Source organism: Pogona vitticeps, chromosome 6 (assembly GCF_051106095.1).
Source record: "Pogona vitticeps strain Pit_001003342236 chromosome 6, PviZW2.1, whole genome shotgun sequence".
NCBI lineage: Eukaryota > Metazoa > Chordata > Lepidosauria > Squamata > Agamidae > Pogona > Pogona vitticeps.
In genome coordinates, this window is record NC_135788.1 from 62,290,518 (window position 1) to 62,397,344 (window position 106,827).

The 106,827-nt window shown below is 40.6% G+C and overlaps 1 protein-coding gene, 1 long non-coding RNA gene and 1 pseudogene across 3 annotated transcripts; 1 reads left to right on the forward strand and 2 right to left on the reverse strand.

Moving 5' to 3' along the window:
* Window positions 1-7,403: 7,403 nt before the first annotated feature.
* On the forward strand, window positions 7,404-56,353 carry LOC110081584 (kinesin-like protein KIF11). Of its 2 annotated transcripts, none has more exons than XM_073003743.2 (18): window positions 7,404-24,341; window positions 28,868-29,000; window positions 30,104-30,201; window positions 30,280-30,358; window positions 30,800-30,985; window positions 31,078-31,202; window positions 33,083-33,173; window positions 34,531-34,773; window positions 35,390-35,485; window positions 35,634-35,719; window positions 38,261-38,348; window positions 43,794-43,976; window positions 47,207-47,414; window positions 47,573-47,745; window positions 48,226-48,348; window positions 48,519-48,677; window positions 51,538-51,676; window positions 52,480-56,353. In XM_073003743.2, the coding sequence occupies exons 2-17, from the start codon at window positions 28,878-28,880 to the stop codon at window positions 51,670-51,672; spliced, it is 2,196 nt and encodes a 731-aa protein (XP_072859844.2). In that variant the 5' UTR covers window positions 7,404-24,341; window positions 28,868-28,877; the 3' UTR covers window positions 51,673-51,676; window positions 52,480-56,353. The 2 variants fall into 2 exon arrangements, with proteins under 2 accessions (XP_072859844.2, XP_072859843.2); XM_073003742.2 differs by having other exon boundaries at window positions 7,404-23,723.
* Window positions 56,354-75,259: 18,906 nt separating this feature from the next.
* LOC140701544 (U1 spliceosomal RNA) lies at window positions 75,260-75,404 on the reverse strand (annotated as a pseudogene).
* Window positions 75,405-75,801: 397 nt separating this feature from the next.
* On the reverse strand, window positions 75,802-96,322 carry LOC140708327 (uncharacterized). The gene is made up of 2 exons (XR_012088429.2): window positions 89,633-96,322; window positions 75,802-81,152 (listed from the first exon to the last, which is right to left on the reverse strand). It is a non-coding gene; the product is annotated as an uncharacterized LOC140708327 (long non-coding RNA).
* Between the last annotated feature and the right edge of the window lie 10,505 nt (window positions 96,323-106,827).

A 106,827-nucleotide genomic window follows, 5' to 3' on the forward strand; every position in this document is an offset into this window, starting at 1 on the left:
GGAAACCCTAACATCACTTGCCAGGAGAGTCCAGTGTTGTAGTCTGGAGCCCAACAACTCTGCTTTACTCTTGGGTAGTTCGAAATCCCTGACAAGGTCATTCAGTTCACCTTGTGTTATGAGGTGTGGTTCAAAGGAGGAAATGTGCTTCTTGCGACATTGATGGTTCAGGATCAGAAGTTTCATCCTCTTCTCGTCTGACTAAAGTGAGAATGATTCTGGTGCATCAGGAACCAGCAGTCTTTCTCCATAGGGTATTCGGTATACGGCTGATGGAATGTTTGGATAATGCACAGTCCACTTTTTCTTCTTTGACACACTTTTCCAAACTGGAGGCACCATGCAGAAGTAACAATTGTTGGTAGGATCTGTTGGCTCTCTTCAAATCATTAGCACTGCAAAAGGCATAGATTTTCTTTTCCTATTCAACTACTGGCAAAGAATTGTTGCACGAGTGTTGCAGCATTTTTGTGGGGCCCACTTCTTGTCCTGATCTCCAATTTTGCAGCCAAAATAAATGTGATAGGCTTTCTTAACCATCATGGTTATATTGATCTTTTGTGATGCAAAGGTTGCTTCACCACAAACACAACAAAAGTTATCTGTACTGTACACACAAGTATGAGATATCTCTGCTCACTTTGCCAAAATGGAAATGTGTCCCTTTGCAAAATCAAACACTGACAAATAAGAGAACACAACACTGTATGATTTCTAGGGCAATGTGTTCAATAGAGTCATGTAAACTTCATTATGATTGCATCAACCATGATTTATAGGAACATGATGCAATTCATATCATGTATGATGCAATACCAGCTTCAGATTGCATCATTATATTTTTTTCCTGAGAAGCAAGTACTGTCCAAACCCAGTAATAAATTTATTCATAAATCCATTCAAAGAGGTATTTTAGTCATTTCTGGTTTAAATTGAGATCCCTTCCCTTTATAACTCACTTATCCTCCACCATATCCAAGTCAAGAGTTGTATATACTGGCCCAATAGCATATCTTGAAAACTAGAGCCAACCAACCATTTTAAGCATCATTTTCATTCTCAGTGACCCAGAATTAGTAAAGTTTGAATACATTTATTTCATAGGCATTTTGGCTGTAGACCCATGTCTTTTTTTTTTCAATTTTTTTATTTTTTAACATGAGGGGTGACAAAAGGAAAAAGGGAATTGGGATTGATGAGGAAGAAGGGATACAATAACATACTGATATCCAATCTATACCTATTGCCATATCAAGATTTTAAGTTATTCTATTTACTCTTTTCTGCCTTGTAGATAAAGTTCTCATTTCAATATACAGTATGTTATTCAGCTGCTGCCTGTTGATTCAGTCTACTTGTTTAATAGATCCCATCTTTCTGTTGCCTTTTGCAGGGGTTGATCTTTCATGACTTCTGATAAGATATCCATTTCAGCTATTTCCCGTATCTTTTCAATAAGATCTTCTTGTTTCGGTACCATCGGGCTTTTCCAGTTTCTAGCATATATAATTCTGGCTGCCGTAACAATATAAATAACTATGTATTCCTTTGACTTATCTATATTATCGGGTATCATACTCAGTAAAAACAGTTCTGGGGTTAATGGCACCTTACAGAGCAATATTTGTTGTAACATAGCATGTACTCTTTTCCAGTATTTTTTCACTACTCCACATGACCACCACATATGATAACTTCCCACTTGTGTTTCACATTTCCAACACTTATTTGATACATCTGTATACATCTTTGACAATTTTTCTGGGGTCACGTGCCACCTATAAAACATCTTATATATATTCTCTTTAAAATTAACCGATCTTGTAAGCTTTATGTTATTTTGCCATATTTTCAGCCATTGATCAATATCAATGTTATGCCCTATGTTTTGTGCCCACTTAACCATAGATTCTTTAACTGTTTCATCTTGCATTTTAATTTCCAGCATATAATTATACATTTTCTTAACAATTTGTTCTTTTGAACCCAGTAAAAGTTTATCAAATATCGTTTGCTCTGAGTAGAAACCTTCTATTTTAGCTTTTGTATATCTAGATTCTAGCTGTGCTCTAGGCCACCAATCTATATAGACATTCTGTGACTCTAGCTCCTCTTTAGACCTTAATTCACCATCCTTTTTAAATAGATCTTGATATCTTAAAAGATTTGCTTTTGTCATAAGGTTGTGTAAAGGTCTCTATCGGTGACACCCATACAGGTATTTTGTAATAAATTTGTTGTATAGTCTTTCTTCACATTCCCAGTAAAGCTTTTCTTATCATATGTGAGTTAAAGTTCTTTTGTTCTCTATCCTTTTTATACCATAAATAAGCATGGCAACCTAATTGCAAATCGTGTCCTTCCAAGATAAGTAATCTATCATTTTCTAGAGTTATCCATTCTTTTATCCAATCTAGAATACAAGCTCTATAATACAGAACCCAATCAGGAAGGCCAAGGCCACCCCTCTGCTTAGCATCTTGCATTACCTTAATTTTAATTCTTGGTTTTTTGCCTTGCCATATGAATCTCATGATTATCTTATTAAATTCTTTAAAAAAGGACTGTTTTAATATGATGGGAATTGACTGAAATAAAAATAAGATTTTTGGCAAGATGGTCATTTTAATCGCTGCAATTCTTCCCAGCAACGATAGTTGCAGTTTATCCCATTTCTCCAAATTGTTCTGTATCTCCTTCATTAATTTCATGTAGTTATCTTTAAATAGTGTGCTTGTCTTCTTTGTAATTTGTATTCCTAGATATCAAATTTTCTTATCCTCTTGGAAGTTCGTCTTCTCTATTAACTCTTGTCGTTCCTGTTCTCTCATATTTTTGGTAAGTATTTTGGTCTTCTTTTGATTTATTCTCATTCCTGCCATGTCACCAACATTTTTTAACGTTGCCATCAGGTCTTTTATTGAATCCAGTGGTTCTTCCAGTATGATGACTAAATCATCTGCAAAGGCCAGAAGTTTGTAGACTTGACCTTTTACTTTTAATCCTTTCAGTTCCTTTTTATTTCTAATTTGTTCGTTTAGTATTTCCAGAGTCAAAATAAATAGGAGTGGGGACAGTGGACACCCCTGTCTAGTACCTTTCTGTATTTGGATTATTTTTGATAACTCACCATTAATTCTTACTTTCGCCTTTTGTTCAGTATATATTGTTTTAATTAGTTTCAAAAATCTTTCTCCAACCTGCAGTGTTTCCAACGTATATATCAGAAAATTCCAGTCAAGATTATCGAAAGCTTTCTCCGCATCCAAGAATATCATGACCATCTGTTTCTCCGGGTGTGCTTCATAATATTCCAGGGAATTTAGGACTATCCTTATATTATTTTTCATCTGTCTTTTTGGAAGAAACCCAGACTGATCTTGGTGCATCAAGTGGGTTAAGATTCTTTTCATTCTAGTTGCCAAGATAGTTGCATATATTTTATAGTCCACATTCAACAATGAAATCGGCCTATAATTTTGTATTTCTTTACCTTCCGTATTTTCTTTATGTATAAGAGTGATTGTTGCTTCAGTCCATGTTGTTGGTATTTTCCCTTCCTCCTCAACACATTCTAACAGCTTCTTAAATGGCTGAAGTAGCACCTCTTCCAATTCTTTATAATAGTCTGCTGGTAGACCGTCTGGACCTGGTGCTTTCCCGTTTTTTTGTTTTTTAAGGGCTTCTATAATTTCTGCATACGTTATGGGCTCATTTAAGGACTGAATTTGTTCTTTAGTCAATTTCAGGTTGTTATGCTTTAATATATATTCTTCCTGGGTTCCTCTATCCACTTCTTTTTTCTCGTATAGCTTCCGATAAAAATCTTCAGCGATTTTCTTTATTTCTTCCTGTTTGAATTTATCTATTCCCTTTTCATCTTTCAAAGTTTGGATTATTGTCTTCTCCTTCTCTTTCCTTAATTTATATGCTAACCATCTTCCCGGTTTGTTTGCGTTCTCAAAAAAAATTTTGCTTTGCAAATTTAAACTTCTTTGCGGTTTCTTCGGTGAGCAATATATTTATCTGGTGTTGTATATATTTTATCTTCTCTGTCAATTCTTTATTTGTTGGATTTTGTTTTAACTGCCTCTCTGCTAAAGCTAAACTGTTTTCTAGAATCTCATATTTTTTCCGTCTTTCTCTTTTTAGTTTTGCTCCAAATCTTATGGCAATTCCTCTTAAAAAAGCCTTACTTGCCTCCCAGACCGTAAGCATTGAGATATCTGGTCTTATAAGACATAAGACATAAGACATAAGAAATTTATTTGTCATTGCGCTCACAAGTGGGTGCAACGAAATGAGGTGCTCTTCCCCAAAGTAAAACTGGACAACACTACAAAAAAAAAGTTAAAATATACACAACTTTCACCATCCAAATATAGATACCCCGTTTTCTCTCAGCAATTAAAATCCACCAAAAACCTATGGCCCCGCATTTAAACTCAATACTGCACTTGGGTAAAAACTGTTCTTGAATCTGCTTGTCCTTGCTTTCAATACCCTGAATCTCCTTCCTGATGGTAATAGTTTAAAGAGCTGATATCCCGGATGAGAGGAGTCTTTCAGTATGTTAGATATCTTCCTCTTACATCTGTTCTTATACAATTCTTCCAAAGAGGGGAGTGAACAGCCAATGATGTTTTGGGCCGTCTTGATCACCCCTTGAATTGCCTTTTTCTCTGCCACTGTGCAGCTCGTGAACCATACACAGAGACAGTAGGATAATATGCTCTCAATCGAACTCCGATAGAAGGTGATTAACAAACTCTCAATCAACTGTTGCTTTCTAAGAATCCTTAGAAAATACAACCGTTGTTGTGCCTTCCTGATTAACGCAGCGGTGTTTGCACTCCAAGTCAGGTCATTTGTTATGATGGTCCCAAGAAACTTATATTCAACCACCTGTTCCACACAAACTCCATCTATATACAGTGGCTGAATGTCTGCTCTTTTTTCCTATAGTCCACTATGAATTCCTTGGTTTTTTGGATGTTAAATAAAAGATTGTTTTTTTTGCACCAGCGGGATAGCTGTAATACCTCGTCCCGATACGCAGACTCATCATCCCCAGAGATAAGTCCTACTAGTGTAGTATCATCTGCAAATTTGATAATCCTATTACTGGGATGGTTATTGGTGCAATCTGATGAATAAATGGAGAACAGTAGTGGACTAAGGACACAGCCTTGTGGAGTGCCAGTGCTGAGTATCTTGTCAGTAGAGATGTAGTCATTCAGTTTAACCCTTTGTGGACGATTTGTTAAAAAATCCAAAATCCACAGACAGATAGAATCTGGAAAATCAAGATCTTTAAGTTTGTCTATTAATCTGTGGGGTATAATGGTGTTAAAAGCAGAGCTAAAGTCCGCGAACAGCATTCTTACATAATTCCCTTGTGTTTCCAAGTGGGATAAAGCCATATAAAGCACAGTATTGATTGCATCCTCGGTTGATCTATTTTCTTTATAAGCAAACTGAAGCCCATCAAAGGGATCAGGAAGGCAGGAGATAATATATTTCCGAACTAACTGCTCAAAGCACTTCATTAAGATTGAAGTTAGTGCCACCGGCCTGTAGTCATTCGGACTGTTTGTAGGCAACTTTTTAGGCAGTGGAACGATGACGGAAGCCTTGAGACAGACGGGAACTGCGCATAGTGTCAGGGATCGATTAAAAATTACAGTCCATATCCCAGCTAGCTGATCAGCACAGTCTTTTACCACCCGACCAGGAATTAAGTCGGGTCCAGCTGCTTTTCTGGAGTTAACCACTTTCATAGTCTGTCTCACATCCTGCTCATTCACAATGAAGGGGGGACTCTGCTGAGTAAATAATGGCAAACAAACAGTTTCAGTTTGATCGATCTCGAATCGAGCAAAAAAGTTGTTCAACTCCTCAGCCACCTCCACGCCTCCGCCCGAGGAAACCTTTTTTGCTTTGTAGTTTGTTAGTTGTTGAACCCCCTGCCAAACTTGCCTCATGTTATTGCTGAGAAAGCAGTCTTCAATTCTCCTCTTGTATTCGGCCTTAGCTTGCTTAATGCCTCTCCTCAAGTTCGTTCTTGCTGCACTGTAGTTTAGATCATCCCCAGACTTAAAAGCCTTATTTCTAGCATACAACAGGCGTCTAACCTTCCCGGTCATCCAAGGTTTTTGATTGGGATAAACCCAGATACATTTATCCACTGTGACCGTGTCAATACAGTGTGCCATATACCCTAACACTGCAGCTGTATGTTCTTCCAGATCAGGATGGTCAAAAACTTCCCAATTCGTTTGTTCAAAACAGTCCTTTAACTGCTCCATTGCTCCCTCCGGCCAGCTTTTCACTGTCTTGACTACTGGCCCTGACTGTTTTCTCAGAGGAATATACTCCGGAGCTAAAAACAGGGACATATGGTCAGACTGGCCCAAGTGTGGCAATTGTAATATCCTGTATCCATTTGCAATATTCGTGTAGACCTTATCTAAGGTGTTCAGCCCCCTAGTAGCACACCTTACATGTTGATGGAATTTGGGGAGGACTGCACGTAGATCTACATGATTGAAGTCTCCTGCAATAATGTATACAGCATCCGGAAATTTACTTTGCAAGTTGCCAATTTCATCGCCCAGATGACCCAGCGCCAAATCCGCATTTGCATCCGGCGGAATATAAACAACAAGAATAATTACAACGCTGAATTCCCGTGGAAGGTAAAAAGGTCTGCATTTAACAGACAGATATTCCAGCTCCAAAGAGCTATGACGTGTTATAATCTCTGAGTTTGTGCACCAGCTCTCTCTAACAAACACGCACAATCCTCCTCCTCTGCACTTCCCCACATTCCTGTCTCTGTCCAAACGATGTAATAAAAAACCTTCCATATCAATAACAGTGTTTGGAATAGTGGGGTTCAGCCAGGTTTCAGTGATTAACAGCACGCAACAGTTTTTCACAAACTTACTTGAGGAGACCTGTAACCTTAAGTCATCCATCTTGTTTGCCACTGATCTGGCATTAGTCAGAAAGAGACTTGGGAGTGGTAGTCGCTTTGTCTGTTTTTGCAGCCTATACAAAACACCAGCCCTACAGCCCCTTTTCTTCTTCCTCTCCTTACGTTTCCTTTTCCTTCTCACTCTCGCTTTTGCCGGAATTACAGTCCACAGAGAGCCGGGGGACCTTGCAATCTCTGATGGTATGCCATGTTTCCAAATAAACTTAGCTGTTATCTCCTGTTTACATTGCAATCCAATCCTCATAAGTTCACAATTGCTGTAGAGTATATTCACTCCACCGGAGGTATTCACAACACCAGATAATACACACAAAAACATCCATAAAGAACGCCAAGTCGAAGAGCACTGAGCTGCAGCACCTGAATGCGCGGCCATTTCTGTTTTTTAAAAAATCTATTTCTTCTTTTGCTTGTTTCTTGAATTCTTCATGTTTTAGATGTAATATATTAAGCTTCTAGTTAAATTCTCTTGGTCTACCGCCTACTTGTAACATAATTGGATTATGGTCTGCGAATGTATTGGGTAAAATATCTATTTGTTCCAATTCTTTCATTAGGTTTGTTGACATCCAGCATGCATTAATCCTTGACCATGATTTATGCCTATTGGAGTAGAAGGTATAGTCTCTTGTCTTTAGATTACATGTTCTCCATGCATCTACCATATTTAATTCTTCTGCTAGTTGTAAAAAATTTCTTGGGATCATGTTTCTCTTCTTTTTACTTGTTTTTTCTGATTTGGTGTCTATTTCTCTGTCAAAGACGGCATTAAAATCTCCAATTACACAGTAATGATCATAGTCTTTATTTGCCAATTCTCGTTGCAATTGTTTATAAAATTTTCCTGATTTCCATTTGGTGCGTAAACATTGACTATTAGCAATTAGCTGTAGACCCATGTCTTGAGGCAGACTTACGGTAGGTTGGCCTGGATGGGAGTGGGGTGGCAGACAGAGGTCCAACTGCCTGTGGGAGTAGTGGAGGAAGAAAGAGAATCTGATGGAGATGTAGAGGGGGCTTACTTTACTCTGTGTAGTTAGGCTGATCGTAGAAGGCATGGGTGTAGGAAAACATGGCATTTGTGACGTGGCAGGCCACTCTGATGTCACTGCCAACTCAGGCCTCTCAGAATGCCCACCACACCACTTCACACTCGCTGCAACCAATTGGAATGACTATTTAAGAAGGACAAAGGTTTCCTTCAAAACAAAACAGGTTTCTTGAAATAACAAAATAAAATATGTAAATCACAGATAGCTAATCACGATGTCAATCACTGGTTCTTATTTAATCAATCACAGACTTTCCCTCACTGAACACGACGACACACAGGACTCTAAACAAGCTCTTTTTCTCTCACACTCCAGATCTCATCTTTCACACTCCAGAACTGATCTCTCACTCACTCTTCACACCCCTTTTTCTTCCAGCTCCTCCCTTTTCAGCCCCAGCCTCCGTCACCCCATTGGCTGATGATTCACTGCCCAGCTGTGATGGACAGGTGAGGTCAGGGCTGCCTGTTACATTACCTCCCCCCTTAAAAAGTTGTTTCATGGGAGAAAAGCTAAAGTGCTTTCTTCTCATGAACACAGAGCACAACAACAATACATCATATCAATTAAACAATCAATATATCAAACAATTGCACAACCCTTAAATAAACCTCTTACCTGCATTATATTTTACACTTACATACTTTACCATTTCCAACGTTCCTTAAGGCATATTATTAACAATTAGATACAACATTTAAACATTTGCTCACATAACCAATAGCAATTTTAACTGGTACAAGCCCATCCAACTTTTATTACATATATCATATCAAAAGTTCAATTATTTCTTTTTCTCTTCAATTCTCAGGTCTTCTGGAAAGGGCATCTGCAGGACAGTTCTGAGTCCCTTTGACCACTCAAACCTCAAAGTCAAAGTCCTGCACAATCAAAGCCCATCTCATCAGTTTGTTGTTGTTGGCTTTGATAGTCCTTAGCCACAATATTGGGGAATGGTCAGTACATAGGACAAAATAAGGTCCAAGCTTGCGAAGAGAATGAAGGATTGCAAGATACTCTCCCTCACCACTCGAAAGCTGATCCTCGCCCGCCTGTAGATATTCGCTCAGGTACGCCACAGGATGATGTTCTCCGTTGCTGTCCCTCTGGCTCAGCACAGCTCTTAACCCGGTGTTGGACGCATCAGCGACAATGGTGACCTCACGCTGGAACTCTGGAACTCTTATGACCGGACTGGTCATCACCGTCGCCGTCAGCCTCGCGAACACCTCCTCGCAGCTGCTGGTCCACTGGATGCGATCTGCACTCTTCTTGCGTGTCAGTTCAGTAGCATCGCAAGAAGTAACAGCTGGTGGGGGTGCACCTCCTGTATCTATCTTGTGCACCACTCCCTTGGCTAACCCAGGCTTGTTAGAGAAAACATGTTGGTACTTTGTAACTAAGGATTTCATTTCATTCTGCTGCTCTTGGGAAAGTAAAGGGCTGATTTTGACGTCTTCAGGGTTGTATCTAATTTTCCCTCTCCCTTCCCAATAAGGCAAATCGTGTTTCTCCTTGTCAGCTTCCTTCATGGCAAATAACACCTTATTCTCCTCTCTATAATATTGTTTAATCATATTCCCATGAACCATCCTCCTGCCTGGTTCTCCATCTTTGATGATGTAATTAAGATCATTCATTTTGGCAATAACTCTGAATGGTCCTGCCCAATTTAATTGTAATTTGTTCCCTTTGAGAGGTCTCAGCATAAATACCTCATCTCCAGGGTTAAAACTTCATTCTCTGGCTTTTCTTTCATACCAGACTTTCTGTTTATTTTTTTGCATTTGAAGATTCTCAGCAGCTAGTTCTAAATTTATTTTTAGGTTGTTCATCAGGGTGTCTAAATATGAGTTTACGTTCTCAGGACCATCTCCTTTTATTTGTTCCCAATTTTGTCTAACTAAGTCAAGGGGTTCTCTCACTTTTCTCCCAAACAGCAATTCAAAAGGACTAAATCCTGTACTGTCTTGGGGTAGTATATGCATACAACAGGAGCTGTAATCTCTGGTCCCAATTGTTAGGGTTTTCAGCAGAATAGGCCCTAATCATGCGCATCAGGGTACCATTAAACTTTTCTGTAAGCCCATTAGATTGGGGAAGTATTTAGATGTTTGATTGCACATATTTGCCATAGTCTCTGCATGAGTTTTGAGGTAAAAGATGTTCCTAGGTCAGTCACTATCTCTGACACAAAGCCCATTCGACTCATATAATTCAGCAGGGCATCAGCCACTGTATGAGTCTCAATATTTCTCAGAGGAATGGCCTCTGGGTATCGTGTGGCATGGTCCACAATAGTCAGAATGACTATTGTCATTTTGGTGACTCTAGGCAATGGCCCTACAATATCCACGCCAATACGTTGAAATGGGGTAGAAATTATGGGTAATGGGAATAGCTTTGCCTTGGTTATATCTCTGTTATTACCCTGTTTCTGACAAACATCACAACTTTGACAGAAATTCTTAATCTGCTTTCCCATCTCTGGCCAATAGAAATTTTGTGCTATTCTTTGTTTGGTTTTATTAATTCCTAGATGAGCAGCAAATATATCTCAATGTCCTCTTTCTAATATTTTCTGGTGGCATTTTACAGGAACTACTAACTGCTTTTGCATATCTTCCCCTCCTTTCCTGGGCTTTACCAGTGTCTCTCTGTACAATAATCCCTGTTCAATGTGGAACCTTTCAGGTGTTTCAGGGGTTAACTGTATTTCAGACACGTTCTCAAAGCAGCATTTTAGTGTGGAATCTGCTTGTTGTTCTTGAGAGAACATATTGTTTTGGGGAATATCAAGTGTAAATAACTCAGCTGTGTCTCCATTGTCAGTCACTTCCTCCCCCAGACTGTCACTCTTTTCTTCAGCTGCCTCTGCTTGCTCTTGTTGTGAATGTGTTAGTACTAAACTCTCTTAACATGTTCAGAGAGATCTGTGCCAATCAAAACGGCCGATGGCAACTGTGAGGAGATTCCTACATGCCAATGTCCCCGCCATCCTGGATATTGAATAGGTAATTCAGCCACAGGCAAAATAACAGTTTCTTGCCCTATTCCCTTCATAGCCATGTGTTCTTCTTTTAAAATGTATTTCTGAGGTACTATATCTGGGTGACATAGAGTTACTTGTGAACAAGAATCTTTCAGACCCATGTATTTGTTATCTAAAACACAAATATTGTCCCCAGCCGTTTTAAATAATTCTTGATCTGTTTTAATTAGAAAGCAATGCCTAATCTCTGCATAAGGGATATGAGATTCCATATTATCATCTGGTGTAGAGAACTCAGTTTGTGTTGCCATGGAGACTGACTCCTCCCCTGGTGTATTAACTTGTCTCTGCTGGACACAGCAAACAGCTTTAGGCTTGCTTAAATTTACTTTTTGTGGTAAAAATTCACTATTTTCTCTGTTTTTACCACACTGGGATGCAATATGACCTTTTTCATTACATTTAAAGCAAGTTCTAACATCCCACTGATCATTTCCAGCACCCTTTCCTACTTTCCCCTCCAAATTTTGCCCTCTGGGCTTCGCTCTGTTCTGAGGACTTTTCCACAAAATGGCCGCCAACCCTCTGCTGGTTTTTAAACTGTCCTCTGGGATATTTAGTTGAGTCCTCCCAAGTTTTCCTCCCACCTTCTCCCTCAGAAAAGCTGGTTTTTCGTATCTGGGAAATGAAATCTGCAATCTCCCCTGCCTCTTTCAAATTCTGGGGTTTCTTGTCCCCGACCAAATATTTTAGTTCACAATGTAAGAGAGAATAAAACTGTTCCAACCCCACAACATTTTTCAGATCCTGAACTGTCTGAACTCCCTCCTGTAACAGCCATTTGTCTAAATATCTGGATAATTTTGCCCCTAATTGTGAGTAAGACTCCTCAGGTTTCTTAGATAGTGACCTGAATTTTTGTCTCAGATGTTCTGAGTTTATGCCATACCTGGCAAACACTAACTTTTTGAATTCAGTATAATCTTTAATTAATTCGATTGGCATCTCCGCATATATCTCAGCCAGGCCTCCACTAATTTGGGATCTCAATATAATCATCTTTTCAGATTCCCTCACTTGAAAATCCTCACACGCTCTTTCATACATCACAAGGAATGATTCTGGATCATCTCCCTTCCTGAAAATTGGGAATTTCTTTAGGTCTGCCTTAGATAACTGACTTCCCTCAGAGTTGGCTCCTCTATTGTTATTATTGTTCTGATTTTCCAGTTCTAGCCTTCTGAGTTCAAAAGTCATACATTCTTTCTCTAGGGCAATTTTCTCCCTCTCCATCTCCAAGGCCATTCTTTGAGTTTCCCTCTCTTTCTCCATTTGTCTTTCCTCGGCTCTGGCCTTCATTTCCAACTCAAATTTCCATTTTCTGAACTCTAATGGATCTTCCCTTGAGGACTCTCCCTCCTGAGCTGAGGCAAATCCTTCTTCAAAATTCCCATTTTCCTCATCTGATCCAACTGCTGTTTCACAAGGCACCTGCTCAGTTTTCTTCCCTCTAGTCAAAGGCATTTTCCTCTCTTAAGGCTTATTATTCACTTTTAAAAGCCTTGATTTTAAAAGTCCACTTTTTCTCCTGTCAGTGAGTGTCTGTGTTACAATTTAGCTTCCAGCACTCATTCACTGGCAAGCTAGCTACTGTTACTAGGCTTCAGCTTCCAGCTAGGCCTCCTACCAAAGACAGAATTTTTCTTTCTGCCTCAGGCCACAAAATTTTAAACATACAGCTTCCCCCTGTGCCAGGCTTAGCTGTTTTGAGTCCCCTCAGCTTCACTGCCCTTGGCTCTGCTTTATCCTCTCAGAGTTCTCCCTTAACTCAGGACCAGCTAGCCAATCTGCCACAGATTTCAGCTTTGGGCAACTCTCTCCACAAAAATGGTCACCACAGAGCTTCCCTGTCTTAGTACCCAATCTGAGGTCCCGCGCCCTTCTACTAGACTCGCTCCCCATGACACAAGTCCTAGAAGGTTACCCACGCGTTCACTCAGACGTCCCTGACTAAAGACCCCTGCTCCGGGCACCTTTCCAGTCAAGGCTTCACTGGATCTTCGAATCCCGCCGCTGAACACCAATTTTATTGTGACGTGGCAGGCCACTTTGATGTCACTGCCAACTCAAGCCTCTCAGAATGCCCACCACACCACTTCACACTCGCTACCACCAATTGGAATGACTATTTAAGAAGGACAAAGGTTTCCTTCAAAACAAAACAGGTTTCTTGAAATAACAAAATAAAATATGTAAATCACAGATAGCTAATCACGATGTCAATCACTGGTTCTTATTTAATCAATCACAGACTTTCCCTCACTGAACACGACGGCACACAGGACTCTAAACAAGCTCTTTTTCTCTCACACTCCAGATCTCATCTTTCACACTCCAGAACTGACCTCTCACCCACTCTTCACACCCCTTTTTCTTCCAGCTCCTCCCTCTTCAGCCCCAGCCTCCGTCACCCCATTGGCTGATGATTCACTGCCCAGCTGTGACGGACAGGTGAGGTCAGGGCTGCCTGTTACAGCATTGCACTCTAAAGACACTAACCTGCAAATTTAGAAATATGCTGTAGTGTAGAAGAAGAAGAAAATATGTGAAAATCCAAATCCAAATACTGGAAGGCCAGTCTGAGCAGCAGTAGGAAAGAGATCATCTGGAAAAGGGCAAAGCCAGCTCAGCCCAGTGCAGTAGATGTCTTACAAAAGATGGAGGTGGTAACTCTGCCATTCATCTAGTCCTGTGGTTATGAAACTGGGACCCCCAGATGTTCTTGTATTGCAATTCCCACTTGCTGTGCTGGCCAGGATTTCTGGGAACTGCAGTCCAAGAACATCTGAAGAATCATTTGTCCATTGTTATGTAAGGCAACTCTGCTAAGTGTGTGGGCCCAAGGTTATATTTGTCCTCTTCCTAACAATATTTGCAGCTGGGAACTGACCTGGCCTTCCTCCAACATTTTTATGGTGTTGGTTTTCTCCTCTACCCTTTTGCTGCTGCTGGTGCTGCTGCTGCTATAACTGACAAGGCCAAAATATTTGGTTTCTTTTAAGGCCAGAAATAAAATGATTATTGTCTTATTATTCTATCTATTTCTTATATTACTAATGCCTGTTATGTGATTGTTATGATATTTTGCTTTAGATTATTGGTATTTTCTGTGTGATCATATAATTGCTATATTTTGTTACAGATGTTTTATATAGTTGTTACGAAAAGTATGTTATCAGCATATTCTGTACTGAAACACAGTAGACAAAGCAGAGATTGGAAATGAAGGAAGCACAGCCTTTTCATACTACAACTCCCAGAATGATCCAGATTTGGAATAAAGGAATTGCAATATGGATGGACAAGCCAGTCAGACTCGGACTACTGTAGCAAATTGTTAATTGATTAAAATCGGATTACTACAGAACTGGTAGCAAAATTTTGGGCAGCATGCCATAGTAGCCAGAATAGATAGCCAAACTTAGACATTGGTCTTACATTGTTATATTTGGAGGGTTTTTTTTTTTTTTTTTGCCTATTTGATTTGGCTTTTTGCAGTATGTCAGTACTTGAAGCTCTGCATTTAATTTTATTTTATGTATATGGCTTGATGCTGTAATAATAAAAGTATTAGAATTGCAATATGTTTTAGTTTGACTCCCTACATGCCACACGTGGTGATCTCTGGGTGATTTTCAGCCTCCTCCTCGACATATCCTCCTCAGAACTGAGTTTCTTTCTTTCCAGGAAGAAAATGTTAGTGGAAGAGAAATGTGAACCATTTTGATCATGTTGCATGACAGACTGGATACAAATAGAGCAGAGACTGGAAATGACCAAAGCAGCAACCTCATATCCCAAGGCACACCCCAATACCCCTTTTAATTATATTTTAAAATGCCTTTTCCTTTAGGGCATGGTGGCAATCTGTCCACTGCCCTATTTTAGCTAGGGGACATTTTTCAAAACTAGAATACAATGGACTTTTATCCTAAGTGTCAATCCACATCCAGTCTTTCTCAATTTATTTTTTTTAAGCAACGCAAGTGTGCTGCTTATATTCTGCCCCATAGCACTTAAAGCACTCTCTGGACAGTTTAAAATTAAATTATGCAAACTACACATTGCCCCCTACCCCAGCAAGGTGGGTACTAATTTTACCAACCTTGGAAGGATGGAAGGCTGAGTTAACCTTGAACTAGCTACCTGCAATTGAACTCAAGTCATGAAACAAGTTTTGGCTGCAGTACACCAGTTTAACCACTGTGCCAAGAGGCTCCTAAAAGAAAAGGAAAAGGAAAATAAACTCTGGCACTGGATGCACCAAGGATGGGTTGTATCTGCCCTCACTGCATTGGTTGGCTTGTGCACAGGCCCCCTAACCACAAGAGAGAATGAGAAAGATAAGCATTCCTGAGTATGTATGACACATTTTCCCTGGACCATCTGTAGTCTCTGCAGAGCTACTTCCACTCATGAGATAAGGGGAAGAGATACCAATGCAAGAATAGAGAATACTTTTATAGGCCACTAACAAAAAATTAAAAATCATGCACTATATCAGCTTTCTTGAGTAAATCCCACTTCTTCAAAGGTATCGCCTATTCTTGCATTTGTATTTTTTATTTCAAGGGGAAGAGATGTCTCCACAGAGATCTCCTCTGGAAGCACAAACCACCCCTCCTTTGCTGGCATTCTGTTCAAGAGGAATTCTAGCTTTTACTTGCTGTATCAAACCAAGAAAAGCCCCCAAGTATTTCAGGAGAGCACTAGGTCAAGACAGATCCTTCCAAGACACAGTGGTGCCTTGACTTACAAATGCCCTGACCTACGAACGTTTTGAGTTACAAACAGCTCCGGACGCGAAATATTGCTTTGAGTTAAGAAATGGAGCTTTGACTTATGAACGGAAAAAGGCAGGGGGAAAAGGCGGGAAATTCAAAGCGTTGGTGGCAAAGAGGCTGCTTCTTTGTAGCTCTTTCGCCCCAATGGTTAGAGCAGGGGGTCAGGGAACTTTTTTACTCCTGGGGTGCAGGAGGAGGAAGGAGAGGCAGGGCAGTGTGGGTCTACTTGTGAGTAATTGCCACCAAAGGCACAGGTCTACTTATGAGTAAGCACCACCGAAGGCATGGGTCGGAGGGGCTGTGGCGGCACAGGAAGAGGAAGGAGAAGCAGTCAGGTACCGGTGCCTTGGAAGCCCGGGAAGCCTCTGCAGAGGCTTCAGACCAGTAAGGTTCCACTTTTTCCTTTTAAAAACGTTTTTCTGGGTGGGTTTTGAAGGGTAGGTTTGGGCTGGGCGGTTACATTTCTGTGTCGTTTTGTTTTTTGGTGGGTTTTTTTTTGTTTTGTTTTTTTGCAGTCCCATGTGGGACTTGCTCCAATGGGACTTGCAGTGTTTTACATACTTATTGTACATATTTACTGTACATACAGGGTTTTTGCAGCTTGGGGGAAAAATTTTGCAAGGGTCTGTGCTGGCTGATGCAGGTCTAAAATGCATTTTACTCATCTGCATTTAAAATTGGAAAAGGTGTTCCAAAGGTTTATTGCAGTGGGTCTAAAATGCAGCTTAGACTAGTCTCTATCCCCCTCGTCTCTCTATGCTCTCTTTTTGTGATGAGGAGTTCTGTGCTGGAAGAATGCTTGCTGATTCTTGGTGCAAGCAGGCTTTAAAATGCAGTTTAGCCTCAGGTCTCTACCCCCCCCCCCGCTCTCTTTTTGTGATGAGGATTTCTGTGCTGGAAGAATGCTTGCTGGTTGTTGGTGCAAATTTCTCCCCCTAGTGGTAGAGTACAGATTAACTGGCTTTGATTTAAGAACCGTGCCTTGACATAAGGACAAAAACCAGTTGGAACAGATTAATCGGTTTTCAATGCATTCCTATGGGAAATGCTGCTTTGACTTAAGAACATTTTGACTTTCAGCCACCGTTCCAATACGGATTAAGTTCTTAAGTCAAGGCACCACTGTACTGTAAATTCTGAAGGCTAATCTAAGTGAAACTTTCTAGGAAATATGAGGTTGAATCCTGTTGTTTTTTTCCACATACTCACAAGAGGAGCATGTGAACGTTGCGTGCTTATAGGCAAGGTGCTGGGTGTGCACTGGATATACAATCAGGCACACATCTGATGTGAGACTAGCAACTCATGTGTTAGTAAGTGCAGCTTCTGTGATTCCTCTTGTGCTTACATACAATCCTAAAAGGATTCCATCTATAATAATGTTTTAAGATTCAAAGAGAGGCTAGAGGAGTGAGCAGGAGCTTAAAGGATAACTTTAATCTGAAAAGCCTCAAGGCCCTCATGTACAAATAACCAACTACCAACTGTCTTTAGAGATGTTCCTGAAATTACTAATTCCTGAGAGTCTATATTGATATGGAAAATACATTTTGTGACTGCGGGTTTTTTTAAATAAAGGACTTGTTATTTTCAGATGAGGTAAAGAAAAATCTTCCAACCAGGATGTCAGGTTATTGGTTTATTTTAAATGCAAGCAATATTGCACTTGGTCCTCTTTGAAAGAATAGTCTCAACACTTGCAGTAACGGGTGATCCACCAGTGTTCAGGATTTGTTTCTTACACTTTTATACTGGAAGTATGCTTTCAGGTCACCCTAAATGTTTGTTTGGACATTGTTACAAAAGCTAGCTGGATAGCTCAGTGGTTTAGGAATCTGAAGTTTGATACTTACTATGCCTCCTGTTAGTAGAGCCAGTCTGTGTGGCCTTGGGCAAGCTGCACAGTCCAGAATAAGGGAATAATAAACCACTTCTGTGTAATTTCTACATAGAAAACTCTGAAAACAGTTGCTATAAGTTAGAATTGACCTGATGGCACACAATTAGTATTAAATAAGACAGTCTACATGACCCTAAACTGAGACAAAAAAATTCAGATACAAATAATATAGATTCCATAAACAATTTTTTTCAAGAACTGACAAAAGACTGTAAGCCCAAAAAGAGGTCGTGGGTTTTTAATTAATGGTGTCAGTTTCCAACCACACGCAATCCAATTCATTGTGTAACAGCCTCCAGGGACACATGCAAATAACAACCTAGAACACATTCACAAGCCAGTTAGTAGATGAACACTCCACAGGAATATAAATTCCTTCCCATTATATGTATATAGATTTCCTTTCCCCAGTTTCAGCTACTGAAAAAAGAACATATATATGATAAATTTATTCTTCTCTGAAGGAGCATGTATGGAATTCCCCTCTTCTTTAGCATTGTGGTTTAGGTATCTGTCTGCAGAGCCAATGGTTGGGAATTTGATTCTCCACTGTGTCTCCTGGGAGAAGAGTCAGGCTGTGTAGTCATAGGCAAGCTGCACAGTCCCAGTATGCCCCCAGAAGAAGGGAATGGTAAAAGACTTCTGTGTATTCTGTACCTCAAAAACACTGGAGAGGGTTACCATAAGTCAAAATCCACTTGATAGCATACAGTTATTAAAAAAACATACACAGTACAACAGCACAATCTCTTTTACTTTCATTGCTTTTTATATTCGCTTTGTTTGTCTCAGCTTAACTAGTATAAACAAGGAATAGGATTTCTAAAGTCGTGTGGTTTACCAATTTAAATGCATTAAATGGAATCTCACCAATTCCAACTTCCTACACTGTAATGTGACAGTTTCACCATCAATATGGGTTCTCTCAGTTTTTTATATCTGACTTTTCTTGTTATTAGTTTTTTTTCTTCCACAAAGGAACTTTTCTGAAATGATAGTTCAGAAAGGTCCTCTTACTGCTTTTGCAGCTGCACTTTGTTCTCTTGGGAGAACACATAGCTACCAAACCACCTTCTCACCTAATTGTGTATGTCACTGCTCTCTATCCTCCTCATTGCTTTCTCATCATAATGGCACTGCTTTCCCTCCCTTATTGCTTTTTTTTTTAAAAAAAGAGAGAGAGAGAGAAGAGAGCAGATCATTATCTGCACAAAGGTGCTGCATCCATTTAGATTTTGCATTTGTATGGGGACAGACTCATCCATAAATCAACTGGTCAAGCACAGATGCAGATTGTGGGATGCTCCTGGAGATGGTGGCTGCAGAATATGTAAAGCATTGATGGCAGGGAAAGTGGTTGCTTTGTTCATATCTATTTGATGAAACAGAAAAGCCAATTGCCTTTGCAAGTTACAAAGATCCAAACAGAAGAAGAACAGCCCTATAAGGTTAACCCAGTTAGAGCCTCCAGGGTGAAATACTCAGCTGCAAAGGAAAGACTCCTCTGGACAAGAGGCATCCACAAGAGTGAAGCTCATTTAAGGGAAAGCTAAAATTTGGGCTAATTCAGATAAGGTTCAAATAAATTGGTTAGGTCTGGGTCCTGTCCAAATCAAATCTGGATTTCTCCAAATTATTTCAAGCCATCTTAGCAATTTGAATACCCAAAGAAAGCCTGACAATATCTTCAAAATGTTGCAGAGTTGCACCATATAAAGAAAATTGCAAATTAGTTTGGAGTGGGGAGAGATGGAACCTGCTCATTCACTATCCTAATTTGCCATTTTAGACAAGAATTTTCCAGAGGATTATCTCTCTCAAATTCTAGTCTACAGTTTTCTGTTTTTTTCACATAAATATACAAAATTGGGCAACACTGTAGCCCCTTGTGAGTTTGTGAATGCTGACAGGTTTTATACAGATAGGTGCAAGGTGTTTAATGTTATCTACTTTTAAAATTTGCTTTAATATACAAAATATCCTATATGTGTGTGCTACTTCCTTGCACTATAGTAATGGTAATGGGTGGTGCTTGTATAGGACTACTCTACAAAAACTAAAGAACCATTAAGAAATATAGTTTGAAACACAAAAATTAAACATAACCTTAAAAAACTAGGACTAAAATGTATAGCAGAGTACATTAAGGGTATAAGGGAACCACCACTAAGTTTCTGAAAGAACAGTGAGAAGAAAATAGAGACTAATTTAAATAAGTAAAAGAATAAGAAGCTGTATGAAAGAACTGTATCAAACACTTCAATGACATCACATTATTGCTCCTTGGAAGTAGCATAAAGGCTGCAAAATAACTCACTGAAATACAGCATTATTAACCCTAGCTGTGATGGAGCACCTACTGTAGATTATTCTGTGGCATGAATCATTGTGAAATTCTATTTACTCTTAGGGACGTTTAATGGTAAATTAATTAAAATATGATCCCATGTCCACAGGGTCATAGAGGAGCAGCTGGTAAAATCTTTGAGTTATTCATAGTAGCCTTTGCATTTGACTGGCTGCACCACATGTAGAGTCTCTAGATCACATCATGCAGAATCTGTGGGTTAAAAGGATGCAGAGTTTTCACCCAGCTTTAGTAATCTGGAGGGTGTTCCTACCAATGTTGGGCTTCAAAATGAGGCTTTCCTACCTCCTCCTTGAAGTCCCTTCCTCTACCTAGAATCCAGCCTCCTTGGAAGGAAAGGGTGGCTAGGGAATGAATGTGCTTGTCAAATGAGATATATGGCAGATATTTTATCACAATCCAATAAATTAATATGGGCAAAGTTAGAATTTCAAGAAGTGCCACGTTGTTTTGAAAATATTCACTTTAAGTAAAGTATGACCCTTATGAAAAAGGAAAATAAATCCAGTTCTTAGAAATATGTTGGAAATTTGGAATGAATTTAAGAAAATATTTATTCTCTCAATCTCCCCATTATATCCAGTAATAGAACTACAGAAATTGGGACAGTGTGGGACAGTTCCCCAAACTGTCCCAAAGGACAGTTTGGGGAAAATAAATATTAAAGAAAAAGAAGTCAGTAGACTGAAAAAAATGGAATGGAGAAGATGAGGAATAACAAACAAAGTTAGTATTGCAAAAGTAAAAATTTTCTTGGTTTAATACGATTCAATTGGAGCAGTTTTAAAATGTGAAATGCTGTATGTTTATGCAGTTCCTGAAAAATTTCTGTATGTTTATGCACTTTCTGAAGATTTTCTGTATGTTTCTAAAGAGTTTTACACAATTCAATGACTGTAATTGACTGTTTCTGTTCAGTTTCCCTGAAGGCAGATGTTCCTGCCTCATGTTTGTTGACTTTTAAATGTTTTTCTATGTTATTTATAAAGTTAAAGTTTACTGTTTGAAATTTTTGAAATCACCATACAATTGCACTCATTTCACACGCTAGCAAGGTTTTGCTCAAAATTCTCCAAGGCAGGCTTCAACAGTACGTGGACCGAGAACTCCCAGAAGTGCAAGCTGGATTTCGAAGGGGCAGAGGAACTCAAGACCAAATTGCAAACATGCACTGGATTATGGAGAAAGCCAGAGAGTTCCAGAAAACATATACTTCTGCTTCATTGACTACGCAAAAGTCTTTGACTGTGTGGACCACAGCAAAATATGGCAAGTTCTTTTTTTTACTACAATTTAACTGTTCCCCACCACCGTAGGGTGGTTCCCCACTTCCTCCATCTATATTCTTCCTCTTCTTTTATTGTTCTCTTCTTCAGAACTGCATTGATTCTTGATTTGGAACTTTCCCCTTTCCTCTTGTTGGTGGCCACTTTGTCTCTAAAGGAAAATAAAGTCTGAATTTTATTAGTTGTTTCCTCCTACTTTTGCCGGTCCTTTATCTGTAACAAATAATAAGGTGGATAAATAGAATTCAAAATAACATAGGGTCCTCTCCAGCATGGTCTCAACAAGGTTCCTTGGTACCTGAAACCAAATATGCTACTTGTGTTCCTATGGGAGACATAGTTTTCTCAGACATTACTTTTTCTTTTCTTTTCTTTTACCTCGTTATCTTGATTCCATTGTTCTTGAATTTCTCCCGGTATCTATTTCTTTCCTGTAATAAGTTAAACCAGTAACCCTCTGGCATTTCATCATAATCATGGGGAAATCCCCAACACATTTATGTTCCAAACAATATATCATAAGGGGAGTATCCCCACATTCCAATTTGTGAACTCCTCATTGTTGCCAACACTACTGGTAATTTTTTTCCAACCAAATATTTACCATTTTCTTTCACTAATTTCCTTAACATCCCTTTTGTTATTTAGTTTGCTCTTTCCAATACCTTTTATATCCCTTAAGTCTTTTAAAAAGCCATATTGTGTTATTTTTGCAATTTCCCCCTACTTCTTTAAGGGTTTTTCCTCTCTTTACTAATTGATCCACTGTATTGTTTCCTCTTGCTAACTAGTCTCTCCCCAACCCATGGGCTTTTATCTAATAAAAGAGCACATCAACCTCACCAGTTTGTAGTATGTCAAATTTGTTTCCATTCAGCAGAATGCTTTAGAAGTTTGTTGTCTGCATTTTTCCAATCATCCTTAGCCCAAAACCAAAATACTGTACTGTTATTCCTTTATAGACATATTCACTGTCAGTGATAACATGATGCTGACTTGACCTGTTTTCCTCCTGCAAAGTCTTAAGGACTTGCAACACAGCCTGAACTTCCGCTTCTTGTGCACCAAAAGAGTTTGGTAGTTCTCCCCTTTCTTGTAAAAGCAAGTCTTCCTTTGCTTTCCTCTGTTAATGGTAAAACAAAGAAACAATTAGAGGGATCAATACCTGAATATCAGTCTGTATTGGGCCATGGTATCCACAATGTTATCTACCACAGGAGCCATATAAGAATATAAGAAGAGGGGGGCTGCACAAACATTACTCACTGTTTGTCTGTCTGTCTGCTGAGACCAAAAGGCTTTTGGAACTACAGTAATTACTTTCTTTGAAACTTGGACAATGCAAATAAAGAATTCTTCTCTCTCTTTGGTGAATATGTATGTGGTGTGAATGTGCTGAATGCATGAAACCCCTTTATTTAGAATTGTAATCAATAGGTAAATCCACAAATAGCTCTTTCTGTTCAAAGGAATACTACAGTAGTTTTTAAAACAAACTTTACTTTAAACTGTGTTTAAAACAAACAGTTCAAATTTCTCTGAAAAGAGCATTGATTACTATAATTGAAACACATTTATTGTACATTTCAGTAGTGGCTTTCTTTTGAAAGGAGTGAAGACCACTGCAATAAACGTATGTGAGGATCATTATTCTTTGAGACCAGCTTTGACTCTGCAAGAAAAATCTTAACTGACTTCAGGCAGTCTTAACTCTTACATATACTTCTAGGCTGTGGTGATGTCCTGCTAGACCTACCACGTAATTTGAAAGTAAGTGTGCTGAATTCCCATTGGCCTTTTGCCTATGTTCAGTAGTATTCAGTCAGAAATGTGCAAAATAGTACCTGGAAGACCCAGAAAAAAAAACTTGTCTTGAGCTAGGGCTATACCTCTACTATTATTTTGCAGTCTATGTTCCCGACCCCTCCGTCGTCAAGAGTAAGCCTAATGCCTAATCGCCCCGTCTTGCTTTTACAGAAAAAAGGCCCATGCTGCTCCGCGCCTTCTGTCCCTTTCCGCTGATTGGTCGAGGACCCAGAGCGCGAGCTGTTCGTTCAAAGTTGCGGAGAGCCGAGGCAGCTGAGTTTTTGGGCGTGCGCCTTAGTCTGGGATGACCGCACCTGCCTGTGGCGTTGGCGATGAGGGGCCAGCTGTTAAAAAGCAGGCCCGGCGGCGTCCCTTCGTTCATCCCTTCGTCGTGGTGTGTGACGGCCTGACACGATATGGCTTCTGTGGGAGGGAGTGAGAAAGAGGAAAACATCCAGGTGGTCGTGCGTTGCAGGTAAGTCCTCATGGAAGGAGGGTAGAGAGAAATTAGTGAATCGCTCCACTTGAGGAAGAATCGGCGGGGGGGGGGGGGGGCGTAGAGTCGCCCTCCTGATCCCGTGTCTGTAGACATGGAAATAAACCCCCGTAAGCCACTGTAGGGGCATAATCCTGAGTAAAAGGGCCCTGGGTCGCAATCTTGGGTCGCCGGGGCTAAACCTTAGGTTGGATCCAGGCCGTCATAGTTTCGGGAGAGGCGGTTGAAAGAGGAATTGGGTAGGAGGCATCGTTGTTTGGACTCTTCCTTTCTGTAAACGACTTGGTTACAGAATAAAAGCGTCGTCTGGAAGAATCCCTTTGTCTGCTCCCGAGAAATGCCTGGCTTCAGTTCTGAAATGGACCAGGGCTAAAAGGCGCCACCTGAACCCGGGAACGTCCTGCTCAGAGCGTCCATCTGCAGCGAAGCCCGGCTGCCGCTGCTCTGCCTTTCTGCTCTTAATGGCCACTATTCCAGCCAAGGGGCAGGAAGAGGAGCCTCCTCACTCAGCTGCTGAAGGGCCAGAAAGAAGATCAGGAAGGGGGAGCAGCGGCAGCAGCCAGGTTTTGTTGCCGATCGATCGGCCCATTGCGCCGGGTAGGGTGCTGGCCCCGCCGACGCCCCCCCCCCCAAATAAGTGGACGGGTCAGTGCTGGGAGGCGGGCCTGGAGATCCAGGACAGTGGGCCAGGGATATTCGTAGTCGTTAATCTAAAAGGGCCGACTCTAGTTGCGACTTAATACTGGATTTCAGTCAATACGTACACAGTTCTGTTGTCAGTAATAACAAAAGGAAAATCTGAACTTGCTCGTTGGCACAGCAGACACTGCACTTGCAGTTTTATTGGTTTCCTGAGAATGATCGTAAATTGAACCCTATTTTCTGTTTAGGCTCAGTGTTATTGTTGGGGTTTGGTTCTTGGAGAATTTTAATGCTTTTTAAATTAAATCACGGCTGTCTTTTTACTTCTGTTTCACAAGTCCTCTGGCTTGCCTGCTAGCTTGCTTGCTTGCTGAGTGCCCCCTTTCACCTTCTCCCTCACACCTCCTCTCGAGCTTGTTTGTTGGGGCTCTTTCTCAGACCTCTGTTCTCACGCTCTTGCTGGTGAGTTTGGTGTTGTAAATATACTAGTTTACAACACCAGGCGTCGGGATGATTAAAGTTGAGATGGGGTGCTGGGAAAGCATTAACAAATGTTGGAATGGTTGTTGTAAATGTAAGGGTGGAGCTGTTGTAAGTTAGCAGTCCCCATAGCAGCAAGAAAGTGGAACCTTTTAAATTGCTTTAAAGGAAGGCAGCCCTGGTTCTCACTCTCAGGTGGTGATAGTACTAACAAGATGAAACACTTCCTGCTATAAGCAACAGATAGCAGAGTTTTCCCCTCAAGTGATGGTTGATTGGTAAGATGAATATGACATTAGTACTGCATGAGACTGCATTGATGATATTGTGCTGGCAGAGCAAATCAACATGGGATGGGAGATGTTTGGAGGGCAATGAAAGGTCAGAGAAACAGTTAAAAAAAACAGTTTTTCTTTGAAGAGTCAAAACAAACAGGTGGAACTAATAGAAAAAGGAGTCAATTTCAGGAATTTTCCCTTGCTTTGTGTCACTTTGTGAATGCTAGTAAGCACAAGAGAGTACCTTGTAGACCATCTCGGCTGCTACCATTGATGTTGTCAACATTCATTGGTGTTGGCTACCCTTGACTATTTAAAACTTGGCATGCTTTTTCCTGCTGACAACATGGGCACAATATTGTGCAGCAATATCAGGCAATTTCCTGACGTTTTAAATTGTGGACACAAAAGCACAATATCTCATGTTCATAAAACTGAGTTTTTTTTAATGAATTGAACGTACTTCAAACTTATTATAAGCTAAATGAACATGCTAAATTGGATCTCAGTTGTTTGAGGTAGTAAAACTGTTAAACAACCTGCACATAGTTTAAATCCCAGATTTTACCTTTTAGACAGTGTAGTGTTAAGTGGTTGTATCTGTTTCTACTCAACTGCATTTTAATAGACTTTTAAGAAATGGACTTAACAGTATTGAGTTCACTGTTGAATGCTAAACATGCATAATGGCATTATGACTGTCCACTGAACTTAGTGTTAACAAAAGCAAAGGGCATTCAGCTTGTTGGTTATTGTTTGTTTGTTTGTTTTATTAGATTTATACCCCCCCCACCCCCGTCTTGACCAAAGGTCTGCTCTGGGCAGCATTACAAATTTAAAAACAGTAAAACCAATAAACATGCAATAAATCCAAGATGGTGAATTTAAGATACAGCAGGGGGGAAAGCCTACCCAAATAGCCAAGTCTTGAGTTTACTTCTGAAGACACCCAGAGAGGGAGCCAGGCAGATCTCCTTGGGCAGGAGATGAGGGGCCACTGCCGAGAAGGCCCAGTTCCTCGTTCTTTCCTTCCAGACCTCTCTGGGTGTTAGGGCCCTCAGCCACCCGGCTTGGCTGGAATGAGTGACTGGCATAACTGGGTGGGAGAAGGCGCTCTGCCAGATATCGAGGTCCTAAACCATTTAGGGCAGTGATGGCTAACCTTTTTGAGCCCGAGTGCCCAAACGGCGATTATTAATGCAAAGAAATAGAGGAAAATAACAGAAAAGGAAAAACCAGAGATCTGTTCAGGAAAATTGGAGATATTAGAGGAAAACTTTGTGCAAAGATGGACATGATAAAAGACAAAAATGGAAGGGACCTCACAGAAGCAGAAGACATCAAGAAGAGGTGGCAAGAATACACAGAGGAATTATATCAGAAAGATGTGGATATCCCGGACAACCCAGACAATATAGTTGCTGACCTAGAGCCAGACATCCTGGAGAGTGAGGTCAAGTGGGCCTTAGAAAGCCTGGCTAACAACAAGGCCAGTGGAGGTGATGGCATTCCAGTTGAACTATTTAAAATCTTAAAGGATGATGCTGTTAAGGTGCTACATTCAATATGCCAGCAAGTTTGGAAAACTCAACAGTGGCCAGAGGACTGGAAAAGATCAGTCTACATCCCAATACCAAAGAAGGGCAGTGCCAAAGAATGCTCCAACTCCCGGACAATTGCACTCATCTCACACGCCAGCAAGGTTATGCTCAAAATCATACAAGGTAGGCGTCAGCAGTATGTGGACCGAGAACTCCCAGAAGTACAAGCGGGATTCCGAAGGGGCAGAGGAACTCGAGACCAAATTGCCAACATGCGCTGGATTATGGAGAAAGCCAGAGAGTTCCAGAAAAACATCTACTTCTGCTTCATTGACTATGCAAAAGCCTTTGACTGTGTGGACCACAGCAAACTATGGCAAGTCCTAAAAGAAATGGGCGTGCCTGACCACCTTATCCATCTCCTGAGAAACCTATATGTGGGACAGGAAGCAACAGTTAGAACTGGATATAGAACAACGGATTGGTTCAAAATTGGGAAAGGAGTACGACAAGGCTGTATATTGTCACCCTGCTTATTTAACTTATATGCAGAATACATCATGCGGAAGGCTGGACTGGAGGAATCCCAAGCGGGAATTAAGATTGCCGGAAGAAATATCAACAACCTCCGATATGCAGATGATACCACTCTGATGGCGGAAAGTGAGGAGGAACTAAAGAACCTTGTAATGAGGGTGAAAGAGGAGAGTGCAAAAAACGGTCTGAAACTCAACATCAAAAAAACTAAGATCATGGCCACTGGTCCCATCACCTCCTGGGAAATAGAAGGGGAAGATATGGAGGCAGTGACAGATTTTACTTTCTTGGGCTCCATGATCACTGCAGATGGAGACAGCAGCCCCGAAATTAAAAGACGCCTGCTTCTTGGAAGGAAAGCAATGACAAACCTTGACAGCATCTTAAAAAGCAGAGACATCACCTTGCCAACAAAAGTCCGAATAGTCAAAGCTATGGTTTTTCCTGTAGTGTTGTATGGAAGTGAGAGCTGGACCATAAAGAAAGCTGACCGCCGAAGAATTGATGCCTTTGAATTGTGGTGCTGAGGAGACTCTTGAGAGTTCCCTGGACTGCAAAGAGAACAAACCTATCAATTCTAAAGGAAATCAACCCCGAATGCTCATTGGAAGGACAGATCCTGAAGCTGAGGCTCCAGTACTTTGGCCATCTCATGAGAAGAGAAGACTCCTTGGAAAAGACTTTGATGTTGGGAAAGTGTGAAGGCAAGAGGAGAAGGGGACGACCGAGGATGAGATGGTTGGACAGTGTCATCGAAGCAACCAACATGAATTTGACACAACTCCGGGAGGCGGTGGAAGATAGGAGGGCCTGGCGTGCTCTGCTTCATGGGGTCACGAAGAGTCGGACACGACTAAACGACTGAACAAACATCCCAATCCCAAAGAAGGGCAGTGCCAAAGAATGCTCCAACTACCATATGTTTTTCTTCCTAACATTTTGCCAGTCTCTGTGGCATCTTCAGAGGAGTGGAGCTAGAATTATATCTGTGTTCTGGTGTGGTCTGGGATTGTTGAGTCCTTGTAGCTGTGGGATAAGGGTGTTTGTTGTTGTTGTTCTTTTCAGGAGATTGGTTGTTTCCTGTCATCAGAGTTTTTTTTGTTATGGGTATTTTGTTGTGATAAGGGGGAAGATGATCAGTCACTGTGATTGATGGATGTCATTGGCTCATCTTTTGTGTGCAATGATCACTGGCCCTTACGGCTGGGTAGAGTTCGTTGACCTTTTGCAGGCTGTATTTTTCAGTGCTGGGAGCCAGGTTTTGTTGATCTCTGTCCTCTGAAGATGCCTCTGCCCTGTCCTCTGAAGATGCTGGCCACAGAGACTGGCTAAACGCTAGGAAGAAAAAACTCCAGAACACCACCAAACACCCCAAAAAACCCACAACAACCATCAGATCCCATTGTGAAAGCCTTTAAGAAGACATTCAGCTTCTTTGTAGTTTTTTGTTTTTAATTTCATGCTCACTTTAAAATAGACTAATATTTATTACTACTGAAAGTTTAGGTCCCTTCTCACCAGGGTGGATTTGAATTGAATTTTAAAAATCAGGTTTTTTAATGATTTAAATTTAAATGGTGATTTAAATAAATTTGTTTAAAAAAATCATTGATTTTATTCACCCTGCTTCTCACTCTTTTTAAAGGCCCTTCAGTATGTCTGAACACAAGGCTAATTCCTACCCTGTAGTGGAATGTGAACATGCAAGAAAAGAAGTTACAGTTTGCACTGGAGGGGTGACAGATAAAAGATCAAGAAAAACTTACACATTCGACATGGTAAGTATTGCTATTAGGATTGATGTTAGATTTCTGGGATGTCTTTATCAAAGCTGCTTTATCAATTCTAATAGTTGAGAAGGAGGATTATTGCTCTGGTAGGTGATATCCTTTACTTATGGAAGGTTGCATCCTGCCATTTCCACATAAGGGGATCAGTCAGCAGGTGTTAAGAAAAGCATCTATCTGCCTAATGCTTTGGAGAGTTGCCTGTCTCAGTGGACAAATGACAGGTTTAGATGCAATGCAACACTATGGCTTAACATTAGGAAGGAGCCTTGGGCTTTCGAACTCTTGTTACAGAGCTTGTGGGGAGAAGGAGACTTTCCCAGAAGGGGAGCCCATTCTTTATTCCTCTTAAGAAGAATTAGGCTAAATATCCCAGGGCCTCCTTGCTGGCTGAGCTAAATGGGGACGTTTTTAAACTTCCCACTTAACATCTCCCTTCAGCCCACCTCTTAAAAAAGAAAAATGAAAATAGTTTGGATTTGTTTTTCCAAAGTCAGAAGAAACAAAATTAGACTAAGTTCTTCCATGCTACTGAAGCTACAGAGTCCAGCATTCCATACCATAAAATCATAAGTATCATTTTAGTTAGTTCTATTTTAATTGTAAGCAATCAACAATTTTCTGAAACTGTTTGCTAAATTCTTAAGTATGTCTATTTGGAAAATACTTTCCTATAATCTGAAGTTAGGTCTAATCCACATGCTGGATTACTTATTTTATGAATCAGTTTTGAAAAAGTACTTGCTGATCACTTTTCTGCCTATCACAGATCCCTAAGCAGTATGCAAGAAAATAGGCAGGTACTTGGCATCAGCATTGCCCTTTTCTTCAAAGAGATTAAAAGGATCTATGAAAAGGGCACTGTCCTTCTGCATAAACAGCTGGAATTATCCAAATGTTTGTGCTATATGATGGCTACAGCCACCAAAGCATGTCTTGCAATTTATTTCACCTGGCAGAGTCAGTCACAGACCTGCAAATGAGAGATCACAGTTTTCTAATGATTCAAGGGCAACTATGTAGCAAGTGTATCTGGGTTTTTTTTAAAATCACTGCTCTAAAATGTATTAATGCTACCTTGCATCTAAAAATAGGTTTTTGGAGCTCAAGCAAAACAAATAGATGTGTACCGAAGTGTAGTGTGTCCCATCTTGGATGAAGTACTTATGGGCTATAACTGTACTGTGCTTGCGTGAGTATCATGTTTTTTCTTCTTCTTCTAACTCCAGAATTTGTTCTTGACATTAACATTCTAATTTCCTTTGCATAGTTATGGTCAAACCGGTACAGGAAAGACATTTACTATGGAAGGGGAAAGATCACCTAATGAAGAATATACGTGGGAAGAGGTAAAATATATTTCATACATTCCTAAGTTAAATATGAACGTGGACTCTATGCTAATTTTACCCAACCAGAAACTCCCACCTGTTTTGCAGTATAGTTTCTAGTGATTGTTGCTGAAAATGATAAAACTTAATTGTCAGACATCTGAAGGGCATCAGCTTAGGGAATATCTTTTTGCAGTAATAGTTAATTTCTTATGTGTATTTCTTTTGAAGCAGGTCCATTCTGGTTTAATGCTGGGAAAATGTATGTGGAATTGTATCCTAAATCTCAGCCTAAATCTCCACCATACAATAATAAGCCGTGGGTTTTATTAGGGACCTTTCTGTTTTAAGGATGCATGCTCAATCCATATTTGGCATTGCCAGCATGCTAAAAGTGACTTGCAAGACAGTAAGGAGAGCCAGTTAAAGCTATACCTTTCTTTTGCTCTTTTGTTAAAGGATTCACTCGCTGGTGTAATTCCCCGAACACTGCATCAGATATTTGAAAAGCTTGCAAAAAATGGTACAGAATTTTCTGTGAAAGTATCTTTGTTGGAAATCTATAATGAGGAGCTCTTTGATCTTTTGAATCCATCTTCAGAGGTTGGGGAAAGGCTGCAAATGTTTGATGATCCCCGTAACAAGGTAAACATTTTTTGTGTGTGCTTGATTTATTCATATAAGTTGGGGGGGGGGGTTCTGAATAAAACATGTAATCTTGCATTTTGTTTTGATAGAGGGGTGTGATAATCAAGGGTTTGGAAGAAGTGACTGTACATAACAAAGATGAAGTTTATCAAATCCTAGAAAGGCGAGCAGCAAAAAGAACCATAGCAGCTACTATGTTGAATCAGTATTCCAGGTGAGAAATGTTTCTTTGTCTTTGTAAGAGATCTTTTCAAATTCTTTCTTGGAGTTTTCCAAACTGATGCCCTTCAAACGTTTTAGTTTATACTTCCATTCAGTTTTAGCTAGGAAGGCCAATAGCTAATTGTAAATGTTTGCCAGACACCAGGCTGGAGAAGGCGTTTGCATACGCACTGAGTATGAAGTTCCTCTAACAGTGAAATCTTGTAAATGTCTGCTTAGGAATAAGCTCCATGCGGTAATCTGTTGTTTACTTCCTTCTGTGGGTCTTGGTTCTCACTATCATAAAACATACAGACTTGTTCCTATGAGGCAAAGCAACAAGCTGCTTGTATTACAAACTGTAGCACTGTGTCTGTCATTCATTTGAGGTGACAGGCAAAGTGGTCAACCAAAAGGCAAGACTGCAGAAGGACTACTTCCTCCTGTTATCTTCAGTTTCAGTCAAAGATGACTAGAAAGCAGAGGAAGCCTTGTGTCACAAGCAGTTAAGGCCTTCTATGCTGCTCTCATGAAAATCGGGTATTGGACTGCAAGGTATTTTAGGCATAGCCAGGTAAGGGATTATAAGATTTGCAATCTGGCAACACCTAGACCCATTAACCAGGTTTGGTACTTTATAGAACTCTCCTGACTGCTTATACAGAAAGATGCGTTTGAGATGGAGAATCATTAGGGGCATCAGAGCCATCAACAAAGTTTACCTCCTACCATTCTACATGGAATAAGAGAAAGAAGGATGATCCTAACAGAGCACCCTGGGAGAGGAAAAGCTTCTGTCTTGTGTTGTAGTTGGAAGATGTGTGTGCATCTTAACGAGTGGAATGCTCTTCTGCCATTAATGACTGCACATGATCATTGAGACAGGAAAAGGCAAAACCCATTGCCATTTGTTTTACTAGCATACAGGCCAGTTGAATGTCTTATCTCTAAAATCCTACCCTTTCATCACAGGTGGGAGGGGAAGACTGATCAAAGCAATCCCCCACCCTTCTATCTTTGCAAAGACAGTGAAGGAACATTGCTTAGTTTGGGCTTCCTCTTTCTGTGCCCCTGGGGGCACAGAAATAATCCCCCCACTCTGTTTGCAAAGACAGTGTAGCAAGGGAATTCCTTCACTCAGACTTCGCCTGTCTATGCCGGCAGGGGCATAGAAAGACAGGGGAAGCCTGAGTAAAGTGATATCCCCCTGTCTTTGTAAACAGGGAGGTGGGATTCCCTTTGAGCAGGCTTTAGCAAACCTCCCGAAGGGAAAACTCCTCTCTGCCTATGTGTAAAGGGGTTATATTCATTGCTTCCTATGTGTCGGGGGTCTCTGGACCTCAAGAATAAGAACCAATGAATATCTGACGAATCAGCAATATTAGTTGAATATTGCAATTTTTTATATTTACCCCCATGTATACTCAGAAATATATGTTGTCAAAATTATTAGCTTATTAGTCTGTGGTAAACTTTTCAACTACTTCTTAATAGGCAGAATTTAGCCCACAGTATTAGATTGTGTGCCAAAAAACTGTCATTACCTACTTAGGTCTTTAAAACTGGTGACAAAGAACTGAAAGAAGGGATGAACGTTCCCTCTAATTTTACAGAGCGCTGGGCATGAGCCCTGCATCTTACACTCGGGGTTCTGGACCAAACTGGAAGCAAATGGGCAGAAACACTGGCTCAGCTGCGCACCCCCAATGCAGTGCTGTGCAGCTTAGAGAATACCTTGGAAGGGATTCTACATGAAAAATACTTTTGCAGACAATTTAATTTCTGTGTGTTGACATAAGTGAACACTAGTCAGGTGTTGTGTGTGTGTGTGTGTGAGAAAAATGTTTCCAAACCCTTCTGCAACTTATCTTAATTTGTTAATTTAATTTCCAGTCGATCTCATTCAGTGTTTGCTGTCACATTACATATGAAAGAAACAACAGCAGATGGAGAAGAACTTGTTAAATTTGGGAAGTTAAACTTGGTGAGTATAAGTATGGTTTTAACTTGCAAGGCCCTAAACGGTTTGTGACCTTGATACCTGACAAAACGCCTATTCCCAACTGGAGCCATCTGTCCTACCCACATATCCCAGGCAGGAGGACGGGATACTAACCCAGAGAGAGGGCCGGAGAGAGAAAACAAGAAATTGGGCCTTTTCAGTGATCACTCCTCAGCTATGGAATCAGCTACCACCTACCATTTGCCTGGCCCTTTTACTTGGGCTTTTAAAGAAACAACTAAAAAATTCCAGCAGGTCTTTCAAACCATGTCATCTACAGAGCCCATTGAATGAAGCCAACAGCTGATAATGTGATTGACTACTGCCACGTTACATACATGTTTTGGGAATGTATTTTATACTTAGCTATTTTATAATGCAGTTTATATTATCTGAAATTGTTATATTTTATTTTACAATTGAGTTTTATTATGATTTTGTTTTGTGTCACTTTTCTGTTGTGAACTGTCCAGATGGCCGTAAGCCAGATGGGCAGTATATAAGTCAAACAAACTGAACAAGTAGGGCTTACACATAGAACTAACAAAAAGTGCTACCTCAGTCAGGACAATTGGGAGATTGTGTTGCAACAAGTAAACCAGAAGAACCTGGAGTGAATTTGAGGGAGAGGAAACTTGTGCTTCCTAGATATAAATAGCATTGGCAAGAATTTCTACCTCACCTTCAGGAATACTGCTTTTCTGACTGAAGTATCCTTGTTCTCGTGTATGGAAGGCAGGGTTTATGCACATGCTGCTCTAGTCCCTCTCCTCATTAACTCTCATTCTCTCATTTTCTGGCTTTCCACATGGTTGCTTCCATAGCTGAGGTTGTCCTGCCACTCTTCATCTAATTTCCATCTCGTCTTTTCTTCCCTTTACACTGTCTTGTAAACACTTCTTTTGTACAATATAGGGTTATTCTCATTTGTTTAACACTGGTCTCCACAACTATTTTGTGATATTTCTTTGTTAATTAACATTATAGGTAAATGTAACTCAAGGGGCAAAATAGAATGCACTCCATTTTTTTCTCTGTTCACATAACACATGTATTAATCATTTGCTTTTTTCATCATGAAAACTGGCACAAAATGAATGAGCTACCTCTGCCCCCATATTTTATCAGTGTTGCAAAACAACTGGCCATGTTTTGGTTTTGTAATACAGACAAACTTCACAGAGCACTTTCCAATTGTACTTTCACCTTTAATGCACCTCTCTGAGACATCTTTTAAAAGGCAGTTTTCATTTTTAGGGCAACACTTTTGCACCCCATAAATTCAGTTTTTTGAATTCTTAACAAAACCACTTGATGTAGGCAAGTTTTTCAATTGCAGGTTGATTTAGCAGGAAGTGAAAACATTGGTCGTTCAGGAGCAGTTAACAGAAGAGCTTGTGAAGCTGGAAATATCAACCAGTCTCTGCTGACTCTGGGAAGAGTAATTACTGCACTTGTTGAAAGAACCCCACATATTCCATACAGAGAATCTAAACTCACCAGAATCCTGCAGGACTCTCTTGGAGGACACACAAAAACATGTATAATTGCAACAGTATCTCCTGCATCTATCAATCTTGAGGTAATATTTGCCTCTGTCAACTATTTTACTGACCAAGAGAAATCTACCTTTAACATTATATTTATACTAACAAATGAAAACAGAAATACAGGAGAGATGCTGGAAGTAGGCTAAAAGTTTATTTATTGTAGGAGACAATAGATGGGATGTTTTTAAGATAGCAGTGTTTCATAGATTATATCAAGTGGTTGAGTATAAAGCAATATTTCCATAAATAGATTTTAATTTTTTTTAGCATTTAAATAAATGCAAATATTTCTATGCCAGAGAACCTGGATCTAATTTTAGAATGCTTTCATCCTCTACTGTTTCAGGGAGGACTGCTATATGCAGATTCAGTGAATATAACTGAAACACCTTTAGGTTTTTGCCATTAAAGTTCCTTCAGTTTGGTTGTAGTCCTAGATACTAGAAATAATAGGTTTAGTAAAATTGACTTAACACATTGCAAATCGACTTGAAAGGTGCCATTGTTTTATAATGAAAGTCAGGCTTCCCTTTCTGAAGTGAGGATTGGTGAGGATTTCTTTTCAAATGACAACTCTTGCATCATTGTATAGAAGTTCTAAATTATAAACCACTTGGTCAGCTGCCACTTCTGTCTTTTATATAACAGGAAACCCTCAGTACTCTTGAATATGCTCACAGAGCAAAGAACATCATGAATAAGCCTGAGGTGAACCAGAAGCTCTCAAAAAAAGCACTTATTAAGGTTCAGTATACTTAATTATATATTAATTCCTTTTGTCTACTGAATTGCATCCTATATATGTTTAAATTATTTGCAATCAGAAGTATTGGGTTGTGTGTGTCATCAGTGACTGAGGATATACTCCTGTGCTTTTCTAATATTTGAACAGGAGTATACAGAAGAGATTGAACGCTTAAAACGAGATCTTGCTGCTGCGCGAGAGAAAAATGTGTACATTTCTTTGGAAAATTATGAGTGAGTATTGGCTTTCTGTAAAATATGGCCGCTTGGGAAGAATATGGCCTCTACACAGGTCTTTAAATCCAAAAACCCTAGCCATAATGACAGGTTTTTCTCGATTAGGCCAACCCCAAACACTACAGCTTTTCCTAATTGAGAATGGAGGACGGTTGGGTAATGTTGCTGGGAAGAGGCCCGAGCACCTCCAAGCGGATACTTCCTGCTTGGTTCCCTGGTTAGCTTTTCCTGTCAGAAAAGGACCTCAGGAGAGGGGCTAGTTAGATGATCCTGGTTGACAGCCACCACCAAAACCTTCAACCGGTGGTGTCCAGTCTTCCCCACTTGCCCAAGCAGAAAAGAATAGGGAGCGGGGTTTTCAAGTTCGTTGCTGTGTTCCTGACCACTTGCTAGCACCATATTCACCACGCCAAGTGGCTCTGATGGGGCTCTTCAAATGTATTTAATAGTGAATTCAGGTAGAAAATGTCAAAAGGTTTGCTACCAAATGGTGAGAAAGAAGAAGCAAGTTTAAGCATAGTAACGAGAACCCCAAGAGTTGCAGAAATGTCATACATTTTTTAAGGTAGGTTAAACCTTTAAGAAAAAAATAAAATAAAAGAGTACTTTTATTTATGGAGTATTTATGGAGTATGCTAAGTATTTATGGAGTATCAGTTGGAAAAGAAACAGCCAGGGGCAGGGAGTGGAATGTAGTGTGCTGGAGGAGAATGTGGCTAGAACTCTAAACAAGCACCGTCAATGAGGAAATAAGGATACACTGGAACACATTGTGGCTGATCCCATTTGTGCCCTCTAAATTAAACTCTGGTGGGTCAGTCCTGGCAAGGTCATTGAGAAACAGGAGGGAAATATTAACATGTAGGGGTAGAATCTAAGGATTGTAGAAGGAAGAACAAGTATTGTTTTTTAAATAAAAATTGGGTGAAACTAGCCTAGTGATGATTACACATAATAATAATAATAATAATAATAATAATAATAATAATAATAATAATAATAATAATAATAATAATAATAATAATAATAATAATAATAATAATAATTTATTGTCATTGTAAGTATATACACAGTATACCCATACAACGAAATTCACAGACACCCAGAGACCAGACACATGCACACACATAACATTCCCCAAACACTCCCCACCACTAAAAGTCCCCCACTAATAATACAAACATTCACACCTCAGGCCAAGTAACACAGTCCAACTAATTATTCACTACTGGTGGTCTTTAAGCTCATTAATTGCAATTATAGCTCTAGGATAAAAACTATTTAGAAAACGTGTGGTCCGAGTCTTAATTGTTCTATATCTTCTGCCAGACGGTAACAGTTCAAAAAAGTTATAAGCAGGATGGGAAGAGTCTCTCAGGATGCTGTGTGACTTCCTCAGACAGCGGGATGTGAAGATGTCATCCAGGGTTGGTAGCTGGAGCCCGATGATATTCTGGGCAATTTTAATGGTTCTCTGTAGAGCTTTTTTGTCCGCTACAGAGCTACTCCCAAGCCATGCCAGAATGCCATAGGTTAGGACACTCTCAATGGTGCTACGATAGTAGGACAGAAGTAAATGCTGTGATAAATTTAACTTCCCGAGCATTCTCAGGAAATACAGCCTCTTCTGTGCCTTCTTTATTAGCATGTTGGCATTTATAGTCCATGAGAGGTCCTCTGAGATGTAAGTACCCAGAAATTTAAAACTACCAACTCTCTCCACTTCCTCACCGTTTATGTACAGTGGTAAATGTACATTTCTCTTCCTCCTAAAATCAATTATGAGTTCTTTAGTTTTTTTGATGTTAAGTGTGAGATGATTTTCTTTACACCATAGTATCAATCTTTGTACTTCCTTTCTATAAGCAGACTCATTGTTCTTATTTATGAGTCCCACCACTGTCGTATCATCCGCAAATTTAATAATTGCATTGGTGTTATACAGTGGGGTGCAATCATGTGTGTACAGGGAATAGAGGAAGGGACTTAGCACGCAGCCCTGGGGAACTCCTGTACTTAGTACCAGGGTAGAAGAATGGTGGGATCCCATCCTTACTCACATGAAGATCCACAGAACATTGACTGGGACAAAAAAAGGGAGTGGGGGAATGAATTGACTTCCCCGAGTCCTGTATATTTTGTGGTCTTGGAAGAGTGTATACCTGATACACTACAATGTTTTGTTGCAGTTTTGCTTAACATTCTATCTAGGCAAAACAAAGCTGTGTGGGATGTGTGGCATAACTTTTAAAAAAACAGTATAAATTTCTTGTTTATCTGTTAGACTTCATAGGATGTAAATTATAGACCACTTACTTTTCTACAAGTTCAATGACTCCAGTCTAAATGTTCTGCCTGTGTAGTTTACACTGATGTAGCAAGTGATATTTTTAAAAATATAGTACTATGAAAAGAGGACAGAAAACCTGTTTGTGAAATATGGGTGCATATGTCTTCCCTTGCTTTTCACAATCATCTGATTTTGCAGCATGATACGAGTTGATTTGTTCCGATTCACCATATGCAATATTTTTAAAGCATTCTTCATGGCAAGCTGACAGCTCAGGAAGAACAAATTGCAGAGTATTCTGATAAAATTGCAGCAATGGAGGAAGAACTGAAAAGAGTGAGTAAATGACATTGTTCTTAGTTTTTTGTGTTGGAAAAAGTCTGGGAAGTGTAATGTATGTCATTCAAATTTATCAGCTGAAAGTGAGATGTAAGATAACTTGTTGAAATAACATTGACACACACACATATATTTGTTGCTGTTATGGTGGAAGTGAGTGCTCATGAATGGTCTGTTTTACTTTGGAATTAACAGTTATCAGCTTCATTAGATATTACTAGGATCTCACAAGAGATTTTTCATGACTCACGAGGTTCTCACTCTTCTTCCTTCTTCACTGCCAGCAGATATTAATTCTTTAATATCAATTACTTATAGAGACAAGTCTGCTGTTCAAAACTTAAGTCTTTTATTTGATCAGGGAAATAAATGATGAATATTCATGAGATAAATCACAGGCTGTCAATCACTTGTATTTGAATCAAATCTGATATAACTTTAAAACTCTTTTAACATTCTGTTTCAATCTAAGCTCTTACAGACCTCTAACTCACTTTCCAGATACTTTTAAGTTACACACGGTGTCTCACTCTCCGAATCTCCCTCAGACGCCACACATCAGCCTTTATATCCAGCTCCCTCCCCCCTTGGCTCTGCCTTCTGTCCACTCATTGGATCCTTCTTCAATATTCTGTGGTGACGGACAGGTGAGGGCAGGCTGTTCGCTACACACACACACAAAACCTTAAAAAGTTGTTTCATGGGGTAAAACCTATAGTAGTTTACCCTCATGAACAACGAGGAGCTTTAATGTAGAGGTTATTTGCATCCTCTTGGATGGGAGAGAGGTTCCTAAAGACGCGACGAACTCAGAAGCAAACCCATGCGACACATATACATCAGCAGCGCATCTGCAGTGGTCTGAGTCTCAATATTTCTCAGGGGAACTGCTTCGGGATAACGTGTTGCACAGTCAACGATATTCAGAATGAATCTGTTTCCCCTCAGGGTAACTGGGCAACGGTCGAACTATATCTAAACCAATGCGTTGGACTGGGTTCGAAATGACAGGTAAAGGACACAGCTTGGTGTCAGTTTTGTCACTGCATTCCCCTTGTCTCTGAACTCCTTAAGACCTCTGGTCAAATTCTTTTATCTGCTCCTCCATTTCAAGCCAGTAAAAGTTTTGAGCTAATCTTTGGTCAGTATGTGTGATATCTATAAGAGCTGAAAAGGTACCAGTGTGCCCCTGCTCCTCTATCCCCACTTGATCTTTGAGAGGAACAATCAGTTGCTTGAGGTGAGTCTCCCCTCCCCCTCTGGGATTCACAAAGGCCTCCCTGTACAAACGGTCTTTTTCTAGGAAGAACTTTTCAGGACTCTCGGGGGTTAACTGACCTTCGCCAACTTTCTTAAACATTGATCCAGCATGCAATCTGTTCTTTGTTCCCTTTTAAATGTGTTTTCTAGTGGAATCTTAATTGGTATTAATTCAGCTGTAGGATCCTCTCCCCTCACCAGCTCTGTTTGAATTTCACTCTTATCCTCTGCTTTGCCGCCGTCTTTCTGCTGGGAGCAAGTCTGCACTAAAACACTTTTGACATGCTCAGTGAGATCGATCCCAATTAAATAAGGCGCAGGCAATTGGTCAGCTATGCCTATTCTCCATAATCCTTTCCACCCTTGATATCTTATAGGTACCTCAGCCACTGGCATGGTAATTAGTTCAGCACCTATCCCTTTAACTGTCAGGCTTTCACCTTTCTGTGTCTGGATGGCACAAGGCAACTTGAAAGCAAGAGTCTTTCAGAGCCATACATTTTGTCCCATTTACGTAAATTATTATTATTATTATTATTATTATTATTATTATTATTATTATTATTATTATTATTATTATTATTATTATTATTATTATTATTATTATTATTATTATTATTAATTTGATTTTTATCCCGCCTATCTGGCCACTCTAGGCGGCTTCCAATAAAATCAGAAAGTAAAAACAATATCAAGTACATAATAATACAAATAAAATAAAGATAGAAAAGTAAAGGAAGATCAAGAATTGGCTGGAGGGAAAGGCTGGATAAACAACCATGTTTTTAATTGGGTTTTAAAGATGCCCAGTGTGGGGGCCGTGCGAATCTCTGGAGGGAGATTGTTCCAGAGGCGAGGAGCCACTGCTGAGAAGGCCCGGTTTCGTGTCTTCTCCTTCCGGGCCTCTCTCGGCGTCAGGCTCCTCAGCCTCACCTCCTGGCTCGCGCGGGTGATCCGGGTAGACCTTGGTGGAAGCAGGCGTTCCGCCAAATATCGAGGTCCTAAGCCATTTAGGGCCTTATAAATAAGCATTAAAACTTTGAAGTTGATGCGGAAACAGATGGGCAGCCGGTGCAGTGCGGCCAGCGTTGGAGAGATGTGTTGGAATTTTCTCACTCTGGTGAGGAGTCTGGCCGCCGCATTCTGCACCACCTGAAGTCTCCGCATCAGCCTCAAAGGCAGCCCCATGTAGAGCGCGTTACAGTGGTCTAATCTTGAGATTACGCGCGCATGCACCAAGGTAGTGAGCGCCCCTGTGTCGAGATAGGGTCACAGCTGGGCAATCCGCCAGAGATGAAAAAAGGCGGTGCGGACTACCGACGCCACCTGGGTCTCCATGGTTAGCGTCGGGTCCAGATGTATGCCCAGGCTGTGAACCCCGCTCTTTGCGGCCAAGGTGACCCCCCAAATGAGAGTCACCCAAGCCATCCGCCAGAGGGGCACCCACCCTCAGTACTTCCGTCTTATCTGGGTTCAGCCTTAGCCCGTTCTCCTGCATCCATTGCAGTACGGCCCCCAGGCAGCACTGGAATGACAGGACAGCATCACCTGCAGTTGGTAAAAAGGAGATGTAGAGCTGGGTGTCATCAACATATTGATGACACGAAGCCCCACATCCCCTGATGACCCCAGCCAGCGGCCTCATATAGATGTTAAACAGCAATGGGGAAATGATCCACCCCTGTGGAACCCCACAATTGAGACTCCACGGGGCTGAGACGCTCTCCCTAAGCTGTACTCTCTGGGGACGGTCCCCCAAGAAGGAATGGAGCCAGGCAAGTGCCGAGCTACCAATTCCCAACTCGGAGAGCCGCCCCAGGAGGATACCGTGGTTGACGGTATCAAAGGCCGCCGAGATGTCGAGGAGGACCAGCAGAGAAATTTTTCCCCTGTCGGTCTCCCTCAAAAGTCATCGTACAGGGCGACCAATGCTGTCTCTGTACCGTGGCGCAGCCTGAAGCCCGACTGAAATGGATCCAGGGCATCCGATTCATCCAGGTATGCTTGAAGCTGATCGGCCACCACCCTCTCGACCACTTTGCTCATGAAAGAAACGTTGGCGACGGGCCTATAATTGCCAGTTTCATCCGCCGCCAAACTAGGTTTCTTTCTAATGGGCCTAATGAGTGTCTCCTTGAGGGCAGATGGAAATCTGCCCTCCAGGAAAGACCCATTAATTATTACCGTGGCCCATTCTGTTGTTATCGGCCTGGCTGCTTTGATTAGCCAGGCCGGGCAAGGGTCAAGGGAGGAGGTGGTGGCTCGACAGAGATCAAGCACCCTGGCCACAGTATCAGGTGTTGCAGGCTGAAAGGAATCAAAAGTCACTGGGAAAGACTTTTGGACATCTCTGTTCGACTCACTGTAAATACTGTCTCCAGAACTTTTAAATAGCTTCTGGTTGGTTTCAATTAAATAGCAATGGAGAATCTCAGCCTCAGGCAGCTGTTCTGCTTGCCATTCCTGACCCTCTGTGCTAGCTGCACTTGTATTCTGAGTTACAGTTTTGCCATTCTCTGAGGTAACTGTTTTGCTGCACGTAGTACACTGACTTAGGCTTTAGTAAATTTGCCTTTTGACCCCCTTCTTTAGCTTTAGCACATTGTGAAATGAAATGGCCTTTCTCTCCGCATCCAAAACAAGATTTGAAGTTTCTCTGTTCTGGGCTAAGGGTTTTACCTCCCTTCCCTTCCCAGTTCTTTTTTTGATGCTGGCTCAGTTCTGTGGACTTGCCTACAAAATGGCCGCCACTTGCATGCTGGCTCTTGAAGTAACCCTTGGGCTCCTTTTTACTGTCATCCCAGGTTTTTCTTCCCATTTTTACCTCAGAAAAATTTGGGTTTCTAATATGTGAAATAAAATCTGCGACCCCTCCAGCTTCCTGAACGTCCTTGGGCTTTTTATATCACCAGGTACCTCAGGTCTCTCGGTAGAAGAGAATAGAACTGCTCTAGCCCCATGATGTTCTTAATATCTTACACAGTTTCAACTCCTTCTTGTTGAAGCCATTTGTCAAGATATTTGATCAAGTTTGCTCCCAATTGAAAGTAGGATTCATCAGGGTTTTTTTTTCAGTGCCCCGAACTTCCGCCTCAAATGCTCAGCATTGATGCCAAACCATGAGAATACCAACTTTTTAAATTCTTCAAAATCTCTCACTAAATCCAATGACATCTGGACGTATACATCCGCTAACTCGCCACTTATCTGAGACCTCATCACAATCATACGTTCTGATCCTCTCACTTCAAACTCTTCACACGCACGCTCAAACATAATCATAAAAGATTCAGGATCATCGCCCTTTCTAAATACAGGGAACCTTTTAAGGTCTTCCTTGGACAGCTTGTATGCAAAGGAACAAAACGGAGGGAGCATGTGAGCCCAAGATTCATGACTGACAGTTCTTGAATGACTGCTATGCAGTTTCTCACTAAAACTCAGACTGTGTCCTAGTCTGGATGTAACATTAAAACACGGTGGGAAGGTAACGGCATTCCATGTGTAGTCACGCTGGCCACGTGACCATGGAAACTGTCTACGGACAAACTCTGGCTCTACAGCTTGGAGAAGAGGATGAGCGCTGTGCCCTAGAGTCGGACAGACTGGACTAAATGTAAAGGGGAACCTTACCTTACCTAAACATTATATATATGGGGCTGTTTCTTCCCCTCAATGTGGCTGAGAGGAGGAGATGCAAAGCATTTGCAATTAATGCTGACCAGTCATAGACTAGACTGTGTCCAAGCCTGGGAAAATGATAGTTTTAATTATGATGTGCCTCAGTAAGCAATTCCAGCTGCGGTTCCATTCCAGGCTTTTGTTTTCTTTTGTTTTGCTTTGGGTGAATCATAAAACTAACGTGAGTTTGTCTGGCTTTGTAGATGATGATACTACTGAGATTTGACTCCCAGAACTGAAGTCTACAAAAGGCTTCTGAAGATGAATTATACTTAGTTTTCTCTTTGTTATAAGATAAGCCTGTGGCTGATAGCCAAGGTCTTTTCAAAAAAACAAAGCATGCACTTGTCACCTCTGTTCATGTCACTTTCTAGTAATTTGTCTCTTCCCATCATATTGAAAAATTTCTTCATCAAGATAATATTCTTGATATTACTTGAGCTCATACTAAAACTATCTTTACAAGTATTTTTTCACCATCTTGTATTACTGTTAATACAGGTCACAGAGTTATTCACAGTTCAAAAAAGTGACAGAGAAAAATGCCAAACAAACCTGCAAGTACGGGAAAAAGAACTGGAAGACACTCAGAAGCACCTGGAAACAACCAACGTTCGTCTTGCTGAAGATGTGGCTTCAACTTTGGAAAGCACAGAAGAAAAACTTCATGGCACTGCTACCAAGGTTATAGAATATATTTCCCCAGATTAGACATACAGCATTTTCATGGTTAATATGAGTGGAATACATTAGTTTCAGCTTACATTGTTGGATTTCCATAGGTTTAAGTTCTGAAGCTAGATCCAAGAAATAAATACAATGTTGAAATAGGAATGGATTGTCTACTTTCCTACCTGGGGAAAAAGGGCATTATATAACCTGTGCCATGCATTTGGGGGAGACTAGGCTTGGCAAGACTAGCCTTGGGCTTGCCTTCAACTCTCTCAACCTCATTTTGCTTTTACTGAGATATCAGGGCTGCCCTTCAGCCTTCTGCATAGAATTTGCAAACAGGCATAATCAGGCGATATTTATTTATTTATTTATTTATTTATTTATTTATTTATTTATTTATTTATTTATTTATTTATTTATTTATTTATTTATTTATTTATTTATTTATTTATTTATTTATTTATTTATTTATTTATTTATTTATTTATTTATTTATTTATTTATTTATTTATTTAAGACACTTAAATCCAATGACCCCTGAAAACAAAATTCAATTGCAAGAAAATGAAATGCCCCCCAAAAAGTAAAATTTAATGATGTAGTTACAAGTGAATTTTAAGACACAAAGAAATATAAAAAGTGCATAAAAACAAACCACAATGCAGGAACTAAAAATTTCAAGATGAAAACTCTGAAATTAAATTAAGATTTGAGGAAAATATATATTCATGCACGCTGTAAAAAGAGTTAAAAAGACACAAAGTATTTTTTACATTAAAAAGCAACAAAAATCAGAGCGACAAAATATATCTACACAAAAAGTTTACACAAAGAGCACAACAACAAAAATTGAAACCATAACACGAGAAACCAAAATATAATATCGAGCGGGAGTGCATGCTTAAAAAGGACAATACAAAGACACATACAAAATGTTTTACAGAGCACAACAAGAATTCAAAAACAAAGCCCCAAACTCAAACTGGAACGTGAAATCCAATGCAAGGAAATACAACAATAAGAGCTGAGACAATTATTAATGAAGATAATGTATGTACACAAAAAGCAAAATTAAAAAAAAAACAATGGCTGCCTTGTGCTTGGTGAGCTGATGCCAATTTCTTGATGTCTGGAACCATTTTTTTAATCTCATTCTTAAATCGCCGCACTCGGTGATCTTCAACATGTTCCTCGGCTTGGAAAGGATCTGTTGGACAGCGCTGAAGCCCCTTTCCACTAAGTAAGTGGATGGAAAGGCTAAAATAAGCAATTTAACTACCTCCCACAATATTGGGTAAGTGTTCCTCATTTTCACCCAAAAAGGTTCGTAGCCATAACTCTGAAAATGTGATTGGGCGTTCACAGTCGTATTTCAAATCTGTCAGTGGCTCTTGAAGTTTGGGAAATTGGGAAAGGAGTACGACAAGGCTATATACTGTCCCCCTACTTATTTAACTTATATGTGAAATGCTAGACTGGAGGAATCTCAAATTGGAATTAAGATTGCCAGAAGAAATATCAACAGCCTCCGATATGGAGATGATACCACTCTGATGGCAGAAGGTGAGGAGGAATTAAAGAACCTCTTAAAGAGGGTGAAAGAGGAGAGTGCAAAAAATGGTCTGAAGCTCAACATAAAAAAAAAACTAAGATCATGGCCACTGGTCCCATCACCTCCTGGCAAATAGAAGGGGAAGATATGGAGGCAGTGACAGATTTTACTTTCTTGGGCTCCATGATCACTGCAGATGGTGATATCAGCCACAAAATTAAAAGACACCTGCTTCTTGGGAGGAAAGTGATGACAAACCTAGACAGCATCTTAGAAAGCAGAGACATCACCTTGCCAACAAAAGTCCACATAGTCAAAGCTATAGTTTTACCAGTAGCAATGTATGGAAGTGAGAGCTGGACCATAAAGAAGGCTGACCACCAAAGAAATGATGCTTTTGAATTGTGGTGCTGGAGGAGACTATTGAGACAAAGTGTCTTGTAGATGGAAAAATATGGTGATACAGTGGTGCCCCGCATAGCGAGGTTAATCTGTTCCGGATTAATCCTCGCTATGTGAAATCGTCGCTAAACGGAATGTAAAAGCCCATTGGAACGCATTAAACATTGTTTAATGCGTTCCAATTGGCCCTAAACTTACCGTTCAGCAAAGTTTCCTCCATAGTGGCAGCCATTTTCGCGCCCTCGGTAAGCGAGGGGAGGGCGTGAAAATGCTGCATGCGGACATTTCAGGCGTCAGGCGGCCATTTTAGAACCGCCAAACAGCTGATCGCCCGACTCTGTGGGAGGTTTGGGGGGTCGGCAGCAAGAGGAGGAGAAGAGGGAAAGGGGGGGAAGGACGCGCGAACGCGCGGCTTCCCTCCCTTCACCTGCCTGCCTTGCAGCCTGCCTTCGTCCCTGGGGGCGGCAGGAGAAGGACGAGGAGGAAGGGGACGCGCGAACGCGCGGCTTCCCTCCCTTCGCCTGCCTGCCTTGCAGCCTGCCTTCCTCTTCCCGGCCAGCGCGGCCCCGCATCACTCTCGCGGCGGCGGCGGCGGCTCCTTCCTGGCACCCTTCGGTAAGCGAGTTTTCTCCATATGGACGGACGCTATGCCTCCGCATTAGCGATCCCGGAGAAGGGATCGCTATGCGGATTCGTCGTTATACGGTACGCTCGTTATGCGAGGCACCACTGTATATGTCTGCTTTTACCTGGTAATGTTCTAACACCATGCTTGGCAGTAAAAGCTCCATATTTACATTGATGTGACAGTGACTAGGAAATTGATGGAATTTGGCTGGATGCAGCTGATTGTGGGTCAATGTTGTTTCCTCAGATGTCTGTGCTCAGTATATAGATGTTGAAAGGTGGCTTATGCATGCATTATCAGAAGGACTTGAAGTGCAACCTAATCTTTTCACATATGGATGCCCTATATGTTACTAATGTGTTGACAGGGCTTTTTATACTTTTATTTCAGTGTGCTTGGGAGCTATAAACGTCAGGCTGGTCAGGTTGCAACTTCTTCCTGCAGATACAAATAGTCCAGGTTCATTCAAAATAATTTTTTACTAATTTAGTATCTACCAAAAGCCATAAACAGTGGCAAGGACTGTCATCTATAACTTAGAACTACTGCTGTACATTCTGCTGTAATGTGACTTAATGTGGTTTAAGTATCATAATCAGATCTGCTTTTTGTAATGTAGGAGGTAGTATTTGAAGACTCAGTTTCTTTCTATCTTAGCTACTTTCTACAGTTAAAGAGACTACTCAAGATGTGTCTGGTCTGCATGCAAAACTAGAATGCAAGAAAGTGGTAGAGCAACATAATGCAGAAGCCCAGAAGACATTTACAGAACACATGGACACTCTTTTCAAGGAGATCAAAAAATCTTGTAAGGAGAACTATTGGGAACAGCAGATGATGCTTGACTCTTACACTCATTCACTTGGTAAGTACTGCTGCTCAACATTAAATGACAATAACTCAGAAAAACCTTCTGCCCCTTAAGTTTAATTTGGAGTTAGGCATGTTTCTGAAACCTTGAGGCTGTTCCTCTATAGCCTGGTGAGAAATGACTTGGCTATATTCTTGCTTTCTCTTGGCAAGGTGATCTTCTGTCGGACATTTCTTCAGCCTTTCAAGCTACTGCAGCAGCCATTGTTGAAACATTCAGCTGTCTCAAGGAAAGGGTTTCCACTGAAGTTTCTGTAGTTTCTGAAAAGATCCTTAAGCAGGAGTCACTGACATCTGAAAATAAAAATGACCTACAGAAGCTGATAGTAAGTATATGCTCATATCTTAGCTTAGTAAAACAATTATATAGTCTTAATGAAGAAATTTTCTGATTTCTTGAAACACAAACCTCACTAATATGGTTACAGGGCACTCCCAGCCTTTGTCAAGAACTTGGTATAATGGTCTGAGAGGAGATGCTAGAAAAGACGAGGGGTGGCTCCAGAAGAGCTTTTACGTCATAGTGAAAACAAATAGGGCAATTGTTTGAGTGGCATACCTCCTCTTTACACAAAGAGTGGAAAAATTGGTGGACATGCTTGCAGAAGGCTTAGCCTCAAACCTGCTTGCTGCCAGTTCTACCTGATATCCCAGGTGAAACATTTTAAAAGGTCTATACTGACAGGTAGCAATGGAGGAGGCATACTGGGTTTCTTATCTCAATGCTTGACTTCCTTACTGGGTTTTTATGGTTTTTTAAACGTGGAAGAACTGGGAGATATCCCATTCTCTTCTTTTGCTTCTAGGAAGAACACGCTTCAGGGCTAAACCGAGCACTTAGCACTCTGTCACCTATGCTGAAATTTGTGATGGATAGAAATCATCAGTTGCAGGATAACATGAAGAAACTTTCCTCAGTGGCTGAAAAGGTGAATTGAAAAAACCATATCATTGTCCTTGTGCCATACCTACTGAACCTGAGTGGGTCCAAGCAAGTTTGTGTGTGTGTGTGTGTGTGTGTGTGTGTGTGTGTGTTTAAAAAACAGCAAATCTCAATATATTTATGAATGCTGATATGTTGTCTTTTTATGACTTAAAGATGATGCGCTATAAAGAAGAAATGACTGCCTTCTTTCAAGATCACACTCTTGCCTTGCGTAAACTACAAGAAGACAGTTCCCGAATGTTTTCTCAACTTCAGCATGACTGTGAGAGTTTGCAGAAAGAGGTGGAATTCGTAAGGGTGGAGCAAAAAAAGGTATCTTTTAGCAGCACAAGAAGCAGAAGGTTTCCAGGGCATTAGAAAGGAGATGGACAGGATGTTTCTTCTGTTGAGAAATAGACTGCTTTGGAGGGGGGCTGTGGAAGCTTGCTGGTCCTATATTTGAAAACTAATATTTAACTTGTGAATTGCTTCCCATAAAAGTGAAAAAGTCAAATCACAGTCCTCATCTTTTATTCCATTTAAATGTCTTAATGTGCAAAAGAAGGGGTGTAATTTAGAATATCTTATCTCTCTGTTTTGGATGGCCCACACAAGTCACATCTGATTGACTGGAAATTAAATCAAATTAGGTCATGCTATATATTAGGTCAAGCTGCTTAGAGTGGTCCTAATCCGACCAGATAGGTGGGATATAAATAAAATAAATAAATAAATCATGCTATATCAGAAAGATTTGGATATCCCAGACAACCCAGATAGTGTGGTTGCTGACCTTGAGCCAGACATCCTGGAGAATGAAGTCAACTGGGCCTTAGAAAGCATGGCTAACAACAATGCCGGTGGAAGTGATGGCATTCTAGTGGAACTATTTAAAATCTTAAAAGATAACGCTGTTAAGGTGCTACATTCAATGTGCCAGCAAGTTTGGAAAACTCAACAGTGGTCAGAGGACTGGAAAAGATCAATCTACATCCCAATCCCAAAGAAGGGCAGTGCCAAAGAATGCTCCGACTACCGTACAATTGCACTCATTTCACACACTAGCAAGGTTTTCCTCAAAATCCTCCAAGGTAGGCTTCAGCAGTATGTGGATGGAGAACTCCCAGAAGTACAAGCTGGATTTCGAAGGGGCAGAGGAATTGGAGACCAAATTGCTAACATGCGCTGGATTATGGAGAAAGCTAGAGAGCTCCAGAAAAACGTCTACTTCTGCTTCATTGACTATGCAAAAGCCTTTGACTGTGTGGACCACAGCAAACTATAGCAAGTCCTTAAAGAAATGGGAGTGTCTGACCACCTTATCTATCTCCTGAGAAATCTATATGTGGGACAGGAAGCAACAGTTAGAACTGGATATGGAAACACTGGTTGTTTCAAAATTAGGAAAGGAGTACAAAAAGGCTGTATATTGTCCCCTTGCTTATTTAACTTATATGCAGAATACCTCATGAGAAAGGCAGGATGTCTGGCTCAAGGTCAGGCCGGACTGGAGGAATCCCAAACCGGAATTAAGATTGGCGGAAGAAATATCAACCACCTCAGATATGCAGATGATACCACTCTGATGGCAGAAAGTGTGGAGGAATTAAGGAACCTTGTAATGAGGGTGAAAGAGGAGAGTGCAAAAAATGGTCTGAAGCTCAGCATCAGAAAAATCAAGATCATGGGCACTATCCATCATCTCCTACTAAATAGAAGAGGAAGATATGGAGGTAGTGACAGATTTTACCTTATTGGGCTCCATGATCACTGCAGATGGTGACAGAAGCCCCGAAATTAAAAGACGCCTGCTTCTTGGGAGGAAAGCAATGACAAACCTAGACAGCTTCTTAAAAAGCGGAGACATCACCTTGCCAACAAAAGTCCACATAGTCAAAGCTATGGTTTTTCCTGTAGTGATGTACGGAAGTGAGAGCTGGACCATAAAGAAAGCTGACTGCCAAAGAATTGATGCTTTTGCTGTGGTGCTGGAGGAGGCTCTTGAGAGTCCCCTGGACTGCAAGGTAAATAAACCTATCTATTCTAAAGGAAATCAACCCTAAGTGCTCACTGGAAGGAAAGATCCTGAAGCTGAGGCTCCAGTACTTTGGCCATCTCATGAGAAGAGAAGACTCCCTGGAAAAGACGCTGATGTTAGGAAAATGTGAAGACAGGAGGAGAAGGGGACGACAGAGGATGAAATGGTTGGACAGTGTCATTGAAGCTACCAACATGAATTTGACCCAACTCCGGGAGGCAGTGGAAGACAGGAGGGCCTGGCGTGCTTAGGTCCATGGGGTCACGAAGAGTCGGACACGACTAAACGACTAAACAACAACAGCATATCAAGTCATATTCTAGTTAAAGCATTGAAAAAATTTCCAGTGGAGACCTTCATCACTGCCAATTTCAGCTCTTTGGGAGTGGCAGAAATAAAGGCAGAAGAGTGCCCATCTCTGCTGTAAAATATGTAATATTAAGTGTTTTCATGTATCTCATTTTTAAAATTCTAAAATAACTAATTCTCAAGTTGCTGCTATATGTCTAGGGTTTAAACAAAGTGAGATTGCAATGTTAAATATTCTTTGGAATGCATCTTAATAACTTTGCATTGTCCAAGTATGTTTTAAGATGGGTGTAGTCAAGCTTTTCTACCCCCAAGAACTTGATGCAATCGTGAGCAGAAGGCAGTGCTTGTGTGTGCACGCACAGACATACATTCACGAAGATGCAAGCACAAACTCTTAATCTCCTCTCACATAATACAAGGAAGAAGTTGTTTAAACTGCCTTTGGTCTAGATGGGCGGGTTAGAAATTCAATAAAATAAATAAATATTTCCTTTTCTCCTAAACAGATCAGGGGGAGAGATTATACCAAAGTGAAAAATGAAAGTTGCCTGCTATCTGTGATCCCAGTCAGTATTGCTAATCAGCTGGTGGTACTAAAGAGTGTGTACTTGAGATGTGCATCCACAATTACAGATACACACGTATACATGTCTAATATCAGTATCGGCGTAGTAGTCTTTTCCATGCTGTCAGCTGGGCTGAGAGGGCATTCTTGGAGCTTCCCAGATGTTCACAGCTCATACTAAGAACAGCTTGAAAGCTATATATGCCCCTCATGTCTTTAAATGTTAACACTTTGCTCATCTGTACTAGCCCTGTTGTAACTTTCTACATTTGTTCTAGTGTATGGCCAAGTTTACTGTTTCTCTGCAAGAGCAATTGAGCCTGCTGGATCAAGAAACTGATCAGAAATTAAGTGGAATCTCAGAGAATGATGGACAGTTGAAGAAGAGCATTAATGCTGTACAAAAAACATAAATACGTAAGATAACTTTTTACTTTGTTCCCTCTTTAACATCATCAAAACTCTATTCGAACATTACACAGACTTATCTTAATGAAGTGTTTTTATTACTGCCTAAATACGAATTCAAAAGTTGGAGCCCTGAAATTTTAGACTTGGATTCTAAAACTCAAATTCCAAACATATTTGAATGCATCATTCAGTAATACATAACCCATTTAGTTATAACATGCATTCCTGAGACAACGTACTGTTTAAGTGGAGTACAGGGGAATAAGCCCCATTGAATCCAGTGAGTTGTGCTTCCTTCCAAAAATATGTAGAGTTGCATTGGATCACTTGACCTTATTTAGACATAAGCAAAGGACATCTTATCAAATCCGCATGACGGAGTGAGCTCCCGTTGCTTGTCCCAGCTCCTGCCAACCTAGCAGTTTGAAAGCATGTAAATGCGAGTAGATAAATAGGTACCACCACAGTGGGAACAGAGAGCCTGTTCTCTCACCATATTCTGCTGCATTTATTAATTCAACCATATAAAGCATGCTATTTGAAAAGTCAGAAGGCCATCTTGCATCTAATTTCATGTGGGATTATATTTCAGTAGAGGACATGTCCATGATGTTTTCAAATTTCAGGTGTTCTGGATGCACCACTGTGCATGTACAGTTGGGGATATAGTTGTGTCCTGCCAATAAACTATGCATGGTGATATACTTTGCAGAATTGCGACCTGTCCAAAAAATGAAATTGATATTGAGTGTCTTCTGCATTGTGGCTAAAGTAAAATGAAAGATCATTTGTGCTATTTAACTTTACAGCATAAAAGGAGTGTCAAAAAGGATAAAGAGAACCAAACATCAGTCTTCCTAGAAAAGGCAAAAGAAGAAGATTCAGAAGACACATTGCTTTCAAGGTCAAAATATCTATAAAGAACCCAGAGCTAAAGAAGTTGAATGTTTTTGTTGCAATTTCTCTCCAGTCCTGCATGGCTTTTCAGCTTGAGCTGCACATATGGTGCTGTAGCATTGGTCTTATAAATTAACTGTAAAAAGATCTAGTAAATATCTCACCACTTTTTATACAATATAATATACTATTTTTTGCGATATTCAAACTTCATACTTTAGTTCTCTTAAATAAAGTTCTCAAAATGCACTGATATAAGGTTTCTTTTTCCCTTCTTTGTAAGGAGAACTGAAATCCATAACGGGGGAAAAGAAACTGTACTGAGTTTTGTTTTTTTTAAAAAAACATCTTGTTCTGTGTTGTCTGGATATCCTATGTTGCACTTGTGTGAAAGTGCCTTTTAGAGCAAAGGTATCGAATTTTGTTCCTCTTTACTTTGTGCTTCAGCTCCCATCACTCCTCTTTTTGGCCAGGGATGACTAGAACCAGTGAGAGCTGAAGTCTGACAATATTTGGAGGAATATTGGAAAGATGGAGTGTTAACATTAGTTGAGGGCAAAGCAAAAGTGCTTGACTTAAACTGAATCATACTTATAGGCCTATTGAATTCAATGGGATTTAAGTTACCGATAGGTACGATAAAATTTGGATCCAGTCCATAGCTGGATATGTTCTGGTTTGCTAAATCATATTTTAGATAAAAAATAGTTAGACCACTTCCCCAACCTTACCAGCATGAGTCCTGATCTCATTAAACTGACAGTTTCTATTACATCTGAAACAGAATTTGATTTTAACAGTGGTTGTTACTAGGATCTGAGTTCACAATGGCTGATCTGATCCTGGGTAATAACAGATATTAAACTATAGTTGCTTGTTTTGCACATAATTACTGTACCTGTTTTTTGAGAACAGAACTGAAGCATTAAAGTTGGTGCTTGGAGGAAGGAAGAAATGTGGAACCAACCCTTCTTCCTTAATAAACAATGTGTGCGTTTTCCCCCCACAGCTAGGAAACATGCTGAGTATTTATTGTCAAAAGTAGTTCAGGTAGAGACGTTTAAAGGTCTGGGGCTGTTAATTAGGACAATTTCATCTTTCTTGCAGTGTAGGAATCTCATCTGTATGGGCTAACAGCTTTCTCTGCTTTGTGCATAACAGAAGCAGTAGTAGTATCAAGTCCTTCCCTTTGGGGTGGTCTCCATTCTATGTGTGTTTCCCAAACTCAAAGATACAAACCTGTTACAGATCTTCACCTTCAGAGTATACATCTGTTATCTGTCTCTACTTGAACCAGAAAATGATGAGATGTTTAGCTGATAATGAGGAGTCAGGTTCTTGTCAACAGCCAAAAGTCCTCTCAGTCCCAGAAGCCACTTACCTTGGACTTACTCTGAACATGCCACACCCTCAGAGGAGGATGTTGCTGTTTCACGGCTGCTTGGAATGCTTGAACCTACACTTAATTCAGGATGTTTTCAGAGGGGAAGTTTCCGAAAGCATAGAGTACCGCTTCTATAGAGAAATGTTTTCATACAGGGTGGTGGGAATGATGTGGAGTATAATAAAAATGTAGACGCTAAGGCCCAGCATGGTGATGGCCTTAACTGACAATTAAGGGATCATTTAACAGCCCCTAGGAGGTGGCAAGTGATCCTAAATGACCAATGTTAAGATCACTGTGATACTCGGTGTGGTGTAGTGGACAGAGTGATGAACTAGGACTCAGGAGGCTGGGGTCTGTATCCCCACTCAGTCATGGAAACACTGAGGATATGGAACTGGTAAAACTACTCCTTAAATATCTCACTTACCTTGAAAGCCCTGCTAGGGTCTCTATAAATTGGTTCTAGCTTGAAGGTACAAAACAGAACAAAAATTACCATGTTGATTCTTCGCTATTTCACATCATCCCCCATGTGTGGGTGGGTGAACAGCATCATTTCATGAAGGCCCGCTGCTTTCAAAAGGATGAAGGGAACTACCCATCACAGGGTACTTTCTTCCTCTGAGAAGACTGGGCTTTATGCCAGAGCTGGAGAATGTATGGCCCTCCAGGTATTATTGGACTTCCAGTCCCATCAGCCCTATGAGCATGATCAGTGGTGATAAGGATGGTGGGAAGAATAAGTCAGCATCTGGAAGGCCACACATTATGCATGCCTGCTTTATGTAGCAGTTCTATTGTTCCCCAGCAGCCCACAGGCCTTTAATTTGCTTTGTGCAGCAACTCAGTTTATTTACAACTCAGGAAAATGTAAACAGTTCTGGACTGAGACTGTTGCCAATTGTAAAGACTCTGCTAGCAATGCATTTAAGCCTTCAAGTATTATTAGATCTCTAATAATATAACAAACTATAGTGAGGTTTCAGTTGTTATAAAAAATTCATTAAAGGTTAAAAAGGTTGGCAGGAACTCTGGAAATCTCTGTTAAAATGCCATGTTGTTGAATAACACTAACTTCATTTTTAATGACTATGTTTAGCATCAGACTCCAATAGTTTTCACATTATTGGACTCGCATCACTCATTTAATATGATGAAGTAACCAATAAGATTTAGTCAACTAGAATTAAAATGTTGGGGGGGGGGCAGCAAATCATTGGGATGTTAGCTGAAAATGTGCATATATGTCACACAGAATGTCTTTCTTATCATCCCAAAACTCTCAAGAATGTATTGGTGTTTCAACTATCTAGGCCAGTGATGGCGAACCTTGGCACACAAGCAGAGCACTACCCCCCCACTACCCACCCCACAGCCAAACCTTTAACTGCACCATCGTCAGCTACCTCTTCCTGCTATTTTTCTCCTGCTATTTTCCTTGGTTCCGGCACTCCTTCTTTAAAAGATCAGAGACAAGCCTGCTTGATTGGTTACAGCTCCCCCCCCTCCAGCAATCTGGGGCTTGTGAAGGACTGCTTCAAGCAGGAGGGAAAGGCTTAAGGAGGGAAGAAACGTGTGACTTCAAATGTATGTACACAATGGAGGGACCAAGGTGTGTGTGAGAGAGGGAGGAAGGGAGGGAGGGAGGGAGGGAGGGGGGAGAGAGCGCGAGAGAGTGGGAGGGAAAGCTCCAGTTGAGGGAAGGAATGTGCGACTTCATCAAGCTTGTTTAAATGTATGTACAAAATGGAGGCTGTGTGTATGTGAGGGGGGAGAGAGAGTGACTCAAAACTGTTAATCTCCACTGCATTTAGCTTTGCAGTTTGCTGGGAACAGCAGATGTCTGAAGTGTGTATCAATTGTGTTTCTCTATTTCTCATCAGCAAAGTAGGCAAGAGTATCACAGTTTATTCCCAAAATCTGAATCCCAGTCTTTCTGTCCTGGTCCTACTTTGATGGCAACACCGAAGAAAAGACTGGGTTTCTTTATTGTGTCAATCCATCTCATGTGTAGTCTTCCTCTTTTCCTACTACTTTGCACTTTTTCCTGCATTGCTGCCTTTTCCAGTGAGCTTGTCTTCTTATGTGATTCGCCAGGCTCCCTCGCTGGGTGTTTTCAAGGGCCAACTTAAGACCTGGCTGTTTAGGCAGGCCTCCCCCTTTGTCAACTGCTTGAGCGTTACTTTTTTATTTTAATTTTCTGTCTTTATTTTTTATTTTTTTATTTGATCGTTTTTCCATCTTGAGCTACATTATTATTACTATGTTTAAATTGTGGTGTATAGAGTGTTTGAACTGTTTTAATCGTGCTTTGTTATAAGATGCCCAGAGTAGACCCTGTCTACATGGGCGAGATATAATTTCAATAAATAAATGAAATAAATTATGATGCCACTGTAGTACAGTACCCTTTGTTTGGTCATTTTAGCTTGTAATGAAAGTCCACACTTCATTTGCTTTACTTATCTTTCTGACAAGTCATGCTATCTGTAACAGCCTCCCTCTACCTCACAAAGGTAGCAAAAATCAAAACATTACAGTTTCCCCACATTTCAAAACTTACCATCAACATTCAGGCATACTCTTACAATACTATATTATTCAAAATATACTTACACTCAATAAATCATTTGCATATATACAGAACAACATTTCAGTAAACACATATTTTCATAACTTTTAAACACAGTAACCAATTTCAAGAGTTCATCTTTTCATCTTCCGTCGTCTGGTCTTCGGGATAAGGCGTCAGCAACACAGTTCATAGTCCCTTTGACCACCTTAACCTCGAAGTCATAGTCCTGTAAAATTAAAGCCCACCTCATCAGCTTACTGTTTTGGGCCTTCATAGTCTTTAACCACATCAGAGGGGAGTGGCCAGTACAAAGGATGAATTGTCTCCCCCAGATGTATGGTTTTAATTTCTGGACCGCATACACGATGGCCAAACATTCTTTCTCAACGGTTGACAGGTGTTTCTCGCCTTTCTGTAGTTTCTTGCTCAGGTAGGACACAGGATGCTGGTCTCCGTTGTCATCACACTGGCACAGCACAGCTCCTACCCCGGCGTTGGATGCATCGGTGTAGATGATGAACTCTCGATCAAAGTCTGGAGCATGCAACACAGGGGGGTTGGTTAACGCCTCCTTCAGCTTCCCGAACGCCTCCTCGCAGCTACTGGACCATGGGATGCTGTCATCACTCTTCTTTCGCTTCAGCTCGGTCAGCGGTGCTGCAGTCTCGCTGAACCTAGGGATAAACTTCCTATAGTATCCTACTAAACCAAGAAAAGATCTAATTTTTTTCTTGGTATTGGGTCTAGGCCAATTACGTATTGCCTCTACCTTTGCTTCTAGGGGCTTGATAACACCTCCCCCTACAATATGACCCAAATATTTCATCTCGGGGCTACCCAGCTGGCATTTACTTGCTTTCACTGTTAGCCCTACTGCCTTTAACCGTTGCAGTACTACCTCTAGGTGACAAAGGTGATCCTGCCAGGTATTGCTAAAGATCCCTATGTCATCAATGTAGGCTACTGTAAACTCACTGAGCCCTTGCAGAGTTTTGTCCATGAGCCTTTGGAATGTAGCTGGGGAATTCCTAAGGCCAAAACTGAGGACACAAAAACTCAAGTAAGCCAAAAGGGCTACAAAAAGCAGTTTTTTCTTGATCTCTAGGGTCTATCCGCACTTGCCAAAAACCTTTAGTCAGGTCTAAACAGGAAATGTATCGACAACCCCTTATGGTTTCAATCAGGTTGTCAAGTCTGGGCATGGGGTAAGCATCTGGTTTGGTTACTAGATTTAATTTTCTGTAATCAACACAGAACCTAATGCTTCCATCCGGTTTATCCACCAAAACTATTGGAGCAGACCAAGGGCTAGAAGATGGCACAATAATATTTTCTTTTAACATCTCATCCAGCTCCTTGTGCACCTTGTCCACATAGGGTCCGGTTACTCTGTATGGGGTTACTGCCTGCAGGGGTGCATCTCCAGTATCTATTCTATGCATCACTCCCTTAGCTAACCCAGGCTTGTTTGAAAAGACCTGTTGATACTTAGTAACCAACATCTTTAGTTCCCTCTGCTGTTCTAGGGTGAGTGCAGGGCTGATCTTCACCTCCTCTGAGTTGAACTTAACTTCACCCCTACCTTCCCAATAAGGCAAGTCATGTTCTTCCTTGTCGCGACTGCCACCTCCTCCTACGTCACCACAAGAGATGACAGGCCACGATCCTTCTCACACACACACACACACAGTACTTCTTCGCTGCCACCAACCACACATAAACCTGACACTTCAGACTATGTATGGATTTTAAAATAAAAAGGATGATTTATTGATTACAAACTTAAGATGGAAATCAATTAGTAAATGAATCACTTATATTACTACATTTATCAGACCTTCACCCTGCACAGTTCTTAATTACTTCACACACAGTTCCCTAACCTATATCTAACCCTGTCACTCTCTAACTCCCCAACAACCAACCCTCAACAACCCCCTCTCTCCTTGTACACCCCCCTTATATACACAAGCTCCACCCCTATAAGACCCACCTCCTGCCTTGCCATAGGCCAGGAAACTCCAGCCTTAGCCAAGACAGGCAGGTGACGTCATGGCACACGTCACATACCTTCCCCCTTTAATAAGTTGTTTTGTGGGGGAAAGCTAAGGTGCTTTTTCCCCAAAACAACTGCAACAAACACGCAGCATTACATTTATTACACAATTTAACACAACTACAAATATACTTACACTTCCTCTACACAGGTAAATAAAAACATGCAATGTAAACATTTATCACAACACAATACATAACTTTCAAAACACTTTACATTGCCATATACTATACACAGAGTCCATAAGTCCTTTAGATGTCGTCTTCTGGTCTTCTGGATAAGGCGTCAGCCACACAGTTTATAGTCCCTCTGACCACCTTAACCTCGAAATCATAGTCCTGCAAAAGAAGCGCCCACCTCATCAGTTTACTGTTCTGTGATTTCATAGTCCTCAACCACGATAGAGGTGAGTGATCAGTGCACAAGGTAAAATGTCGACCCCAGACGTAAGCCTTCAGCTTCCGGATCGCAAAGATGATCGCCAAACATTCTTTCTCGATGGTAGAAAGATTCTTCTCCCTGGGAAGCAACTTCTTGCTCAGGTACGCCACTGGATGTTGGTCTCCGCTGTCATCCTGTTGGCACAGTACCGCTCCCACACCGGCATTAGACGCATCTGTGTAGATGATGAACTCTCTGTTGAAGTCAGGAGCATGCAGCACTGGATGGTTGGTTAGAGCATCTTTCAGCCGTCCAAACGCCATCTCGCACTCTTCCGACCAGGAAACGCTGTTGCTGCTCTGCTTCTTTGTCAGGTCTGATAAAGGTGCAGCAATCTCACTGAAACCGGGTATAAACCTTCTGTAATACCCTGCCAGACCTAGAAAGGACCTCACTTTCTTTTTAGTGGTAGGTCTGGGCCACTTCAGGATTGCTTCTACCTTGGCCTCTAAAGGTTTGATTAGGCCTCCTCCCACTATGCGACCTAGGTACTTCATCTCTGAGTTACCTAGCTGACACTTACTAGCTTTAACAGTTAAGCCAGCATCTTTCAACCTTTGTAGCACTAACTCTAGATGATGTAGGTGATCTTGCCAGGTGTTGCTAAAGACCCCTATGTCATCGATATAAGCTACTGTGAAGTCACTAAGCCCTTTCAGAGTATGGTCCATGAGCCTTTGAAACGTTGCTGGTGAGTTTCTCAGGCCAAAACTGAGGACCCGGAACTCAAACAGGCCAAATGGACTGCAAAATGCGGTTTTCTCTTGGTCCTGAGGATCACTTCTTCCTTCAATCATCTTACTTATGTCATCAAGCCTAGGCCTAGGATAAGCATCAGGTTTAGTTACTGAATACAACTTGCTGTAATACACACAGAACCTGACACTGCCATTCGGCTTGTCTATTAAAATTGCAAGGGCTAACCAAGCGCTAGATGAGTGTACAATACTTTGATCGTTTAGCAGCACTTCGTCTAGCTCTTTGCGAATATTGTCACAGTAATAACCTCTTACTCTATATGGTGTTACAGACTGAGAAGCATTCCCTGTGTCAGTCCTGGGTAGCATTCCCTTGTCAACACCAGGTTTGTTTGAGAACACTTCTTGAGGTTTCGTAATCAGCGCTCTACAACTATTCTGCTGTTCTCTGGATAGAGCAGGGCTGATCTGCACCTTTTGTGTATTGAACTTTTGTGGGCCCCTCCCTTCCCCGAAGGGCAACCCATGTTCCTCCTTATCAGCCGCTTTTATTGCAAACTGCACATGGATGGTCTCTCTGCAATAAGGCTTCAGGGCATTTATGTGAATGACCCCCCTGCCTAACCTTTTCATAAGTTTGGATATATGAGAGGTTCCTAAGTCTGTGATTGTCTCAGAAGGACAACCCATCCTACTCATGTAATTCACTAAGGCTTCTGCTACAGTCTGGGTCTCTATAGTTAAAATAAATCTGTTCCCCCGCTTAGTGGCATTGGGCATTGGACCTATGATATCCACCCCTAGACGTGTAAAAGGAGTTGAAATCACTGGTAATGGGCATAGCTTTGCTCTGGTTTTATCACAATTAGAGCCCTGTCTCTGACAAATATGGCATCTTTGACAGAAACTCTTAATATGTTTACCCATATCAGGCCAGTAAAAGTTTTGGGCTATTCTTTGTTTGGTCTTGTTAATCCCCATATGAGCTGAGAAAATGTCTGCATGTCCCTTTTCCAGAATCATAGGGCGATATTTCTCAGGCACCACCAACTGTCTCTTAACTTCAGGCCCCCCTTTTGAAATATTATTCAGTTTTTCCCTATACAGTAAACCACCCTTGATAATAAAGCGTTCAGGGCACTCAGGTGATAAATCTTTATCAGTCACCTTTGCAAAACAATCTTTTAAGGTGGGATCTGCTGTTTGTTCCTTGACAAAGAGGCTTTTCTGAGGTATTTCAACTGAGAATGCCTCAGGTTGTGGTACAAATTTCTCTGGCTCTTGAGAGTCATTCCCACTACTGGCTTCACTTTGTACTGATTGTGCACGTGTTACCACTAGGGCACTCTTGACATGCTTTGTTAAGTCATTACCAATAAGAAAAGGGGTAGGGATCTCAGAAGACACCCCCACTCTCCACAATCCCTTCCAACCTTGATATTCAATTTTCAAGTCAGCTACAGGTAGTGAAACTAGTTCTGACCCAATCCCTTTCACAGATAGAGTCTGGTCAGCAATCATACAACTTTGTGGTACTATGTCTGAGTGGCATATGGAAATTTCAGAACAGGTGTCTCTCAAAGCTGAATAGTCATTTTCAAAAACTTTTATCCTGTCCCCAGCAGATTCCAGTAAAGCAGCATTGGTCTGTATGTAATAACAATGGACAACTTCAGCGAGAGGTAGCTCCTTCAATGTATCCAATTCAGAGCTCCTAACTGCCTCTGCCTGGGTTTCCATGACAACAGAGCTTTCCTTAGAAGAAGCTTGAGGTTTACTCTGAACACAAAATACAGCCTTTGCTTCTTTTACATTAACTTTCTGAGGTGGAATTTCTTTATTTTGCCTTGTATTAAAACATTGTGAAGCAATGTGGCCTTTCTTTTTGCAAATGAAGCAGATTCTCTCCCCCCATGAGCTTTTCCCATCAGATCTTTCAAGTTTCTCTTTTCCCTCCAAAACTTGTTTACTGTGCTGGCCCTGTTCTGAGGGCTTTTCACTAAAATGGCCGCCCACTTTAGTCTGTCTCTGTGCTTGTTCCTTAGAGAACTTTGGGTCCCATGTTTTCCTCACACTTCTCCCCTCATAACAACTAGGACCCCTTATTTGAGAAATAAAATCAGCTATTTGAGCAGCGTTTCTAACATCAGTTGGTTTTCGTTCTTGAACTAAAAATTTAAGTTCCCCATGGAGTAAGGAATAAAACTGCTCCAGGCCCACAACATTTTTCAATTCCTGAAAGGTTTTTACATTCTCCTGTTCAAGCCACCTATCTAAACACTTTTCTAAGTTAAAACCCAGTTGGGTATAAGATTCATCTGCTCTTTTAGAAAGTTTTCTGAACTTCATTCTAAGATGTTCTGAATTAATGCCAAACCGATTATAAACCATCTTTTTGAACTCTGAATAATCTTTACTGAGCTCAACTGGCATATCAGCATACACATCAGCCATTTTTCCACTCAGGAGAGACCTCAAAATTATCATTTTCTCTGTTTCCCTCACAGAAAAATCAGCACAACTTCGTTCAAAGATTTTAAGGAAGTTTTCAGGACAATCCCCCTGTTTATATGTAGGAAATTTCTTCAAATCTGCTTTTGATAATTGGCTCCCCTCATTTTCCCTATTATTATTATTGTTCTGATTCATCATTTCCAATTTTCTTAATTCAAACGCCATACGCTCCCTCTCTAATTCCATTTTCTCTTTCTCTAGGGCAATTCTTTCCCTTTCTATTCTTTCCTCCTTTTCTATTTGTCTCATTTGAAATTCATGTGCCTGGGCTAATTGAATTTTCTTAATTTCTGATAACTGTTCACCAATAGCTCCTTCCTGCACTGAGGCCACTCTTCCCTCACCATTTGACTCATCCCCAGACCAGTCTGACATTGCTTGGTCTCTTTGTTCACTCACTTCTGCCATTTGACTGCGCGTGAGAGGCATTTTAATCACACCGAAGGCTCTTTTCTATTTTCAAGCCTCTGTTTAAAACGTCACTTTTTTTTTTCTTTTCTGTGCTAAGGTCTGACACTCTCTAACAGGGTATATCAACAGATATGGCTAGGCTTGTTACTGTAGTCTCTAATGGCTTCTGCCCCTTCACTGGGCCTCTTGCCAGATTTAGAGCTACTTTAACTTTCTGCCCTTGGCTCTACTTCCAAAATCCACCACAGCTTCACCCTCTCTCAGGTTCTGTAGTTCACCAGAGAGATCCCAAATCTTCGCTGCCCTTGGTCAGTCTGTCCCTTCCGAGTTCTCCCAACTCTGGACTCTCAGACCAAGTCACAACAGCCTCCTACTTTTGGGTCAATCTCCCTCACAAAATGGACCTTCTAGAGCTCATAAGTCAGTTCCCTCACTCTGAAGTTTAGGTGCCTCTCTACTAGATCTGCTCCCCCCTGGAGACAAATCCTAGAGAGTTACCCACACCCCAATTCAGGTGCTCCTAACTGAAATCCTTTTGCTCTGGTCACACTAGCCAAGGCTTTTCTGGGCAACTGGGCAACTGGACAACTCGTATCCCACACGCTGGCACCAGTTTTGTCGCGACTGCCACCTCCTCCTACGTCACCACAAGAGATGACAGGCCACGATCCTTCTCACACACACACACACACAGTACTTCTTCGCTGCCACCAACCACACATAAACCTGACACTTCAGACTATGTATGGATTTTAAAATAAAAAGGATGATTTATTGATTACAAACTTAAGATGGAAATCAATTAGTAAATGAATCACTTATATTACTACATTTATCAGACCTTCACCCTGCACAGTTCTTAATTACTTCACACACAGTTCCCTAACCTATATCTAACCCTGTCACTCTCTAACTCCCCAACAACCAACCCTCAACAACCCCCTCTCTCCTTGTACACCCCCCTTATATACACAAGCTCCACCCCTATAAGACCCACCTCCTGCCTTGCCATAGGCCAGGAAACTCCAGCCTTAGCCAAGACAGGCAGGTGACGTCATGGCACACGTCACATTCCTTATCAGCAGCTTTCATTGCAAAAAGCGCTCTCTTTTCCTCTCTATAATATGGTTTAATTGCATTCACATGAACTACCCTCCTGCCTAGATGTTCATCTCCTTCAATTATATAATTAAGATCGCTCATTTTAGAAATGATCCTATAAGGTCCTGCCCAGTTCAATTGTAGTTTGTTCCCCTTGATGGGCCTCAACATCAGCACCTCATCTCCAGTGTTAAAATGTCATTCCCTAGCCTTTTTATCATACCAGACTTTTTGTTTGACTTTCTGTGCTTGCAGGTTTTCAGCAGCTAACTCTAAATTTCTTTTGAGGTTGTTCATTAAAGTGTCTATGTATGAGACTACATTCTGAGGATCTTCTATGATCTGTTCCCAATTCTGCCTAATCAGATCAAGTGGTCCTCTCACTTTCCTCCCGAATAACAGTTCAAATGGACTGAACCCTGTACTATCTTGTGGTACTGATCTGTATGCATATAGCAATAATTGCAATTTCTGGTCCCAGTTATTTGGGTTTTCTGCTAAATAAGCTCTAATCATTCTCATCAGGGTTCCATTAAATTTCTCTGTTAACCCATTGGTCTGCGGGTGATATGGGGAAGTTTCTAGATGTTTAATACCACAAATCTGCCATAGTCTCTTCATAAGTTTGGAAGTAAAAGATGGTCCTAAGTCAGTTACAATCTCTGGAGCAAAACCCATTCTACTCATATAGCTCAACAGTGCATCAGCCACTGTATGGGTCTCAATGTTATTTAAAGGTATAGCCTCAGGATATTGTGTGGCATGGTCTGCAATAGTGAGAATAAATCTGTTTCCCCTTTTTGTGACCTTAGGCAACGGCCCTATAATGTCCACGCCAATGCATTTAAAAGGTGTAGAGATTACGGGTAATGGACACAACTTAGCCTTAGTTCTGTCACGGTTATTACCCTGTCTCTGGCAAACATCGCATCTCTGGCAGAAATTTTTAATCTGCTTTCCTATCTCTGGCCAATAGAAGTTTTGAGTTATTCTCTGCTTGGTTTTATTTATCCCTAAATGTGCAGCAAATATATCAGAATGTCCCCTTTCTAAAATCATTTGGCGATATTTAACAGGCACTACCAACTGGCTTCGAATCCCATCTCCCCCTTTTGAGATGTTCATCAGTGTTTCTCTATACAGTAAAGCCTGCTTAATATGGAACCTTTCAGGGGTTTCAGGGGTTAACTCCATTCCTGACACTTTCTCAAAACAACATTTTAAAGTGGGATCTGCTTGCTGTTCCTTGGAAAATATACTGCTTTGGGGTATCTCAAGTGAGAATGCCTCAGCTTGTTGTATATTTTCATTTTCTTACTCCTGAATGTCAGTAACTTTTTCAGCTGCCTCTGTTTGATCTTGTTGTGAATGTGTAAGAACTAACACTCTCTTAACATGCTCCGAGAGGTCTGTCCCAATAAGTACAGCTGAAGGCAGTTGCGAGGAAATTCCTACGCGCCAATTTCCCTGCCAGCCCTTATAACGAACTAACACTTCAGCTACAGGCAAAATAACTGTTTCTTCCCCTATTCCTTTAATTGTCATACTTTCATTTGGTATTATGTATTTTTGTGGTATGATATCAGGATGACACAAGGTCACCTGAGAACAGGTATCTCTCAATGCCAAATAGTTGTGATCTAAAATTCCAATATTATCACCAGCTGCCTCAAATAATTGGGGATCAGTTCTAATAAGAAGGCAATGCCTTATCTCAGCCACAGGAATACTATCTTCATTAATCTCAGCTGTTGTTGAGATCTCTGCTGGTGTTGCTATGGCAACTGACTCCTCCCTTGGTGGAGTTATCTGTCCCTTCTGAAGACAGTAAACAGATTTAGTCTTGTTTAAATTCATTTTCTGAGGTAAAATTCTTTATTTTCTCTAGCTTTATAACATTGGGACGCAATATGGCCTTTTTAATGGCAAATGAAGCAATTTCTATCACTCCATGGAACCTTTCCAGCCCCTTTTTCTTTTCCCTCCAAATTTTGACTTCTGGCTTGGCTCTGTTCTGAGGGCTTTCCCACAAAATGGCCGCCCACTTTCTGCTGGCTTTTAACTTGTCCACTGGGATATCTATTGTAGTCCTCCCATGTTTTTCTCATACTTTTTCCCTCAGAATAAATAGGTTTTCTGATTTGTGAGATGAAATCTGCAATTTCCCCTGCCTGTTTCAAATTTTGAGGTTTCTTGTCTTTGACCAAGTATTTTAATTCACCATGTAAAAGGGAATAAAACTGTTCCAATCCTATAATATTCCTCAAATCCTCAATTGTCTGAACTTTCTCCTGTACCAGCCATTTATCCAAATACCTAGCCAAGTTGGCTCCTAACTGTGAGAAAGATTCATCTGGTTTCTTTGTTAGAGATCTGAATTTCTGTCTCAGATGTTCAGCATTAATGCCATATCTGGCAAATACCAACTTTTTAAATTCAGAATAATCTTTTATTAATTCAATTGGCATTTCTGCGTATACTTCAGCAAGGCTTCCACTAATTTGAGATCTCAGAATAATCATTTTTTCTGACTCTCTGACTGAAAAATCAGCACACGCTCTTTCAAAAAGAGTTAAAAATGCTTCAGGACAATCTCCCTTTTTAAATGTTGGGAATTTCTTTAGGTCTGCTTTTGATAACTGACCCTCCTCAGAGTTTGAATCCCTATTATTATTATTGTTCTGGTTCATTAATTCCATTCTTCGTAGTTCAAAAGACATTCTTTCTCTAGGGCAATTTTCTCTCTCTCTAATCTTTCTTCCCTCTCCATTTTCTCTTTCTCCATTTGAGCATGCCTTTCCATCTTTTCTAATTCTAGCTGTTTTAACCTATATTCATGGGCTTGTGCTAACTCCAATCTTCTGAGGTCTGTTAAGTCTTCTCTAGAGGACCCTCCCTCTTGAGCTGAGGAAAATCTTTCCTCTCCCTCACTAATCTCTTCATCTGAACTAGCTGCCATCTCAGATGGTCTTGGTTCAGCTTTTCTACCCCTGGTTAAGGGGATTTTCTTTCACCAAAGGCTCCTCTATCACTTTCACGCCTCTGTTTAAAAGTCACTTTTTTTCCTATGCTACTGAGTCTGTGTTATAAAGTTGCTACCTTCTCCAGCACTGTCAGCTAGCAACTGTAACTAGGCTTCTGCCCCTTAAGCTAGGCCTCTTGCCAAACAGAGTTTATTTTATTTCTCTGCCTCTGGCACCAATCTTGAATTCACACAGCTCTACCTTGACCCAGGTTTAGCTGTTCAAACAGAGTTCCCTCAGCTTTGCTGCCCTTGGCCTTCGCTCTGTCCCCTCAGAGTTTCCCTAAACTCAGGACAAGCTAGCCAAAACACCACAGCCTTTGCTTTGGGCCACTCTCCACACACAAAATGGTCTCCACAGAGCTTCCCTGTCTCAGTTTTCAATCTGAAGTTTCAGTGCTCCTCTACTAGACTTGCTCCCCTTGAGCCAAGCCCTAGAAGGTGACTCACGCTCTCCACTTCAGATTACCCTAACTAAAGACCCCTGCTCTGGGCACGTTTTTGCCAAGGCTTCACTGGAATATTCATATCCCACCAGCTGGACACCAATTTTATTGTAACGGCCTCCCTCTACCTCACAAAGGGGGGTCGCTACGTCACTCTAAATCACTCTTCTTTTCCACTGCCACCAAACATTCCCTCAAATAAGTAGCTTCAGGCCAAAATATGATTCAAAATAAAAACTCAGGTTTATTGGGTACAAATAAAAGGAATGGAAATCACTTATAATTAAATAATAATTCAATCACTATAATAAAGGCACTAGCATACACAGACTCTCACAATATATCACAGATCTCCTAACTCCTCTCTAAACCCTATCCAGGCCCTATCAAACCCCTATCAGTCCCTATCTAAAATCTCTCACACATATTCACTCCCATTTATACAACAGCTCCACCCCTTATGTCCCACCCTCCGTCACACCATTGGTAGATGACTCACAGCTTTAGCAGTGACGGACAGGTGAGGTCATAGCTGTATGTAACAATATCTGTAAAACTCTTTTGCAACACTACATTTCAAATAAATAAAATGTGTGTATACACTTTATGTAATGTATAAAATGTGTATTAAAATCTGCACTCCTATATATAGCTGCTTTTCTGAGGGTGGTTTACTTTGGAGGAAACAAGTCCAGAATTTCAATGTACATGAAAAGCTTTATAAATGTTGTTTAGTCATGTCCAACTCTTCGTGACCCCATGGACCAGAGCATGCCAGGCCCTCCTGCCTTCCACTGCCTCCTGGAGTTGGGTCAAGTTCATTTGGTAGCTTTGATGACACTGTCCAACCATCTCATCCTCTGTTGTCCCCTTCTCCTCTTGCACTCACACTTTCCCAATATCAGGATATTTTCCAGGGAGTCTACACTTCTCATGAGATGGCCAAAGTATTGGAACCTCAGCTTCAGGATCTGTCCTTCCAGTGAGCACTCAGGATTGATTTCTTTCAAAATTGATAGGTTTGTTCTCCTTGCAGTCCAGGGGATTCTCAAGAGTCTCCACCAGCACCACAATTCAAAAGCATCAGTTCTTCAGCGGTCAGCCTTCTTTATCGTCCAGTCTCACTTCCATACTGGTAAAACCATAGCTTTGACAATGCGGACCTTTGTCGGCAAGGCAATGTCTCTGCTTTTTAAGATGCTGTCTAGGTTTGTCATCGCTTTCCTCCCAAGAAGCAGGCGTCTTTTAATTTTGTGGCTGCTGTCCCCATCTGCAGTAATCATGGAGCCCAGGAAAGTAACATCTGTCACTGCCTCCATATCGTCCCCTTCTATTTGGCAGGAGGTGATGGGACCAGTGGCCATAATCTTGGGGGTTTTGTTTGTTTGTTTTTTTGAGCTTCAGACCAATTTTTGCGCTCTCCTCTTTCACCCTCATTAAGAGGTTCTTTAACCCCTCTTCACTTTCTGACATCAAAGTGGTATCATCTGCATATCTGAGGTTGATATTTCTTCCAGTATGTCCATTTCCTCTTATTACATTTAATCTTAATTCCGATTTGGGATTCCTCCAGTCCAGCCTTTCGCATGATGTATTCTACATATAAGTTAAATAAGCAGGGAGACAATATGCAGCCTTGTCGTACTCTTTTCCCAATTTTGAACCAATCCGTTGTTCCATATCCAGTTCTAACTGTTGCTTCCTGTCCCACATATAGATTTCTCAGCTGACGGATAAGTTGGTGAGGCACTCCCATTTCTTTGAGAACTTGACATAGCTTCCCAGAAGCAAGAGACCAACACCTATAATACTGAAATTCTTCAACTATGTTAAAAAATAGCAATTTCTTAAGGTTATCAAAGAAAAGCCAGGATTGCAAGTCTATAGATTAAATCCAGTTCAGATTTACAGTACAAGGATTTAAGTACTGAATCTATACAGTGGAGGAAAAGGATGAAACCCATCACATCAATCCTAATTAAGAATGGAATGAAATACAAATGGGGTCATTCTGTCTTTCTTAAAATATGGAAGGCTGGAGTCTTACACAAAATCTACTCTTTCGAAGATGGTAAGAATCTGATGATGGCGTGGGGACTCTGGCAAGAAGATGAAAGTGACCAAGGTGCAAAGAACGAGGCCTGCAGTGAGTGGTGGTTTGAAAGAGAAGATATTCTGAATGGAAGAAACTATTGGAGGTTATTTGACGTTTGATTACTCCTCCCTCCCGCTCTTTTTTTCTTTTTAACACGATAAGTGGCCCGTGGTTTCCCCCCCATTTTGCTTGTTTTTCCAGTGGGCTTTTTTCCTCCCAGTGGTGGGTTTTTTCTTTCTTTTCTTTCTTTTTTTCTTTTTCTTCTCTTTGCCTTTTTAAACACGGTAAGTGGCTCATGGTTTTTATTTTTTTAAGATGTTTTCTTTTTTTTCTTTTCTTTGTTTTCCTGGTGGGCTTTTTTCCGTCCCCACTGGTGTGGTTTTTTTTTTCCTTTCCTTTGCCCTTTTTTTAACACATTAATTGGTCCGGGTTTCTTATTTTTTAAGATTTCTTTTCTCTCTTTCCCCCCTCTTTTTTGTTTGTTTTCCCAGTGGGTTTTTTTCTTTTCCTTTTTCACTTTTGGAGTTGGAGAAAGAAGATGAAAAGATAATGGTTAAGGATAAATAATAAATAAGGGAAGCCATTAAAAGATATATTACACCACGTACACACACAATCCTTTAATGCCTTCCCTTATTATTTATTATTTATCCTTAACCATATAGATATATAGGGTAGGGTGAAATAGGATGAGGATTTGGCAGGGACCCGGACTGGTGTGGGTGATGTCTTCCCCCCCCCCAGGGCTCGCGTCAAACTTTAGTGAGGCGCGGGAAAATGGGAGGGAGGAAAAGAATATATATGGAGCGGGAAGTTAGGGACAGGAGATTAGTTAGAGAAACAGGTGAATTTGGGTTGTTTTAGGTTTTTTTGTCTATAGTTTTGTGGGATGCACAATGGGACTGAACAAAAGGCAGAATATGGAATGGATATGGGGGAAAATGTAAGGGTAGCTACTTTAAACATGAAAGGCCTAGGGACTGTAACAAAGAGAAGGAGAATAGAATCATTATTGAAGAAAAACAAGGTTGACGTTATTTATCTACAGGAGACACGTCAATTGAAGGATGGAGTTAATGAGTTGAAATTACAAAATATAAACATTTATGAAAAAGGATTTCGGACATCCAAATCTAAAGGGGTAGCAATATTAATATCTAAACATTGTTAATTTACGGTAAAAGAAGTAATAAAATATAGTAATGGTAGATATTTGATAATTCAGGGTCAAATGAGGGAAGAAGTTTATACATTAGTAAATGCCTATGCACCGAATATGAATCAAGGAAAATTTCATTAAATTATGTTTAAAGAGATGGAGAAGGTTAGAAAGGGATATGTGGTTATGGCAGGAGATTTCAACATGGTTCTGGATAAGGTAAAGGATAAATCGGTATGTAAAAAAGACGAGTTGAACAAAAGAAGTATCCTCTTTAGTAAGATGTTAAAAACTACGGATTTAAGAGACATATGGAGAGAACGGAAGGGGGACGAAAGTTTACATATTACTCTTCTGTACATAATAGTTATTCAAGGATAGATTTTATGTTCATATCGCAAAATTTAATTTCAAAAGTAGTAGATACAAATATTAATATAATAAAGATAATGGATCATGTGTTGATGGTGATGGAGATGGAAGTAAAGAAGGACTATAGAGAAGCAAAGAGATGTAGAATAGACTCCAATATTTTTCAGTATCCAGATGTAGTGGATAAAGTTAAGAAAGAGTGGTTGGAAATATGATCAATTAATGAAGCAGGTGGGAACAAAATAGGAGTGTTATGGGACACTATGAAATTATTTATGAAAGGAATTGCTGTAAGAATAAAAAATTTAAGAATCCTGTAAAATAAAAAAATGAAGAGAAGAAAATATAAGAAAAATAGAAAAATCATTAAAAACCTCACCTCCTGACTCGCTCGGGTGATCTGGGTAGACCTTGGAGGGAGTAGGTGTTCTGCCAGATATTGAGGTCCTAAACCGTTTAGGGCAGGCTTGTCCAACCTGCGGCCCGAGGGCCGCATGCGGCCCAGGTCAGCTCATAATGTGGCCCAGTGCAATTTTTTATTTTTAAAGAAATTCCAAAGTTTTAAGTTACACTGCCGGCGCTTGCGGCTGGAATGTGGCGGGGGCATGTCACAACAGTAGAGGGGGAAAGAGGGAAGGAAGGAAGGAGTGGGAGGGGCACAGCACAGGGGGGCTGCGTGACTGCATTGCGCCATCCCCATCAATAGGTGGACCTCCTCCCAGCCCCATAAGGCCGCAGGAGTCAAAGCTGGCAGCCTCTGCTGTCTGAGATCGCAGCTGCCAGTAAGCGTGCTTGGAGTGGGTCTGTGGAGGATGGCTAGGGCTGTCCCCCCATGTGGCCCAAACCAAATGTATGTGTGGGCCAAACCAAATTTTCATCTTCTAATGTGGCCCAGGGAAGGTGAAAGGTTGGACACACCTGCTTTAGCGTGACCCGAAATCCTGCTTCCAGTAGAAAAGCAAAGACACAGATCCCAAACCCTGAGGATCACTCGTGCCCTGAAGTGTGAAATCCTGTCACAGGATATATTTTGCCGATCAATAGCTTAATTGACACTCTGGTATTAATAATTTCAGGAGCATCTTTAAAGAAAATGGGTAGCTGACTACTAGTACATGGGGTCCTTGAATCCTTTCAGTATAAAGTTATATTTTAAGCTCCTATCCACTCCTCTAGGTTCCTCACTCAAGGCCTCTTGAATTCCTGCCTGACACATTATCCACTATGACACCATAGCTGTAAACAGGTCATGAAGCCCACCTTCAACGCTCATCTTGACCTAACAGGAAGATCCATCCTGACCAGTTGAAGGCTCAGCCTGACTCTTAACTGCCTTTCAGTTTGCAGAGATACAGACCAGACTGTGACCTCATTCTGACATAGTAGGATTCTGACCAATGGCTAGGCAGGTTGGGAGAATTGTGGGAGCTGCAGTCAAAGAAAGCAACTTTATCAAGCTCTACTTGGCATGTCATGAGCTTGCCCAAGGTGACACAGGCCAGCTCTTCCTCTCTGAAGGCACAGTGGGAAATCTCCCAAACTCTTGCTCTGCAACCAGCCTTCGTAACAATACGCAAAGAAATCTTTACCATGACCCCAAAGCCTGCTTCCAGTTGAAAAGCTAAGACACAGATCCCAAACCCTGAGGATCACTCGTTACCTAAAGTGTGAAATCCTCAGTCACAGGACATATTTTGCCAATCAATAGCTTAATTGACACTCAGGTATTAATAATTTCAGGAGCATCTTTAAAGAAAATGGGTAGCTGACTATTAGCACAAGGGGGCCTTCAATCTTTTCAGTATAAAGTTATATTTTAAGATATCCACTCCTATAAGTTCCTCATTCAAGTTCTCCTAAATTCCTGCCTGACACATTATCCACTATGATACCATAGCAGTTAACAGGTCATGAAGCCCACCTTCAACCCTCACCTTGACCTAACAGGAAGATCCATCATGAACAGATGAATGCTCAGCCTGACTGTTAACTGCCTCTCAGTTTGCAGAGATACAGACCAGATTGTGACCTCATTCTGACGTAGTAGGATTCTGACCAATGGCTAGGCAGGTTGGGAGAATTGTGGGAGCTGCAGTCAAAGAAAGCAACTTTAGCAAGCTCTGCTTGGCATGTCATGAGCTTGCCTAAGGCGACACGGGCTAGCTCTTCCTCCCTGAAGGCACAGTTGGAAATCTCCTAACCTCTTGCTCCACAACCAGCCTTCGTAACAATACCTAAAGAAACCTTTAGCATGACCTGAAAGCCTGCTTCCAGTAGAAAAGGAAAGACACAGATACCAAACCCTGAGGATCACTCGTTACCTGAAGTATGAAATCCTCAGTCACAGGACATATTTTGCCTATCAATAGCTTAATTGACACTCAGGTATTAATAATTTCAGGAACATCCTTAAAGAAAATGGGTAGCTGACTATTAGTACAATGGGACCTTGAATCTTTTCAGTATAAAGTTATATTTTAAGCTCCTATCCACTCCTCTAGGTTCCTCACTCAAGGCCTCCTGAATTCCTGCTGGACATATTATCCACTGTGACACCATAGCTGTTAACAGGTCATGAAGCCCACTTTCAACGCTCATCTTGACCTAAGAGGAAGATCCATCCTGACCAGTTGAAGGCTCAGCCTGACTGTTAACTGCCTCTCAGTTTGCAGAGATACAGACCAGATTGTGACCTCATTCTGACGTAGTAGGATTCTGACCAATGGCTATGCCGGTTGGGAGAATTGTGGGACCTGTAGTCAAAGAAAGCAACTTTATCAAGCTCTGCTTGGCATGTCATGAGCTTGCCCAAGGCGACACAGGCCAGCTCTTCCTCCCTGAGGGCACAGTGGTAAACTCCCAACCTCTTGCTCCACAACAAGCCTTCATAACAATACCCAAAGAAACCTTTAGCGCAGGCTTGTCCAACTTGAGGTCAGCTCATAATGCGGCCCAGTGCAATTTTTTATTTTTAAAGAAATTCCAAAGTTTCAAGTTACACTGCCGGCGCTTGCGGCTGGAATGTGGCGGGGGCATGTCACAACAGTAGAGGGGGAAAGAGGGAAGGAAGGAAGGAGTGGGAGGGGAGGGGACAGGGGGGCTGCGTGACTGCATTGCGCCGTCACCGTCAATAGGTGGACCCCCCCAGCCCCATAAGGCCCCAGGAGTCAAAGCTGGCAGCCTCTGCTGTCTGAGGTCGCAGCTGCCGGTAAGTGTGCTTGGAGTGGGGCTGCAGAGGATGGCTAGGGCTGTCCCCCCATGTGGCCCAAACCAAATGTATGTGCAGCCCAAACCATATTTTCATATTCTAACATGGCCCAGGGAAGGTGAAAGGTTGGACACCCCTGGTTTAGGGCCTTGTAAGTAAGCATTAAAACTTTGAGATCAATGCGGAACCGAGTGGGCAGCCAATGCAATGCGGCCAGAATGGGAGAAATATGCTGGTATTTTCTCACTCGTATAAGGAGTGTGGCCACTGCATTCTGCACCACCTGGAGTTTCCACATCAACCTCAAAGGCAGCCCCACGTAGAGCGCACTATAGTGGTCTAATCTTGAGATTACGAGCGCATGCACCAAGGTAGTGAGCACCCCCGTGTCGAGATAGGGTCGCAGCCGGGCTATCCGCCAGAGATGGAAAAAGGCAGTACGGACTACCGACGCCACCTGCATTTCTATGGTGAGCGTCAGGTCTAGATGAATCCCCAAGCTGCAAACCCCACTCTTTGCGGCCAGGGTCACCCCCCCAAATGAGAGAGTCACCCAAGCTGCCAACCCTGGGGGCACCCACCCTCAGAACCTCCGTCTTGTCTGGGTTCAGCCTCAGCCCATTTTCCTGCATCCATTGCAGTATGGTCCCCAGGCAGATGATTAATAAATTAAAAAACAGTAAAACTCCAGGTTTTGATGGAAAGGGGCCAGAATATTATAAAACTTTTAAATCAATATTGATCCCTAAGTTAAAAATGCTTTATAATGAGATATTGGAAGGAGAGAAAATACCAGACTCTTGGAAAGATTGATTGTAATCATTGATTACTCTTATTCCAAAACCCAATAAAGATTTAACAGAGCCAAGTCGTTATAGACCCAAAGACAAATGGAAAATTTAGGAAAGTCTTGAATATTATGTATAATATAGTACAGTGGTGCTTTGCAAGATGATTGCCTTTTTTTTAGACCGAAACTTCGCAAGACGGTCCCCCCCCATTGGAACACATTAATTACCATATTTTTTGCTCCATAAGACCCACTTTTTTATCCCAAAAAAGTGGGGGAGAAAGTGTATGCTGCTGGCTTTCCAGGATCTGCCTCCTGGAAAGCCAGCAGGGCCAATGGGGCTATGGCTGCAAATTTAAATGGTAGAGGATGGTGAAAACAGTCAAAGGACCAAAGGGTAAAGAGATTGTAAAAAGACCAGGGAAAGCACAAATGCGATCCCCCACTACCACAAATTATGCAGTTGAGTTCCCCACATTTGGGGAAATCACAGGGATCAGCACACCTGAAGTGCAATGGATGAGCAACCACACTATCTGGGTTGTCTGGGTGCTGCATGTGTTCAATATTTGTTTCCATTTACTAGAGTTAATGGTTATTATTCAATAAAAAAGTGTTTGTATCATTGAAAGTTCTGATGAAGTCATGTGTTCCTTTCCCCCACTGGAGCTTTCCCTCCCTCCCTCCCTCCCTCTCTCTCTCTCTCTCTCTCTCTCTCTCTCTCTCTCTCTCACACACACACACACACACACACACACACACCTTGCTCCCTCCATTGTGTACATACATTTGAAGTCACATGTTCTTTCTCTCCTTAAGCCTTTCCCTCCTGCTTGAAGGAGTCCTTCACAAGCCCTGGATTGCGGGGGGGGGAGCTCTAACCAATCAAGCAGGCTTATTTCCGATCTCTTAAAGAAGGAGTGCCGGAACCATAGAAAATATAAAAAAGAATCCCACTTAAAACATACATTAGCTGGGGGGGGGAATGTTCATCTTAAGTATATTGACATTGCCTGATAATTCACCGTGCTCTTGAACACCTTTAGAGGTTCATTTCACTGTCATGATATTGCATGCAAGTTTAGTGCATATCTGAAATCTCTGAAATCTCTAATTATGGTAATCTTAAGGAGATGTTTCTAGAATCTAAAGATAGAAATCAGAGGAACAAAGTAAATAATAAATTATTTCCTCTTTTTGAAGCTAATTTAACTGACAAGAATAGGAAAGCTTAAAATCCACAGTACCTTTATAGTATCTATCTACTCCTCTATCTGTACCTCATTGTTAAGGTGGTATACAACCTCTTTGTGCTCTTGTTTCCTTTGTGTAGCTACAACTAGCACAGCGAAGATAAAGGTTAAATGTCCATTTCCGCTTTTAGTATACAGACACTGATCTACATCATCTTGCTTGAAACCTTGTTGCAACAACGTAATCCTCAGTTAATTGTTTCAGGCCTGAGCAGCCTGCTTCAGCTCATATACTGTAAGCCTTTATTTGTTTTGCAGACAAAATCAGAATGCTTCTGGTTGATGAAGCCCAGCAGCTGTTCTATATACAGCTCCTCTGCATATCTCTCCATGATAGAAATGTAGTCTTGACATCTAGCTGCTTGACTTGCATCTGTCCTGAGGCTGCTACACTCAGAAGCATTCTTATGGTGCTGTGTTCCTCAACAGGAGCAAAGGCCTCATCAAAGTCTTCTCCATACTTCTGCAGGAACCCTTTGACAACCAGTCTTGTCTTCTAGCACTCCACTTTTCTGTCTATACTCTACTTCGCTTGATTCAGGTTGTGAAGGCATTGCCATTACTGTGCCTAGCAGAGGCTCATCATAGTGGTCTGTATGGGAAGAATCATAAGCACTATAGACACAAGGACCCACCTCTACAGTCCACTCTCCATCACTATAAACTATTATTCTTCTATTGCAGATTTCAGGCCTATTTTCACTGTTTGCTCAAGTCATGGAATAGGGTTTGAAGACAAAAAAGATAAAGAGGAAGCGTCTTTTTTGTGGAGGGGACACCATCTGGCAGAGGAAATTATTTGTATTCTTGTAACTTAAAACTGGGTTGCAAACAATGGTTTTCTAAGGTCCCAATTTGCAAAGGAAGAGAAGTGGCTGTAGTAATTTAAAAATAGAAAGTTGAAAGTGTTTTTAAGAAGTGTTTTGTTTAGTGAATTTAATGAATATTTTAAAACTGAATCTCTCATTTACCTGAATAATGTGGCTTGCACCATACAGGTATGTCACCCATGAAATCAGTAGCAGTGCAAGGGTATACAATACATTTCTATGTGAAAGTAGGTGTGATTACTTTTTTCAGCAAGAGTGTTTAGGACAATAGCACACTTCAAAAATATTTTAATGTATTTGATCTATATCATCCCTTTTATTAATTTTTAAACTTCATTTATTAATATGCAATTTCACAAACACAACTTGCTACTATATACTCAAATATATATTATTTTGCACTATTAAATCCATTAGACATGGTAACTCTTTGCCCATATGTGTTCCCATCAGCACACAACAGTGTTGCAGAGGAGTTTTTCTGGTAATCACATTACTTAAAGCAGGCCAAACCACTGTCCATATGATAGCTACAGCAATAGTAGTAGGCAGTAGCCACTCTCAGAGCCTGGCTGCTTTTCAATAAAAATAAGTGGGGGTCCTCTTAGGAAGAAGCTGGGGTGGGGAGGGGGAGGAGCAAACAATCAGTATTTGCTCTAAAAGCTCTAAAGCATATTCAGATTGTAGATGGAGCCAGTGGTGCAAACTTTATGTGAGTACCACATCATCATTAAACGAAGCAGGAATGGAAGGCCAACACTGTCATTTCCTAATGAAAAGCAAAGATTCAATTAGTTCCTGTTGCCACCATCTCAGCTTTAGGCAGCATGTGACAGAGTTAGATGCCCCTAGACAATAGATCCATAGAGATGATTCACAATGATTCTGTGCTTGAGTTGTGATCTATCTTCACAGCACCTGCTGCAGCTGATGGCCCCATCTGTGCTCCTCTGCGTGTGTGTGACATGGCAGCACTTAACATGCCTGGTGTCATTCTGCCTCCTGCGTTCTTGTTTTGTCAATAAGAGAGGGTTTTGAGATAGGCAAGGATGAGCATGAACACACACACACACACAAAGGCTTACAACTAATTGGAAGTGAAAAGAGAGTTGCTAGGCTGTTGCAGACAAACACTAGATATAGCACAGATGGCATTGAATCTATTTCTAATGGGGCAGTTTCTTTTAAACACTATGCTCAAGATGGAGCCTGTGTGTGAACAGGATTGATAAGCCTTCATTTTCACCTTTCTAAATGCATGCATGTATGCACAACAAGCAGCAAGGGAATAATAACAAAATACAGCGGATACATACAAATGCAAACAAATGATCTTTCCAGAAAGTGGGTTCAAATTGTGTTGTAAATTGTGCAGCCAGAGATTGGGGTGATACTGAAAGGGATACAAGACAATGCATTTCTTAGATTGCTTTCAGAGTTTTATTATTTGAATTATGTTGTGAAATGAGCAAATATTTGGGGGGGGGGTTTAAGGAAGTTAATAGATAATTTGCCAGAATTGCAGAAGTATTGACTGTCACAAACAAGAGGGACAATGAAACAAAGAACGAGGGCCATACCTTTATTATTATTATTTTTAAATCATAACATTTGTTTGGGACAGTGAATAACCTCAGTTTGTGCCAAGAAGATAACTAGGCTTGCCAGGTCAGCAGCATTCCATTCTCTCAGATTTCAGGCCCCAAAAAGAGACAAGATGGCAAATCCCTGCAATGCCACAGGGCTGCCACCATTAGTGTTCCTTTTAGACCTCTATGACAGAGAGAGCTTTTTTTTTCTTCAGGTCCAGCACTGCTGCTGGGAGTTGTGGAAAGCTCCCCATCAGCCGAGCTTTCGGTCCTTTGTGCCATTGTTGAGAGAGGATGTGAAACAAGAATGTTCATGAGTGGTAGTGGTGGTGACTCCACTTCAAAGGGCAAGATGGGCCAAAGCACGTGCACTTACTGGGTTTCTTCTCAGACTCCTTCTCACACTCCTGGGGTGTTTATATCCCACCATTGCACAAGTACAACATCCATTGAGACGTGTTTGCACTGAGCCAGTGAGCCCTGGTGCCAACTGGGAATAAGTGGGAACAGGTATCCAGACTTTAAAGCTACCAGAGATAAAAAGTTGGGCTTTTTCCTCCTCGAGCATCACTTGCCTGAGATCTGTCTCTCCACCTGGAAACCTAGGGAATTACAGCAATTCCCCAAGACATCAGCTGTGCCCTGAGAGCTGGTAACCAGAAAGATAAGATTTTGAAACTTTTTTCCCTCCTGTGGCTTTGTTCAGTCCTGTCTAACTGCTAATCAAAGCTCTCCCTACCATTAACCAGAGTGAGGCAATTGCCTTAGGTGATCGCACCGTGATTCTGCCAGCTATTCCTCCTGAGCTAGTTCCCTCTGTCAGCAGACTGACCTCTGTATGGTACACAGCCTCTCTTGTCTTCCCCTAAACTAGCCTGCTGCCTTTAAGTTCAGTAGAGAATGCCATGCAGTCCTCTCTGTTGAGTAAGATTCACAGCTCCCAATCTTTCATTTATTTAAAATATTTATAGCCTGCCTTTTTCTTCATTGGCTAGATTTTATTTTGCTTGGAATGGGGATGTCTTTTGCCTCAGGCAGCTGGATTTGACATATCTGCTATTCACTTCTATAGTGGCAGTTTATTAATGGTTCATTGTTCCCACAAATTTAAAAAGAGGTGTGTGGAATACTTTCCCCCTTCTAGCTCCCCAGGTGCCTTGTAACTTCTAAGGTAGCACTACAAAACTGGAAGAGTTTGTAGTATCTTATCAACTATGCAGCTTTATTTGGCATAAGGGTTTATGGCAGCCCACTTAATTGAAAGTGAATGGTGAGCCCGTAGCCTTGTTATACAGGTGCCTTGAAATATGTCAGTCTGTGATGATTGAACAAGGATTGTCAATGTGATGTGAAAGATGTGGCTTGTGGGTTGAGCAAGACCTAGTTTTGGGTGCTCAGAAGCAGAAAGAACTAGATAAATTGTAGTTGTTTGAAAATGACTGAATGTTGCTACTTATCTACTGTACAAAACATACTCACTTCTGCCACTTGATCTCAATGTCAGCGAACACGGGTTCGAAAACACACGTGTAAGCCTGGACAGAGAGCAATCAGGAGTTTGCACATGCTAAAGTGGGCTGAGTGAGTCCAAACTCAGCTAGCCATGCTACAACACTCCCTCTTACAAGTCTGCCCACATAAGATGCCCTTGTGCCCTTTCTCTATTACTGAAATAAAACCATGTGGGCTTTGTAGTCCTGAGACTTATCTTGCACCACAGGTAGGACTCTAAGTAAGCTAGGCCGAGGCAGCACTCTCAGATGACCCTATGACAAGTGTACTGTTCAGAAAACCAATTGAGTTTTATAATCTTTAATTTATTAAAGAATAAGCATGTTTCTAAGTATCAAAGCCAAATTAAACCAAAGCAAATAAACTAGCATTGTGCTGGTTAGTTACCAAGATGTAGTGAGGCAAAGAAAACATGAAAAATAGAAAAGTGTTCAAAAACCTTACAAAAACACAAAAAGCCAAAAAGAATAAAAACAGTTCCAGTCCAGTAATTCATTAGTAAAAACAAAATAAGCCAAGTAGGTTATAAAAAGGCTATAGTCCTCAGTGATCCTGTAGAACAAAAATCCTGTACTAAAAAGAAAAATTCAGTAAAAGTCCCATTGTCCTTAGAAAAGTCCAAGAGTATAGTCCATATGAAGTATTTCAAGAAAAGAAGTTCATAAAGAGTATTCCATAGGTAACAGTCCATAGGAAATAGTCCATGCATAGTCCTTAGGAAAAAGCCCATAAGTCCAAGGGTAATCCAGGATAGTAAAGGTTAGTCCCAATGTGTCACGAATGAATGAAGAGTGGGTCTTGAAAAGACAATGTCCATAGGCAAAAAGTTCCTTTTTCAAGAGTAACTGGCAAGGCTTATCGTACTTTCCCACGATGTCATCCAATCAGAGTCTATTACCAGGCAAACATTCCAGTTGTACCACATGACTTATTTCTCATCAACACCAGGTGTTATTTGGGCTACAGTATTTTAGTGAAGAGTCACAACAAAAACCATCTCTCTTATCACCCAGAGTCCTTTCTCAGGCTTTCAAAATAACCTTCTTTCCTGCTCACTTAGAAAACAACCTGTCAGCATAACATGTCAATATTATACAGATACTTTATACAGAGAATAAGATGGAACCTCTTGTCGCGAACACGGGTTCGAAAACACACGTGTAAGCTTGGGCAGAGAGCAATCAGGAGTTTGCACATGCAAAACTGCTCCACTATCACCTCCTATGGCACTTGGCAAAGACTCTGAGAAAACCTTCACTCCTCCAGCTTTCTCAGCTGACTTTTCCGGTACCTTGAGTAGGCCACCCCCTTGGTTTTTTTTTTTTTATTATTATTATTTTTAATTTTTTAATTAACATATCCATACATAACCATTTCTCTTATCTTTACATAGTCATCATTTTCCTATTTATTTCTACCCCCTTATCCCACCCCCCCCCCAAAAAAAGACCATTTAATTTTAAATCTGCAACCATGAGCACACCTTTTGGAGTTTAACCAATATAACATTATTGGCCCCCCCTTCTCTTACCCATCTTACATATCCCGACCATTTCTTTCTTATCTCTAATGTTTTTTCTTCCCATACCTTATCCTGTGTCAAAATCGACAGTATGTCTGATTGAATCCATTCATATAAATACCAATTCCATCTTTCCAAAGTCCATTTTGATGCATCCTTCCACCCATAAGCTATTACTGCATGTGCTGCTATAATCATAGCTTTAAATAAATTCTGTTTAGGTTTTTTTACTTTATTATTCCCCAGAACTCCCATAAACAAGATTTTCCCAGTCAGCTGCAATTTAATATTACACACGGCGTTCACCTTTTCTAAAATCAGCTGCCAAAATTCAATAACCTTAGGGCATTCGCACCAAAGATGTGCATAATATCCCTTACTCCTCTTACAATGCCAGCAACTTGAATTCAAACCTTTTATCATATAAGACAACTGAGGGGGTGTCCTATACCATTTCAATATTAATTTCATCTCCAATTCTCTAAATTTATCCATTTTGATTTCCAATATGCCTTCCATTAACCCATCTATTTCGTATGCTGACAATGTCATTTCTCTTTCCCACTTCGTTTGTATTGTCCCAATCATATAATCTTTATCTGTATTTATCAAGTTGTACAACTTCCTTGCAATACCCTTCTTATTATCCTCTTTATTATTATATAGTTTTTCTAACGGGGTATCCTCTTTATTTAGTATTCCAGAATACCTTCTCTGTTTCAAAATATTATATAAAGCCATAGTCTGTAACCAGTATTGTCTTCCAACTTGTCCTACTACATTTTGTGCCGGAATCTGTGTCCCCTGAGGGTTATATAAATCCTTCACTCTATAATAGCCAGTTTCTTTTAGTTTCTTCCAAAAAGTTTTCTCAATTTTCAAATCCTCACCTAGAGATTCTAGTGGGGTCCATTTGGAAAGACTTGGCATCCAATTAAGTTGCCTTTCCCCCCATATTGTTAGTGCTGTCTGTCTTGGGCCTATTGTATTTTTAATGTCGTTTTTAACCTTCTGTGTAAATATTCCAAATTTACCTACTCCTTTATTTATTATATCCTCCCATCTTACCCATTTCTCCACACTTTTCCCATCTAATTCCAATAGCATTTTTATTTGAAAAGCTTCGTAATAGCTTTCCAAATGTGGGAGACCCCACCCTAAATCTTCCTGTGGTGAATATATTACCCTCTTTACTATTCTAGCTTTCTTCTTCCCAAAAACCCAATTTTTTAATTCTTGATCCCATACAGCTAATTGTTTTTTTGGGATGTACTCCGGGAGTACCTGAAATAGATATAACATCTTTGGTATTATAAACATTTTTATTGCCCTTATTTTCCCTAAAATACTTATATATCTATTATCCCATTCGTTTAGTTTTTCCTGTATCCTTCTCCAAGTTATTTTATAATTAGTTCCCATCAAATTTTTAATACTTTTTGTTATTGTTATACCTAAATACTTTAATCTCCTAATTCCTAATTTCATACCTGTCAGCTTTGCTATTTCTTTTTGTTCCTTTAAATCTATCCTTTTAAACATTATTTCTGATTTCGAAATATTTACTCCTAAACCTGAATATTCTTTAAACTCTTCTAAAATTATCAGTAGTTCTCTTATTGCATCAAGAGGATTTTGTAACACCAATATTATATCATCCGCATACAGATTTAATTTAATTACCTCTTTCCCTACTGTATATCCTCTTATTTTACTACTACTTCTAATTTTTTCGGCTAAGGGTTCCATAGATAACACAAACAGCATTGGGGATAAGGGACATCCCTGCTTCACTCCTCTCTGGAGCAAAATTTCTTTTGTATAATTATCATTAACTTTAATCATTGCCTTCCCTTCTCTATAAATTTCTTTTAATGCTATCAAAAAGGGACCGTCAAATCCAAATTTACTTAGTACTTGAAATAAATACCCATGACTTAGAGTGTCAAATGCCTTATATACATCTAATTTTAAAAGGGCAAATCTTCCTTCACTGTTTCCGTGATGTAGAGTATTAATCACATTCCTTATAGGGTGTCCAATATATCTCCCTTTAACAAAACCATATTGATCCTCTCCTATTAATCTTGGGAGTGTTTTCTCTAATCTATTTGCTAAAATTTTTGCAAAAATTTTATAATCCTGGTTTGTTAAACTAATAGGCCTATAAGAGTTGGGGTCCGTCGGGTCTCTCGATTGTTTCAAGATTATCATAATTTCTGTTTTCCTCCATGATTCAGGGGCTCTCCCTCCCTTCATTATCTTGTTAAACAAACTCTGCATTTCTGGAACTATTAAAGGCCCCACCATTTTATAAAATTCTGATGTAAAACCATCTAAGCCTGGTGATTTCCTACTTTTTAAATTTTTAATAACTGTCAAGATTTCTTGTTGTGTGATTTCTTCATTTAAAATTGCTAAATCTTGTTTCTTAATTTTGTTCACAATAGCTTCTTCAAATTGTTTCTCTTCATTTACTTTAAATAACTTACTATAAAAATCTTCAAAGATCTCCCTTATTTGTTTGTCTTTAAACACCTTACTTCCCGTTTCATTTTTCATGCACCCTATCTTTTGTTTTTCCTTTCTTTTCTTCAAATAGTTTGCCAATCTTTTCATCGAGTTTATATTTATTCTCTGATACTCATTCCTCACCAATAAATCTTTTTTCCACAAAAACAAATTATCTAACTCTTGCAGCTCCTCTTTCACCCTATTCAACTGTTCCTGTATTTGTCTTTCAAACTTCACCTGTAATCTTCTTTGTAATTCAACTATCTCCTTTAATTTTTGTTCCCTTTTAAAATTCACCTTTCTTCTAAAATGAATTTCTTTAGAAATACATATTCCCCTGATTACTGCCTTTGCAGCATCCCAAATTATATCTTCCTCCGCAGATCCTTTATTTTCTTTAAAATATTTTTGTATCCCTCTTATTAAATCCTCTCTATCCTTTTGTTGCAAAAATATCCTAGAGTTAAACCTCCACCTTCTAACTTTCTGTTCCTCCTCCAAACCAATCTCTACAAGTAATGGTGCGTGATCTGAAATCCATATAGCTCCTGTTTCCACACTATTAACTTCCATATCGTTAGTTTCTTTCACTAAGATATGATCAATACAGGAAAACTTTTTATACCTTTTTGAGTAAAAGGTAGGATGCTTTTCATCCTGCAGGAGACTAAATACCTCTTTAAGTTTCCATTTTTTTAAGTTTAATTTCTTATTTTCCCTAATATCATTATTCAAATCCCCTGCAATTAACAAGTCTCCTTCATAAAATGACTGCAATCTTTGAAAGGTTCGGTTCAAAAATAGGGTTTGTCCTTTGTTAGGTGCATAAATACATGCCAAAGTATACTTCTTTCCATTCATCCTGAATTTCACAAAAATAAATCTTCCATCTCTATCTTTACATTGTTCCAAAACATCTATATTCATTCTAGAGTGCAAGAGAATAGCCACACCCCTTGCTTTGTTTGTTCCCCTTGACTCTATCTGCAAACTCCAGTCAGAAGACTTCATCAAAGGTCTTACGTCTCTCTTACTCTTATGCGTTTCCTGCAAACACAGAATATCAACCCCTTGATCCTTTATCATCTTATTTAATCTATAACGTTTCAGATCTGAGGCCAAACCATTCACATTTAAGGAGAGTACTTTAATTATCCTCCCCATTTTTTGTCTATCTCAACTCCCCCTGGTGTGCCCCTATTATTTACTATTTTTTGATGGTCTTTCCCTCCCCCATAGCCCAAAAATAACCCCTTCCCAAGGAGTTGGGTAAGGATACTATATCCCCCCATTTTCGTCTCTATACGTGGAGATCTGTCTACCCACATACTCCCCCCCCCCAAAAAATTTCATTCTTTTCAACCAACACTAACCAAAAACAAAAAAAAAACTATTTTCACGTGGTATAAATTTTACATTCCTGAAGGAAGCTTATTCATATTTACAGTCACATATAAATTCCCTCAATCTTCTTCTTCTTCTTCTTCTCCTCCCTCCTTCTCTTCTTCGGCCTGCTGAGTAGTACGTTGTATGTTAAGTCTGTATAGTAACTTCTCCGCCTCTGCTGGGTTGCTAGCTTTCAAGAGTTTTCCATCTTTAAAAATTAAAATATTGGCTGGATAACCCCAGGAAAATAAAACACCATTCTCATGCAACTTCTGTGCAAAGGGTTTCATAAGTCTTCTTTCATTCATGGTTTCTGGTGATAAGTCAGGGCGAGGGAATATCTTCTGTCCCTGAAGTTGTAAGTCTTTAATTTTCCTGAGTTTGTTCCAAACATAGTTCTGCGTTTTCTCTCTTGAAAAAGCTATTATAATGTCTCTAGGCCTGGCTCCAGGCTTTGGTTTCGGTTTCAGAGATCGGTGAGTGCGTTCAATGTCCTCATCTGTTATATTTATGCCATGTTCCTGAAAAAAAGCAATTACAGTCTTCCCAAGGTCTCCTGCAGCAATGTCTTCTGTTACTCCTGAAAGTCTTAAATTCTTTCGCCTTTGGCGGTCTGATAATATGGCCAGCCTTTTTTTTAATTGCTGTATTTCTTTCTCGTTGTTTTCACTTTTTTTCACAGCACTATCTGCAGCTGACCTTGCTGTTTTAACCTCTTCCACTAATTGCCCAAACTTAGATTGAAGCGTTTTTAGGTCTTGTCTAATATTTTTCTCCATATTAGTTATCAACTCCGACAGTTCTTTAACTTCACGTTTTGTCGCCATTATGCTTGTTATGTTGTTTTGTTGTTTTCGCGGTGAGTATTATTGCTTGTAATTAGCAAGGAAAAACTCACCAAGTCAAGGGAAAGTTTGTAGCTGAGTTTCCGGAACTTCCTCAAAAGTTCCTTCAGGCTTATCTTTCAATTGTTTGGTTGTATTATAGTTTTATCTGTAAGTTTCCTGGAGGGCGATGTAAAGGCGTCTAGCTTCGTCGACGCATGCGCAGATCTCTCTAGGCCACCCCCTTGGTATATTTCTTTACTTCCGAACTGCCATAAAGTACACGGGGTCTCTGCCAACCTAACAGGGTCTGCTTTCGCTGTTCCCTCTGGGCTAAGAGAAGGGGGGGTTGTTTGAGATCTGACATGCATCAAGATCTGCTGACACAAGTCCTGGCAAACCCATAGTCTCATCCCGAATTATTTCAGAACTTCTCACCTGTCCTATGCTCTGAAAAGGAGCTGAAGATGGTTCTGAGCTGAATTCCAATGCACTGTAGTTCTCTGGAGCACTGCAGTTTTCCCTTGCGTCGTTCGATGCTGATTTCCTCAAGTTCCCTTCGCGGCAAACTTTCTCCTGCATTCCTTTCTCTGCGCGCGGCTCCAGGGCCTGTAAATCCTTTGTTTGGACGGGCGATGAATCGCTGTCTTCTCTGGAATGCTCCTTAGCATTCCACTGGGCCTCGTTAACTCTTTCCACACAAGTATCTTGCATCTCAGGATCGCTCCCAATTGTTTGGAGCGTCTCGTTGCAGTAATCCCCAAAGGAACCCTGCTGAACTTGGAAAAACCTTTGCATCAAGCCAGGTTCTGTGCTAAGAAAACGTTTTAAAAGGATGTTTTCCTGATAAAGCTCACGTATCAGGAAATCTCTTTCCCTAATTTTCTGCTTGGCTTGCTCAAAAAATCCCGAAGCCACTTCCAAGAGTATATCCACGGTATCTGACTGGTTTTTCTCCTCCATCTTCTGCTGGCAATTTAGCCTAGGCTAAGTCAGCAAAAACAAACAAAAAGGAGAGAAAAAATTTAAAAATCTCCTCTGCACTTCTGACCAACTGCTGTCCCTATGCTATCCTAAGATAGGCGAGAGAGCAAACAGCTGCCAAACCAAAATAAAATTAAAAATCTCTTCTGCACTTTTGACCAACTGCTGTCCCTTCTGCTATCCTAAGATAGGCGAGAGAACAAACAGCTGCCAAACCAAAATAAAATTAAAAATCTCTTCTGTACTTCTGACCAACTGCTGTCCCTTCTGTGACCCTAAGATCTGTGAGAAGACAGACAGCTGCCAAACCAAAATACTGAAAAATCCAAAAGGAAGAGAAAAGAAAAACTGTGATCACTCTGTGAACCCTAAAGTTACAGAGATGATCAATGACTGAACTGGGTGCAGATAGATACCTCTAAGATCATAGGGCATGACTCTAGGCCAAGCCAGATGCAACTAGGTACTCCTGACAGATCCTAAGATCGTAGTGGGGAGACCCAGAGCTAGTCTGGAACACGGCCAGGTGCTCCGGCAAATCCTAAGATTATAGGAGTACACTTAGGCCAAAAACAAAAACAAAAAACCTGGATGCAAGTTCCAAAACAATGTAGTCAGAGTCATTTATGCAATCCTAAGATTGTGAAATGACCTGCTCAACTTGGGTGCAAGCACTCCAAAAATAAAGGACATGCATCTTGGAATTTCATCACTACAACGTTGTAACAACCTGCACATGCCTATTGATTAAATCCAATTGTTTCCTAACAGTTTGCTTGTCTCACTGGGAATCTCTTTCTTAAAAGAGCACCCCAGATTCTAACACACATTACCACAGCCTGAAGATTTAACACCTCTCACCACAGCCTTTAGATCTAACTGCTGGCAAACAGCGTTTCCTAGGAAATTACTGTTTACACCCAGGGAAGCACCTAGCTCCTTGAAGCCTCAGTGTCCCACTGCAATCAAAACTTAGCTTGTGGATCAGAGTCACTCAAGCTGTTAGATAGAACAAAGATTGGTCATCCTGAGGTACTACAAAACCCAGCACGTGGTCCATCGCGCAGCTGCCACCATGTCGCGAACACGGGTTCGAAAACACACGTGTAAGCTTGGGCAGAGAGCAATCAGGAGTTTGCACATGCTAAAATGGGCTGAAGAGTCCAAATTCAGCCAGCCATGCTACAACACTCCTTCTCACAGGTCTGCCCACATAAGAACACCCTGGTACTCTCAGATATTATTGTGAAAAGGTCAAGTGGGCTTTGTAGTCCTTAGACTTAACTTGCACCACTGACAGGACTCTAAGTAAGCTAGGCCGAGGCAGCACTCTCAGATGACCCTATGACAAGTGTACTGTTCAGGAAACCAAATGAGTTTTATAATCTTTATTTTATTAAAGAAAAAGCATGTTACTAAATATTCAAAGCCAAATTAAACCAAAACAAATAAACTAGCATTGTGCTGTTTAGTTACACAGATGTAGTGAGGCAAAGAAAACATGAAAAATAGAAAAGTATTCAAAAAAACCTTATTAAAAATACAAAAAGCCATTGACAAGAATCAAAACAGTTCCAGTCCAGGAAATCATTAGTAAAATAAAATAATCCAAGTATGTTATAAAAAGGCTATAGTCCTCAGTGATCCTATAGAATAAAAACCCCTAAACAAAAGTAAAAATCCATTATATGTCCCATAGTCCTTAGAAAAGAAAAATCCAGTAAATATACCATAGTCCTTACAAAATTACAAGAGCATAGTCCATATGGAGTATTCCAAGAAAAGAAGTCCATAAAGAATATTCCATAGAACAGTCCATAGAAAATAGTAATACACAGTCCTTAGGAAAAATCCCATAAGTCCAAAAGTAATCCAGCAAAGCATAGAAACCAGTCCATGTAGGTAGGCCACCAAACTCTCTGTAAAGACATCAGGGTAAGTCCCATATGGCTGAAGTGTAGGTCACGAATCACTGAAAGGTCGGTCTTGGAAAGACAAAGTCTATAGAGAAAAAGTTCCTTTTTCAAGAGTAACTGGCAAGGGCCTAATGCACCTTCCCACGATGTCATCCAATCAGAGTTCGTTACTAGGCAAACAGTCCTGTTACATCACATGAATTCTTTCTCATACACAGCAGATGTTATTTGGGTTTACGGTGGTTTCTCAAAGAGTCACAACAATTCCCATCTATCTAATCACACAGTCCTTTCTCAGGCCTTCAGAATAACATTCTCTCTGCTCGCCTAGAAAACAATTTGTCAGCATAGCACAGATACTATATACAAAGAAACAAAATGGAACCTCTCTGGCTCACTTCATAATTACAAAACCCATATGCCTTAAAAGATTTTAACTTAAAAACCCATCTCATCACACCTCTCTTGCTCATTTCTTAATTACAAAACCCATATTCCTTACAAGACTTTATCTCAAAAACCCATCTCATCACACTCAACACCCACAAAAGAGCGTGAGGCCCAGCCCAAGCCAATACTTGAACAATATGAGACTCCCTTTAGAGGGATTATTTAGTGATGATAAAATAACTAAAAGAAGTTACAGTTATACTGCAAAAGGAGTTATCTTTTTCATTTATCCTTCACTGAATTACAGGTCTAAACTTTAGTCAGAAGATGGAGACTGGTGAGGTTTCGGTACTATTGGAGTGCTCCCGGTGTTTCTTGATGGGCCAGAGGGGGGACTATGATAGTCTGATGCCCTATGACAGTCTGGAAGCAACCTGTGGTATTTTTTTGTCAGGAAAATAGCCTGGCAATGGCAGATCACAGTGTCAAGAAAACTTGAATTTTCTTCTCTGAGCACATTGGATATTTGCTATAATACAGTATATGCATTATTTCAGGGCAGCACTTGATAACTGATCTTGAGGCAGAAATATTGACTGGGCAGGTAAAATGTGAAACCCTAAACTGTACAACATATTTAAACTTAGTTTGCAAAATGCATGTTACTTTAAAATGTACTTTCTGCTCACATTTTACTCTACAATAAGCACAGGAGTAGATTGTGATACTGGTCATTAACTGTTAACATCCAACATTAGAATAAAGCTGAAGAAGACCACTAAAAGAATTGTAGTGCCCAAATATAATTTAAACAACATTCCTGATGAATTTAAAGTCCACATAAGGAACAGATTTGCATTACTAAACTCAGTTGACAGTGAACCAAAATAACTGTGGATTGAAATTAGATATATTATTAGAGAAGTATGCAAATAACCCCAATTCCTGTTGTAAAAAGGAAAGAATTCTAGATGGATGACAGAAGAAATACTTAAAATTGTAAAAGGCAGGCAAGAAGCAAAAGCAAAAGTTGAGAGAAATGGGGTCAGAAACCTAAATGCAGTTTTTCAGAGACTGTCACATAGAGACAAAGATAACTATCATAAATACCAACACAAAGAAATAGTGGAGAATAAAAAAGGGGGGAAAACAAGAGATTTCTTACAGAAGATCCAAGAAATCAAAAGGAAATTTAAACCTAGATTAGGAATGCTGATTGACCAACAGGGATATTTGTGACAGCTTGAAGTTATTCAGGTTTTCTTGCCATGCCAGCTCTGAAGAATGCAGACTAGAAAGCTGTCTTCCAGTTTCCAAACCCTATCCTTGGGTTAGGCAACCTAAGGAAGAAAAGCTATATTGGACAACAAAGGCTTTTAGCTTATATGGAATGAGAAATGCCTGATGTTCAAGCTAGATTCCAAAAAGGATGAGGTGCTTGATATATTGCAACATGTTGTGTGTTTGTTTTCCAAAAGTTTTCCCCTTGCCTTTTAAAATAAAAAAGAGGCAAATCTTGGAATTAGCAAAGATTGTCACTGGAAACCAAAGTCAAAATCATCCATACTATGTGGAAGAAAGAAAGATGGGACAAAAATCAGCTCATTTGAAATGTGGTGTTGGAGGAGAGCCTTACTGATACCACAGACACCCAGATAGTCAGAAAAGTGGGTGTTGAATCGAGTAAAGCCTGAACTCTCACTAGAGCAAAAATCAGTAAATGATGTTATCCCACCATGCACATATAATGAAAATACAGAGCTAATCAGAAAAGACAATATTGCTAAGAAAAGTGGAGAGGTGGCATTAGGAGAAGAGGAAGACCTCACATGAGATGAGTTGACTCAATAATGGAAGCCATAGCTGTTAGTTTGCAAGACCTAAGCAAAACCAAAAAGGAAAGACAATATTGCTAGGAAGGGGGGGAGTGATAGGAAGTGAGAACAGCCTAATGTGAAATGCTGTTGGTTTGCAAGATCTGAGCAGAGCTGTTAATGAATAGGACATTGGGGAGGTGATTACCTCATATAGTCACCATGCATCAGAAAGCCACTTGATGGCATATAACATTTTTAGAGGTTTTTTTCTCTTAATTATCAGACAATTGTATAGTGACAAGATGGGATGAATGATGGAAACTATGACAGGATTCTTTTTTAAAAAATGCCTGTTTAGCCAGGAAGGACTTAAAAAGTTATCCTGAGAGTCAAATAATTGGGTCCTTGAAAGAGGATGGTAGGTTACACCTCCTTTTTTATATTTTAAAGGAATCCAGGCTATAGGGGCTGAAATACTGATCCTCAAAAAAGACCTTTCAAAAGGATTAAACAGTGACTTTATTATAAGACTGAGCATGTGTGGAACAAGCTTACCAGCAAAAAACAAACAAACTAACAAAAAAACCCTCAAGTGATGTAATGACAGTTCTCCAGAAAGGGGTATATTTTGCCATGTATATCTAGGAAATTAACATACAATTTTGAAAGACATATTCAAAGTATTTCAGCATTACAAAAGCATGGAGCAGTTGTGTTTGTCCCAGTCCTGAGCGCTTTCAATTAAGACACCCAACACCAGTCGAATGATAACAGTTCAAAGAGGAAATCACCTCCTGGTCAGAGGCAACCTAAATTTTGACTTTGTTTGGGCAGCTCCCATTTTTTGAATTGCCTTTTAGAAAGTTGATTTGTTCTGCTGGTACAATAACACCACTGCACTTTGCAATAACATAGACTACTGAATAACTTTTGACTGTGTGGATCATGGAAAACCATGGATTATTCTGAAAGAAAAGGGTGTGCTTCAGCACCTGATTGTTGCAATGTGAAGAATCTATCAGGACAAAATATGGGGAGACAGAATGGTTTCTATAGGCAAAGTTGTCAGACAAGGGTGCATTTTATCCCCTTATAAATTCAATCTGTATGCAGAACATATACAGAAAGCTGAAATAGATTTAGATGAAGGAGGAGTGAAAATAGATGGTAGAAGCATCAATAATTTAAGATATATAGATGACACTATCTTACTGGCAGAAAACAACAATGATGTGAAATGACTTTTAATGAAAGTGAAAAAAGAAAGTGCCAAAGCAGGACTGCAGCTGAACATTAAGCAAAAAAATCATGATTACAAAACTACACAACTTTAATGCTGACAATGAAGAAACTGAAATAATTAGCGATTTTTAATCTCTTGGTCCAATCATCAATCCGAATGGAGAATACAGCCAAGAAATGAGAAAAAGACTGAGACTCAGAATGATAGCAATGAAGGAATTAGAAAACACTATGAGGTATAGAGATGTACTGTATCACTGAAGACTAAGGCCAAGATCATCCACACTATTGTATTTCTGATCACAATGTATGGGTGTGAAAGCTGGATGGTAAAGAATGCTAACAGAAAGCTGTTTGAAATGTGTTGCTCAAGGAAAGTTTTGCAGATATCCTGGACTACCAGAAAGATGAACAAGCAAGTCCTAGACTGAATCAAACCTGAACAATTAATTCTAGAGAGAAAAATGACAAAACTGAGGCTGTCCTACTTTGGACACATCATGAGAAAGCAGAATTCTATGGAAAAGACAATAATGCTGGGAAAAGTTGAAGGCAGCAGAAAAAGAGGAAAACCAAATATGAGATTGACAACTCCATAAAGGAAGTCATAGCCTTTAGTTTCCAAGAGCTGAGCAGGGCTGTTGAAGATAGAACATTTTGGAGATTGCTCACTCATAGGGCCACCACAAGTTGGAACCTACTTGACATCATACAACAATAACAACAAGAACAGAAGTCCTGGTGTGCATTGGAAACCATATATGGGATGGGCTTTAACCCTTCCTCTTACTTTATTCCTTGTGCAGATTGGGGGAGGGGGCCATCTACAATATACATTGCAAAACTGTCATATGTAGCAGATTGGTTTTGCTGCTTTAGGTCCCAAAAAGAAATTGGGATGATAGCAGAGTAGAAGGTTCAAAGCTCCCATTCCACACCTATGCTAGAATTCTGATCTGGAATGGGACTTGACACTTACTCAGAAGTAAAAAGGGGAGCTATACGTAAAGTCAGAGATGGCTGTACATTAGCCAAATGGGGTTTTGTCACATACAGTATCAGGTTCCGGTTATGCTAAACAGGACATCTCTGGCCTGCTTCTTTACTTAATATGTGTGAGACACAGCTCCATTTGTGTCTCCCATTTCCTGAACACACCATATTCTGTGTGAGTGTGTGAAAACAAAAGAGGTGGGGAGAGAAAAGGGGGAAGCTGCAACAGGCAGTAGTAGATTGTCACTCCTGGCTCCATGTACCACTGGCTACTGTACCTTCCATGTCACCAACAATCAACTGTAACTCAAAGTATTTAGGAGTGACCCTTATAGGGAACATTTAAGAAAAAACATGGATAAAATGAAAACCAGGAACAATATTCTACACAAACTCTCTGGCTGGGGAGCAAGTGCCACAGTTCTTAGGATATCAGCTCTTGCCTTGCTACGTTCAGTGGCTGAGTATTGCAGCCCTGTATGGCAAAACAGTGTGCATACAAAAGCGGTGGACACCCAGTTTAACCACACTATGAGGTTAATACCAGGAACTATTAAACTGATGCCTTCCTAGTGACTACCGGTGCTATCTAACATACCACCCCACACCTTAGAAGACAATTAGCTTTAAAAAGGTAGTGGAAGAAATGCAAGACAGACCAACTATCTATACATGAGGACTGCCATGATCAAATATTTAGCCTCAAAACTCAGAACCCACCATGGAAACTTGGACAACAGCTAGTCAGAGAAGACTTTGACATTGAGATAGCATGGCATCAGGAGTGAGCAACTTCTAATCCAAATCTGTTTAATGTAGTGTCTGATCCAGTATAATGTCCTTATGGCTTTGATCTCTAAAGGAAAAACTGGACGGTGCTTAACTGGATTCAAACTAGCAGGTGCCAATATTGGAAATATATTGGTAACATAAATGGGGGCTGGCCAACAATTCTAATTGTGACTATGGGTACACCCCGCAAACTTATATCACACTTCAGTGGAATGCCCCCTTAGAAGGTTCCCTGGCTCCCTGCAAGAAATACATCATCCTGAGGGCACTACTGTTCGATGGTTAAATGACGTACAGTAGCTACCCAACCTTAAGCTTTGTCACTCTAGCAACTGCTCATACATAATTTATTTCACCAATGATTCACTATTCATATTGTGTGTTTTAAAATACAATATTGCAGAATTTATTCTTTTAATGTTTTACATTTTATATTGTCTTTTTGAAGTCTTGTGCAATAATGCTATATTCTGCTATGCCATATGAAATAAATAAAATGGGCACCAGCTGCCACTTGGTAAAGTAAAATGGCCCCTATGCACGCTCACCTGGAAACAAGTTCCATTGAGCTCAGTGGGACTTACCTGAGTACATGTATATAGAGTTGGGTGTGAATTGTATTTCTATGAAGAGGATAGGGATTTCTAAGTCTTAGTACCTTCATCAAGTTAGATGTAGTGTGCTTCCTTGAACATTTATGGCATTTAAACTGCCACAATATATATACCACTACAAATAAGTGGAATCTGTCAGAGTCATATACAATCAGAAAAAAAAGATGGTATGGTAGTGTGGTGAGAATTGGTGAACAGTGCAGCTACACCACTGGTATCCATGGCATTTGAAAAGAATATGACGAGGCTTTCAAAGGGAGGAAGGGGGAGGGAAAAATGTAGGAGAGAGGGAAAGAAACGAAAGAAAAATGTACCGGCTCAGGTTTATGGTTTGATGAAGGTTTGAATCTGAATCTCCCAGGTATCAGTCCAGTCACTAACCCAAACTTTAACCATTTGACCACATCAGTTCTCTGGATTTGAAGCTTAGAAGATCCCATACTAATCTCCAAATAACACTGTCACAGTGGCTGGTACATATCATCAAAGAACCTTGTCACCTCATTCAGTGTGAAAATTTGTCTTGCTTTTACTTGTGCTTTTTATGTTCTTCCCTCAGATCTGTTTGTAAATTAATGTCTGCATACTAATAGAATGAAGGATTTCTGCCAGTACTATGAGCAGAACAAAACTGGTGTCTACCGTAATTCAGTGCATTTTCACTAATTTTATTTTATTTTTGTTTGCTTGGGCAAGAAACATTTTTCTCACCTTTATTTTTGACAGATCAGCTATATACATGAATGGGTGGGGGTGAAATACATAGAATTGTTTTTGTTCATGGATGATAATATAGTACCAAAATTGCATCAATAGACTGTTTACATTTGCAGAGAACAGATTTGGCCTAACAATTTATCCTTCAGGATTTGATGACATAAATATGATCCAGCTCCATTTTACTCATGAGTTTAAGTTAGTGATACTACCTTGCAAATTTCTACAGGAATCTCAATGAGACTACATTCCCTCATACAGATAGCACAATACTGTGGAGCCAACTATAAAGCAAATGCATTACAGTGTATCTAGTTATTCCATTTAAAAAATGCATAGAAAAAAGCACACAGGAGCAATCCAAATGAGCAAGGATTTGGATCGGTGTTTTTGTTTTAGATGGGCACATCAAAAGTTTATAGAACTATTCACTGTGGAGAGATACATCCCCAACCTTTTCGAGACCGCGGACTGGCTGAGCCTCCGAGGAAGGTGGGCCCCCCTGCAGGTGCGTATGAGTACGCGTGTGCTCTTGGGCACATGTGCGAAGCAGTGTGGGAGCACCTGCCTGCATGCCCACCCACCACTTCACGCAGGTGCGCAGGCACTCAGGCGAATGCGTGGGGCGGTGGGGGAGCACCCGTGTGCCAGCATGAGCGCTCCCCTGCCCCTTTGCACATGCGCAGGGGTGCCTGCACGACCACCTGTGCGCCTACCCATCCCTTCACGTGAGAACTTGGACGCAGGCATGAGGGGGTGGGGGAGCACTCACACCAGCGCTGGCACGTGCACATGTGTGCAAAGCAGCTGTGAGGAGGGGAGTGTGTGCGGGAGGCGGGAGGTCTGTCTTTGTGGCCCAGTCCAGCTCAGGCCACGGACCGGCACCGGGCCATGGACCTGGAGTTGACAACCTCTGGCCTGTGTGAAGATATGGGGCTCTAGCACCTCATTTATGGTAGAGGCTCGACTCACACCAGCACTGTTCTCATTTGTGTGCCAGGTTAAAATATGGTCAATTATCAAGGCCTTCGTGGAGTAAGGATCATAGTCTTAATAGGCTGTAGGGGCTTCCTTATTGTTGTTGATCTTAACATTTTATGTAGTTTTTAATATTTTTAAGTGGTTTTAAATGTTTTTAAAATAATGCATGGTTTTATATTGTTTTATTGTTGTACTCCACCTGACAGCCTAGGATGTAGAATGCAATGTCGTAAAAAATAAATAAAAATAAATAATAAAATATTTTAAACAAGTCAAGTTTTCTCCCAGAAAGGGATTTTGAAATAGCACATTTATGCATCAGTGTGTGCACACATACTATAAAATAAAATATTAACTATAAATTAAACAAGAAATACAGCTTCTTTAGCAGCACAAAACAAAAACAAAATAACTAACAGAGCCAGTGAGTTGGGAAACAAATTAACGAAAACTGGGTTCATCCAAATGGAGCATTTGTTCAGATGTGCTAGTTGGTGTCACTTGGTGCCATAATTATTCCTGAAAAATTATTCCTTTGCTTTTCTTTGAGAATTTATCATGTTTTTAAAGGAATGGTTCAGAAATAGTACACAAAACCTGAAGAAATACTTCTAAAATGATCTTAAATGCAGGGGGTTATTTTATTTTAGATTACTGCTATCACCCGGGTAGGTGGAGTTCAATAGCCTGGGAAGGCAGCCCATCTAGGAAAAGGAAAACTCCGATTCTAAACCTCCACTGCCTTGTACCTGCCTTGTACCACTGCCTTCTAAACCTTCCACTGATGGAAAAGGCTCCAGGAGTTAACCTCCAGGCAAAATCCGGAACTGCAGTCCCAGAGGCAGTTTGTGTTGTTTTGGCAACTCCTGCGACATCGCTGGAACCAGTTGAATTGGCTCTTGCCTTTCCATTGGACTATTTCAGTGACGTGGAGAGGGGGGATAAGCTGCTTGGGTAACAGCCTATCCTCCATATTATTTTACCCAGGCTTCGTGCTCTGGAGAGGACAATCCAGCTTCACATACAGCATCAAAGTCCTCCATACAGAGCATATTACCATAGTCTCTCGAGACTGAAGGATGCCTATGATGATTATTGTGAGAGAAAGGGAGGGAGGGCAAAGATGTGATTGCAGATCATTTCAATACATTAACTATTCTGCATGAAAATAATATTTGAATTGCAAAGGGCTGTGGATTTGTATCAGAAAATGTATTACTTATTCAGTAGCTGATACATTAAGGATACCTTTCGAGCACATAGCCCTGCCAATTGATATTAAGGAGTCATATACTTCAAGATGTTAGTGCCCCATAATTTATTTAATCATTGAATGCTTCTGTCTCCAGAAATGATTTGTTTCAGTGATTGGGATTTTAATATGATCTCTATAAATATATAGATTCTCTCCCACTATCTCCAAGGAGACAAATCTCCCTCTTACACTTGTCCCTCCATTTATCAAGTCAGACTGGTAAATCCCACAATACAGATATATTTTCTGTTAATTCAGCTTCTTTAAACTAAATGCAGGATTCTATTTACAGTTTATATGGTCTGATGTGTAATTGTAATCTCTCTTAAAATATTCTATTCTTCCCTAAGGCTATTTTCCAACTGATTTTCTAACTGATGGATATTGTGATTGGGTGGGCACTGATCTGTAGCTAGAGTCCACCTCAGCCTTTTCCCTACTATTCCACCAAAGGTCAATGGAAGACTATGAATGGCTTTTTCCCCCAGGCAACTATCAATAGTCACTGGTAGACCTTACATTCAGAAATGTATTGTATCCTCATTGTTCTTTATAAAAGCACCTAAAGTTCATTAATAAGCACTAGGTAAAAAGGTAAAAGTTCCCATTGACATTTAGTCCAGTTGTGTCCGATAATAAGCACTACCTAGGACTAAAAAGAACAGATCCCTGACACAAGTTCCCAGCAGATGTGCTTGTTAAAAATGCTGTTTTTAAAAGCATATTATTTGGCAGGAATTTCATATGTTGTGTGAGCAAATTCCTTGCCACCACTTCTGATTCAAGTCAATAGTTGAACAGGAACTTATTTAATCATTCTTTTCACTCTTTCTCACACCCAAAATTGGACAATAAAGACTGCTGACAATGTGTAATCTTCCTTTCCTTCCAGCTCCCTCTTTCCATTCTTTCTCTCACTCAAAGTAAATTTTTCATGAAAGCTGCTCCATAATTGAGTTCTTTTGATTTTCCCTTACTAAACCTGTGTGTGTGTGTGTGTGTGTGTGTGTGTGTGTGTGTGTGTGTGTGTGTGTGTGTGTGTGTGTGTGTGTGTGTGTGTGTGTGATGTGTGATGTGTGATGTTAGCATCTCTGAAGAAGGTTACTGAAATCTGATTAGAGACACATAAACAAGCCCCATTGTGAACTGAAGAAGGGCTGTCCAGAGGCTTCTGTTCTCTTTATTTCTATTTGTAGACATGTGGTGGAAGAGAAACAGATCATACTTCAAATCTGTAGAAACAGATCTGGGTTGTAAAACACAGACCATCCTGTTCCCAGAAGTTGCCTTAATTTCTGTGAAAGCTGCAGAGGGCTCTGAAGCATCACAGTTAAATACACAAGAAGGCTCAAGCTCTGCTTCAGGTCTTGTGGTTCCCTTAGTTTGCAGTGGCTGTGCTTGATTTCACTAGGATAGGCTATATATGTGAAGATAAATACTTACGAGAGAAGTTGGACTGTAAAATATCCAGCAGGTGTATGTTTGTTTGTTTGCTTGCTCTAGAACAGGAGCAAGGAACTCCAGATGTTGCTGGACTATGTTTCTCATCTGCTCTAGTTAGCATGCCAGTGTTGACGGATAATGGGAATTGCAGTTCAGCAACCCCTGGGCGCCGGCAAGATTCTCAGAATGTGATCTTCAGCTGAAATAATAGTCTAGATAGATTTAGAGAGAAAATGTTAGGAAACCTTGAAAAAGTGGATGCTGAACTCAAGATCTAAACTTAGAAAGCCATGTGGGTAGCAAAACTCTGCTACAATATTGTAAAATGTTATGATTGTGTTATGACAGACACACTTTGTTTAGAGGAATGAATGAGTTGCATGCTTTCAACTGTTGCTGTTGTCAAAAATTTAAAATGTATGCCCAGTTTGACCATGAAGCTAAACAGTAATAAGGTAGACTCCCAGGCCTCAGGGTATCACCTTATGCATCAAGGAACTGCTGTCCTTCCCTGGTTCTCAGGACAAGTGACGTTGGAGGAGGAGAATGTTTCATTTTCTCTATGTCTCTAATGTGGCTTTGAATTATGGACATCCCTCACCAGTTGGAGCCAGTGCTCACTAACTCAATGTAGTTATTTTGCGTGTGTTGTGCTTGTGCAATATTAGCACAGCAAAAAGCCAGGAGCTAAGGATGGGGACTGGTGAAAGAGAGCCGGTAGACTGCCTTGGGATATTATACATTTGGAACAAGTGGAGCACCAACATTGTGACTTGTGAGCCTACCAGTTGGAAATAAACAGTCCCATTAACACTGTAGGGCCTGTAAAATCTCCCCACAGGTCTTGTGTACTATAAGGTAAGGTACTGCAAGATGGAAACTCTGGTGGAAATCACTGCAGCCACGGAAGCTATTTGGAGCATTTTTGTCACCTGGCTGGCCTCCCAAATCTACATCCTCCTCTCCCCTCTGCTCTGAGTTGATGTATTAAAACATTACTTGGAGTTGTAGTCCAAAGAATTAACCTGCTCATAAGTTAGGTTAATGACGTTTAGAAGGAGTAGAGCAATGTTTGCAGATTTTTAAAATAGGTCCACAACTTTCCTGTCTGGAACAAAAAAAGCAAGAAATTACAGTTAAAGTAATTACAAAACTTTGTATCCTGATACATTAAAAAGAAACAAAGCAAAAGCAACCTACACATCAGTGCTGCTTATTATTATATGTTTATTTAAATAAATTTGGGGACAGTTCCATCATTAACTGGCAAGTCCATTTAAAAGCGCTTAAAAGCTCTATGGATCTCAAAATAGATCAACAAAATGCTTACAGAAATCTAGCATTTTCCTGCTTCTATTCTCACATAGCTGTTTTATGGTAATCCTCACTGCCACAGGTTTTTGTCTATAGCTAAAATAAGACATAAAGCCATATTAGTGAGAGCATAATAAATAATGCATTAAAGCCTTCTTTTAGTCCAAAGCTCCCCTCTTTTTAAAGAATCTACTCAACAATGACAGAATGTTCTCTTACAGCTCTGTAGGAAGCTGCAACACACTCATTAAGTAGATACACTGTGTAAATATAATCCACACCCACAAACCAAAAAAATACCTGATGGGGTGTCCCTATTAATAAGATTTGCTGGACCTAGGGTTGATTTATTTGAGAGTAATGATCACTGAATTTTCCCCATTGCTATTTTCTTGCACAATTAAGTTCAGACCACTGCATTTCTGAGGTAAACCTGTGACCATGCATTTTGAAGGCCGGCTAACTGCAAAGGATTGCTGTCCGCCATCATTAAATCACAAAGTACAAAGCTGGCTCAGGGCTTCAGGGGAAGCTCACAAGATGATTATTTGACACATAGGTCAACTGTGATTAATTTGTTGGGGAGCTCAAAGGAAGGGAGTATCCTTTGTCCTGTCTGATGCTTTAGCTGTGAGATTAAAGTACTTGTGTGGCAGGCTAGGGGTGAAAATTATTTTTCTGACAGAGGCTCTGGGCATTTAAGAACTTCACAACAGGCAAAGGTTCAACAGGGAAAGATTTTCCCCATCATTTTACTTCCATGTTGGGGAAAGCCTTAATTTTTGTCTATTGTATTGGTCTTATAGCTGCGGAATGAAAGGGAGTTAAATAGAAGCACCACACTGCCTAAAAAAGCATATGTTTACATAGGCTGGATGAAAAGGTTCAGCATAATGACTCTGGTTCATAGCTTTAGCCTGCTGGGAATCTCTATTCTATGGCATAGAACAACCCAAAGCCTCAAGAGTACATGCACAAAACCAACATATACTCCATGTAATAAGTATCAACTCAGTCTCAACCCAACCAGTCATACGATGATGATGATGATGATTACATTCTGTCTTTTATTATACTTATATCCCATCTTTTGTCTTCCAAGGAACCCAAGACTGGGCCATCTTTCTGCATGGCACATTGGAAAGGGATGTAGATGCTTTAATGGGACTTTATTTAAAAGATTTGCAAATTTCTCTGAATTAAAACATTTTATTTATTTCTTAGATACTGTAGGGCAACCCAAAGGAGTGGCACAAAGGTCCTCACAGGCAGAGTTAGGAAAAGGTGTCTGAGAGGGTGCAACATTGCAGGAGAGTGACTGGGGCAGAAACAAGAGTCAGGTTAGAAACTGTGCAGAGGTCATGAGCTTGAAGCAAAGGGGGAGTGCAGTGCCTGTTTCACATGGAAGCTCAGCTGACAGCAGGTAGAAGCAGGCATTAGAGCACTGCACATCTTTTCCTTCCTAATACTTCTGCTTCCTTCAGTGGAGTAGGAGAAAGAAAAAGACAATACTTAGGAACACCCCATGTCCAAGGAAAAGGTTAAAAGGAGATGAAGAGAAGCAGCAGATGCTTTGGCCGCTTGCTGTTTATGTGCATGTGCACACACTGTTTGCCCATCTCATCACTGGAGATGAAGCTAACCCTCATACAGATCCAAGGCAAATCTTGTTTCCGAGACCTGCCTTGGAGACAGAGTTGTGAAAAATAGTTTATTCTGGAAAGAGACAACCTTAGATAGGAGGCATGAAACCTCCTGGGGAGGGAGGGAAGGGGGTAAGTGTGTGTTAGGGTGTCCATTTGTCCTCCTTTAGGGAGGATGTTCCTCCATTTTATTATTTAGTTCTATGCCAACTTTCTCTTGGCAACTGGATTCAGGGTAACTCACAGATCATTAAAAGAGAAAGAAATTAAAACAACTTACAAGAAGCATTTAAAATTATTTAAGATGGAAATATTAAATCATTCTATAAAAGCATTACAAAATATAAAAGCATTTAAAAACAAGCTAACAAGGATACACATACTGCCAGTTAAGTAGGGCAACTACCTATGATAAGTGGAACAAAAATGTTTTCAATTGTTGCCAAAAAGAGAGGAGAGAGGGAACCAACATAGCCTTACAGGGGAGAGCATTCCATAACCCTGGGGGTAACCACCAAAAACGCCTACTCTCAGGTCCCTGTGAAATGTACTGGCAAAGGTGATGAGACCAAGAGGAATGCCTTCCTGAATGATCTTAAGAGCAGGGATGGTTAAATGGAAAGATACAGTTTGTTAGACAGCCCTGGACCCAGGCTTTATAGGTCATAACCAACACCTTGAATTGGACCCATAAATGGAGCAGTAGCCAATGAAGCTGCTATAAGAAGAGAGTTACATGATACCTGTGGCCAGCTGGAGTCAACAATATTGCTGAAGCATTTTGCACTAGCTGAAGCTTCTGAACCATGTCTAAAGACAGCCCTACATAGAGTGTGTTATGGTAATCTAAACAGGATGCAACTAAGGCATAAGTTCAATGTAGCGATATCTTGAGGAATGGATATCTTGAGGAATGGGAACAGCTGGCTCTTCAACTGTGCAAATGCTCCCCTGGCCACCACCAAGGCCTAGGTTTCTAGGCTCAAAGATGAGTCAAGGAATACTCCCAAACTGCAAGCCTTGTCTTTAGGGGGAGTGTAACTTCACCCAGCACACTCTGAATCCTTATTCTCCAAGCTGCCTTTCGATTGACCACAACCACCTTTGCCTTGTTTGGATTGTCTCGATCTGTTTATCCTCATCCAGCCTATCACTAACACCAAACATTGATTTAGAATAGGAGTGGCCTTCTTGTAGTTAGAAGAAAAGGGAGATAGAGTTGGGTGCCATCAGTGTACTTCTGAAGGGAAGGAGCCACTGCAAACAATACCTCCCAGTCACATCTCAGAGAGACAGTTCAGTACAGTACCATGGTCGCCTTTAGTGAAAACCACTTAGAGATCCACAGAATCAACAGGGACACACTCCCCTTCTCTATTTCCTGATGTCCATCATTCATCAAGGTGACAAAGGCTGTTTCTGTATGGAGAGATGATGATAGGATGGTGTGCAAAAGCTAAAAGAAAATGAGCTCTGAATCCCCTCCTCTACCAGTGTTTGATCCTTTTTTAAAAAACGAGATACTCTGCTGGGCTCTCTCCAGGGACCTATGTGTCCCTGCAGATACCTTAAGATAAACCTAGCAGCTGCTAGATTTCATAGGAAGAGAACATGAATTTATTTCATGATATAGGCCATCAGGAAGCCTACTGAGAATTCCAACAACCAGTGTTGTGAAAAGCTACTTTTTTGGACTTTGGAGTCCAAAGCTACCTTGCTTTACCACCTGGCCACTCTCAATCACTTGGAGAAACTCCTCTAGTGCTATAAACTTCCTCACAGGTGCTAGTGTTGACATGGAAAATATTCAGGATTGGTACCTATGCAAAGACCACTTACAGAACTGGTTCTCAGTTACCACACTGGCAACCTCTGAAATACCAGTAAGGTAAAGGTAAAGGTTCCCCTTGACATTTTAATCAGTCGTGTTTGACTCTAGGGGGCGGTGCTCATCCCTGTTTCCAAGCCGTAGAGCCAGCGTTTGTATGAAGACAGTTTCCGTGGTCACGTGGCCAGCATGGCTATACATGGAACACTGTTTACCTTCCCACCGAGGTGATACCTATTTATCTACTCGCATTTACATGCTTTCAAACTGCTAGGTTGGCGAGGAGCTGGGATAAAGCGACGGGAGCTCACTCTGTTGTGTGGATTTGATCTTATGACTGCTGGTCTTCTGACCCTGCAGCACAGGCTTCTGCGGTTTAACCTACAGCGCCACCACGTACTTTGTTGGAATTGCTGTGAGGACCAAGTAGAAAAGAAAATTGGTTAGGCATGGCTCATCATACCAGTTATTTGAGCTGTAGATTAATAAATGCATGCTCTTTGCTCTCTTCCCCCAGCCTTTGTCCATCTTGCCTATTTAAAATGTATACAGTAACTCCTTTGAGGCTCAGTCAATTACTCCAAGAGCTTTGCTCTGGAAAATCTGACTCCAGTGCCAGGTCTCTGCTTTGAAATCTGTGATAAAAGTGATAGAATGCCATGAGCAAATCAGAATGCTTATTGATCATCCCTTAATAATCGCAACACACACACACACAAAGAGAGAGAGAGACAGAGAGAGAGAAAGATACAGAGAGAGAGAAAGATACAGAGACAGAGACAGAGAGAGAGAGAGATGCATACACATCATGGAACAGTTAAAACAGTTAAAGGGCTTCGGAATTGTGGGTACATTGTTATTCTTGTACACTAAAAAGTTCCCCAAACATTTGGGGATATGTGCCGAGGAGCTATGATTAATCATGGCAATACTACATGGTTCCTCTATATACAGAGATGCCCTTCTAAGCTTGAGCTTACATGTTTACCATGGAGCAATGTTATACCATACAATGGGGAGTCTCCATATGTTCCTGATAGTGAGTTTCATAATTCTGTACGATTGGCCATCAAATGTCTGTACCCAATGCTTCTGCACCATGTTCTGAGAGCAGTACTGAGCAGTTGTATACATATAGCACACAGTTTTGCTAGCTACAGATAGTTCTCAAACAGTGGAATACACAATATCCTAGGTCTAATGCTTAACATCTTTTGGTGTAGCAGAAACAGGAACTTCTATACTGTATGCTGCTGAATGACAAAGCCCACCTGCCTTCCCATTGGTTAGGATAGTTAGGGCTGCTGGGAGCTGCCGGAGCACAGGTTCCTCACCCCTGATTTACTGGACCAGGTAGTAGTTGATGAGAAGGATCTCCTTGCTTCCCTTCTGAAGGGAAACGCTGCTGCTAATCAGAGTAGGCAATGCTGGACTAAACGGATTAATAGTCTGACCTGGTTTAAAACAGCGTCTTAGATTCTTTGAAATTAGGTATCTTCAATTTCTTTGAGCAAATGTGCAAAAACAGACCTAATTGGCGTGCTTGTGTAATTTTGGTAGGACTATGAGGCAGAGCAAAGAGCCACTGTTCACTTGCAAGATGGAGAAATAGCACAGCGATCCTTTGAATCCCATTTGGCATTCATAGGGATAAAAAGGTGGTCAGCAGTTTGAATTGAGGAAAGGGGATATAAAAAGTAATACAATAGATTGAGCTGTTAGTGCCAAAGGAGAAGCCACGTGGCAGAAACATTCCAAGATCTTGCTTGAACATTCCAACCATTGAAGCACTAGAGAGAGCTCAGACTGCAGTATATATACAGTATTTTCTTGTAGCCACTCTGACAGCCATATCTCAGAGCTATAGGGCAAAACAAAGTCTTGCATCACTGTAGATCACCTTTTGATATTCTAGACTATATTTCAGTTTCTTCATTCTCCCACTTGGCTTAGTTAATGAGCTTTACTAATACTACTATACTAATAGAACTGGGTGGTTGTGTGATTGTGGAATAATTATTACCGTATGGTCTTTCAGTGAATAGGTCACACATTTAGGGACTCACTGTATGCTGTTTCCCCCTTCCTTTTCAATGTGGTTGTGCAGTTAACAAGTCCCTGCTGACAGCCTCCTCCTCTACGAACCTCCTCAATCCATGATGCTTTTCTACCTCCTACTGTTGTTTCCCTGCCCCCTACTTCTTTACATGTTTTTTTTTGTGCTGATACAAGTAACAACTATTTCTCTCTCTCCCCCTCCCCCCCCCCCCCATTTCATGGGCATTTCTTTCCTGGCAATCTGGAACTCCCCAGATAATGTAATGGCTCAAGTACATAACAAAGTGTACAGGGTGTGTTAACACTGACCTGTATTCCTTTAATTTAGGTATAGAGTGCTTTGGGTTTGTGTGGTTTTTAGATATTATTGTTTGCAACATGTGTTCAATTACTGGTTTAGGCAGATACTTCATTATTTTATTGTACTAATATTGCTCTTCTGCTATAGAATTTTAGTGTGTTTTTAATATGGGATGTTTTCTAGTAATAGTTATAACGCTTGTGCTCCATAAGCTGCTTTGGGAGCAAAGGAATCACTAAAATATTATTATTAGTTTTATTTTATTTA

What these genes read in the sequence shown, in the direction of transcription:
- LOC110081584 (XM_073003742.2), top strand. Translation starts at nt 23,665, where the DNA reads ATGGCTTCTGTGGGAGGGAGTGAGAAAGAGGAAAACATCCAGGTGGTC. An exon ending in AATTTGGGAAGTTAAACTTG is followed by an intron (nt 33,174 to 34,530) that starts GTGAGTATAAGT and finishes TTTCAATTGCAG; the next exon opens with GTTGATTTAGCAGGAAGTGA. An exon ending in CAAAAAAAGCACTTATTAAG is followed by an intron (nt 35,486 to 35,633) that starts GTTCAGTATACT and finishes ATATTTGAACAG; the next exon opens with GAGTATACAGAAGAGATTGA.